Below are 144,179 nucleotides of genomic sequence, written 5' to 3' on the forward strand. Positions count from 1 at the left end.
CATTGGATATTACAGGACCTTGAAGCAAAGGGAAGACTTCTCAAAGCAAGGCAAAGCCACAGAAGAGAAGACAATAGTCTACATGACATAAAATGAGAAACTTCCATTTGATAAAACCACAGTGAAAAACGTTGAACAGGTACTAAAATATAAGCAAAATAAAATTCAGGCAACAGGATAATATTATCTCAGCAAATTTAAGTAAAGGAACACTTTTAGATATGTAGGTATCTTATACAAATAGATAAGAACTGGTCCAAATTTGGGGAGAAAGGGAGAGCTAAGAGGGAAACCAAACAAATAAGGGAAAAAGCTGTGAAAATATAAAGATATGAACAGATTGGTGAAAAAAAGGGGAACAACTTGTAACAGCACATGAAAAACTGTCTACTCAACCCAAGAAATGCATACTTAAGATGAAATCGTCTCCAACCAACACACAAAGATTGTTCCAGCAAGATCACTCAGTGGAGGCAGACAGGCAAAGCAAAGAACCCTTGTGGATTGCTTTGAGGAGTACAAATTTATATGAACTTTGAGAAAATAAACTGGCTAGTAAGCATTCAGAAACTTTAAATATTTGTCCCCCTAGACCAAAATCCTCACTTCCCGACATCAAGCTGAACATTTGCTGCTCGCAGGATGAAGTCCAAGCAGCTTGATATGTCGTTTATCTTTCACATTTCATCCCTCGAATCTCCCTAGCTCCAGCAGTGCAAGACCGATTTCATTCCTCTGAGCTTTTCCTGTTCATTTCCCCTTGCTCAGAAAGCCCTTCACCTCCTCAGCCGGGCTCACTTTGCTCTCCCTTCTGGAATCAGCTAAGTTGTCAGAGCGTTTTCCCTGGTGTCCATCCAAGGTGAGTCCATTTCCCCTCTCTCACACCTAGTGCCTATTTATACAGATAATTTACATATTTATTCACATGTGCACATATTTAATTATGTATCATGCCTCTACCTTCTTGGTTTCTCTCTTTGTATTCTTTACCATGGTGGATTCCAACTGGGGGGAAATTCTGCTCTCCCAAGAATATTTGGCAATATCTAGAAACATTTTTGCTTTTACTACTAGGGGTAGTAGGTGGTACCAGTATTTGGTTTGTAAAATCTAGTGATGTTAAGTATCTAGAATGTACCACAATAAAGAGACATCCAGCTCAAAGTGTCAGTCGTGCTGGAGAAACCCTGTTCTCTAACTTCTACCAGCCTACAACATAAAAACATAGAACTTCCCCCAAAAGTCCCACAAAATTATATATTGAAATAAGGTCAAATGAATTTTTTAAGCCCAATGTCTTCTTTCATACAATAAGTATAATAAAATCGCTGTAGGAAAATGAAAAAGACAATATAAAAATAGCGTCGAGACTAATATCCAGAAGATACAAAGAACTCAGAAAAATTCAGTACAAGATTTAAACACCCAGTCCAAAAATAGCATCTGAAATGAGCAGACACTTCTCAGATGAAAAAGTAAGAATGGCAAATAAATATATGAAAAAAAGTTTAACATTACTGGTCATTTGAGGGATGCAAATGAAAACAATGCTGAGATTGCATCTCACTCCAGAAAGAATGGCTATTATCAAGAAATCAACCAATAACAAATGCTGGCAGAGCTGTGGAGGGGAGAACACTTACTTCACCATTGGTGGGAATGTAGACTGGTGCAAGCACTGTGGAAATCAGTGTGGAGCCTGATGGGTTCTGCTCTTATGGGACTCTGCCAGGTATAAGCTGGTGCTTGTCCAACACGGTGCTGGGCCCTAGAACGACAGCCTGTCCTTCTGATACTCACCTCTGATTCTAATTTACGTGTTCTTCTTCTAAGGCCACAATAAACTTCCTGCTCTTCTTTCCAGCTTGTGCCAAAGGTCCTACAATCCGCTCTAGACACCACGATCCAGTCTCCACCCCCAGCCCAACTCCATAAAAACTGTTCCCCAGCTCCCTGTTTGAGGGTCCCTGTGGTCTCCAGCAGCCCTCCAGTGCTAGCAATAAAGGCTTTCTTTTATCTCTGTCTTTGTCTCTCAACTATGCTAAAAAAAACTTAACAGAGATCCCTCAAAAAATTAAAACTAGAGGCTTCATTCAACCCATCTGTTCCCCATGTTGGTATCTTCCCAAAAGAATGAAAAGCATCACACCACGGCAATATTTGCACACCCATATTTATAGTGGCACAGTTTGTAATAGCTAGATACTGGAAACTCCCCAAATGCCCATCTACCAATGAATGGATAAAGATTTTTTTTGTTTTTGTTTTTGTTTTTTAGTACAGTAGAGTACTATTCTACCATAAAGGGTAAGCTTGAGACATTTCTAGCTAAATGGATGCACCTTGAGACCATACTCTTAAGTGAAACAAATCAGACACATGTTTAAATACTTCACTGGTTCTCTGGTGTGAGAAACAAAGTATAAATCAGGACAAATTGTATAACAGATATTGGGAAATGGGAAGAAAACAACCAAATGAGAATCGGAACACAAGAAGGTGATGGGGAAAGGAAAGAAAGGACAAGAAAAAAAATGGAAGCAAAGCTTTTGTAATTGAGGAGGAGGAGAGAGTTGAAGGGAGGGGCAGGGAATGGGGAAAAAGCAGCAGCAAGGTGTATCATGTACAGGTACAAATTCCCTATGATGAATGTTATCATTATGTGTAACTAAAATACACCAATAAAATTTAAAAATACATACCTGTATCTTATCAGTATTAGCTCAAAAAACAAATTGCATAAATTAAATCACAGGTGCAGAATGGTGTGGTACTGAAATGAGTCTTACTAAGTCTTAAAGACTTTGTAGTCAAACTCCTTCATTTGATAGCGGAAGAACCCTTCTATGAAGGGCAATGACCTTGTCAAATCATTGGTCTTAGACCTGAGTTTTCAGCTTAATGCAAAACAATATTTTAAATGCACACCTAAGAAAGAAATTGTAAACTGACTCTCCTAAAACAAATAATTATCTCTTTTGGTTTGTCTTATAAGTCTCATAGATACGTATAATTTTTTTCTTAAAAGCAGTTAGAATGTTAACAGAACAATGAGTCAATTGAATGATATTACCAGAAGTTTCACAGGGGTTATTTTAAAAGTACATTTCTGGCATTTATGCAAAATAGGCAAATGTATTAAAATACAAAGTTAAACAAACAATACATTCCTTGTATTGTAGGAGATAGAGTCTGAATCCAGCATGACTATTTAAATAGTTTGTCATAAACCATTCAAATATTAACAGGATTCTTGGCATCTATGCTAAGAATTTTAACTATCCTGTAAGGATTCCATTCTTCCTCCTGTTGAATTGCTAATACATGCAACAAAATCTCTTAGCAAAATATAACTTAGCGGTACCATCTGATCTGAGGTCTTACATTCTAACTTGTTATAGTTTTTAATATAAACGTACATATAACCAGAATTTAAACAAATTACGGCAAATAAATTAAAACATATATATTTTAACATGTATAGATTTTATTAGGTGTTCCTTATACAGTCATCTGGTATTTTTAAAGAGTGAGCAATCATATAAAAGGAAATATGGTCATAACTGATTGAAGTAATAAAATCCCCAAACTAAATAACATCTCATAATTCATTGCCCAGCATATATTAGATTTCATTACATCAGAATATAGCTTAGTAATAAATCTCCTGGTAGCCATAAACCTCTAAGGTGTTGTCATCCTGAAAAATGAAGGGGAGGGAGTCCGAGGGGCACACAATGGATGTCTCCCAAGGGCATGGCACACCTTCAAAGGGAAAAGTTGTAGCGTGTCGCCACCTAATGGCGAGACTTCTGTCCTTGATCTAATAAAGGAACTGTTTTCTAATGAGCTGTCCCGCTGGTCCAGTAACTGTATTCATTGCTATGTCCTTAAAATGTGGGCTGTTCACCGGGTGTTAACCCATCTACTCTTTATATACAACACGCTGTAAGGATTTGGTTATGGTAGTTTTTATATTCACCTAAATTTTTCATTCAAGTACTCTGGTAATTGTCAAAACTCCAAACAAGATGTCTATATTTTTAAAACACAAACCGGTTTGTGAATTTGGGGTATGTCTTATGGCTGTAGGAACTCTGGGCTTTGGTCCCATGCATTGTTCTATTTTTGAATCTTTTTAGCTTGTCAGAATTAACACATAGCTGATGCATTAAAAGTGAGTCTTCAAATAGCTACACGAAATTATTAACACAATCCACAATCGGGATTTTACTAAGGTGCTAGAATTTGCAAAGGTGCAGCTAGTGAAGATTTCTTATTTAGCATTTTGGTGCCAAACAAAGAATTTCACCAGTAGTTGGAGGATGAGAACTAGTTCAGGAATGTCATTACATATTTCTGTGATATGGAATTTGGAACAGCATCAGCACTGGGGCAAGGGAGTGGAGGCTCCAGTGTGCTGTCCTCTGCCTCTGACACCTTGGCAACATGTAGGCTAAGGGATGCTCAAAGCACACCACAGTGAACACACGCCAGCTCTCTGCTCCGCGGATGGAACTGTAAAGAATAGTTAAAAAGAGAGAGAAAAAAGTAGAACATGGGAGCAGTAAACCACTCCCTTCCTTCAGGGTCTTCACGAAGCAGGTATTCAAAGCCTAGACCATTCTCAAATTTTGAACAAAAGATACTAAACATTTTAAACTGCACAAAGCAAATTTGCAGGGTGTCACAGGCTGGAAGTTGGAAAACACTGCCCATCTAAGACAAAGCAAGGGAACAGCAGTGTTAGGGAGCCTCCGTTCTGAGTCCCATGATCCTAGCCCTCCTCTTCTCACCCAGGTTACTTTACAAAGCTCAGACATCCAAGGGAAACAGATGGACCCAAAGTGAGTACCTCATATGAGCCAGAGGATAAAGAGAATGTCCCTGACCTTGACTAAGGGTCAGCTATTAGACTTGAGGATACTCAGTATTTCCCCAAGTTATTTTTTCTGACCCTCATGCAGCACTTACTGTGTGGCAGGAACTGTTCTGAATGCTTGACATGCATTGTAGTGAGTTAATTACCACACCAACCCTGTAGAGCAGGTTGCATCACTGGCCCCACTTTTGAGCTGAGGAAACTGAGGCACAGAAAGTTTTACATTGTATTCCTAGAATTGTGAAGTAAGTGAATGTATTGAGGCCAGGGTACTCTGCTCCAGATTCAGCTCTGAGTCACTCATACTGTCTCCAGGATGACAGGTGCCTGTGTTTCAGACTCCCAAGGTGACTGTTCAGATAGGACAGCTTTTGATAACACAAAGGCTTCCTCTTTCAAAGGAAAGTACTTCACCAATAGGCTAACAAGTTCCAAATACAAGTTCCACTTGTTCTTTGTGAAAGCACAATAACTATTCACAGTAGAAACACTGATGTAGCATATTATGGTTTTAAAAGAACTTTCACATACTTTTTACTTAGAAGGATGAGGTAATCAAGCCATATAAAAAGCAAGTTTTAGCCGGGGATGGTGGCTCATGCCTATAATCCCAGCACTCGGGAGGCTGAGGCAAGAGGATCATTGCAAGTTCAAGACCAGCCTGGGCTACAAAGTGAGCTCAAGGACAGCCTGAACTGCATAGCGAGACCCTGTCCAAAAAGACAAAAAAAAAAAAAAAAAAAAAAAAAAAAAAGCACGTTTGGTATTAGGAGGAACTCAGCCTGCCCTGTTGTGTTGCAATGCTTTCTCCCACAAGCAGGGGGATACCCTTGTAGGCCAAGACCTCAACCTTGGTCAGATGTCTGACCTCATCTTTAAGCACTGGCTTTAGCCTTGCTCTTAGCGGCACCTAAATATTAGAGCTGAGCTGGGTTGAGCTTAACAGTGCACACCTGTAATCACTGCTGTAAAGGCCAAGGCAGGACTGTAAGTTCAGTGCCAGCCTGGGCACCCAACAGAGCTGTTTAAAATAAAAGGGTTGGGGATATAGCTCAACTGGGAACATAGCTCCCTAAGCTGGAACCTAGGGCATACCCAGTATTACATACATACACATGCATGTAGTTTTGTTAAAGAACTTTTTCTATGAGTAAAATCATTATCGAATGAGGAGCTAATGTATTTAACAGTAATTTCTAGGATAGGTGTTTCAGAGTACAGTCTGAGTATCAGATGCTTTTAGGCAATCCAATGAAGCTAACATTTTAGCAAAACTTTTAAAATGTGCTCTTTATGGTTATGTTGCAAAAGTCAAACAATTATCTTTCAAGTATCTTTTTGTGGAAAAGATAGCAAATATACCTGCACCTTGTGATTATAAATTTTACAATCTTTTTTTCTACATACAAATCTTATTCCTCATAACCTGTCACTGTGTGCTGTAAAATCCCAGTACACACAGCAGCTGCTGCGAACACTGCATCAGGCAGGTGCTCCAGGCCCTGGACTGCTGGCTGCCATGTACTCGCACGTTCACAGAGAGAATCTTACGTTAGAAGGTGGGAATGGCGGCACTGCTGAAGAGTTCTCATTTCTACTGTAAAAACTAGCCTATAATCTTCAAACTTTTGACTAATGTCTAAGTTCTTTAATACACTTTATAACAATAGTTTAAGAGGGAGTATAATGTATCTTTGTATTACCGTCTACCTTGCTAATGTGTACTTCATCTCCTAGTATGGGAACACATACATACAACCAGACAACACACATATACCTATATCAGGTGCATACATAGGTTTTTTTAAAGCAGTAGGACGCAATTAAATCTATATGGAGTATAGCAGTTGAAGAGGCTGATTCTCACTCCTGACAAACCAGGGAGACCCCTCTTTCATTCGTTTTTGAAGCTGAGTCAGCTGGTTGAGTGTTCTATTTGCTTCAAGAAAGTCACTGACAATCATTTCTTGCCACCACTCCCCTACGTGAAAGTCTAGTCTGTTGCAGCTTCCAAGTATCCTCCTAAGCTAGAAAGACAATCCACCAGTGATGATTCTGCTTCAGTACAAGGACAGGTTGCCCAACCAGTGAGGAAATGATTAAAGTGGTCTCTCTCAACTCTAGGAGGTAAACATTGGCTAAAAACATAATGGGAGTTTTGAAAAAACTGTGACAGATGAAGTGAGTTCAGTAGTTGTCTGATAAGATTTAGAATTTATAAAAAAAACTACAACAATGATTACAACAGACATTTATTTAACATAGGGTGTCTGTAGACTAATTCTTAAATTACATGTCTCAGGCTTAACCAAGTTCATAAAAATATTTTGAAGACAGCTGCATTCACAGACTTCAACTATGTGATTACTTCTTTGCCCATTCTTCTCTTTCTTTTCTTTCCCGGATAACCTCTTTGAGATATGGTTCAAGGTAGAATTTATCCTAAAGAATGAATCAAAGAATAGTATTACATCCTACTACTGCATTCTGATACACCCCAAATACTCAATAGGGCTTAACAAATGAAGCCCATTAAAATTAAGTATTTTTATTCTCAAGAAAACATATTCTCAATCACATTAAGAACTAGTTGCTGCTTAAAATGTAAAAACCCACGGATACTGTAGTGAGTCTCTCTGATAGGTTATGAAGGGAAGTCCATTGGAAAAGACAAACGAATAAGTGGGCACAGATCTACCTGGTTGCAGAGCAGTCTAAGGGATGAGGGTCTGAGGGGCCTCAATGGGCTTCACACGACCACTAAAATCTTTTCCTCTGAGCAGGGAGCAGAATGTAGAGGGAGAACAGCAGTGGCCTATGAGGCAGGAGACCTGGGTACTAGTCCTGGTCTCTTAAGAGATTTGCTTGGTGATTCTGCAAGTCTCTTTACCTCCAAGTTTCAGTAAGTTTCTAAGACACAGCTAACACCCTTAACCTCACTGGGCTGCTGAAAAAACACTTACTTGACACAGCTTTGAGAATTCTAAAGCACTGCAAGAATGAATGTGTTTTTGTTTTTAAAACTCAACCCTAAATGCCCAGCATTGTCTGGTACATGAAAGCTGTTTTACCTCCTCATATTTTGTCCATTGTTCTTTAGGCAAGATCTGATGCTTCATGCTCAGGTCCAGTGCTCTCTTAATGCGAAACATTCTGTCATTATAAAGGTTCTCTGGAAGCCTTCTTATAGCTTCTTTTACATCTTCATCTTCATATATTGTATCATCTCGCATTAAGCCTATTAATGGACAATAAAGCTATATTAAACATGCATCTCAAAAATTAGAGTTTTTTTTAAAGAGTAAAATGTCTAAGTTATAACTTAAGATTTGAGCAAAATATCCAGAGTTCAAACCATTAGGTGTGGTGGAGATTCACAGCACTTTATTTATACATACAATGAGTTACTTCTTGATATACATGAGTCTTTTAAAATACACCACCAAGGAAGACACATTTCACCTAAACCAATTTAGAAGATACTTAAGATGCTTACTTGTTCTTAAATATACATCAATAAACCACATCTCTGGTTTCTGATACTTTAAATCTGGGATCAAGATACTAAGTAATCTAAACATCATGGTGTACTAAGGAAACAGTAACATTTAATGATGCTTCTATTAAGATTCAGTAACAAAAGATGAAGCTTGGAGCAAATTATGAAGTATTTAAAAAATGGGCTGGGGATATAGCTCAGGGGTACAGCACCTGTTTGGCAGGTGCAAGGTCCCAAGTTCAATTTCCAGTACCAAAAATAAGTAAATAAATAAAGTACTAAAAAAGCTCATAAATCATAGCATTGTAAAGATGTGAAACAATTTCAATTTTTGAACAAAACTCCACAAAGTTTGTATAACTTAAATTTAAAAATTTTTAAGAGCAGAAAGAAATTATCTGGCTATCATACATAATTTCTACCTCAAACATTTTAAAGGACTTTACCCTTCTCCTCTCAAAAAAGGGAAAAATAAAACAAATAACAACCTCCCTATACCAAAGGCGAAGAAAGTATAGATACTTACCCAGCTTATTGAATCCTGCAGCGTTATAATACCACTTTCGAAAACTATCCAGCCACCGGCCTGATGCTGTAACTGAAATTATCACGCTGTTACTTGTTACAGTTAACTAATTTGTATGAATATGCAAACAACCAATACTCTTAGTTATCTTTTTATAAACACAAGAAGGAATTTCCTTTTAAAAGCTTATATACTATATGCTATAGATAGAAGTGCTTATGTTAGCTTTGAGCAAAAGACACTGCAGGCAAAAAAAAAAAAAAAATCAGTAGCATGTCACAAGGGAAAAGGTGAACTCAAAAACCTAACAGACAACAGCCTCACAGGTACACTCACTGCCATGTCAGCTTCTCAGAATCCAGCACTCCAAGTCCATATGTCCCTTTATGTACATCAGAAGGGAGGGGTGGGAGACAGGAAGGGGACCTGAAACTTATTTACAATTTGTAGTTTCAAAAACAGAATATTTAGCTATAATTAATTTTTTCTTTTCAAAGGTGGTAGAATTGTAGGAAACAGGAGTGAGATTTCAGGATACTCTGGCAGGCTTACAGACTCATCATCTAAACCTTTTGGTCTACATTATCGTTATTTCTCTTAGCCAACTTCTTTTTTTAAAAATGCATTTCTGGAAGGATTTTTAGACCATTAGTCATTTTAACATTAATATGGATTAGTAAAAGAAGCTCATTTTTCTCCTCCCTACTAAATTTTCCCTCGAGGAAATGAATATTCCAACATGGGTGAAGAGAAAAAAATAACGTTAAAACTCTTTGGACAAGGCTGAACATGATACAGAAACCAGGCAGGGCTGCTATGGGAAACCTTTTAGAGACTGAGTGCCCAAACTGCAACCCTAAAGCCACTTATTGATTGAAAAGTGCCAACACTGCAATTAAATCTGACGATTCGTCTGATGCAGCTTGGCTTGGGTGTCAATGGAGAGGGTGCTCTGGGCGCACAGGGACGCGTGCCACAGGTTCACCACCAGTGTATTAGGGTCTAAGAACAACATGACAGTGCCTGATGTTTACAGGACAGATGTGGTACAGATGGGAAGGCAGAGCAAGTTTAAAATGTCACCTAAATCTAGCACCTTACCAAGGAAGAAAAAACCCCTGTCCTTTCACTTCAACTCCTGGTGCTCTGTTCCCAGCATATTACAGATTACAATGGCTTTGGTAAACTGCCTTAGAAATTAAGAGCCAGATATAAAATTGCTTCTAGAAAAAAAAAGGTATCAAGAGTCAACAATCTAAAAACGTATTTGTTTACCACAAGTTTAAGGCCAGCTTGGGCTACACAGTCTAAGACTAACCTGAACTATGTGGTAAAACATGATTTAAAAAACAAACACTAAACAGAAATTGAAGACAAATTATGTAACATATTTACCAGTGACTTTGAAAATGATTAATATTCACTGAACACTTATTTTGTGCCAGGCACTCTCCTGTTTTACCCACATTAGCTTGTTTTATTTGTGATCTGTCTGTTGATGCAGAAAAGGAACGGGCGTCGCAGAAGTGTTATTAGCGAAGTCAGAGCTTGTTAGTAAAAATATGTCTGTGTGTTTGCCAAACAGCATAGAAACATAATGCCTTGAAGGTAGTAAAGCTTCTTCAATATTTACCAAACTTAATGAAAAATTCTTAAATATTTTCTCTACCCCCCCCCCCAAAAGCCCAATGTCATTTAGGTTAACAGATTTACCCAGCAATCTATTTCCTAATCGTTTCACAATTGCTGGGGACCAGGGAGAAGAGCACCAGTATTTTTTAAAATGCTATTTCAATTTATACCGCCAGAGAGCACAGATTAGTTAAAAGGGGGAGCACTACGGTAACGGAGCTGCACGTTATTTTTAAAGGACCCGGCAATTTCTGTACTCTAGTTCATAACAATGGCGTTTGTTCTTGTGCCTACAATAGGGACATTTCACCAAACACGGATCAAGCTCACGTTCCGGAAAAACCAAAGTCGACCTGAAGCTTCACAATCAGCCTTGCGGGCCAGCCTCTATTCCCAGTAATAAGCGCGAGGACGGGATGCGGTCTGGATCCTCTTAATTCCTACCCCTTTGCCGGTTTTAAGGGCAAACAGGACATCGCACTGGTACAACTTATGCAGCCCATGTACTTAACAGTGCACGGCTCACTGGAGGCCCGCAGTTCGCTTTGGATGAACTTCAGTCATCCTCTAATTCTGTCCCTGTGGCCTTGAACTTTGCAAAGCTGAGGCGACAAACTCAGGCACCCGCAGCGGCGCTCGGGGCTGTGAGAGTCACCGCGGGGTCCACGACTGACGTCTACGCCCTCAAGCCCGGCCTGGGAACGGCGAAACACGTCCTTTTGCCTGGCCTGGAGCTGCCACTTCCCTTACCCCGTGAATGAGAGAGCAAAGGAGGTGCAACGCACTACGAAAAATAAAAGGCTGAGTGCCGCAACTCCCACCCAGACAAGAGCCCAGTCACTTACCAGCAGGTCGGCCCGCCATTTTGACCCGAGAGCGAAGCGAAGCCTTCTGGGTAAGTCCTAGAGGACACGCCGGGACCAGTCAGCGGCACTTTACGTCGCGTCGCACAGCAAGCGAGGACGCCTGCGCATGCGCAACTCTGACGGCTGATTTGGTACCTGCTGCGTTGCTCCTCCCGGGGCAGGCTGTTGTGTGCTTTAATTCCAGAAGCGTTCCTTGAGACATGACAGGGAAAACGCTATGAAAGGAATTAGGACACAGGAGCTTTAGCCCAGGTTACTGGAGTTTGAACTGTATTAATGGAGTACTTGAAGCCAGGCAGCATTTGAACTGTATTAATGGAGTACTTGGAGCCAGGCAGCATGCTAAACGGTTTTCAGGAGGCGGGGGATGACGAACGTTGGTTCCACGCCCCTGGGGGAATTTCCTTAATGCCTAAGTTCCTTGTGTAAAATATTGTGGTTTTTGCGTATTACCTACACGGCGCCCTGTTTTTAAATCATCTCTAGATTAGACCAAAGACAGTGTAAATGTTATACAAGTAGCTATATTGTATTATTTAGGGCATGATGAAGAGATGCACACTGTTCGGTATAGAGGCAAACGTCCTAAATATTTTCTGTCCCTGGTGTGTTGGATCCACAGACGTGAACTGTCAGCTGTGGAGGGTCAAATGTGTTTTCATTTAACTCTACGCTTCTGATGTAAATTCTGTGGTTATCTCCGTTAGGGAGAGGAGGAAGCTGAGGCTTTGAAAGGTTAAATAACTATATGGATGTGATGGTGCATGCCTGTAGCCCAGCCTTATGGGTGAATGAAGCAAGGATTGCAAGTTTTCAGCCCAGCCTGGCCTAGGAATTTAAACTTAGCGAGACCTTGTCTCAAAATTTTTGAAAAGGGTGAGGATGTAGCTAAGTGGAAAAGCCATGGGCTCAATCCCCAGTACCAAAAACAAAAACAAACAAAGAGTTGAATAACCTGTCCAAGGGCACATGGCTGGGAAGAACTCAGATTCCAGAATCTGAGATGTAAATTCAGACCTCTTTTTACTTTACATTCTACATTGCTAATTCGGGAAAGATACTGAATCCGTGTGTTTATCAGGTTGAAGATTACATCAAGCCATTTTGGTGGAAAGTTAGGTCAGAAAAGTTTTCAAAACACTAAATCTAATATGTATTTCAGAATTTGTATATACAGTAATTTTAAGAGAAAGTGTATAATTTGCTCTATTTGTTTGAGATAGGGTCTCACTACATAGTTTAGGCTGGCCTTGAACTCACTGTGTATCATGGTGATCCTGTCTTGGCCTCCCATAGTGCTGGGATTACAAGTGCATGCCATTATACTCGGCAATTTTTCCACTTTCAAGATCTCAGCTGAAATATATGAAGGCTAATGCACACAAATCCCTAGGGGCAGAACATAATTTAGGAAATTATTTTCCTAAATTATTAGTGCACTTCTACTGCCCAACAAGATCTACCTGTTTTACTGGTTTTCTAGTCTTAAGATGAGATCTGGGATAGTATAATGTTCTCCTAAATGCAAAATGTTAATAATGCTCTGTCACCAATTCTTTAATGGAAAAATAAAAATGATACAGAATTTCAAAACAAAATAATGAACAATGGTTAATATACTGTGTAGTGTTATCTTCAAAATAGTTGTTCAGAATACAAGATAGACATGAAAAACTGATCAAACAGTGGAAGCCCAAACCATTCTTTTTGGTGAATACAGACCAGTAGTATAATTTATCTATTGTATGTGTGTAAATATATATATATATATAAAATCTTTTCCCTTTTTTTTTTTTTGTGTCTTTTTCCTTTTTATTGGTACCGGGGATCGAACTCATGACTGCCTGCTTGCAAGGCAGGCGCTTATGCCGCTGAGCTAAATCCCCAGCCCTTTTTTCCCCTTTTTTCTTATCTCCCATCACAGTGTTTTCCTTTTGAGTAGTTTCTTACCCTTTCCCTTTCACCAAATCTGTTGTACATTTTGGATCTTATTCTTTCATATACCAATTCAAAAATTCTATTGCCTTTTCCTTTTTCTGTCTACTGCCAGTTTCTTACATGATTTGGTTCTGTAATCAGCCCTAAACATTAATAAATGGCTCTTTCAGCCTATCCTACGAATGCAAACTCTGAAAAATACAAAGAAATGCAGTACATTTATACACTGGCCCACTGCCTGGCAAGCAGAGGTATTCAGTACACTCCTTACCCTTTAGTGCTGGTTAAAGTGCAGGTGGGATGAGAAGGACAAGTTCACACACAGGGATCAGATGCTCGGGAGTGTTGCAGATAACAGCTTCTACGGGTGTAAGCCCAGAGCCCAGAGCCCAGATGTGTGCTGGTAGTAGTTTTTCTTTCTTTACCCTCTCACTTGGCACAGCGTAGATTATACTTCTGCTTCTTTAAACATTATATGTAACCACGTGATACTTTGGGGAAAAGAAAAATCTTTATGAGCAATTTTCCACATAACTTTGCTCTTCCACAGATTGGCACAGAAGTCCTGCAGCCATCAACATGTTGTCATTGAAGAAGATGGAGGAACACAGTCTTTGTGGTCAAGAGGGAATGTGTAAAAATCTTTATGGTTCTAAAGCACCTGATGTTTTATGACTGTTCACTACAGCAGCATGGCTAGGTTATTCTGATGAGAGCTGTCTGTAAAGGCAAAATGAAGTTCTGAGGCTCAGAAAGATTGGATAGTTTCATATGACTTCCTAGCAGTACCTGTTTGTTGATCTCATCCGCTAAAGAATTTCATGAAAGTACACATCCATGTCACATTCACCACTGTATTCTAGGACCTTTCAAATGTCTGTTGACAAGTGAAATGTCTAACAGGAAGGACACTAAATACTTGGCTCTGACCAACTAGAAATTTGACACAAGGCTTCTTTTAGGACACCCAGTACACCACAAAACCCTGGTACCCAACAAATGGCTCCTAATGTTACTTGCTTAAAATACTTATTTTAAAAAAATTCTGAATCCAACTGGATAGTCTTGGTGTGGCTGGCAAACATGCATTAGCTATCTCACTCACGCACCTCTTCAGCTGGTGTGACCGGACCAGCTGGCGTTTAGGCAGGCACTTTCATCTCCACCTCATTTCTCTAATAACCAGACCTCTACACAGTGGCTCAGGGTTCCAACAGATGTTCTGAGAGGACAAGCCCCAGTATGCAAATGTTTATTAATCTCTGCGTGATTATGCCCTATCAACCAAATCATACTGGTCAAGTCAGTATGGGAAAAGACTTTAAGTGTGTCAATGCTACATGTGGTTCACTGACTACTACTAGTGTTAATAGTCTAACAAGTAATCCTAAAGCAAGTATGTAGCCATACAGCCTCATTTTACAAAGAAAGAAGCTAACACTCAGAGACTAAATCTTAGCCTAGGAGGTATCAACTCATGTTACAAATCTTTGTGTACTGGCAGTCAAAGGTTTACTATGGCTGTAACTATGTCTCACTGTATTTCTCTTATCTTCAGACTTTCCTTTTTCTTTGCCTTTCCTGATTTTTAGTAGGCATCTGAGGGCAACCTCCAATATCAGTGCTTAGGAAGGTAATTGTACATAATCGCAAGTGGAATGTTTTTGGCACTTGAGTACTGCTATTAGACATTTCAAAGAAAATAAATCCATCTTGTTTTAAAACCACTTTAAAAGGCCCATGGATACCAGACCGGAAAAATCTCCATTACTCCCAACTTCAACAGAACCATAACAGTTCCAACCCACCGTGAATTCCCTCCCTTATCTCTAAGTTTGCTATATTTTAGTTTTCTCCTTCCCTAGTAGGATGGATATGGTTGAGTCAAACAAAAATTAAGTCACTATGAACCTTTAAGAAATATCTACCAGAGTATGTACCCAAATACACAGAGTAAAGAAATTCTTTCTTGTATCAACTGAGGCCTGAGGTGTTTATTTAAAAAATATATTCCTTTATTCATACATTCATTTTACCATATTACTTTTAATATTCACCAAAAACTAAAGAGTTTTTAAGAATTTTTCAAAGTCCTGTAGTGAAGCGTTGGCAATCTCTTTGCAAAATATTGCATCAGGAATAGATACTAATTTGTCCAAAGAGATATAGTTAGGTTTTGCTGGGTCATACTGTGCTCTTCCTAAATAGACAAGAAACAGGTGTCTTTCTTTGACTTTAAGCAGCTTTGTATTAAATATCTGCAAAAAAAAAAAAAAGTTTTCAAAAACTGTAATAAATGATGAAATACTTGATTATTTTGATGATTTAATGAATATAAACTGTTAACCACATTCTCAGTAATTGTAATGCCACAAGAGTTAAAATACTGTATTTAAAAGAAAAAATGAAAATAGGAACTCCAGGAGTGGGGCCCAGGAATTTGTTTTCTATCTATCTAGAAGTTGGTTTTCTGCCCTATCTAGAGGATTCTGTTATTTGCTAAATGTAAGCCAATGTTAGAAATCAAAATCTATGTCAGCAAAAAAAACCTTCAGATTTCACAATCTGCAAAGCTCCCCACTACTTTTAAAATCTCTGCTGCTTCCAACTAGAAGGAAGAGGAAATGAATGTGCGTGTGAAGAGCAGCTAGGAAGGTGCGCGTGTTCCTTCGGCCTTGGGCTAAGCAGGGAGAGGGCAGGAACTGAGGCTGCAAGACAGGAGGGAACCTGAGAGGCCCCACAGGCTCCTAGGCAGCCTAGAAAACCCCAGCAGGGACATTCAGCCCGCCCAGGACTCCCAGTGGCTCCACCTCTTTCCCAGTGTTCAAGTGGAAATAATAACAAGAGCTCTCTGGAAAGCACACTCTGAGAAATTGCTGGAAACTGACTTGCTTTGAGAATGATGACCAAAAAAGTAAAGGGTGTTAACTCAGCATGAGGTTGTTTTTTTGAGGTCCCAGGAATCGAACTCATGACCTCACAAAGTATCTTTTTCTGTCTCTGCAAAACAAATGGCCTTCTATTCTGCTCTTGCTTTGATAACTAAGTTCTCATTATCACATTATTACTGTAAGATGCAAAATGCTTCAGTTTTAGTTTTTTAAGAATGGCTCCGAGGCAGTGACTCTTGCCTGACAAAACCATCATACAGATAGACAAAACTACAAGTGATTGTGGCTCCCAAACAAGGGTTGCCTTTCTCAGAGTAATAACACTGAAGCATTTTGGGGCTGTGACTAGATGTTAGTTTGTGACTAGATATTAGTACACTTCTCCAAAGGGTCGAGTCACTTCATCGTTAGGAAATCGTGTGCTCTTCCCCGTCCAAAGCTGCAGCTCAGATTGAGGTTTCTTTTTTGCTCTTCAAAAGAAAGAGGGTAGCTGCACTGACCATCAGGGACCATTTTACCACTATCACAAAAACACCATCTGCTTAATAACGCATTAGTCTCAGGGACAGAAAACAAAAACCCTACCCTGTAAGTTACTGATCCTCTCTTATCCTTCACAGAAAACCACAGTGGAGGGAAGAGACCAAGGGACGGGGCCCTGAACAGAAAGCCCTTCCTCAGGCTAGTGAGGCCTTCACCTGAAATGGCTCTTCTACTATCCCTTCTTTAAGGTAACCATAACCAAGTTATTAAAGTTTTCTCCCTATTTTTAATTAATCATAAACTATATCTGCCAACCAGAACTGTTATTGCATGAGAATACTGATTTCATAATACCAAGTTTTAAAACACTTGCCAAAAATTTAAAAACCTATCACTTTTCTGGCAGCCTTACTGTCAGTTAATTGTCTTTTCCTATAAATAAGCTTTTTGGTTTTTTTCTTTGGTTTTTCAACAATATTGCCCATATACCGAGAGTCCGAGTGTCCCAACCTGGAAGCCACAGCTCTGTGACTGGGCTGTAGACAGGTCAGTTACTGGGGTGCACTTACCAGCTTATAGTAGTTGCCTCTACTACCAAGGGCCCTTTCCAGGGGCCAATCGTTACTGGTGAGTATCACTTCTAGAGCGGCAGGGCAGCACACTCTGGGGTAGAGGTATGGGTTTTCGTTTTTAAAAATTTTATTACTACTTTTGTTCTGTTTTGTTTGAGTTAGGATCTAGTTATGTAGTTCAGGCTGGCCTCAAAACTTACCGTGATCCTTCTGCCTCAGCCCCGAGTGCTAGGACTACAGATGTGTGCCATGGCGCTCAGCAGGTGTGGGTTTTTAAACTTAGGTGCTTGTGTTCTAATCCTTGCTCTGCCCCCTGTTGCTCAATAATCTTCAAAAGGTTACTTAATTCCTCTGTGCTCACTATCTTCTTGTGTAAAGCAGGGATAGTACCTCACATGGTGGTTGTGAGAGTTAAAATGAGTTAATAAAAGCTGAGTGGTAAAGATAGAGCTGGCACACTGTAAATACTCAACAATTATTATTACTTCACTGATTCTATTTTCACCCCTTCCATACTGAATTAATTCCTCTGTAAGTCTTCTTGTTAGACTCTACCACTACAGAAAGCAATCATATTTTAAAAACGCTATCACTCTGGATTACAAATTCCACGAGATCAGGCCTTGTCTGATTTTTGTTTTCTCAGTATCCATGTAAGAGTCTAGCCCAGGGTTGGTGGCTGATCCATTATGAACTGAAAGAATAAGGCCACTAAGGTTTGGAAAGAATAAGATCAGGTTTTTTTTTTTTTTTCTATAATCAACTATTACTGAATTATCCATAACCCAGGGAAAAACAACCTGTTATTGGTTTTTTTTTTTTTTTTTTAGGATTACTTTACAATTAATTACAGCCAAATTCACACAACTGTAGGCTCTCAAGGGACGTTCATATTCTAAAGAGCAAATAAACACTGTCATGTATGAAGGGACTTGATCAAATGCTGTCTATTTCTAGAAGATGTGTTGTCTATTTTTTTTTTTTGGTACCGGGGATCAAACACACAACCTCGTACTTGCCAGGCAGGCGCTTATGTCATTGAGCTAAATCTCCAGTCCAAGTTTGCGTTTCTTTTGCCCATCTTTATATCACTAACAGGAACATGCCTAGTGAACTGAATAGAGGAATCACATCAATGGAGTTTAATCTGTCATTAATCTACTATATACTCACTGAGTGTCTGCTCACCTGACATATAGGAAAGACAGCTTGCTTTGATGAGTTTCAATTACTTATTTGTTCAACAAATATGCATTGCATGTCTAAGTGCCAGGTGTAGTTTTAGGCACTGGGGATTTGGCCATGTGTGACTCAGACAAGGTTCCTACCTCTAAACAGTATTTCTATAAATAGCAAATAATGCCACTTAGGAGGTAAAGAACAGGAAAGTCTGATTAGCTTAGAAAATGTAACTATACCTTTGGCCTTATGGTAACCTAGAAAGGTTTTATGTTTTTATAGGAGACCATAAGTTGGCTGTTAGTACTGTGAATGAAAGTAAATGTGGTATTAAAAGGACTTTTACAGCAAGTGATCTCTTTTTGATTTAAATGGAAGAAAACAAGAAAGACTATGTTACGTTCTCCTGACTGATTCCAACAAATAGAACTAGGAGTTTGGAGAAACTACAGGAACACTGGGCGACCCGTGGTTCTCCTTGGGAGCTGCAGCTGAGTAGCCTCAGCCAGGAATCCCCCTCAGTGCCAGCCCAGAGGCAGGACAAAGGCAGCTGTCACACAGGTGTCGCTGCATTACCTGTGGGAACTTGACAATGATGTGGTGCGGAATGCTCATCACATTGTGCACGTAATCGAAAGTCTCCGTGAGTTTCCTTCTATTTGCAGTTAACATCTTTGGGATTCTGGTAATCATGTGTTGAATTTCATTACGTTTAAAGCCAAGCTCAAGACGATAAACCTAAAAGAAAGCAAATTTGCTGTGAGTCCTAAGTAGAAATAGTATTTCAGTACTATACCAGAAGACACATCGATTCTAAAATGACATCCTAAAGCCTAGAAACAGCTATATGTCAGAGCTCTCAGGGGATTATGCCTTCCTGCTTCTGGGGTAACCTGAATTTGAAAACCCTCTCATGACAATGAGGTTCTCCCAGTAAGGTATCACTATAAAGGTCACCAGAAGGAGCATTCAATTACGAAATGAAGTAACAGTGCAAAAAGGTACAGGCAGGCTGGGAAGATGTCTGTGTAGGCTGAACATAAAAAGAGCAGCATGAAGTTTCCAAGTACTTCGGGAGCTTTTGCTGCCAGGCATACCCACGTACGTATTACTGAAAATTAGACAACCAATTCAAGAAAGTCGATCAAACTAACAACAGGGAGTAGGTCCTTCATGTACTTTCTAGTGCCTGGTGTTCCTCCACCAGACCACTGCTCTGATGGCTCTGAACTTTGTCTTTTAGGCTCCATGAGAGCAGGAACTATGTTCCCAGGAAGCGACTGAATATAAGACACTTGAGCACATCTGAAAATAGGCCTTACATGATTTTAAACACTACTCCAACTTTGTACACCAAATAGTCAGTTGCTTTGGCTTCCTGTCATTCTCAGGACAGTGAAGAATGTCTGGCATGGTCTGTGACACAGTTAGAGCTGGCATATGGCATAGGGGCCAAGGAAGTCTTGGATCCAGCCTTGGAACTCCTCGAGACACAGAGAGACTCTCCTGATGGGCACACAAAGCAGCTTCAGAGACTGTAAGAGCGACTGGGACAAAGCCAGCCTCTTGTGCTTGGCAACAGGAGCAGTTTCCACAAGGCAGTGTGTAAGGTGTCCACAAGGCAGTTTACTGAAGTGACACCTGTGGAATACACCATTTACTAACACAAACTGCTTGCTGCGTTATGATTGTTATGTATGTTTCTATTACTGTCTTTGAGAAATAACTTCTTTTAATGTTTAGTTGTACGATGACAACAGCAAAAATCTTTTCATGAAATAACTCTTAAAGAAACCGAATCCCCAAAAGCTGAAAAGCTGTCCTACCTTCATGTTTTCTTTCACAGGCTCTAGACTTCCAGTCAGCAGTCGTGGAAGACGAACAACCAGATCTCTCGTCTACAGTTGAGAACAAAGCAACTGTTACTAGTGCACGTGCACATTTCACTAGTGTGGAAAACTAAGGCATTAGTAGAGATACAAAACTAAAACTTGAAATATGACTCGATCAGAGAAATGATAAAAACCTTAGAAGTATGTAAACTCAATGCTGTTTGAAGAAAAAAAAACAGAAACTACTGAAATAAAACTTAAGGAAGCAACTTAAATGGACACGATAAAGAAATGCAGCTGTTTAGCCCAGCATGGTAATCATTTTTGTACAATGCCAAGAATGGGTAGGATCAATAAGGGTGAGCTGGTTGTCAGAAACGCAGGATTTAATAGTTACTAAATGGACCTGACATGGAAATGTACAAATTCTCTCCATCCTTTACCTTCTTCACACTAAGTTCAAGTTCCTTCTGAAAAAATCCCAATCTGTTATCCAGTCTTTCCACTGAAAAACTCAGCAAAAATGGTGCATTCCTGACCATCTGTGCAATATCTGCCTTGCTGAAATTTTTTGACTGCAGATAAGCCACCCTAGAGAAACAATAAAAATACACATTATATAACATTATCTAAGCAGGCAAGATTCAAATTTTGATTCCAGTGTGTTGACTACAAGTTATCTCAAACCAGGTACATCCTGTTCAAAGAATTCATTACTTAACAACTCTCTCCCAAGGCTAGTAGTTTTTTTTATTAAATGTTTAAAATGCATTATAACATCTTGTTTAATTCTTTCCAGAAAAAGAAAATACTGTAATTCAGATAAATTGCCCAAATTAATTTGAAGGACTAAGTATTTACAGAAGTAAAATAACTTTGTCACAGATCACCAAATAACTGGTGATAAAATAGAACTGAACTTAGGCACGCTGCATCTAAACCCCAGAGCAGTGCTGTACCATGTAATGGAACTTAACTACTTTATAATTAACTGAATACTTGAAAACAGTATTACTTCTTTAGAGTAGTAGGCCCTGAGAGGAAACAACTGATAAATTGAGCTTCATAATGAAAAACAATAAAACAAAGTCAAAAGACAAATGACTTTCAGAAAAATATTTGCGAAATGACTCTGAGAAGCAATTTTTCAAATATATAAATAGGTATTTACAAGAAAGAAGAAAGAACAAGATAACAGAGAGACAGAAAAACAGAGAGAAAGAGAGAAGGAGAGAAGCAGGGAGGGAGTGAGTGAGGGGCGGGCAGACCCAACTTAAAAATGGGAAGGAATATACAATTTACAACAAAGGGGAAGAGAGAGAGAAACTCGGCCCATGCAAAGTTACTCCGAGCATAAAATTTGCTGCTTCAAACACTGTTTTCAAAGTAAGAGATACATAAATACCATAAAAGTATAAAATGAACAGAAACCATAATGTATGAAGTTTGACAACACTGCATTGGTGAGGATAATAGGGAAATTGATACTTCTATGTATAGGGGCATATAAATTGGAAAACTTACACATAGGACAATAGCTATTAAAATTACAAGTGAACATGTCCTTTGACCAAGCAATTCCACTTCTAAAATATGTCCCATAGTTGTACGTTTGTCCTATGGATCACACATGTGAAATGAGTTATGTCATCATCACGACAGTGACCAGAAAACCCCTTTATGTCTGTCGATGGACAGAGCTGCAGTATGGACTGTGCCAGGGTTAAAAGAAGCACCTAGAAAAAACAGGCCTCGAGATTTAAAAAAAAAAAAAGAATAAAAGAATAAAAGAAATAGGATGCAGAATAGTGCGTGTCACTGCTACCACACTGTTATGAATGTGAGTTTGTCCACATAAACTCTTGTGTAGAACATTCCTATAAAAAGAACAAAAGTCTTGATAATGGCAGCTTTTGTCATAGACGGGTGTTGGAAGGCTAAAGGACAGAAGTAGGAGAGAAGAATAATTTCTGTCTCCCTTTTGGCAGCATGCATCAGGTATCTGATTCAAACTTACTAAAAACTTGTTATCTATCTACACTGTGATATTGTTTCCAATTAAAATTAAAGGCCCTTTCATACAAAAAACCCCGAATAATTTAAATGTACATTATTCATTTAAAAATTCTACAAAAAAACTTTTATACATTTGAAAGTTTTTTCACTGGAAAATATGTAAAATCAGTGTTGTATAGGAAATACTGCTGTACATAGCAGAACTAGAAATTAAATTTAATTCAGTAAGGATTATCATACCTTTGCCTATTTCAGCAGCCCATTTGCCATTGTGTATCCTTTTGTGTATACCTGGATACAATACCTATCTAAAAATTCTAAGTAATTAAAAACATTCCTCAGTTGTTAGGAGCATGTATGAACTTGATCTTGAACAAGTGACTTAAGCTCCTTTTAAGCTGCAGTTTCTTTCACTCAGAATTAAATGCAGGGAGACTGCAGCCAGTACTCTGGTCTTAGATTAACAAGCTTTGAACCCCAGCTCTTCCTGTTACACTGTGTATAATTGTCCTGAGCACCAAGGCAAGCTGGATTTTCAATGGGCAGGGAAGCAAGCCGTGTTCCTGGCAGGCCAGGGGAGCAGCACTGGATGTGTTTCCTAGGGTCATTCTCTCTTCCTTATGTCATGACAGCCCATCTCTCTCACACCAGACTGTACATACCATTGACGGGGGAGCATATGTCTTTTATCTCACAAATTTATGTCAGAAATCTAGTTCAGTTCCTTAAATATGTAAGGGCTCAAGTTGTCTGATATAAGCAATAGAATTTCATATTTTTCCTACTTCAGAGGACATGCATTAGGCTGAGGGTTTGAAAAACCACATAGCTCTGTGAATCACAGGGAGGCTTAGTCTGGGGGGTGAAGATGAGGCTTCTTGGTGTGAACTGATGGCCCACAGCAAAGTATTACAAGGGAGAAGACAAATGCATTGCCGATCTGGCTCCAGAACATTTATGTGGATGCCAGAAGAGAGGCCAAAGTTGTGCAGTACTTCTGATTTAGGCAGTAAGGTAAACTGTATCCCTCCCAGCAAATCCAGGACTACAGACTGATCCTGGTGGGCGCTGGAGGTGGTAATGAACTCACAGTGTTAACTAGGACAGACTTCGGTCTATTCTGTGAGGTATTCCCAGGGCCTAGCAGGACCCTTATCTCAGAGCCACAGTTTTACTGTAAAGATTAACAGAGTTTCAGTAATTATTTGCTTGATAATGAAGTAAAAAGATGTTTACAAAAGTGCCTCTTAAAAAAACGGAACAATGGGGCCAGGGATTTACCTCATCTGCCAGCTGCTGCCTGGCAGGCATGAGGCTGTGAGTTCAATCTCTCGTACCAAAAATATAAATAAAAATAAAAAGGAACAATGAAAACAGCCTCCCTTTGCAGGACTAAGCAAATTAGACAGTATTTGCCAAGAGAATGTCAAATGTCTACCGTCGAAAATTGGACAGAGAAAAACCACAATCATGCTTTAATAACTTTAAATGCACTCAGATAACTTAGCTATTTGTTGCTGGAGTGTTTTTAAAAAACTTTACTCCAGCATCTAAAGAAAAAACAGTTAAGTGTTGACTCAGCAGTAAGTTGAAAAAATAATAGGTGAGTAAAAGAAGTGTTTTCAACATTTAATTTAAATCAAAGGTCCATAACAACAACAGTAGCAGCATTCATGTTCATCGCCTCTGCAGGTCTTGCAGCAGAGATGTAAAACATTTCTTCCACACACGACCGCCATCACCACTTGTGAGAATCATTCTAAAAGCTCTACCTGATCTTAAGATTTTCAAGGTCTTCAGAGAAAATTGCGTAATTTTTAGTCAGGAAGGGTCCTAGCTGGTTATCCTCTAAGCCCAAGTCCTTGAGAAACAGGAGTATTTGTTTAATGTCTTTTTCAAAATCCAGTCTTAGAAGGAGGTTGGCTGCATCTGGATGTTTTTCTATCTTGGACAAATCCACTCCTGTAATAAATTACAAATACTCCTTGAGTATGACTTGTTAGTCCAGCCATTACAGCTCCTATACATAAGCAAAAGAAATTACTGATGAATAAGTCACTCAAAGAAGAACTGAGATAGACAAATAGAAACTTTTGTTTTTGTTTTCTTTAGACAAGGTTTCACTAGTTCTGGCTGGCCTTGAACTTGTAGCAATCCTCCTGCATCAGCCTCCAAAGAGCTGGAATTAGAGTCATGCACCACCACATTCGGCCTTCTTCTAAGTATTTTTAAACTAACGTGATAATAGAATTAAAAACAAATTGAGTAATAGTATTTATTTTGAAGATAAGTACAGAAGAAAACAGAATTCACGGCTGACATTCGAGTCATAACTCCAGACTTTGGTCACAAGTTAAACCTAAAATTCCAGTCATAACCCAAGTTGGTTGCATGTGAAGTCAGTCATAACTCGGAGGTCCACTGTATTTCTGTATTGTCAACCTTTTATAGTATTTTGCTCTTTATACCATTAGACTTGTGAATACTATTGTGTCAAGGTATATCCAGTTTCCTACAGATGACTCTCAGGTTTATCTTCCGTGTGGCAGAGCAGTATGTTATAGTGTATAAATACCACCTTTTCGTCATCCATTCATCTGTTGATAGACATACAGACTGTTTCCAAGATTTAACTACTGTGAACTATGCTACTGTAAATGTAGGCATGCATGTATCACTGTAATAGGAGGCCTTTTAACTTTTGGGAATCCCTAGGAGGGGACTAGCTAGGTCAAACGAAATCTATAGTTCTACTGTTCTGAGGTCTCCATGCTAATTTCCATGTTGTGCTAGTTCAGATTCCCACCAGCAGTGAAGAAGGGTTCCTCCGACTCTACGGTATTTGTTATTATTTGATTTCTTGATGATGGCTGTTTTTCCTGGGCTGAGATGGAATCTCACTGTTGTTTTAATTTGCATTTCTATAATGGCTAGCAATATAGAACTTTTCTTCATGTATTTACTGGCCATTTGTACTTCTTCTGAGAAGTGCCTTACTTATTTCAGTTTTAATTGGGCCTTTATGTGGGGATCTAATTTTCGTTGAGTTTTTTATAAACTCTAGATCAATGGTGGCAAACCCAGGGCACACACACTGCAGCAGGCTGTTTGTAATGCTGAAAGCTCTAAAAGGTTCACCATCACTTGTCTAATATTAGTCTCATGACTAATAGCTGGCAAAAATTTTTCATATTCTGCAGTTTATCTTTTCAGTGTTTCTTTTGCTGTGCAGATGTTTTTAATATGAGATGATCCCATTTCAGTACAATTTCTTGTGCAACTGGGGTCTTGTTCAGAAAGCCCGTGCCTATGCACATATCTTAAGGAGTTTTGCCTATTTTTACCTTCCAGCAGGCTAAGTGTCTGTTTTCTAACATTTAGTTAGTTGTTTGATCTACTTTGGTTCAGTCTTCTGCATGTGGATAGCCAGTCTTCCCAGTATCACTTACTAAAGGCTATCTTTCCTCCAGTGTGTTTTTGGCCCATGTATCAAAATCAAATAGATGAATATGCTTGGGGTTGTTTCTGTATTCTCTATTCTGTTCCACTGATCCTCATGTCTGTTTTTTGTGGCAGTACCATGCTGTTTTTATTACTGTAGCTCTATAATATAACTTGAGGTTTGGGATTGTGATGCTTCCTCCTTTGCTCATTACTCAGGATTGAAAAGCATTATTTTAAAAATACGCTTTTGACCCCTTAATAGAAGAAATGCCTTATTCATCACTGACATTTTCAGGTATAGAAATGAGCACCTGAAGGAGCTTTCTATGCAAGAAGGGTGAGCACATAACCCTCAAGCACTCAAAGCAGAAAGCATACAATCTTCTACTCACGTGCCCTTATAATCTCAGATAATCTCAGCAAAGGAGAAGAGAACAGGAAAGAGAGTGCAAAAAGGGGAGAAAGCAAAAGTATTCTTTGCTTTCAGATATTAGATTTCAGGGAATCAAAATAACATAATTCAAAATTCTCTTTAAAACTATTTTGTTCTTTCACTTTCTATTTCTACGTGATAAAAATAAACATGAAAGGCTATCATTTAAAATAGACATTCAGATAATATAAAACCTATAGTTTATATTCACATTTCATAATCTTTCAAGTATTTCTTCAGATTAAAAGTAATTCCTAGCCCTTTGTAGTGGCACACGGGAGGCTGAGGCAGGAGGATTGCTGTGAGTTTGCAGCCAGCCTGGGCTACAAAGTGAATTTAAAGCCAGCCTGAACTGCATAGCAAAACTGTCTCAAAAAGATAATAAAAACAAATCACAACAACCACAAAAACCCCCCGTAACTCCTAACCTAGCTAGGTACAGTGGCAACATCTATAACCCCAGATCCTGGGAGACTGAGTTCCAGCCCAGCCTGGGCAACTTAGTGACTTACAGATGCCCTGCCTCAAAATAAAATAAGGGATAGAGATGAACCTCAGTGCAAGGGCCCAGGCTTTGACCCCCAGTACTGCCACAAAATAGAAATTAAAAAATTCCCCAAACCCCAAACCAATTTCTAAAGGCAACTTTACAGTCTTATATATAAAAGCAATGAAATAACATTGTTTTCTTTATTCTTAAGTGTCTACGATCAGCAAAATAAATCATGATACTCATTAGATCCAACTGTAATTCTACAACTGAATTTCTTGCTATTAAATAGATACGGATATAAGATGACCACACATAGCAAAACAAACTAAATGTACACGCATGTACTTACCTACGCAGGATGCAGACCAGAAAGAGATCCAGAAGAACTACAAAAAGTTTCCCCTACAGTAACAATGGCATTTTTAAAAGGAAAAGTTAACTATTAACTAAAGTATAATGGGACTACTAGCTATACTTTTAAAAAGAAATTATTTCTGCATTTTATACCGAAGTTCTAGATAGATTAAGGTAAATGTAAATTAACTCTAAAAACACAGACAGAACTTTAAAAATAATGTAAGATAGAGAAGAATATGAACCCCATGTATGGCTTCTTGCATGGCACATCATTTGGTTAGAAAAAGACCTGGAAAGACATTAACCAACTCTGTGATAATGGTTACCTCTGGGAAATGGAACCAGAGCCAGGTTCCATTAGATAGATCCTTCCTTTACAATAACAGTACTTTTAACAACTAGGGTTTTTTTGCAATGTAAAAGTAGTAACAGAAAAATGTTCAATTACTGAATGGATAAAGAAGATGGAAACTACTATCAGAGACCTGTGATAAATGGAAGGGGGGATTTCAAATAACACAAAGGACTCACTTCACATTTCACTCATATTACAACTCAGAACTCGTGCTGCTAGCCTTACTCAGCATGAGCTGTCACACTCTGACAGTGCAGATGCTGAAACCCCAAAGAGCTGCTTTGTAAGAGCAGCAGGAGAGGACACTGCTCAAACTACTTGAGTGCACATGATTTCATTAACAGTCACCGAGTGCCTTCTGTGGACCAGGTACTTCTGCTAAGCACTGGGGAAAGAAGCAACTTGTAATTCACGCTCTAACCTCCCAGTGACCAGTCAGGTTGGGTTTTATCTCGTTAGTCAGGAACTACGCGTATTACCACTGGAGCCACTGCATCAGTCAGGGTCTGGCAGTGAACAGACACTGGCCCCGAAAGCTCAGATGAATGAAGGAAGGCACTCAGTGCAGGGGTCAGCAGAGTTAAGGGAATGGACATGGCACTCCCACTCCACAGAGGAGGTGGCCCCAGTGTTTACCAGAGCCCAGAGGGAGCGGGAAGCTATGAACGAAGCGCTGCTCAGGGGCTGTCGTCATGGAGCAAGCAGTTACAGGACCCAGAGAGAGGGAATGGGGAAAAACACACAGGTCATCCAGCCTTCACCCTGCAGGTGCCTGGCACTGAGTGAAGCTGCCTGGCCAGAAGCCAGCTGGCCTAGGGGCCCTGGTGTGCGGGTGGCCCTCTGGATACAGAACCAGCTAAGGAAGGCAGAAATAGATCTGCAGAGCAAACAAAGAAGAACCAGGACTTGGCTGAAAGGCATCATCTAACACTGCAATCACGGTCCCTTTAGGTCGCTTTCAGGTCCCACTGTTGAGGTGCCCACATATGGAGGAAGAAGCAGCCGAAACATCTTCCAAAGCTCGAAGTCACTGATGGCAAACTTTCAGAGCTTTAAATGGTACAAACAGTCTGCTGCAGGACGACCGCGGACTGCTCTAAATATACGATAAATTATTTAAAAGTCTTGGCCTTGTCTTAGGTTTACGGTGCACTAACCCTGACAACTGTCACAGGCAAGGAAAGCTGTTCTGAAGGGAAAAGCTGGCCTGCTCGCCATGATACCACCTCTCACCTCTGAACTCACAGAACACTCTTTTTTGAAAAAAACCCAAAAAAATCAAGAAGCAAACTAATAACAATAACGATATAGGATTTCAAACCAAGATGACAAGAATTGAACAATGGTTGTTACATTGCATACTGTTATCCTCAAAATAGTTCACAAAGCACTCACATACACACACAGCTAAATGATTAAATCAATCCAATTAACAAAACCCCCATGCATAAACCACTTTTTGTTGTGGAGACGATTTAAAATCTACTCTTGGCTATTTCCACATACACACATAAACAATACATAATACATTATAAACTGTCATCATTACGCTGCACTGCGCATCTCCTAAAATAAACTTGTGACTTTTGACCAACATCTCCCCACCAATTCTATTCTTTGCTGCTATGAGTTTTATCTTTTTAGCTTCCATGAGACCAGTTTGTTTTTGTTTGTATCTTATCTCACTTCATATAACATACACCAATGCTGTGAACAGCATTTCCATCTTTGTTCAAGCTGAACCATGTACCACTGTGTGTCTACAGCACATTTTCTCCATCCATCCATCCATCCATCCGTCCGTCCGTCCATGTATCCACTGATGGACACTTAGAATTGAGGTAAGATAGAAGATACAAAACTACGTAGAAAGGGGACAAGGAAATTGAGATTTTACAATGACCTGTTTTTTTCTTTTCTTTTTGGTACCAGGGATTGAACTCACAACCTCGCGCTTGTCAGCAGGCACTTATGCTACTGAGCTAAGCCCCCAGAAATTGACATTTTAAAAATTGTACTTTAAGAAAGACTGTAGCCTCAGAACACATGCCAGGTTTATTTACTTTTCCTTCTCCCGAAACAGCAAATCTAGGCAACTCCATTTCAGCTGCGAATGGGTCTGTCCATTCACTTTTACTTGCAAATGTCCTCTTCCACCCAGAAAGGGACCAAACCTTTGGGATTTCCCCTAGGAACAGAAATTTTCTCATTAGGGAGGGGCCATCCTCTCCCACCCACTAAGACTAAGACTACAGATTGTCAAATCCCAAAGATGTGCAGCTCCCAAAACGTACGTTAAATCACAGGTTGCCACTGTGTGGTCCCCCATTTCTCCTAAGCACCCACATTCCGACCCTGAGTATCCTGTATCTCCCACTAATAAATCCTTCTCATGCCTCTTTTACAAAAACGTCTTAAACAGTCTTTTTTCCTGAAGTGAGTCAGCAGATCTGTGTACTTATTTCAAAGGGGTGGGTTAAGTTTTTTATTTCACCCTCAAGGACCCTCAGACCCAGTCCAGTTATTACAAACAGTGAAATTAGGTAGAAATATTATAGACAGTTAGACAAGGCTAGGCCCCTGAGGGAGTCAGTGCAGAGAATGAGAAAACAAAACAATTATGGCTACAGACATATCCACTGAAGGCTGGGCCTCAACATAAAGACAGAATAACCTGCCCTACGTGTTTCTCGAAGGGATAAGCAATATGCTATAACTGGCATCACGTGGACTAATAAAGTCTAGATAAACATCAGTCACCCAAGCGGGTGCCCAGGACCTCCCGACTCTTTCCATGTATACTTGCTATGTGACTTGCCATTGGATCCACATTACCTATGTGGCTACCCATGTTACCTTACTGGTTGATCACAGATTTGTCCCACATTGTACCTACCTCAATTCTGCTGTATAAAACTTTCTTTGAGAAATGGGTGAGATGGTAACCCACTTTTGGGCTTCTCCTATATCTCAGGGGCTATCCCTCCAGGTTTTGCTACTCTTTACCTCTGTTGTTTCTTAGAATTCATTCTTCCGATTTTATCTGACATCTAACAGGTTGGGAGTTGTATTTCCCTTTTATCATTTGGCGGTCCTACATGACGGAAGCATGTGAGAAAGAGCACTAATGCTAGAAAGATTTTCAGGACCAACAGTGTTGCTAAGAAAACAGTCAAGACAGGAGGTGCGAACTATAGTTCAGGGACAAGTGAGGCTTGGTAACTACAGCAGGAGAGGATCAGATGGCCATGAAAGATAGAGAGGAGCAAATTCACAGGACGCAGTGCGAATTTACATGTAACAAGGAAGGGGAAAAGCAAGAACTAAGGACAACCCCTGATAGTTTCTAGCTGAGCAGATTTTTTTATCGCTTGGCCAAAATCAGCTCTCCAAAATATGGGGGGAGGTGGGGAGAAAAGGGAGCAACAAAAATGAGCTTCTTTTTTGATGAAGTAAGATGTATTTACATCCCCAAACCACAATATATGAAAAAATGGAAGACTGGTAACAAACTCAGCAGAGGAAAAAGGAGAAGGTAAAATGGCAGCAAATGAGAATTCTGACGTGGTGAACTGACTAGAACAGGTTAAGCTGAAATGCTCCAAGTTTCAGATTTTGAATTTTCAGATGAAGTGATGTTCAAACTGTAGTCTACATAAATATTCTAAAATCTGAAAAACTTGACAATCTGAAACACTTTTGGACCCAAGCCTTTTGGGTAAGAGATACTCATCCTGTACCACAAAACTCAAAATGTTCAGCATGGCAGTCCCTCGAGACCTACAAGGTCAGAGCTGAGCAACACAGGGGCTGGGCTGTGACTTTTTTAGAGAGCCCCAGGACTCCTACCTAAACTGCCAAGTCCCTTACTCTTGTTTCTCTCAGTCCCTCAGGAGAAAGGAGGTTCATTATTGGGAAAATCGTGTAAACTAAACTACTAAAACTAAAATACTAAACTACTAAATTACTAAAACTAAAAATACTAAAACTACTAAATTACGAGAAAATCAGCAGTTCGCAAATAAGATGCTTAACTATAAACAAGACAACTAATGGTAATCTTTTAACTATCCAGCTCTAAGAAGAATAAGCTAAACTAATTATGGAGCCGGTCAAGAGAGCAATTATCCAAATCAGGACAACGGGCTGCAGGAGACAGAGGTCAGAGGGCAGTGTGGCAAATGGGAACTGCACACACTACGGAGCAACAGAGTGACATATTATCTGATAGGGCAGACAGAGAAACTGTCCTGAAGGTCACTGGAAGGTGTGGGAAAATTTAATGCTAGACATAAGGAAAACTACTGAAATGAAAAACAAGGCAATTGTCAACTCCAGGAAAATAAAAAGTTGTACAAGGAGAAAACTAACAGTATACTTTTGGTTAAGAATAGTAATATATATTTTTTTTTAATCAGTACTGGGGATCGAACTCATGACCACACACTTGCAAGGCAGGCCCTTATGCCACTGAGCTAAATCCCCAGCCCAAGAATAGTAATAATATTACACTCAATACAATCACATATTAATGATTTCTCAAAAATTTACAGCTATTGAGAGAACTGAGGAGAATTTGGGAAAAGTTTATGTGCAGCCGAAATCTAACATTGATGAAGCAATGACATGAAAACAATTGCTTTTAAAATGTAGAGACTGAGTACAAACTGACAGAGAAAAGTTAAGTTTTCTCCTTTGGGGAACGGGGTGCCCAGTCAAGAGGAATGAAGCAGGAAATATGGCTTTTCACTATATGTCTTTTCACACTGTTAGACTTTTGCTCATGTGAACAGACTACTTCAATAAAAATTAAAATGTTAATTTTAAAAATAGGGGAGAAAAAAAAGAAAAGGGTACAATCAAAAAAAACTCATAGGTCAGTCAAACTTACCCAGAAGCACTAACTTCTGCAGAGTCTCAGAATGATCCACATAGTCTCGAAGTGTGAATGAAGCTGGGGGCAGCGGAGGGTCTGCAATAATCTGAATGGCTTCCTCCTCAGAGATGGGCTGCAGTGGAGACAATGGAGGCAAATCGTCCAGCTCTTTTGAGGCCGGCCATGTGGAAAGAGGGAGGCAAGTTAGATCTCTAAAGTACACCCTTAAAACACTTCTGCAAAGACCAACTTTGTTGTGCCTTTCACTGGTGAAAGCTTGGGATCATTGCAAAATTAAATGTTTAAGAAGTTCAAAAAAATTCCAGCTTTTAAGAGGTAAGAGTAAGACTGAGAAAGAACAACTGCTGTCCCACCAAGATAAGAAGCTCCTTGGTTAAAGTTCAAGGCACACAACTCTTCATTTTTCATCAGCAGATAAGATCAACTGCTTTTCCTGCACATTTTTGCTTTTGGTATGCAGCAACGAATCTTGAACCTTTAACCTGAGCTACATCCCAGCCCTTTTAAAATTTTGAAACAAGGTCTTGCTAAATTGCCCAGTCTAGGCTTAAACTTGCAATCCTCCTAGCTCACCTTCCCAAAGTGCTGGGATTACAGGAGTGCACCCCACACCCTGCCCCTTCAAATACCTGTTGAGCCTAAGTCTACCAGAGCTTGTTATCTTGGCCAAAAGTACATATTTCAACAGCCTGAATTGCAAGGTTAAAGTCATGACACCCTGAAAGTGCTTTGTTTTGCAGCAACATTCTCTTCCTCCTAAGTTATTCTTATCTGCTTTTAAGAGAAAATCTTTTCCTGTCATCTGTAGTACTTTGCTAAGGGAATGTTCTCTCACACAGAGTGATTCTAAGGTTTCGATTTTTTTAATTAAAACACAGTATAGAAGATCCTTGGAATTATAACTTAAGAAACCGTAAGTGATCTTTTGCTGTTTTTTGCCTCAATTACCTACCCTTCCTCATTTTTCATAGCCAATCTCCTTCTAGCTAGCTAGTTAGTTAGCTAACTTCCTTCCGTTTTTTTCATTCATTCATTTTCTACTCAGTCAAACATCATCCCATTTGTGGTGCAGTACTAAACTCCTAGACTAGGAAACACAGGAAAGAGAGGACTGACGACAAAAATCAACACTGGGAACTTTTGGGGGTGATGTAACTGTTCCATTTGTTGATTGCATTGGTTGTTACACAACTAAGTGTAGAGGTGAAAATTCACAGAATTTAGACGCCAAGAAATAGATTTTACCTGATGTCCATTATACTCTAATAAGTCTAATTAATAACAAAAAATTGATCTAAATAATGATCTATTTAGGAAGCAAGTGTTATAAACAGCTATAAGACAAACACATATTAACCTACAAAGATCTCACTAAATAAAATAAATGCATAACAGAAGAAAATGAATAGAACCGGCATGATTCCTCTTCTTGCCTGGTGCAAAGTAAAACCTGAAATGGGCTAGCAGAATATAAACAAGTAGTATGTTTAAACTACAAAGAGGAACTTTGCTGAAAATTCAGAATTACCTTCTAGAGACAGCTCAGCATCGAAGCTGGGTATCTTTTGCATCTTCTCTGACTGCTCATTCCCCGAAGGAAGCAGAGTGCTTTGGGCAAAATTACCCTCTTGCCTACTGGAGTTGGTAGGCTGGGAGCTAGTCCATAAGGAGGAAGTTCTGTAAGTCTTATAGCCGCACTGGGGAAAGTAATTATCAGAGGACAGCTGAGGCCACGCAGAAAAGCCTTTTAACAATGTTTTTCCTGGTCTGGGAAAACGTTTTGTGAGTTGTGCAGCATTAATGAAGCTCCTCAGTTTAATTGAGCTGAACCATCTGGGTATCTGTTGGGCTGATAGGGCCATTCTTAAAATCGTCTACAAAGAAAAAGTACAACCGTCAAAAAGAGAGAAATTCAATTTACTTAAATGTTCAAAACAATGCTTAAACAACAAGATAAATTGGAAATTATTTTTTCTAAATAAAAATGCGTAAGTAAATTTAGATGAGAAAGTAATGAAACTTTTTTTTATACACAGGAAAAGCACAAACAAGGCAGCCAAAACAGAAGAACTGGAGAAATAAGGCTGTTTTACAATTTGAAAACAAAAAGCAAAATCATTGGTAAAAGAAAAACATGTACACCAAAAATCTATATATGTTCAAATTACAGTTGATCCAAACCATGTTAATTTAATCATTTAAGGAAAATACAATGATGCAATAATTAAGTGTTCTTGGAATTTGGTTTGAAGGACATTTAAGTAGTACATTGCTGGTCAAAATAAGTTAATTCAAATGAATTTTATGCATAAATCATATGAAAGTAGAGGAAATTCATTATGTCTCAAATGAACTGTCACAATATTATAGTAGAACAGTGAAGGCTGGTTCTTGTTTGGTCCTTAGAGTTGAACATCGTTGATTATTTCTCATATAAAGCTGTTTTTCAAAAGAAAATCGAACAAAACTAGTTTTGTCAAATTACGTTTTACTGTATGAAAGAAGAAAATGAACAGCCTTCAAAGAAAAGGTCAAAATAGAAAACAAAGCAAGAGAAACAAATAAGCAACTGGCAGTACATAATTGTGTATGCTGACCGAGAAAGTAGTTTTTAACAAATTGGCTATTGCTATTTCATACTCCAGAACACAAAAGAATTGTACATTTTACTAGCGAATTAGAAAGGTAAATTTGATGCATATAACCTATGTTAAGCATATGAAACACAGCCTGGAATCCAGCATAGGGTAAATGATCAATAAATATTACCTATTACTGACTAGGCCAGCCAAATCCAATCAATTCTGTGCATTAACACACACAACTTCCTGCTTTCACTATATATAGTGGAACACAACTTGTTGTTATCATCTGAACTAAGTTAAATACTTGAAAGTTTTAATCTTGGAGATTTGTAATTTTTGGAAGTTTGCTGAAAGAAATTTCTATAAAAGACAACAATCTTACTGGGTGTGGTGGAACACACCTGTAATCCTCTAGAGGATTAGGCAGGAGGATCACTATGAGTCCAAAGCTAACCTGGGCTATTATAAGGTGAGTTCATGGCCAGTTTCAAGTATATATAGCAAGACCCTGTCTCAAAAAACAAATAAACAAACAAACATGTGAAAATCTTTCATTCTGAAGTGATCTTAGGAAACATTCACAACAAACTTGTGGGATGGATGACTTTTGTTAAATCTTGGCAGGAAATGTGTCTCCCAATCTGTCAGTTTTTCCCTCAAGCCTACTTTACTCTGCACAGGCACCCACCTGACAACCGGAAGATGTCAGTTATGTTATCCTGCCAAGTGTAACTCTCCCCTGTGGTCTTCCACAAGCTTAGGAGAAAAGCTCAACAGTCAATCTTCAAATAATTCTATTTGTGTGGTGTTAAGAGACAGAGTCAGGGCCATGAACTGCACCACTAAGCTACTACACCCCAGCCCCAAAATATTTCTTGAAAAGGTCAGGGATACAAAACATGATTTTCCGGTCCCTATGAACATCTTTTGGACTTCCAAGTTTCTCTGCACATTTAGTACTACTTCAAAGGAAAATCTTGAAATTCCAAATTCACTTTGCAGTCTCTCCAAAATCAGTAGTCAAAGTTGCTAAGGAAGTAAGGCATTTGTAGATTAAGTAGGGCCTGGGTAGTGCAGCATCTACTGAGCCCACCATTCTGGGAGGCTGAGGCAGCAGGATCACAGATTCCAGCCGGACCCCGACAACTGGGTAATTTAGGGTGGCCTGGTCTCAAAAAGGGGATAGGGGTGTAACTCACGGTGAAGGGAATGGATTTAATGCAAACTACTTAAGAAAAAGAAAAACAAAATGGCAAATAAAACATAAAATTCTTTAAATCCATTAAAATATCGTACAGTATTCTCAGTTTAAGTCTAGTCCTTGTTAGGAACGAGAGGAAGCATACAAACAGACCGTCTTTCAGGCTTCCATACTTCTACATCGTAACTAAATCAATTCAGAAGCTTTGGAGGATTTAAGGGGTGGCACTGTAACGAAGGGCTCTTCTCTCTGCAGTCGCCCCCCGGGGCCTTTGGGATGGGTCCTTCGAGTCTCCCAGGCAAACTTCCGCAGGAAGCCAGCTGCCACGCAGGGCACCGCTCTGCGCCCTCCCAGAGCCGCTAACAAGCAAGGCCGCATTTGGCTCCCTCGGGGACACACAAGACTACAGGCCACCAGACCTTAAAGGCCGCGAGACCCGGGCCACTCGAAGCCCGAGCCCGCGCGGGACGCGCCCCAGCTTTACCTGTAGCGAAGCCCAGGAACACTGGTCTCCGCTGCTGCCCTGGAGCCCCGGGCCCGCGCCCCAGTGCACCCTCCCGCAGGCTCAGCGCCGCGCTCCGGGCCCACGTGAGCCGCGCTCCGCGTGGACCAAACCATCTTGTGGCAGCGCGGGGGGAGGCACGGCGGGCTGCGCGCCAACGACTGAGCCAGCGAGAGTTTCGAAGTCCTCGCTCCCACCAGCCTTCCTCTTTGAGCCTCGAGTCATTCGCATGTGGAGACCGACGGTGTGCCCACAGATAACCGTGTCCATGGTCCCGCCCAGCCACCGCCGGCGTCCCCCGAAGCCCAGGCCGTAGTGGTGGCGTCACGACCCCGCCCCCACCCCACACCCCCACCACTGCACTCCCAGCTCTCTCAGTGTCTGCCCGGCGCCAGACCCGGCCCCGGCGCCCGGCCTCGCGTCCGCCGAGGCTCGTCTCCCCAGCGGTCCCAGCCTCCTCGGGCCGGGACCGCAGCCACCGCGGCAGCACGGGGAGGCGGGCCATGGCGGCCTGCGTGGGGAGCCGGACCCTGAGCAAGGATGATGTGAACTACAAGATGCATTTCCGGATGATCAACGAGCAGCAAGTGGAGGACATCACCATCGACTTCTTCTACCGGCCACATACCATCACCCTGCTCAGCTTCACCATCGTCAGTCTCATGTACTTCGCCTTCACCAGGTGAGAAGGCGGGGAGCGGGCCGGCTGAGCCTCGAGTACACTTACACCCGTAGACCCGCCGCCCACGCGGCTGTGCACCCGCTGGAGTCCCCCAGGACGCCCAGCCTCCACCCCAGCCCCCACACCCTACTTCTGATTCACAACTGTCTATCCCGCGTCCTCGGCTACCCCAGGAGCATTCGCGGGTCACCTAGCACTACCCCTCCCGGCGCGCGCACACGCGCACCGCCTTCAGCATCCCTCCAATGCGCGTTACCACAAGGCGTCCTCCTCTGCAGCCCCTCCAGCCCCCGTGTGTTCCCAGCACTTCGCGTGAATCATCCCGTGTGCACCACTTGCAGCGCACGCCACTACACACATAAAATACCCCAATTCACAGAGCTTGCACGCGCCATACACAGGCCTGGGACACAGCCCAGCTCTCTTCCCGTGAAACTCCACACACACTCCCATGTGAGGTGTACCACTGGGTCTTTTCCGTGCAGCGCCTCCCCTGGGCACTGCACACACATCGTCCAGGTTAACCCTTCCCCCAGCCTCGAACACTAGCGTCTATACACCCACACTGCCATCACGGCCGATATTTCCTGTTATCTCCTGTACACACTGTATACAGGAACCAGCCTCCTTCACACACCTTGCACATTACACATGCAACCCGTTCATCATTTAACATGCATGCTGAATCAGATCCTGCCAGGCAGTTATAATGGTGCCCAGTGCCTTGCAAATGCTGTATGTAAATGTAAATGCACACAACACACTACATAACAATTCCCTTCCTTAAATGTACACTCACATGCTTGAAGTGCTTCAGATCACAGGAGCAGCTCAGCTCAACTGTGGAACACACTAAACCTCTGAACCTGTGACCCTTCAGCCTAACCAGGGAATTAATTGATCCCTAGTTCCAAACAACACATACACACACCTGGTTCCGATTTAAAATAGTTTATATTTTCTGAATGAAGCTCTTCAAGGGAAGAAAAACCATACCTACCACAACATTATAGATTTATAATATGGAGGATGCTAAATGTATTATAGCATAAAGCATACTAAATGTATTGTAACATTATAGCTTGAAAGACCAACCTAGATAGTATTATTTTGGAGCCAGACTGACTGTTGGTTTCAAAACTAGCAGTGCTTTTGGTTGTTACTTAACCTGGTTCTGAGTGTCATAATCCACACCTATAAGATGGGGATAAAGTGTGTATTCATCCCATGTGAACTTATGAAGACTAAATGAGTGTCTGTGAACAGAGCGAATGGAGTATGTGTTACAGGAAGCTCAAGTAATGCCAGTTTTTTCTTGAAACTGTCTTTTTAGTACACAGTGGTGCTCAGTCAGGGTCAAGGAAAGATGGGTAGGGATATATTTGGTGGTCACAAGAATTGAGGAAACTTGAGCGTTTAGTGAAAGGGAGGATAAGGATACTAATTGTATTGTAACAAAAAGGACAGCAATGTATAACAAAGACTAAATTGTCCCCTCACATATACACCCAATAAGACACAAGGGCCAGTGGTGCCTCCTTGGGTGTTACTGTGATTTTCCAGATTTTTATAAAGCCAATAACTTGCTACGTCAAATACTCCTTACCTTCATAATCCTTTTGACTCTTATTTCCTGGGGTGTGTTAATTTATATGAGTCACCTAAAGATGCCAACAAGCATCAGTAATAGTTATTCTTTAATAACTGAAGGGTACTGCTACCGTATTATTATTGTAAACTCTGCCAATGCTGGGCAGACCAGACCTTTCTGTAGTATCTAACCAGTTGTATTTCTGGCTTTGGAGAGAAGTCAGTCTTGATTCTAGTTATGATTACATTCAGTACTTCATTATGTCACCTGATTATACCATTAGTGGCCACTTAATTTTGCTAAGCCTCAGTTTCCTTATCTGTATGTAAAATAAAAAATACTGACGTCTCATAGGATTGTCTTGTCATTAAGACAATTTCTTAAGACAGTTAAGTTCATCTTTTTAGGTAATTTGTGCTTAGACTAGCACATGAATGCTAAGTATTTAGTAAACATTGATTATTACATGATTTAACTAATACCTTCCAAATTATATTTCTTAATGAATGAGGATATAGATGACTCTTTGAGAAAAAGGAGAACAACATTGGAAAAATGGAGATTATATATCATCCACACTGGTTTCACATTAATCTCCAGATAATTTCATCCTATATGTGAGTTCACAGTGATGGATGGATAAATGAGATTTCTTTGTAAATGGGAAAAGTCCTGTAATTAAATCTTGAGAATCTTGAATGAGCAGTTCGTTTCAACTTTTTATCTTTCATAATAATGTAGGCCCTTTCTTAATAGATCTTTCATTCTCTTTTAATACAGAAAATCACATTTTTCTGAAATTGCTTTTTTATGTCATATTCTGCCAAGGCAGTTGATAAGTTGCAGTAATGAAAGTGTAAGAAATTAATCTGAGTTTTAACAACTTGCCAAAGGTAATAGAAAAACCATAATCTGAACCTGTAGCTAAGTTCTTTTCCAAAAATTAAGTTTTATTTCTTACACTGATTTCATAAAGAGACAAATCACATAAAGAGAAATGAATTAATAACAAGCCTCACTTTATATAAAATCTTAAGTACTACCAATAAAATTAACATATCTTTTTCTAATGATTTGTGACACTTTTAAGTGGAACATTATAATAGTGCTATCTTTGCTCCATAAAGATTAAAAGTAGTAACTTCTTAAATGAAAATGACTCCATCTACACTCTCTTGTAATGATTATCTGTAGCATCTTATTTTATCAGTTAGATAACTGTTCAGTGAAGTCCTTTCAGTGAAACTTTAAAATCATACCTTAAAGTTTATCTTGCAAAGACTACTTATCTAAAAGACAAGGAAAATACTTTTGAGGGGTCATGTTACCAGTGTGTGAGAGATTCAGTTAGTATACCTGGGTAAGGTCACATTCTGCAGAGAACCAGCAAAAATTTAGGATTGCAAAGGATTGGATCCCTATACCTGAATTTGAGCTGAGTTTGGAATCTGTAAGACAAGGCCCTTAGCAAGAGATTCTTCAGTCACTGACAGCGTGTTTTTGAGTGGTTGTTCTTATGCAATCCTCTGAAACTTTACCAGAGTCATCTTAACCTTGGATCATGCTTGCTCCCTCCTGTTCCATCTGGCCCTGCCCTGAGATGCTGTGACATAAACTCCCACCACTACTCTCCGTGACATGACAGAGCAGCCCTCCCCAGAGAGCCAGTGCTGTACCCTTTGAACTTTGAACTCCTATATTATCAACTTCCCTATTTCCAGGACAAAATACTCAACACTTATAACATAAAGGAGGAAAAATTTAATTCAGCCCATGGTTTCTGAAGCTTTAGTTCATGGTTGGCTGACTCCAAGGGCCATGTGGGAACAAAGTGGCTAGGAAGCAGAGCAGAGGGAAAGACCACCAGTAACAGACATATCCTCCAGACACACACCTCCTGGAACCACCTGAGACAGCCAGGCCCCTCCTCCGAACAACCCAGTGCAGCTGTGATTATCAGTGAATTCACAGAAGAGGGTAGCACTCATGACCCAGTCACTTTTTTTCAAGAGTTTCTTAATCCAATGAGGTTGACAATGAAGAAAGAGGCACATCCCCTCAAACTGTGAGCTAAATCAACCTCTTCTTCATAAGTAGTGCATGTTGAATATTCCACTACACTGATATGAAGCTGACTGATACAGATAGCAACCAAGCCAGTCACTGGTAAACCACTGTGCTCACATCTCCCATCCCTGTCACCACCCTTGAAAGTGTCAGATGTTACCTGATCATCTAAGATTTGAAAAATCTTATTTTACCACATTCTAGAATAAATAATTTTTTAAATAAATGGCATTATTAGGCATAGGTGTACGAGTTTGTTCAACCAAAGTAGGGCAGGGAAATGACTTTTCATCTCCATCTCAGACTGTAATAATTACTGAGTATCTTATATTTACTCTGCTTTTGGACTAGGTAAACTTAGAAATACTGAATGGGCTTAGTTGCAAAAACTTGGACTTGCCTTTTGAAGACATCAAAATCTACCAAACCACATTAACAGAAGTACAACCATCTTTAAGAGGCACCTCCACTAAACAGTGACGCCTACCTCTGTTAGCTCTTGTCCAGCAGAACGTGATCCCTTCCCCGGGGAGAAAGCCTTCCCACAGATCGATGTACGAAGTGGTTATCAATTTGTCTAGGTGGGCTTTCTCCCGGATGTGGAATTTGGGAGACGGGCCAGGGCAGAGGTATGAATGGATGCCTGATTTATTTTTATGTATTCACGGCTATTCGTTTTCACTTCATTTCCGTTACTGGCTTGGAAAGTCTAGTTTGTACTTTGCATTTCTGACTTCCTGCGTGGTTCTCTTGGGGGTCCTGGCCAGCCTTCCATGTTCTTTCCCTTTGGACCATATGAATACCCAATTCAGTTGTCTTGGTCCTGTTTCCTTATGGACACTGTGTCCTTTCTCCCAGTAGTGGAAGCCCTGGCTGCCCTTGTTCTCTGATGCCAGCAATATTGACCATTTATAGCCACTGTGTGCTAGGATTAAACCAGCCTTGGAGTTGAGCATGGAACACCGTGTTAGGTCACTTGGAATCCACTTATGGTAGATCTTTGCCATTTCTGTTCCCCAGTTACTTTGAATCTTTTTTTTTTTTTTAATACCTGGAATCAAACTCAGGATTTTGTCAGGTACTTATGCCACTAAACTATATGCCCAACCCTTGAATCATATTTTTACATTGAATTTAAATGAGTAACTGTATTTTTTCTCATGTTTACTCCTGATGTTTTATGTTCCTAATAAGGTTACAAACTTTCTAAAGGAGCAAATGTGTCATGTATTCCTTTGGGGTCACATAAAATGAGTAGGCTTGAGTGACTGAAGTATTTCTTCTGCAGATGGTATCCTAACCTCAGTGATTAAATACCTAGGAGTTGCTTCCTCTCAAACTCCTTTTTAGTGAACAGCCTTAATTGAAGTTGGTCTGTTTTTTGAATAATGGTGTTTAGCATTTCAGCTGTAATTCTGTTATCAAACGTAACACAGTTTATCTTGTGATACCCTCTGGCTCCAGATTTCTGAAAGGAAGGTAGCAGCTTTTCAATCTCAGCTAAACTGGAAACCAGAACTAGTCCATTCAGCCTGGTCAGTAGTCCCTGTCTAGCCCAGTGCTCAGCCCTTCTGGCCTTCACTATCTGCCTCATCTCCAGCAGGTCCAACTGGGTCTTTACTGCTGGCGGAGCTGTCGTCTGTCCGTTCATAGACCTTTGGATTAGCGTGCTCCATCCTTGAAGTCACCTCCCCACCCGTGCAGTCCATCCTCCATGGCTGCCCTTAGGATCTGTTCAGACAAAATTGGGATCCCATCTCTGGCTGCCTGCCATTGTAGGAAAGTGCAGGCCACATTCTGAGGTCTTTCCTTGTAGGTCAGACATGGCTACATCTGCAGCTTCATCCCGCCCAGCCAGCACACAGCACACCCCACCCCCCGCAGAAAGCACCCCGTGCCCATGACAAGCCCACATGCCCTACACCATCCATTTGTACGGCTCCTCTCCTCACCATCTTTCTTGATGTCCCAATAAGCAGAGAGAAAGAAATACATACTTCTTATACAATTCCAGCCCTACTTGCTTTTCTGTTGTTTCTGAGACAAAATACCTGACACCCAAAATTAAGGATGAAAAGGTTTATTTAATTCAGCTTGTGGCGGTTTCAGTCCATAATCAGTTGGCTTCAAGGCAGGGTGGCCTGGCACAGTGACAACACTGGAAGGCAGCAGAAAACAGCAAAAGCAGCAAGAGCAGGAGGAAGGGAGTTATACTGTGTGCAGCCTGTCCGCAGGGAACCAGCTCCTTGACCTCCTCTTGCTCAGGGTCAGGATATTTGCAAGGACTAAGGACCCTGGCTCCCTGCTGAATCACTTAGTTAAACTTATAAACTCAAGTTGACACAGTTATATACTTCCCAATCCCTTTATTATTGGAGTTCTTGCATTATTTGTTTCTATGTCAATTTCTTGAGGCCAAATATCTTACTCATCCCATGATAGACTGGCAGTAAAATGCTAAATTACTGGAACACAAGATATCGTGTATCCAATAAGACCTTGACAAATATACCATTCTTCTCCTTTATTTGCTTTGTCAGCAATAATTCTTGACAAAGATCATCACTTTCTTTACAACAGATTGAATGTGATGTTAAAGATAATATCAGAGCTAGTTGACATTGGTCTGCCTTGTAACTCAGGATAACATTTTCCATGAGGAAAGAGGAGTCTTAAGAATGACTGGTCTCCTAGATATGGTCGCATCTCTGTTTCAAGGGCTCATTAAAGGTAGTGAAGGTACAGGAGATGAGAGAGGGACAGGACAGCTCACAGCTCTGTCTTAGTCATGCTGCAAGCTAGACCTTGTCTCGGCTGCCTGGCCTTAGGGAGACTCCTGGGCGAAACTGCACGCAGGTTAATTTTCCTGATGTTTCCCCATCCACTCCCTGTAGTCAGGTACCAGATCCCATAGAATCTGATCTGACACAGAATCTTGAGTGTGAAAGTTCTTCTGTGTGGTTTTTGTTATTTTGTTGTTGTTGTTTAACTTGGGGCTTTCCTTACATTTTTCTTGATTTCAAGATTTTCTCTCTTTGGGTGACTCCCCATGCTAGTTGAAGCTCCACATACTAGCTTCACAGGAGTTAGGGTGTTTGAAAACTGATTTCGGCTTGTAAATATTTGTGGATGGTCTCAGTAGGCCTCTGATGCTAGCCCTGTGTCTGTGAGGGGACAGGAAAGCTGCCAGTGGACTCTGGGCCAGCCTGGCTTCCTGTCTCATTACTTGAGTCCTTTATCTGCCTCAGTACCTGGCACATTCCTGCCCATCTCCATACTGAGGATGCCTACATGTGCCAGGTCTGGAACGGGACACTAAAGCTACCTCAGTGGAAGTGGTGTCTGAGCCCTCTGGGGCTTTAGTTGGGGTCTCAGTGTCAGCTGAAACTGATCAAGAGCATCCCCTAAGCTTAGCAGAGAGGGAGGAGGAGTTTGCCTCCCAAAAGTCTGTGTGTTTGTTCTGTTGTTGGTGAATGTAGCATAGTAACTTTGATTAGGAACCAGCATTCCGGAGTCCCTGGCACTGACTTCCACTCGCCACGGCTTGTGTGTGACCACAGGCAGGACAGACCGAGAGCTTCCTGGTTCTCTCCTTCCAGCGGAGGGAACATCTGCGCAGCCTCCCCTGCAGCTGCGGGGTGTGAGGAGAACAGCCTCCATGCAGGTCCTTTGTAAAGCTGGGGGCTGCAGACCAAGATGTTTGTTGGGTTGTTAGCTGCCTCAGACCCAGAAAAGAGTGCAGGAACTGGCACATGTCACAGGCAAGCTTAAAGTCCCTTCAGTTAGTTGCTATAAAGTTAAATGTCTTGAGTGGAGTGAGAATCCTGGGGAGTCCTGGGCCATCCAGACCACAATTCATGATCTCCCTTGAGAAGTGGGGACCACAGGAGCTGCTTGAGGCTCCATGGAAGGAGCCAGTTACATGTCAACACCCCAACTAGGGCTTTTCTGGAGGTTAGGTAACATTCCTTTCAGTCAAAAACTTCCTTAGGGGCAAGACTGTCCCAAAGTAATGACTACTTTGTGTCTCATTGTCTCTCTCTCTTTTTTTTTGTACCAGGAATCGAACTCACAACTTCATGCTTTTCAGGCAGGTGCTGTGCCACTGAGCTATATCCCCAGCCTATTTAATTAATTTTTTAAAAAGCATGATGTATTCACCTTGCTTAAAATCTCAGTGATTCCAAAGAGTATATAGTGAATAATCTCCTTCCCACCTCCTACACAGCCAGCCTTTCATTTCTCCTTTTTGTAAAAACCAGTGTTACCATTCTTTGGGTAGATTGTCAGAGACATTGTGTGCACAAATTATAATGTATTCCCATAACTTATATTTATGGGAATAAATAAAAATACAAATTTTAAATAAAAACACAAATTTAAATACATAACCTGTATTTGCGCACATTATTGCTTACTATACTTACTCTGGTATAATTTTCTTTATTTCATACTATCTCTTAAATTATTCTGAAATGGTTAATTCAAAAAGCTTTCATTCGTTTCATGGCAGCCAAGTTTTTCATTGTGAGAGTGGCCTGCAGATTAGTAAGTCTTCTTTTGGAGAGTCTTTAGCTTGTTTCTAGTCTTTTTGTAAAAGTGTACAATTTCACAGTGGACAAGTTGGTACCTGTGTCATTTTTGTGTGGCAGAGTAGCTGAAGCATAAATTCCCAGAGGTGAAATTGCTATATCATAGGGTGTATGCGTTCAAAACTGTAATGCTATACTGCTAATTCACTTTCCATAAAAAGATTCGAATTTATACCAACAGGTATATAAGAGTGTCCATTTTCTTATGTCTTCACTAGCTTGGTCATTAAATTTGAGTCATTGGATAGGACTCAGATTTCTTTCTAAACTCACCCACATACTCCCTGATCTTTAACTGGAGAAATTTGATCCTCCTGTACTATATTTTTTTTAGTTAATCAGTCAATCATTGTCCATAGTGGGTACTCGCTTACCTTTAAAGGCAGAAGTTTGATCTTCCTGTGCTATATATTTTCAGTTCCTTGAAGAACCTCATTGTCTATGATTGATACCTTTTTTTGTACCCTTATAGAGCTGTTTCATCAACCTTTTGCATTCCTGAAACTAGGCTATAGTGGACTTTATAAATTTACTTTTGAAAATTACCTTCTAGCCAAAACAGTGGAAAACATACATCAGTTTACAATTTACCTTTGTGAGTAAGGGAGACAAAAGGAAAATTTCTGGGCGTTATTTTATTGTGCCCATCTTTTTCCCTGAGTGAATGTAGCGTAGGAACTTTGTCCGAGACCATAGATTTCCCGCTCTATGAGTAGTCACTTGTGATACCATTTGATAGGACGGTGAATTGTTTCCAATTTTCCTTCAGTTATGTTACTGTCCTCCTTTGCCATATAGATGAATCTGTTTCCATCCTTCAGGACCTGGCATCATACTTGGGAGAGTTTTTCTCCACTCTGAGATTTTACTTAATTCTCCCATTGATTCTTCTAGATTTTCTGGTGTTTGAGTCTTTTAATCATTCAAAAAATATTTTGGTAAGAGGAATGAATTATGGAATCCTCTTTGTCCCACACAGTGGTTATTTGTTTTAGCCTTGCTTTTAGTTGGCAGCTTACATATTATATCTTGTCAAAGTCTCTCCTACCAATCCTTCCAGTTTGACATGATTTAGACTGAGTTCAAGTGACAAGTAATCTTTTCACTTGGCAGCTTAGCATAGAGGAGAGATCATCATCTTCAGGATCTAGCAAACCTGGTTTCGAAATGCCAGCTCTGCAATTTCTGAACATGTGCAGGCTTGGGCATCTTACTTGACCCTTCTGGGCTGTTGTTACTTCATTTTTAACATGTTGCTGATACCTCATTCAGCAGGTGGTTGTGACAAAGATAATACTGACTGTCTTTTGAGTGCCTGGTACATAGTAAATATTAATGATAGGAGATGTGGTGATTGTCACCGTCACCACTGATACCAGTAATATGATGTTGGTCTGAGTGAAGACATTGTGTTTCTTCGCTGTAGAGCCATTCTTCAAAGCTGGTATCCCTGGAAACTGGATATGGAGCGTCCCTGTTTGGCCAGAGGGCATCATAGGTGCCTGGGTAATGATCAGGATGGTGCTTTCAAGGCTGGTCTGTGATCTCTGGGCTGGACTGGTGGACAGTTCATTAGGGTATACATTAAAATAAAATTGAAGACAAAGAAGTCTGGTTCTGTAGTTTTGTTTTGAAATCTGAACTATGAGGGTCACAATGTTTGTTTGCTAATGCTGTTTTATGGGTAAATGATGATCTAAGAAATGCATTATGGTCTTATGTTAGAACCCTTGTTCAATCCTATTATAACTCTGAAAGTTACTTAACTTAGATGCAGAAACTTAGCTGCCTAAATAGAAGCTTATATCTAAACCCACCTCTGTTTATAAGTCAATATCCTATAGACCTAGTTCTGTACAAGGTAATCTTTACTTTTTGCATACAACATATTTTATTACATATTTTGATGATCTAGATTTGCTTGACCTAGATTCCCACACCCAGTGCTGGGGATCAAATCCAGGCTCTTTGCACTGAGCTACATCTCCAGCTGTTCTTCCTCCCCTCCACTCCCCTGCCTCTGTTTCTCTCCCTTTCTCTTCTTTCTTTTGGTTTTTGATGCCATATCTAGGGACAGGATTTTGCTAAGTCACTAAATTGCCTGGACTGGGCCCCAACTAGTGTTTAGTTTTGAAGTTGATTTCTTGGGACTGGTCTTGCCATGTAGTCCGTGCTGGCCTTGAACACATTGTGATCCCGCTGCCTCAGTCTCTGGAGTACTGAGAGTACAGGCTTGTACTGTTCACGGTGCCTGGTTTAGGTTTGCCTTCTTTTATACAAACATGGATTGCTCTGTGGGTTGGGTTTGCTTTGATTGAGAGAGGGTCTTGGTATGGCGTCCAGACTGGCTCCTTGGCTCTGCCGCAGCCTCCAACTTGGTTTCTTCTAATGTTTTTTAAGCCCTCTTACTTTTCATTCAGTAATGTTTAATCTTAATATTTGTCTTTTCAAAACACCACTGGAGTCCTTTCCTCAATCAACTCAACTTCTTTTGTCATTTTTAATTTATAACTGTTCACCTTATTATCTCTTTCCAGTCTGTTCCGTATCATATTTTCTTCCTACTCATTCTGCATTTTAAAAGATGAAATATTGAACTTTCTTCTCCCAAGCTTCTCAAAAACTATTAATAATTCAGAAACTATTCTCCCTAGCATCTTTTATGTTTTCCGTTTCATGTGTTTTTCTTGTGCCCCAGATGTGCTCCTAGACTTTTTTTAATGTACATTGTCAAAACCGAAGGGAAATTTTACTTGTTTTTACACAATAATTATTCTCTGCTTGATAGTCAGTCCATAAATATCTGTGGAGTGCTTACTGTATGCTCAGCTCTGAGAAGTAAGTGAGTAATTCCTGCTTTCGAGGTTTGCTTCCTACAAGGAAGATTGATAACACATAAGCCAGCAAATGAATTCATTCTAGTCTCTGGAGCCACGGGGGCAAGTGTATACAGTAATATATTAGAAATGACCAGACACAAGCCAGCTGCCAAGGTGCATGCCTATGATCTCGGCTACTTGAGAGGCTAAGACCAGAGGACTGTAAGTACGAGGCCAGCCTGAGCAACTTGGGAGAGTCTGTCTCAAAATAAAAATAAGGTTTGAACATGTATCCTGTGTCTGTTAGACCTCTGATCATTTGAAATTATTCCAATCTTTCTCATAGGTTTTGCTCCTTGGGCCTGCACATGCCTAAAGAGTGGCAGAGCCCTTACCCACCATGTGTGAAGCCCTGGGTTCAATCCCTGGTATGGAGAAAGGAAAGAGAAGAGAGAAGAGGAGAGGGGAGGGAAGAGGAAGGGAAAAGGAAGGGAAGACAGATGACCAGACTGGGAGTAAAGATGCTGTCTCTTTCCTTCACGATTTTGTTGCTTGTGGTTGGATGTTCAGTCTTGCATTTTTTTTTTTCTCTTGGTTTCTTTTCACCCTTTCTTACTGGTAAGGTAATCCTTACTGTTTTTTACCCAGCACTTTCCTCCCCTTTGTGCTTCCCTTACGTACCCTACTACCCATTTTTAAGGCTAGATTGTGTGATCTCATTACATTGCCTTCTTGTTTACATTCTTAAGCGTCCTCTCTGATTTCTGAAAACTTTCTTTGCCTTGTCTTGTACTATGAACGTCATCTTTAGTTATTCTTAAAGCCAAAGCCATTTCTCCAAAATAAATCTTACGTTTTGACATCCTAGGATTTTGCTTTTGTTTTCAGGAACAGTTACTCTCAGATGCTTGTCTGGGTAAAATAGTATTGTTGTGTAAGGTTGCCTGCCTGTCTATCTGTCTGTCTTTCTCCCTTTCTTCTTTTCTTCCTCTTTTTTTTCTTTTTCTGTGTTAAAGCACTGAACCTAGGTCCTCATGCACACGTACTGAGAGCCACACCCATCCAATAGTTTTTCTCATAAGAACTGTATGACATTTATGATTATAGTTAATGAGTAGAACTCATCTGTGTGATGACTTTTGCTCAACAAAAATTAACAGCCTCCCAGGTTTTACATAAGGGATGGTGTACTCCATTTACATTTACTATTTAGATCTGAAAATGAACTGTCAATGTTATTTTTCTCTTTCCAGGGATGACTCTGTGCCAGAAGACAACATCTGGAGAGGCATCCTCTCTGTTGTTTTCTTCTTTCTTATCATCAGTGTGTTAGCTTTCCCCAATGGTAAGTGACAAAATACATACATTGCCATATATCTATTGTCATGTATTTCTGTATCACATATTTCTGACTTTTTTGAGATGCAAAGGTGAAACTAGACGATGGTATAGAAAATAATCTTGCATTTTGTGTAGTAGCCAGGGCACAGGCTCTGGAGATGGCTACCTATTCTGCACCAAATGGAGATAACAGGATACCTCCCGAGGATCAGCCAAAGTACCACCAGTTGAATACTGTGTGTTAGTTTGTTCTCCATTGCTGTCACAAAAGACTTGAGGATATATGCCTTCTAACAAGAAGTTTGTATCTCTCATAGTTTTGGAAGTTGAAAGTCCAAACAGTGTTATGCTATCTAGCCAGGGCATCTTTGGCTTCACATCATGGATATTGGTACCGTGGTGGGTGGTGTCACAGTGGTGGTGCATGCCATGGGAGATCACATGGAGGGAGAGAAAGCTAAAGGTGGGGCAGGCCAGATTGGTTCTTCTGTAATAATCCTGTGGTGAGAACCAACCAGGATCCCAAAAGAAGTACACTGATTGTTGTTGAGGGCAGCACATACAGTGCCTTCTGCTAAGGCCTCACTTCCCAGTGGTTCTGCCACCTCTTAACGTCACCATGCTGGAGAACACGCTGGAGACCAGCATGGAGCCCCTCGGGGGACCAGCCACACCCAAGGCATCGCACACTTGGATCAGTGACAACCGAACAACTGCAAGCTCTCAACAAATGGCAGCTGTTCTCTTTGCTGTAGCTTTTGTTATTACCAGCTTTTGTTGAGTCAGACAATGCTCCAATTAATGTTGAGTTGGTCCTCTCAGCTAAGGACAGGGTCAGTGCTGTGATGCGTAATACTTAAGTAATGTGTTTACCAAATGATCTTTTACCACAATTAAGTGTGCTGATTATGCACTAAGAATATGTGTTTTTATCATCAGGAAAAAGTAATTAGTACTGTGAATTTTAACACCCACCTCCGGTCTTGATTACAGAGAGACTGAAGCCCAGCCTTTGTTTAAAAAACAAATTTGGTATTGTCCTATTTCTAATTGATCCGTGCCACTTTGCTAAATTGGCCCTTATAGATCTGCTTTGTTTTTTTCTTATTTCCTTTCTGTGTCTGCTCCCTAGACTATTCTGTCCTTGCTGGGTGTAACAATTTCTAAATGCTCACTTTTGTTTCTTATTTCTCTTACACCTCCAAAGGTTTAAAATTATTATAGTTTTTCCTAATGGATTATGCTTTATGGACCTATTTATGCTTAAAGAGTTTGTTATTGTTATTGTTGTTGTTTTTTCCTGTAATCTCACGCTGTCCAGTAGACTGTACTATGTACTGGAGGAAGCTCCTTATACCTGTCACTGCATGACACCTGGAAATGTCCCAGGGCACATCCTGAAGGTTTCCCAAGATGGTGACAGGGGAATTTTGTTCTGCAGATTTGCTTTTCTAATGTAGCACTACGTTTATAAGAACACATTGGTTTTTGCTGGTAGCATCGTAATTGAGCCAGCCTGGTTTCTAAAGTAATGACTTGTTCTAGATGGCCAGGTTTTTGGGGAGCTGAATTTATCTTTCCAAACACTCAAGCTTTTAAATTCAATTTACTCTTAATGAAAACCTTTCACTGTGCAAAAATCTACATCCCTGATACAGATATAACAAACATGGTTTGGCTTTTCCACGATGACTGGTGGTTCTGATAATGTACAATTACTGGGATACGGGTACAAAAGGTACATTATTGACATTGCTGTAGTGTTTGCTAAGAATAACCTCACTGCCAAAAGCTTCTCAGCAGTTTGCCAGCTTTCTTTTCCCTCCCATCACTAACACCTTAGAATTTTGGATTTCCAAGGAGAGCTTGGATGTCCTATGGCCTCTTCTCTCCTGCAGGGTCACTGTGTCACAGCACAGCATCCGTGGCCACCTGTGAGTGGTTCCCCTGAGCCCTAAATCAGCCCTTTCCACACCAGGTGATGTAGAATACAGCTCAAGGTGAGGAGATGGTGAATACCATCTCAGGTCAGATACCAGGTCAAGGCCAGTTTCAAAGCCATTTTATTTTTATGTTTTTTTATGTTATTTATTTATTTTTGTTGCTGTCCATAAAGGTTGCATTTCTCCTGGGATGTTTGTCCGTGTACATAACACATCTTAATTACTTTATGTCCCCTTCCCCTCCCATCCATCTCTGCTCCTTCCAACTCTTGTTCTCCTTTTTGTTTAAAAGGCAGTTTTCATTTTCTCTTTGATCCTTTTTTTTTCAGTCTCTTTCCTTCCCTTCCTGCCCCGCTTCAATCTCTTATTCCTTTTCCCATTTGAAAAAACATGTTCCTGCTTCCTATTTATTATCTATCCTTTATTTTGCTCTTCATTTATATTTTGGGTTTCTCATGTAAGAGAAACCATGAAGTATTTAAACTTGTGTGTCTGATTTATTTCAGATTCCTTTGCTATTTAGAGACACTATGGTCTCATGCATCCGTTTACCTACAAATGCCTCAAGTTCATCCTTCTTAAAGCAAAGTAGTACTTCATTGTATATGAATCCACATTTTCATTGTCCATGTATCAGTTGATGGCCATGTAGGCTGTTTTCAAGATTTACCTACTATAAGTTGTGCTGCTATAAAAAATGAGTACACATGTTATTCTTTTGGGAAGATTCCTAAAAGCAAATAGCTCTGGTAGAATTTCTGTGTTTAGTTTTTTGAGGAAGCTCCATACTGATCTTTGTAGTGGTTGTAGTAGTTTATGTTCCCACCAGCAATGTAGAAAGGTTCTTTTTTCCCCTTGCAGCCTTGCCAGTACTTGTCACTTGATTTCTTGATGATAGCCATGCCTTCTGGAGAAAGGTGCTATTTCAGTGCTGGTTTAATTTACATTTCTCTAATGGCTGGTGATGTTGGACATTTCCCCGTGTATTTATTGACTGCTGCTTTTGGGAAGTGTCTATACATATACGTTGCCTATTTTTTTAATTGGCCTTTTATTTTGGGAGTCTGGTTTTTTTGATTTTTGCAGCTTTTCAATGTTAGTCCTCTGTCCAAACAGGAAAAATATTTTCCCATTGTACAGTTCATCTCTTCACTCTGTTGTTTCCTTTGATGTTTAGAAGCTTTTTAATTTGCTATGATCCCATTTTTTGTTGATTCTATATACTATTTCTTGTGTCATTGGGGTTCTGTTCAGAAAGGTACTGCCTGTGGCTATGTCTTCAGGAGTTTTCCCTATTTCATGTTCCAGCAGATTGTCTCTGTGTATCTTTGATCTGTTTTGATTTTAGTTTAGTACATGGTGAGATATGTGAGTCTACACTTGATCTTCATGTTATGTCCGATTTTCCCAGCACCATTTATTAAAGAAGCTGTCTTGCCTGCAGTGTCTATTTTTGGTCCCTTTGTTGAAGATCAAATAGTTGAATGTATCTGGGGTTGTTTCTGCTTCTTTTGTTCTGTTCCACTGATCCCTATTTCTGGGTCTGTGCCAGTGCCGTGCTGTTTATATCACTGTAGCTTTGCAACAAAACTTCATGTCTAAAATCATGGTGCTTCCCACTTTGCTGTTATTACTCAGAATTGATTTTGTTATTCTGGATCTCTTCTGGTTCCATATGAATTTTTGGATTGCTTTCTCCAGGGATGTGAGTAATGCCTTTGGTATTTTGTTTGGGATTGTACCAAATCTTATCAGTTTGGGAAGTAGAGCTATTTTGACTATATTGGTTCTGCCTATTGAAGAACACGGGATACCTTTCTATTTTTGTATGTCTTGTACAGTCTCCTTTTTCAGAGTGATGTAATTTTTACTATAGAAGTCTTTCATTTCTAACGGGAAATTTTAGAGTCAAAAATATGAGCAGATTCCTATTCAGGCGATGGTGATTTCTCTCAGCCACTCCGCCCTCTATGTCCTGGGAAGATCTGTTTATTTCTGTCTCAGGCTTTGCCCCATCATTACTGCTCTGTGCCGGTATTCACACTGTTTTCATATTTCTTCTGTCCCCTAGCCTGTGAGTCTCTTTTGTCCCCATCAAGCTATAGCAGCACAAGCATTGAAAAATGTTGAAAGATAACCTCCAAATCCAGAGGTATCAGGTCTGTTCTTTCAGCCTTTGATTTCCTGGGCTGTGTTTTCTGTTGCTTACTTCTCAATGGTTACTTCTGATGGTTTCCTTTCTCCTTTGTAAATTTGCTGTTTCTGGGTTCAGATCCGTTTTGGAAGTTTAAGGATTCTCCAGGAAGGCCCTTTCAGTAAACCCTAGTTTTACAGCTGTGCCTCCGATGATGCTTCAGCAAAAGCTGAGGGCTTGACTTGCAAATGTGTTTCCTCAAGCTGTGAAAGGCACTAAAGGTTAGAAGATGAAATGTACCTAAACGAACGGTGTGATTTCTGCTGGAAGTCCTCTGATCTTCAAAGCTTTCTTAGCATGTTTAATCTCATCGTGCTTTGACTTTGTTGTTGGAATGATTAGACTGTGCTCATGCCTCCTCATGCTTTTCGTATAGTGCTTGTCCTCGCTCTGTGGACTCTGACTCATGCGGAGAGAGTCGGGGAAGGACTCAGAGCTCATCTTGTTCAGCCAGTTTACAGATGAGAAAGCCGAAACCCCTGGCTGTCAGTCCTCCACTGAGGTCACCTGGCCGCTGCTGTTAGCTGGGGTTAGGGCCCTGCTCTGCAGTTTCCTCTCTCAGGGTTGCTGTGGTCCAGTCTCATGTTATGTGCACTGTGAGGTGTTTATCTCTTATCTTCCTATATAATATGTTTCTCTCTCTTTCCCTTCCTCTTGGTTGCTGTTGGCTCTGGTTTTTCCCCAGAGTGAGGTCATACTGACCTGTACCTAGGGTGCTTTGAACCCTGCAGAAGATGGTGACAGCCGGGTCCTTGTTCCTCTGTTACCCAGATACGGTCTGTGATTGGCCTAAACTAGCAAATTGATCAGTGGGTAAAACATGTCAAAAATAAAGTAATAGGTAGTTCTAGCAAAAGGACAGTGGCAACACACCATCTTATATGGTAGGAATTGGGGCATTATTCAGGTGTCTTAATCCATTTTGTGTTTCTGTGACTAAATTCCTGAGACCGAGTAATTTATAAAGAAAAGAGATTTGGAGACTGGAAGTCCAGGACTGGGTTGGCACATCTGTAAAGGGCCTGGTGCTGCTTTGTGATGTAAAAGTGAGAAGAGAAGGGTCAGCCGGCACATGGAGAGCGCAGAATTGGGGCAGTCACCTTACCTTATGACAGTCCACTCTCATGATAACCAGTGCAGTCCTGTGAGAGCAAGAGTTCACTCATTCCTATGACTAATAAGCAGTCCCTCAAGAGCCGCAGGAATGACCCAAACACCTCTTACTAATTTTTGTGTTTGCATATGTTTGCAGTACATAATGATCGCATTGATCATGTGGAGTTGTTATATGTACATAACACACCCTAATTCTCTTTGTGTCCCCTTCTCCTCCCTTCCCTTCCCCTCCCGCTTAAGTGAATTTTTTATTAATGCGTGTTTGTAGTACCTAATGGTTACATTTGTTGTGGGTGGTTGGTATATGTACATAATACATCTTAATTCCTTTGCTGTCCCCTTCCCTACACTTCCCCCTCCATCCCCACACTGCATCTCTTGGCCCCTTACCTTTTGCAAAATTTCTGCCTCCCTATTTCTTATTATCTGTCTTTATTTTTCTCTTTAATTTATTTAAACTCTAGGTTTCTCATATAAGAAAAACCATGCAATATTTAACCTTGCAGGTCTGATCGATTTCATGTAACATTCTGGTCTCAAAATGCATCCCCTAAGAACTTTTATAGGCCCCACCACCACCACCACAGTGGCACTCAAATTTCAGCATCAATTTCAAGGAAGCAAACCGTATTGAAACCTTAGCATCAAGTCAGGTAGGACTTAGAGGGATTTTCTTAAAGCCAAACATACCTATCACCTGGTATGGTGGCACATCCCTGCAATCCGAGCATTCAGGAGGCTGAAACAGGTGGATCACTGCAAGTTTGAGGCCATCCTGGGCTACATAGTAAATTTAGGGCGAGCCTGAGCTACATAGGGAGACCTTGTCTCAGCCCCACTCACCAGAAAATGAATGATATAGCACACAAATTGTGTTTACCTTGTTTTCTAAAGATCCATTTATTCAAGCAATCATGTAATACATAAGATTAGTGTCATAGTTTAGATCTATAATGTCTCAAAAATCTCATGTTTGGAAGGTGGATTGCGGGTTGCCACGCTCATCAGTCCATTGATGATTCAGTAACTCAGTGTGCTACAGAGCTGAGGCTGATTGGAGGTGGGTCACTGGTGTGACCTGGAAGGGTACATTATTGCTCCCAACTCTTGCCCTCTCTGCTTCCTGGTTGGCATGGGTTGAGCAGCTTTCCTCCGCCATGCCCTTGTGCCATTCTGTTTCTGCTTTAGAGCCAGCAAGCCATGGACTGAACCCACTGCTCCTTTGAGTTGTGGCTGGTACCATATTTTGTACCAGAGGTGGGAAAATGCCTCATACAGGTAGTCAAACCATGCGTTCCTGCATAAATGTTACTGATTGTTCTTACGTTGGGAAAGCTTTGGGAGGGGCCAGTGGAGATGCCGAGCCGCTAGCAGGCCCCGAGAACCATGCTCTTGGACTGTGTGCCCAACCTCTGACTGTCCCGAGAGCCATGGTGTTACATGGCTACTTCTGTGAGTGGAATTCACATGCTGCTGCTTGCTCAAGTCTTGTACCTTATTTCCCCTTCTCTCCACTCTTGGCAAATATTCTTAAGTTAAGAAATGAAAATGAATAGAGGAAACGGATCCAAAACCTGCCTTGTCCTTCCTTCAGAGGCAGTTTTGGGGAAGTGCCTGTAGTGGATGGCATGCCCAGAATGATTCTGTCTTGGCAACTTCAAAGGCATCCGTCCTTGACCCAGTAAAGGCTGCCCTGCACGTCTGTGTAAAAACCTAAATTTAATTTTGACCACGTGTCTCAGCTCTTATCAGTGAGTCCAGTTGTGCCATCTGTGTGATCGTGTTGATGTTCCCACAGGAGGGGACCCTGTGGTTCTTTGTTGCATCTAAATAACAGAAGGTCCTTGCCTGTCTCCACTGAGTGACAGAGCACTCAGAATGCTTTTGGCTCCAAGTAATGGAAAAGCCGCGGGAAACAGTTTTCAAAAGGAGGGAGACAGGGCAACTGCAAGCCTCACCATTTCAGCAGCTCAGGGGCATGTGGAGACCCTGCCTGTCCTCCTTTCTCTTCAGCTCTCATCAGCAGGTGGTCCTGGCCTGGAGGTGTCTGCCCTGGTGGTCCCTGGGCAGGGCTCGAGTGCGCCACCACACCCAGCTTCAGGTCTTATTCAAGATGCTGTGAGCAGAGCAAAATACCTGTCCTTCCTGATTTTCCTGCGTTTATCTTTCTGTGTGTCCTCCAGTTCTTTTTGACTATGAGCTAAGGTCAACCATGTCTTCTTCATCTTCTAAAGTAAAAGCCAGTGCTCCCCACATGGGCTACGTAGTGAGATCAAGGCCAGCCTGTAAAGACCCTCTCCTCCTTCTCATTCTTTGTCATCTCCCATACATTGTTCTTTCTTTTGTCTTTTTCGTTTTTTATCGGTACCAGGGATCGAACTCACGACTGCGTTCTTGGCGCTTATGCTGCTGAGCTAAATCCCCAGCCCCTCCATACATTGTTCTTTTAAAAGTACTTCTGAGCTGGGTTTAGTGGCACACACCTACGATCTCACGCCGGGGACCTGAGGCAGGAGGATGGCAAGTTTGAGCCTAGCTTGGGTCATTTAGCAAGACCTTGTCTCAGAATGGGTGTGGTCCGCTGGGGGTGTAGCTCAGCATGAAGGTCCTGGGTTCAGTCCCCGAGAGAGGGGCCAGCACGGGGATAATTATGCCTCAGGCTTGAAACTTGTGTGGAGTGCATCTCACTCTGTTTCCCTGGGAGAATTCGAACTTAAAAATAATTATCATGAAGAGAAGAAGCAGGCGGAGAGGTCTTCTCAGGCAGCCTCGGGCCTGAGGAGATATAAATGTGTTGCTGTTAGGCACTTTCTGGGTTTTGTTCTGAGAATTGTGCTTCCCTAATGTTCAGGCCCTTGCACTAATTACTCAGGACTGTTTCCAGTGAATTAAGCAGTGATCTTATTTTGTAGTTTCTGAGGCCAGCTCTCCTCCTGATGAAGAACTTTTATCTCTATTTTTTGAAAATCAAGCTTGCTCTTCATGTCTGACTCAAAATTATAGCTCCTAGACGGAAGAGTTGACAAAGAAAATAAAACATGCAGTTTTTAAATATGTCTCACAAGACCGCAACCCAGAAGAGAAACTGCATAGGTTTCTGAGTTGTGGTGCTTTCCTTCCTCATTTCTCCTGCATAACCAGGAAAAGGAGGCCCACTGTTTCCGTTGGCTCTGATCAAATCAGAAAACCCAGGGTCCCCATTGGCACCCCACCAGGAGGGTTTGCCCTCCTGTAACTCCTGAAACCTGAAGGGCAGTCGGACGGGGTGGGGAAGGGAAAGTTGCCCTGCAGGGCTCTGGACCAGCCTGTTGGGGGGGTTCAGGGTGTGGGAGAACCTTTGGGGTGAAGCAGTGTTCTCAGGCTGTGATAGTGGTACCCACGTACTGCCCCAGCAAGTGCCAGGGTGAATGGCTCCTCCTCTGTGTGTCCTGGCACTTGTGGGATCTGCAGTGAAGACTTGATGACAAAGGTGAGTGTGGATTGACCCAGTGAGCAAAGATATCAGGGTTCACAGAACAGAAAACTGGCCAGCCTCATTCCTCACTTTGGTGGCACAGATGGTATTTTTAGTAAGTATTTCCTCTGGGATGTACTTAAACTATTACATTTAAAAATTTCAAAGTCGTAGCAGAGCATGGTGGCACACACCTGTAATCCCAGCTACTCTGGAGGCTGAGGAAGGAGGATTGCTGTGAGTTCAAGGCCAGTTCTGGGCTACATAGTGAGCTCAAGGCCAGCCTGAACTACAAAGTGAGACCCTGTCTCATAAAAGATAAAATAAAGTAATAGCTTCTTCCCAAAGGACAGCAGATAATTGTCACAATCCTTGTAGATTTGAGGGAAGTGAGATTGGATGACAAACTCTGGGTTGGGTTTTGTCGTTACCTCTTGAAAGGGCTCCACATTCCTTCCCTCATCTCTGCCAGACAGAGACCCCAGGGCAGTGGCTGGCTTGCTTCTCTGGAGCCCTTCTACCCTTTCCCTGCTCCTCTCTGCCTTGCTCCCCAGTAAGTCCTGACCCCTATTAGAGCAAGACCATGTAAAGCCCTCCACCACCCTGTCCCTGCAGGGGCACCAGCCTTAGCAGCCCCTGCCCCTCATGGTCCTTTTACCCTGCTGGCTGGGGAGCCAGAACAGCTCTAAGACCACAATACCCCGTCTGCTGTCCCTCCTGAAGGACCCAGTTCTGTGGAGGCTGCAGGGGAGACACAGGTGCAAGCCAACAGAGTAGACTCTGAGCACCATGGGGAGACCTTGGGAGCTGCGTGACCCTGGGCAAGTTCCTCTGGCCACAGTGTCCTTGTCTGCACAGTAGGTGCAGCTGCAGCGGCACCCTCACCCCCTAGGGGATAGGAGAGAGTGGAGGTCAGGGTGAGGGGTGTGTTAGTCCACACCTGGTGTGCATACAGGTGTGCTCTGGAAAGCACTGGAGCCTTCATTGCCGTAGGTCTGGACAGTGACACCATTTGAGCGATTATAATGATCAAGCTGGGAATTCTGATGCAAAGCCAAATAACGGGTCATAAAATTTTAGAATTGGACCTAAGCAGAAACTATAGAGAAAGCTGTGGTCCCATGTTACACGTACAAGGTCAGTTCCATGGTGCTGCTGAAGTAGCCTGTAAGCTGCCAGCCACCATCACACAGAAGCCGTTGGTGGTGAGCAGCCAGGAGCCATCAGCTAACATTGGCGGAGAAGAGCGAGCGTTTGCAGGAGAAAGTTGCGTAGAAGACGCTAATTTTAGCCAGCAGTCTCCCAGTGATGTCAGATGAATCTGTAACATTACCTGAAAATCATGCTGATTCATATGCTTCCCTGTAACCTTCCAAGAAAGCAGCAGCTGATTAATAAGTCTATCACTGTTGTCCTCTGAGCTTTCAATGTCAGAGCTTAGAAAGGGAACAATTTTGGATAAGTCCCTCCCCGACTGCACTCTCCCTTCCTGACCAAAAATTACAGGCACCAGATGCATTTGGAGAAAGCAGGGATCCCGCTCTCCCTCTGAGCTGTCACCCACTAAACCAGGAACCCAGTAGGTGTGGATGACAGGTGACCCTCAGAACTAATTTTCATAAGATGAACTTGATTCATCAAAAGAAAGTAGTTAAAATATGATGCATTTGTCTTTTTTTTAACACTCTATTGCAGAACTGAATAAAGATTATAATGTAATATTTATCCTACAACAAGATTCCAGGTTGGCTGGTCGTGGTGGCACACACGTAATCCCAGGATTTGAAAAGCTGAGGCAGGAGAATCATCATGAGTTAGAGGCCAACCTGGATTACATAGTGAGGCTATCTCAAAAAGAAAGAAAGAGAGAGGGACAGGGGAGGGAGGGAGAGAGGAAGAAAGGAAAAAAGAGAAAAGGAAAAGATGTGAGAACATGGACAGGCTTACAGAAGTGGGAGGGCTTGGTGACCCCCACACCCTGCCCCCAGCACAGCCCCCCGGGCAGGGACGGAAAAGCAGAGAGGGACAAGCTTTGCATTCCTCCCTGACTGTTGCCAGCTGCCAAGTTCAAGTCAAGTCGGCACAGGCCCAACCTTAGACCCAGCCCTTGCTGTGCACTCCCAGGATTATGGCCTGGTGTCTGTGTCAGGCAGATGGGGATTGAAGGGCAAGAAGGCTGCTCAGAAAGAGTGGGAGCCCCAGGCAGGATCAGGGCCCTCCCAGGCAGTGCTCTTCGTGTTCCCTGCTGCCAGTGGTAAATTGCTTTAGTGTCAAGGCCCAGGGCACCTGCTAGCTGGCTTGCTTGTTCCTCCTCTTCTAGTCCCCCTCGTCTCCTTCCATAGAAGAGGAAGTGTCCATGCCTCATTTGTATCCAGGCAAGTTTCCCCGCCATGAACCTGCTTCGCTTGTGAGGAATCTGTCTGAGCTGGGCTGCCATGTCTGCAGTGTTCCATGTGTCTTGTGACGTGTCACAACTGGAAACTGCTGTGTTGTGGTGCTCACCAGTTTGTTTTCAGGGCACTCCACATCTCATTCGTTTGTTTGGTCCTTTGTTATTTTTCTTCCTGAGACGGATTCAGTCCGTAGTTCAGGCTAGCCTTGAACTCACTCCTGCCTCAGCCTCCCTAAATGCTGGGATTACAGGTATGCACCCCTGCACCCAGCTTTCACTTCCTTTCAAGGCACAGTGTTAGCTCTCTTTCACTCATCCCACACTACCCGCTGACTTTCCCGCATCATTTCTTCTACTAAAGTTCTCCAATATAAAGTACTGAAGTTCCCAGAGTCCGCATCGAGCTACATCCCTATTCTCTTTTATTTTGTATTTTGTAACAAACTCTTACTAAATTGTCAAGACTGAGCTCAAACTGGTGATCTTCCTGCCTCTGCCTCCCAGAGTGCTGGGATGACAGGCGTGTGCCTCCACGTCCAATTTCCCCACTCTTACACACACACACACACACACACACACACACACACACACACACACGCAAGCATGCCCACCCCTCAGCTGTCCTGACCTCTTTACCTGGCCTGGGACAGTTAGGGGATTTCAATTGAGAAGGTACAATATGTATTTTACAGGTGCACAGGTGCACGCACACACAAACACCCTCACCCTCCAAAGAAACAAATGAAACAAAGATCAGCCCGGTGACCTACTCACCACTGCAACATTGTTTCCGTAGGAAGTGATTTTCTCACATTTTCTCACTTCTACAGACAGAGTTGTGGAGATTAATGCATGATGATTGTAGTGGCAGCTGTTACAATGTGCATAGCTCAGTTCAGTGTCCACTGTGACTTCAAAGTGTTTTGTAGCCAAGACCAAGCAATGGGAGCTGTTTCTTGTTGTCTGTATGAAGATGTTGCTAGCTGTCTGGTTTCTGTCCTTTCAAACTCATTCATTCTAACTTGGATTTCTGTCCACAGGTCCATTTACTCGACCTCATCCAGCCATATGGCGAATGGTTTTTGGTGAGTTCCTTAGGAGATGTAAAAATGTCTTCTACTTTTTAAAAATTGTTTTTAAATTGTAGCAGTTTGATTTACCATGCCACAGTGAAAATTTTTAGTTTTTTTTTGCTTTTTGGTGTTCCTAATGTCATTTCTTCTACTAAAATCTCCAACATAAAGTACTAAAGATGATTTAAATTCTCTGATGGGTGAATTGTCCCCGCTGCATCCGATCCTCTGAGGTCCTGTAATTTGCTTGAGATTGAATTTAAGCAGGTATTGCTGGTTTGGCTTCCTGCAATCTGGGATGCATCCTGTGAACACATTCATCCTCCTGACGTCCAGGAGGGAGCAGTAACCCAGCAGCTCTGTGTCTTCAGCATTAGGAATGGGAAAGAACTTGGAAACAGGAGGTCCCTCATTTGAACTGAAGTTTGGCAAGAAGCCAGATCACCTGAGTAGACTTAATGTCCAAGTAAGACATCAAATAAATTATTTTAGGTTTAGAAAATGTAATCTTGGATGCAAATGTCATAATGGATGGATATTTTATTCGCCTGTTTTTCTTTTAGCCTTCAGAGACCACAGGTGACTCTGAGGCCAGCAGGGAGAGCAGACAGACAGGGTCTGCCCCTCCAGGAAGAGAAGGGAGGCCAGCTGTAGAGAGCAGTCTATCACGTCAGTAATCAAAAATGACCAGTTGTCACTCAGTGCAGGAAGTGGGTTACAATTGGGTGAGGTGACTTTGGCCTGGGTGGTGAGAGAAGGCCCGAGGGAGTGATGCTTACTCCCAAAACCTCCTTGCAGAGAAGGAGCTCAGTGTGCAGGGATTTGGGGGAGGGGACATTCCAGGGGAAGAGAAAGGCCCCTAAAATAGCCACACAGCCAGAAAGAATGTGGCGGGCTCCAGCCAGCGTGGCCTGTGTGAAGCGAGTCTGGGGAAAAAGAAAGGGGTCAACCACAGAGCTGGTCAGAAGTGAGAGCATCAGGGGTTGGTGGGCCAGGGTGTACCCTCAGTGTGGGCACACAGGATTTCTGGAAAGGCAAGGCATGTTCCATCCATGTGCAGTTTTTAAAACAGCCCTGGCTGCCTTAGGTAGGTCCCGTGGATTTAATGGTGCTGCTTGAAGTTGAAAGTCACTTTGAGGTCATTGGACACAGCTGAGGTTTTCCTATTCAGCGATCTATTGTATATAAGGGGCACTTTTATTTCTTACCTGAGAGCTTATGTGGCTTCTTGATAAACAAATGAGACTGGTAGACTGTTCTCCAGGACACACATACAGTCATATGGACATACTCTGCATGTAATTGTCAGGCTTGCCACACCTCACAGCCCCACCCAGAACTATAGTTTAAAACCTCTACATTGGGGCCAGGGGGTTAGCTCAGCAGGCACAAGTGCCTGCCTGGCAAGTGCTAGGTCGCAAGTTCAAATCCCGGTACCTCTGCCAAAAAAATCTCTGCATTGTGCATGCTCAAATCTCTGCATTCTGATAGGCTGAGGCAGGAGGATCACAAATTCACAAGCCTGTGGAAATTAGCAGGATCTTGTCTCAAAATAAAAAAGGGCTGGGGATGTAAATCAGGTGACAACTCAGAGTTCAATCCCCAGTACCACAGACAAACCAGAAACCACCACCTGCCCCACAGGCAGTTGCTTTCTGTCTTACAATAACGATTTCAACAGGCTTTTGATTTGAAAAAGGAGTAGCAGAAGCTCATTAAAGATGCCAATGTATAAAGACAGCTGGAGCAAAAGTACAGAACTAAGACAGTTCTCACAGCAGCCTGCAGAGCAGAGTACCTTCCTGGGCCTATGGGTGTGGGACTGTGGGTAGGCTGTCCTCTCTCCTCCCTCCTGTCATCCCGGGAGCTGCCCTAGCACTAGCCAGTCCCTTCAGAAGGCCCAGGAAGCTGGCCGAGCCACAGCATGTGCCCATGTGGCATTTCATTCCCACTACGGACACTAGACACAGACACGTCCCTCCCCGCACTAGAACTTAGTTCTGGGCCATTTGGATGGGACGCTGAGGGGATCCAAGGTCACTGGTGTCAGTGTCCAGATGTTCCACATCAACATTTTAAGTGCAACAATCCAGCAGACAGAAGTGACAGTGCCCTGGTGTGTTTTCAGGTATTTCTGAAATGCATGCATTGGCTTTTTCCTCCTTAAAAATATGTTACTAGCTTTTCATTTTTAAACATGGTGTGGATATTAGGATAGAAGTTATGGTGTCACAATAAAACAAGGCTTGCAAGGGCTCATCTGGAGGCTGAGTCCCACCCAGATAAGTGGCGCTGGGGCCCCTCCTACCTCAATCCTGGAATACAGAAGTGTCCCCACCCAGCCTGGCCTGCCTCTCATCTTCTCCCTCAGCTTCCGGAAATGTCATCCAGGTCATCATGTTTGCCTCCCATATATTTGCTGGGAAAGAAAGTTGGAAATCTCTGCTGTGGCCCCCAGGTGCCTCCTGTCACTTAGGCGGTACGGGCTCCTGTCAGCATCACAGCCACTTGTTGGGTCCTGGACATGTCTGTCTCCCAGCACCTGCCCTCAGGAGGACATGGCACTGGGCCTGAGACTCCCTCATTAAAGAAAATACCCAGTCGGGACAGAGGCCTCGACAGGCTGTGTGGCGGTGTTTGTACGGGGCGTGTCAGCCAGTGCTGGTGTCCCCTGCGTGTCCTGTGTCTTTCTAAACTCGAGCCTGTTTGTGTTTCTCCCAGGACTCAGCGTGCTCTACTTCCTGTTCCTGGTCTTCCTCCTCTTCCTGAATTTCGAGCAGGTTAAGTCCCTAATGTACTGGCTAGACCCAAATCTTCGCTACGCCACAAGGGAAGCGGATGTCATGGTAGGTACTGGACAGTGGTCTCGTAGCGAAACTGGACTCTCAGGTGTGGGACGTAGTAGAGTTTGCACTGTGGGTTGTTGCTCCCCCGTATTTCCCATGTGACTCACCAAAAGCCAGATCTCTGGGTGAGCTGTTGAATTAGATGGTTTCGCAGAGGCAAGGCAGTCCTAGGGGATGATGCAAAGCTGTCCTCAAGGAGGTTTGGACATTCTCACCAGAGAGCTTGGGCCTGAATTCTTGTCAGCCTCTGTCAGTTGTCTACTATCAGACGTTGGGTGAAGTATTCTCTGGCCTATCTCACTTATGAGGTGGACATGGTCATATACATTCTGAGGGGTTTTCATGTACCCCAGCGTGAAGCCTGCGCAGCACCCCCAACCCAGATCCCCAGTCCGCCACTGCTGCCCCCGCAGCGTTGTCCTCTGCACCTCTGCTCCTGCCCATCCTGCCCCAGTGCCACAAGGAGCTGCTGTAATGACTCACTTTTAATTAAACCACAAAAAACAGTTTTTATTCTTGGCTAACACTGTATTTTGACTTCTACTGAGAAAGACTGCTCATTGGGGAAAAGCGACTTTTTCTCCCTAAATTCTTTTTATTAGTGACTTCCTCACTGCTGAGACACAGTACCCAACACCTACAAGTTAAAGGAGGAAAGTTTTTTTGGCTCACCATTTGTACAGGTTTCAGTCCGTAGCCGACTGGCCCCATGGCAGGGTGGCCCGGCAGAGGAGGAGCTGCTCTCGGCCTAGCAGGGAAATAGAGAGCAAGGAGCCGGGAAGAGAGAGAAAGCCTTCCAGCCCACTGCCCGGCTGACTGCCTCTTCCTTCCTACAGATCCCATCTCCTAACGTTAGGCAAGTCAGCTAAAGGCCCTGTAAACCAGTGAGCTCCCCAAACCCCTGCCTATGAGCGCATGTGGCCCTCACAGGGCATCTAAATACAAGCCAGAACCATCACGGTGAACCATCACCGTGACCAGATGTGTGGGAGTCCCCTGCGCCAGGTAATTCTCCAGCTCTGCCAACACCAGCTGGGGAATGGAGAGTTTAATTTCATTCTGATATTACCTAGAGTCTGTCCAGTTGCACAAGTTGAAGGCTCTGTCCCATGAGACAGCCCACCTTATAGATCCAGATCGCTAATTCAGGTTGTCACCTGTGTTCCTGACCAGCCAACCCAAAACAGGAGGTTGTCAGAATACTCACTTGTTATGATGGCTCACAGAATGCAGGGAAACGGCTTTACCAGCTTATTACAAAGCCTACAACAGAGGGCATAGATGAGCGGCCAGGGAGAGGCTGGAAGGGTCCCAAAGCCCTCATGGAGTTGAGGGATACCTTGTTACCTGTCACCTTTCTCAAAGCTTTCCATATCCCATAGTTCAGTGGCTGATGGAGAGCTCATCCCAGACATAACAGTTATTAACATTCCAAATCCTCTCCTTTGCCTTACAGGATGAGGGTGGCTCTGAAAGTTTTAAGCCTGTGATTAAGGTGACAGTCTCCATTCAGGAATCTGCCAAGAGTTGCCTTCCTAGAACAAAGGATGCTCTTGTCACCTGGAAATCTAGGAGGTTAAAAGTTAGGGTTAGAGACCAAATATGAGAACAACACTCAGGAAATTACAAGGGCTTTTAAAATAGTTCCATGCCAGGAACTAAAAACAGAGACCAGAATCATATCATACTATTTTATACTGTAATGTTTCTTTTCTATTTTTTCATTTGTGGTCTGTTTGCCTAATATTTGGTACATGTTGAAGAAAAACCTGGTGGTGCTCAGGGGGATTAGAATGGCATTTGGGTCACAGACCTACAATATTTGCTTTGACAAACAAGAAATACCATGAAGAGACTTAATAAAAAGGTCCAAGAAGTAATTGTTCCATCTTAGTTGACCCTGGTCAGGTCTTTCTTGGAAGAGTGTTTCTCAATTTCTAACTTAAAAATTAGTTTGCAGAATTTATAAAACACAGGAGAAAAATCTGTCTTGGAATTTCACAGTCTAAGAAAAAGAATGGCAAAGGATGACCAACAGCTGGTAATGGTGATGATATGTGTATTAGTCAGCCTTCTATTGCAGTGACAAAATACCCGAAAAGAAATTTATAAAAAGCTTTGTTTTGGTTTGTAGTTACGGAGGTTTTCAGTTGATGATTCGTTGGGCCTGTGGCAAGGCAGCACATCCTGGTGAGAACCTGTGACAGGAAACTGCTCACCTCTTACCAGCTGGGAACCAGAGAGGGACTCAGCTGACACGCCACAGTCCTCAGAGAACATAGCCCAATCCCTGGAACCTCCATCAAGCCCACCACATAGATTCCACCCCCTTCTGGTAGCACCAGGCCTGTAATGCGGACCCTTTGGGGAATATTCCAGATCCAAATATAGCAGTAATGAAAGTGATGGTACCAGCAGGGGTAAGAGCAGTTAGGAGCTTGCTGGGAACTTCCTAGCATTCTATTTCATTAGTCTTGTGCATCATTTGAGGTGTTCAGACCACGTTTTCAGAGAAGGAGAGAGCAGCTTCAAATGCTGTGTAGGCCTCCCTGGCGTCCAGACAGGATTCTCACTTCCCCTGAGCTTCCAAGTATGCAGTGTATACACCAAGTCCTTCCATGCTGACAGGAATCTCATCAGACAAATATTGAGAGAGTGATTGTCCCGATACAGTGTTTTCCAAAACAACTTCTAAGGCTTTTTGAGCAAAGTAAACCAATATGCAGGGCATTGTGCTGGTGCCTGCTTTGATCCAGGTTGATGGAAGAAACCTAGTCAAATAATGTTCTTGCCATGCAGCATTCTTAGGAATTTAGCAGTGTGAGCACATCTGACCATCACAGTTACAGCTTGAAGATCGCTGCAGCTGGCCTTTAAAATCTTGTCTTCTGGTACTGGCTGACTTCTTTTCTTGCCAAGCCAAGCAAAGCACAGTGCCCCTCTTCACCATCCTCATCATTTTCCACTTCCTTAAGAGACAGAGCCTGCGACTCACTTGTTCCTGAGCTTATCTAATATCGCCACTCTTCACCCATTCCTAACCTTAGTAGGTTCTGGCCCATGAAAACTCAAACTCCCCTTTCCCCTTAGAATTTCTATTTTAAATTGGGTCAGAGTGGAAAGCATTACCGAAATCCCGTTAGAAGTAAATTTGTTGCCATGCATGGTGGTTCCTGCTGCCTGTAGTCTCAGCATTCTGGGAGGCAGAGGCAGGAGGATTCCAAGCCTGCGATCAGCTTGAGCAATTTCTCAATTGAGATCCTGCCTTAAGAATTTAAAAAGGGCTGGGGATGTAGCTCGGTGCAAAGGAATTATGTTCAGTTCTATAGTACTGCAAAAACATTTTTTTTTGTATCTTCTGTTATTGTTTGCTCTTTTTTAAAGTATTGATTGTGGACTGAGGTTATATAGCTCAATTGAGGAACACGTGCTTAGTGTTCACTAGGCCCTGAGCCCTCAGTCCTCAGCACCAAAATCAAATAAATATTGATTCTGTATAAAATATATGTCCTAAGCTTCCGCCAGGCCTTGAGAGTGCACCTTGCTGGTGAGTCAGTTGGTCTGCACCAGTGGCCCTCTGTGTAGTAGATACTAATTGAGCCTTCCCTATGTACCAACGCACGCTGAGTGAGGCAGGTAGGTGGCCATGCGCCTTGGACTCTTGGGAAGTAGGATCTGCTCAAAGGCAGACTGTTGGCCATTGAACCCTGGGACAATCTCAACGTTTAAAACTTTTTAAGCATACGTAAGAATAGAAAGAATCCTTAGTCCCCATACACCCAACACCCACCTTTGACAACCATTGCCATATACCGAATGCTTTTTCATCTCCTCTTCTCCATCTTAGATCATTTTTAAATAGGCTCAAGATTAAACCTAAAGCATATAGACTCGCTCTTTTAAAGACATTTCAGCATACGGTTAGTGATCACATTTCCCCAGTTGGCCCCTAAATGGTTTCTCCGACTGACTTACTCAAGGTAAAATGCCAGCAAGCTCCACAAGTTGCATTTGAGGCATCTCTTATATCTCTTCTGATCAGTGGTTTCTATCCACAAGTTTCCTTTTGCCATGAAATTTATTTGTTGAAGAAATAGTGTTGTTTATTTGTAGCTTCTCACATCTGGACTGTGAAGCTTGCATTTACGGGATGCTACTTACTGAGCGTGTTCCCCTTTGCCCTGCATTTCCTTTTCCTTTGCACTGGCAGTTGGAGGTAGAGAACAGGTGGGGCTCCAGACTGCAGTGCCATTCCTGCAATGCAGCAGCATCTTAAGAGGGTGCTCTGCGGCACTACAGAGCTCAAGGTGTCTGCTGGTCTCTATAATGTTAGTTACAGGTGTGGCTTTCAAAGGGGCGAAAAGAAACTACTTAAAGGATCATCCATTGCTATACATTGAAATAGCATCCTGTTTCTCAAAACAATGCAGTGTGAAAAGGCCATGTCATAGGATCAGGGAAGCACAGTCCCCTCATGAAGCAGCAGTGCTGGAAAGGAAAAGGAGTGAGTGCTGTTGGTATTTAAGAACAGAATCCTGCCTGAGGCCTCAATGAAGGTGTCTAGAAGAGCCGAGTGCAGGCTGGCAACAAACGGGTGAGTGGAGCTTGCCAGGCAAAGCAGGGAGCGTCCAAGGCTGCAGACCAGGGATAGCCAGGATGGGACAGAGCTGCGTGTGCAGGGCTGAGGAATACAGGGAGCAAGCTGAGGTGGTGCCTGAGGCTGGGAGACTGCTAGGGCCAAGCCTGTTATGCTCAAGCGTGGATGTTATTCTATATGTAATAGAAGGCCATAGAAGGTTTGTAACCAAGGAGTTACATGGCCTGCGTTTAGGGAGTCAGTACCTTTATCTGCAGTTCGGTTTGGAGCAGGAAGTGCTTGGAAATTCAGCATATTTATATAAAAGCTGAGCAGAGCAGATGGCTTTAGACCTTGCTACCTAAGCTTCAGGGTAGCCCCCATTCCAGATTTAGGCAGATTTAATGCCCCTGGCCCATCAGATGTCTACTAGCTTCTGTCGCAAGGTAGGCCTGTCCATGTGAAGGATCCTGTGCTGAGAGTAAAGCCCTTTCTCCCCCAAGGTCACCAGTTCCTCAGAGGAGAATGAGAGAACCAAAGCTGCAGGCCTGCGGTGCCCAGTAGTTGAGGTCCTTCCCTGCCAGGAAGGATGACTTAATAACCACCCTCCTCCCCCAGCACACCCATCCATACCCATGCACATGCATGCTAAGATACACACACACGTTGGTGATCTGAATGATGACTTTCAAGACAGCTTTGTTTGTCATGAGGAAATTACAGAAAGCAAAGGCACTTACGGTCTTAAGCTGAAGGAGAGTGCCAGGTATTTCCTGTAGCATCTACTTCCTGTTCTGCAATGCACCCAGCCACCCCCTGGCTGCTTTTCAGTCGGGGGCCACCCTGGCTTTGACCTCAGTTAAAGCCTTGGTCTCCATGCCTGTCCCTGCATGGGGCTTCCCAGCTGTGTGTGGAACAGCTGGCCCTCTGTCTCGATGGGTTTAGATTTCCCGAACTCAACCACATATTTGGGGGAAAGAAAATTCTGACTGTCTGAAAGTGGCAGACTGTTTTCTTGTCAATTATTCCCTAAACAATTATACCCTAAAGTCATTTACATAGAGGTTGCTTGTTGTCGGGTATTATCTAAAATGTCTAAAATGTCTAAAAATGATTTAAAGTCTGTGGGAGACTATAGGTTATGTATAGAGTCAACATTATTTGGTATAAGGACTTGAGCATCCTAGGATTTTAGCATCCTCAGGATATCCTGGAACCAGACTCCCAGAGACCAAGCGACAGCTGTAGACTGCAGTGCCCCTGGCCTTCCCAGGACCAGGATCTTAGGAGGTTCTGGGGGTGATTAGTTAACAAGCTGGCTCACTGATAATTCTAATGCTTCTGTATGCAGTTGGCTCTGTGATTTTTTTGAGGGAGTTACCAGGAATTGAACTCAGCACCTCAGGTTGGCAGGCAGGGACTGCACAGCTGAGCTAAATCCCCTGCCCCATCTGTGTGATCTTTTTTTTTTTTTAAGTGCCGTCCTATAATTGAAGCTTAGAAGTACGGAGGCCTCCACCTGTGATTAAAAGTCACCTATTGCAAACAGACTTGCCCCTTCCCTTTCTCGCCCTCAGCAGCAGCCTGTCCCAGGGTAAAGGAAGGGTGGAGAGGTTGAGGAACTTGGTTCTGGTGGGCAACGTAATCCGTACATCACCCCGTCAGCCCCAGGGCATTTCCTGCCAGCCCGGGAGCCCTTGGGAAAGTCCTTGCTGTTCCGGAAGCTGGGAGCAGACTTTCCCTGTCCTCCAGGACAAATCCTGACTGATTGATCCCTTTGGAGTTTTGTCTTCCTTTCTCCACATTTCCCACTTAGACCTTATAATATATTTGACGGGAATTTTTCCATTTAGCTTATCATAGATCGATAACTTTCCAACTCTTACTACTTCATGTCCGATTAGTTTGGGGAGAAAAAGGATATGACAGGTAGAGATAGCTGAGAAATGTTATATTATCACATGGCCGTAACTACTTTGCTTAAATAAAGAAGTCTCAAAACAAAAAGATACTAAAAATGGAGCTCAGATTCGTAAGTAGTTTAGAATTTTTTGGCATTTAAATGATGTATCATCTGATATACTTTTGGATATGAGCCTTTTTTGCATTTCTGAAGTCAAGTTATTCATCTCTTTTCTAGGATAATCATTGAAGGCTTAATGTTTTCCTTAAGCTCCCACTTAACTGCACCCCTACAGTTTTGATATGTGATATTTTTATCATCCCTGGTACTCATTTTTTAAACTTTAAAAAAAGTTTATGATTTCCTATGTAACGCATGATTTATAGGTTTCTAAACGTATTTAGATTATGTAATTTATGTTTCTGTAACTGACTTTTAATTCATGTTTCCAATTCTGCTCTCTGCAGGTGACTTTGCTTTTCATTTTAACCCAGTGTTTGCAACCCAGAGCAAGGAAGTTCTCTTCTAAAGACCTTAATACTTGTCCAGTTACTCTAAAAATCTTGTTTGAAAAGCTTTTAAAATTGAACACAGCACGTCGTCTGTCAGGGTCACATTTGTTCATTTGCAGTCTGAATCCTGGGAGTGTGTTGGTTTCTAGGGTCCGTTAGTAAAGTGCCCTTTTCCCGTGAAATAGGAGTACGCCGTGAACTGCCACGTGATCACCTGGGAGAGGATCATCAGCCACTTCGACATATTTGCCTTCGGGCACTTCTGGGGCTGGGCCATGAAGGCCCTGTTGATCCGCAGCTATGGTCTGTGCTGGACGATCAGTATTACTTGGGAGTTGACCGAGGTAAGATGGGGCCGGGGGCCTCCAGGACTACGTGGTATGCACATCTTACGCATCGGAAGAGTAGAGTGGTCAGGTTGTGGTCTGTTCCTCAATCTTGGGTTCAAAACTGTTTATACTGACACGTGGGAATATTCTATACCCTTGTGTAAAACACAAAACTCTGCTCATGTGTTTATTCCAGTATGCTGTATTCCCAAATCTTACAGTGAAACAGATAAAAAGTAAACTAAAAAGGAGACACAGTTAAATCACAACTGAGACAAATAAATGATACTGAGGAGATCCACTTAGAAAAATAAATAGATTGGCTTTGCCACGCAGTCTGAGAGATGTAGAGTTAGCTATCCAGCCCTTCCAAGGGTATCAAAGGATGTCACTGAAGAACGGTTTTGCAGCAGAGTGCTGTATCTCAGTGATCAAAAGTTTGCCTCAAGTATTCTCTTAAAGACTTAGCAAAATGTAACATAGAGAACTAATTCATGCTTGTGCAGGCATAGACTGCACCTGATCATTCTTCAAGAGCAGAATTTGGCCACATCCACAGTCTTACTTCGCAGGGCCAGGTGGACCCTCACACAGTCCAGCTTGTGCTCGGGACACAGCTGCTGCGTCCTCTGTGTTGGACAAAGCAGTTTCCGTTCCACCCTGTTCTTTCTGGAGCATCCTCATTTCACCTTGTCTCGGGAAATCAGCCATTCCTGTCCCTGCTGTGCCCGCTCCACAGTGTCTCCCTTCTAGACTGCTACTCCAGTGGTCCCCAGAATAGATCCACTTTGTCCCCACACGACTCCATTTATGTCACCGTGATAACACTTGCCTCAGTCTCCCTTACTCTTTGATTCTGGTTGTGTGGCTACACATCTGAGTCTTCCCAGCCGCGGGTCTCTCCCTGCCGTGCACATCGTGGCTGCCTGATGAGAAGAGGTTCACTGCTGTGACTCCAGTAGGATGAGATGGCCTTTTCAGCTGTCATTTTTCTGGGTCACATCACCCAGAGCTAACGCTTAGCTTTCACAGTTTATTCACTGAGTTACCTACAAATCCATGGAATACTTGTGAGGTGGGCAGTTTAAATTCTTAGGCTGATGATTTTGAGGATTACTGAGCATTACCTTGTTGGCAGGTGTGGACACTTCGCTTGTTTTCCCTCCTAGATCCTTGTGTCTCATTGGCCAAGGTAGTGCCTTGGTAATATAGTCTGGAAAAGGTGCTGTTGTGTCAGTAAAACCCAGAGTTATAAAAAGAAGGGCTATTTGCATAAAACCATTTGCCAACTTTCAGCAGTATAAACACAAGAATCAGATTGCAGGCTGTGGTATTCTTCGTTGATGCATTAGGAAAAAATAAAAAAATTTTCTGGAGTGGTGTGCTGTGATTATAAAAGGAAGTGTGTCTTTCTGCGTGACACCCCAGTTCTGTCACCATCCCAGTCATGGTCTGTGCTCTGCAGCTTTTCTTCATGCATCTCTTGCCCAACTTCGCTGAGTGCTGGTGGGACCAAGTCATCCTGGACATCCTGCTCTGCAATGGCGGCGGCATCTGGCTGGGCATGGTTGTCTGCCGGTTTTTGGAGATGAGGACCTACCACTGGGCAAGCTTCAAGTAAGTCCTCTTCTCGAGCACTGGCCTTTTTATTTTTTATTAGTGATAGGATCTTGCTATGTAGTCCAGGCTGACCTTGAACTCACTGTGCAGCTCCAGGTAGCCTCAAACTCATGGTGATCCTCCCGCCTCAGCCTCCCAAGTGCTAGCATCACAGGCATGCACCACCATACTAAACCTTGAGTATAGTCTTTGATGATAAGGAATAAATTTCACATTAGCAACTGAAACTCAAATGATTATAAATCTAATTTTAACCGTTCATCCAGAGAATCCTGAATCATTTACGATTTTCTTTTTTTCACTTTGTATATGCAGAGTCCTAACACCCCATCAACCACCCTTTTTTTCTTTCTTTTTTAAATTAATTAATTACTTGTGTATTTATTTTTGGTGGTATTGGGGAGTGAATTCAGGGCCTTCACACTGGACTATATCCCTACCCGCACTTTTTTTCTTTTGCAGTAGGATCTTACAAAGTTGCTGGATTCAAACTTGTGATCCTCCTGCCTCAGCTGCCCAAAGTACTGAAATTACAGACCTCTAATCTAGTTCCCAGTAGAGCCTTTGTTTCCAAACAGAGCCTCCAGAGCCTAGCATTTAATTCACTTCTTAACAGCCTTCTGGTCTTTTGCTCCAACAAGATTTGTTAGCGATTTTTACTTAAGCATTCTAAGGCTTTTCTAGCTGGTATCTCCCAGCCTGTTCAAACTACTTCTGAAAATTCAATTCCAAAGGCTCTCAGACCACGAGGTTGGTTCCAGACACAGCAGTGACTCCACTTCTCTGGAACCAAAATCAGTATTACTCAGTCTGTATTAGCCATTGCCCATCCCAGCACCCACAACTTATAGGCGGAGAGGTTTATTTCAGTTCAGTTTCAGTGGGTGCAGTCCATGGTCACCTGGCTGAAAGGCAGAAACTGCGTAGCAGAACAGTGTGGCAGAGGAAAGCTGTTCACCAGCTAATGGCCAGGAAGTAGAGAAAGGAGAACAGGGGAAGAATACAGCCTTCCAGGTCACAGCCCAGGACCTGCCTCTTCCATCCCACCTCTGAATGTGAGATAGCCCTGAACCCTGACAACCCACTTGGGAGACAGACACAGTGGGAAGAGTGTACTTGCTGACGTGTGTGTTCTTCCTGGGCGGACTCCAGGTTGTTGTCTCTAATGCCTCTCTAGTTTTTTGTCACTAGCTCCCAAGTTGAATCCCCCCCGGCTCAGCAACACCAAGGTGCAGCGCTGGGCAGCGCCCTTCGCGTGGGATTTCCCCATCCTGTGTCCCTCCGTCACCTGCCTCTTCAGAACCCAGGCCTTTGTTCAAAACTAAGCAAATGGAAAGGAATCTGAGCATTTGCAACAAAATTGATGGAGATTTTTTTTCATGGTTTTTTCGTTTGTTTGTTTTGAGAGACTGTCTCACTTTGTAATGCAGGCTGCCCTTGAATTCACTGTGTAGCCCCGCCTGACGGACTCACCACGATCCTCCTGCCTCAACATCCTGAGTGCTTCAGTTACACACATGACCACCACGCCAGCTTTTCTCATGTTTTTTGTTCATTTGTCCCTTCCTTTCTTACCCTTTTGGATTTTCACTGGAGCCATTCTCTTTTTACAGGGACATTCATACCACCACCGGGAAGATCAAACGGGCCGTGCTGCAGTTCACCCCTGCTAGCTGGACCTACGTCAGATGGTTTGACCCCAAATCTTCTTTTCAGAGAGTGGCTGGGATCTACCTTTTCATGATCATCTGGCAGGTATTTGCATATGCCTATGACTAGGGAAAATCAAAAGCAGAAACCTTCCAGGAATTTAGAATTAGTGTTAGCTTTTTAGCAGTTTAGAAGATAAGAGACTTTTCAGCTGACTGACAGAATAATTAAATAGGGCACGCTTACTATACTTAAATCTTGTTTTGTCATGAAGATATTTGAAAAAGGGGAAGAATCTTTCAGTTACAAATTAGGCACAGATTAGATTCCCTGAAAAAGACCATGTGTAGCATCCATTGCTAAGTGGATTAGGCATTGGGTTGCTTTTACGTTCACCATTCAGTCTCAAGTCTAAAGGAACAAATAAGAAGGCTTGGCTTTAGTGGATTTAGGAACCAGTCCCCAGTGGGTAGCAAAGGACAACTATAAAAACAGGACTGTAAAGAGATTGGGCTGATTGAATTTGAGGAGAGAGAGTGTGGTTCTTCTGGAAGCCCTCAGCCACATTGTGCAGGGCTTACCTTTCCCGTGGCTGTGAGCACTGTCCCTGAAGTTAGTGCCACAGGATAATGATAACCCTTTGTCTAATTGAAACACACCATGTGATGTGTTCCGCAAGCATCGTGACCTTTCCGTAGCGCCTGCCTCTTGGTAGAGAGGTGGAACTGGGCTCCGAGCAGAACGCAGCCACGTCAGGGCTGCAGTCTTGTGCTGCTACCAGGCATTCCCTTTGGTGCCAGTCTCAGTGCAGCACGCCGCTGCCTCTGGGTGAACTTCCAATCCACCCCTCATGCACGGCTTGAGGAGCTGCCTTCCACTGCAGGCTCCACAGCATCCACGTGCTGCGTCCTGCTCCACACTTTCCTGAGTCTCCCAGTGAGTCACACATGAACCCTGTGACAATCACATGAAGCAGGAAACATGACAGATGGCTGGTGCCTTGAGCTCTCGTGTGTCCCTCCCACCCCAGCTCCTCTCCTGGGTCCTCGGTTGGTCAGCACTTCATGAGGTTCTGCGTGTTAGTATTTTGAATAGCAACTCCTGGGAGACCTCTCATACTTTCTGAAAAGGCCCAGAACGTAACTGATGATTTCTGGCTATCGACTCTCTGTGAGGGATACCAGCTTGTGGTGTACCAGGAGACTGATCTCTTCTCTTTCCTTTCAGTTGACTGAATTGAACACCTTCTTCCTGAAGCATATCTTTGTGTTCCAAGCCAGTCATCCATTAAGTTGGTGTAGGATTCTCTTCATTGGGTGCATCACGGCTCCCACAGTGAGGTAACTGTGGCTATCATTTGAAGATGCTAACCTGGTCTGTCTCTTGCATCAACTAGATTTTTCATGAAAAGGTCTTTCCAGAGTATGAAGTAAATGTTTTGCTCTCAGACCTCAGTACATTTTCTGGGGGCCTTAAAACAGAAAATATTGAATAATCAGTGCCACACCAAACTATTCATTATTTCAGATCTTTTCAGAGTCTTGTAACCACTTGTCTTTTTTTTGTCCTCTTATGGCTTGTTAAAAAATATTAGTAGCAGTGACACTGAGGTTTCTTAAAATGAGATTATTGGAAAGCACAGTGGAATCAAAATCGTAAATGACATTATTTTCAGAACAAGGCCTCATTAGCGTTTTTAGATCCCATTAAGCGATTGTCCTCCTTCAGTCCTCCAGCTGGGTGCGTGGTGTGGGTGTCTGTATTCCTAGTGGGCCCAAAGGGAGATGTCACTCACCAACTGTCCCTCACAGACAGTGACACATTAGAGTTAAAAGCCAAACCTTTTCATGTGTTTCACTCTTCCTATTTAGAAGCGGCATTTGGATTTAATAACTTACAGAGTAGTGGCCTTGATCAATAGCCACACCAAAGATCTTCAGAAACATAAATGTAAACTAAGCATTTAACGCTGTTGGGTTTTCAGAAATGGTAGGGTGACTGGGGTCATCATTTTTATTATGTACACATGCAATCCAAGTTGGGGGGTTCATTTCCCAGCCAACATCTCTTCTTAACACTCCCACCCCCCAGAGAAACTGTACCCACATCTGGAATTGAACAAACCAAGTAAAACATGTCTGAGACCTGTGGAATTAAAGCCAGTGTCCACTTCTCTTTTTTATTCTGAACCAAACAGGACAGTGACAGTGTCCCTTTGTAACTTGGTAGGCTCATGGCCCGCTGAAGTTCTAGTCTCATAAATGTTGTCTCTCCTGGATGGTTTGGATCCCTGCACTCCCCCACTTGGGACAATTTAGTTAGAGACTTCACAATTACTTTTGGGAAGGTTAGGAGTAGTTCTTATGTAAAGTTAGGAACAGTCAGCAAAGTCAGTAAGGGGAGAAAGAAATCTCTTCCTATAAAGCAGAATAGCACGTTACAACTGATTTGCTGTGAAACTCCACTACTGTTAACATTCCAAAATAAAACCTAGAGACTTAAAAATTCAAAGTTTTGTACTTTTGAGAGCATCTCAAAACTTTTTCCAAACCACAGTTACCATTTACTTCTTTTAAAATGAACAGACAAACCACTTTCTGTGCCCCATCACTGCCTGCTGTAGTTCTCATCCAAGCAGTGCTGGAGCGGACTGTGGAGCAGCCCTCTACCTACTTAGCAGAGGTGGAGGCCGCCCATGAGAGGCAGCTCTGTCGGCTTCCCGACGGATCACCGCATTGGACTGTAGGCTCTGCTTGGAGAAGACATGGAGGGGACATTGTCTTTTAATTTGGTAATATAAGATCCAATAGAAGGGGCATGTTGCAAGTAGAAGAATGCTTCCGAACTGCTGAAAGCAATTGGGTAATAGATGTTGAGTGAGAAGAAAACCTACACCCTTCACAGCGGAATTCACTAGGCGGTATTTCAAAATAAGCTTTAGGTATCGGCAGTTTAATGCCCAGGTGGTTTTTTTTCCCACTCATCCTTGTATTTTAGCTTAGTTCATTACACATGTGTGTTGTACATGTTCACGTGCCTTGTGGGGAAGTGGGCGTGCATAACGCATCTTAATTCCTTTTTCATCCCCCTTCCTTCCCCACCACCCCACTTAATGCGAAATTGGGTGTGCATGTTTTGTATGCTTTTTATTGTAACTTTCATTGGACCCTTCAGAGAGTCTGTGACCCCAAAACGATGATGAGCTGATTCAGACACTGCTCCGACGGGGTGGATTGGGGTGGATTGTGTTTCACGGCTGCTTGTGAGACTCCACATCACACAGTACTATTGGGCAGCCACTTAGTACGCATGGCTGCTAAGCGTGTAGCCAGTCTACCCTGAAATGCACCGGAGGAGCCAAGGACTACCATGTCTCACAGAGTTAGTGCTCCCTGGTAACCTTCTAATGTCAGTTTAAGTATTGGTTTGAGTAATGTGTCTTTCTACGACGAATTTTTGTGTCCTCTTGATATGGAGAAATGGAAAATTTAAAGGGCATCTGCAGCTCACAGTCAAGTGCTCATAGTTCAGTTGTATTTCAACATTTAGAAGCCCTGGCATCCAGTGGTAGTGAGGTGCAGCCAGGGTTCCAGTCCAGTTTTCCAGGGCCAAAATATTTCCAGTTTTCGGCCAGCTGTAATTAGAAGCCTTCGTCCTGAGAGTGCCAGAGGGGACTGTGAGTGAGCCGCAGAGCTGCCCCTCTGGGATCCTCCTCACTGCCTCGGCTCTGGTTGTCGGGGTCTCACTAAGCTAAGACCACCTTTGCCGACAGCATGGTTGCCCAAAGTGGTGCTCCCCTCCCTCCAGCCCACCCGAGTTTTGAGTCTGTCACAGGAGTGTTTGACTTGGCCCTCACTTCTGCTTTCTTGAGTGGAACTGCACCAGGCAGCTGGAGTGTGTGAAGAAAGGCAGGACACTTTCCTCTGTCAAAGTGACTTCCCGATGCGTTGATTTACTGGTCTTTCAGAAGCTCTCTGTGAATGCTAACTTCGCCAACTTTGTTTTTCAGACAGTACTATGCTTACCTCACCGACACACAGTGCAAGCGCGTGGGGACGCAGTGCTGGGTGTTTGGGTGAGTATCTCACTGTGGAGGTTTCAAAGCCACTGGAGCCCCTGAGTGTCTCCAGGTGTTTCTTCCCGTGTGTCCAGTGCCTTTCGGAGTAATCCCCAACGAAGGCCGGTGAAGTGGGACTCACTTTGTTGGCTTGCAAGTGAATCCAACTTATACTTCTCCCAGAATGGAACATTTGTAAGTCAGGGACTTACTGGATATCACTCACTTTTAACATTTTCTTCCCTGATTTAACTTAAGGTGGAGAAACACAAATACAGAGGGTGCAGAAGATGCTCTCTTAAAATGAGAGGTTTAGGAAGTCAACAAAGAGAGATCTGGTTGGTTGTATGTTATAATTAGAAAATGGCTGGGTTGCATGTCCTCTGAATGCATATTATTTAACTGATGTGGGATCGTGGACTTTCTAGTTTAACATCTCTCCAATACCCTTATTTAATGTGTTCCCCTGCTTCAGTATTTCAGGCTAGTTATCTTCCTGAGCATCAAACAATGTACCATCTATTTAGTAAAGAAAGTTTCAGAAGCATCCATCAAATCTGTATCAGAAGTTTGGTCCCTGATGTAGTATAAATTTAAGATCTCATCTAGGTTCTAAATTGAGTGTGACAGTATAAAAACAATTTCAAGAAAACCCTTAATAGAAAAGAAATGGCCAAAGAAGTCACCTCTTCAGAGATAATGGGAAAAAGTTGCATTCTTTCAAAACATTTTTCTTTGTGTGTGCATGTGTGAGTCTCTGGGACCCAATACCTGACACCCACAGTTTAAAGATGTTTAATCCAGCTCACAGGTTCAGAGGGTACAGGCCACACTCACCTGGTTCCAAGGCAGGAACATCCGTGATAGAAGGGCAAGGTGGCACAAAGCTGCCTAGTTCACGGTGGTCAGGCAGCAGAGCAGGGAATAGCATCAGAATGGAAGGAGCCAATACCATGTGTACCCAAGATGACACCTCTGTGACCCACGCAGAAACCCCCAGGAGTGTGGGCAGCTCACAGACCCATCAAGTTGACACAGGCTTAACTGTCAGGCATATTACTTACAATTTTAAAGGATAAAAAAAAGTTGTACTTGTGTTAGATTTAGGCAGGTCCCTCCCACTCACTGGAGACAAAGGACCCTCTCATTTGTTCCCCCTAAAAATCTGTGGGACAAGCCGATTTCCTACCCTAGAGGCTGCAGCTTTAAGCATGATAAGGTGGATTAGGTGTCCTTTGTTTATTGATGCATGGTAAGAGGGAGAATTCATACATCTTTGAGGTTTCTAATGGGCTGGGCCACTAGTGAGGTGTCCTAGAAGGATGGCCAGATGTCTTGTGTAAGGCAGGAGTCATCTCCAGCTGCTGAGTTCTGCTCTGTCCGTTACATGATTCTTCCACATGCATTTTTCCTTTGTGTTTAAACGTCCCTGGCAAGGACTCATCCTGCAGAGCTTTACTGTGGAGGGCGAGGAGATAAGGGTCAGAGAGAGGAGTAGCGGTGGGACAGAGCTGCTCCTAAGGGGGTAGCTGCTGCCGTGGTGGGAGGAACATCACAGGCGAGCGGAACTAGAGTGGCAGACAGCTCCATGTGTCCCTGCGAATCAAGACCTTCTAGAACAGTGACCTCAAGATTAATGAATCTTGGGAGAACCAGCAGGCCCTGCTGACAGAGAACAAATCCCCCTTCATGAATCACATGGGGACTAGCATGTGTGTGTGATCTCTGGCCAGGGCCACCCTCTTGAGCAGTCAAATGTGCCAGCCACCTGGGGAAGGTACGATGGCAGCCAGACTCTTCAGCCTCTTCCCGTTGTGTCTCCCCATCTCTCATCTGCCCCATCCCTCCTTTCCTATCAAAGCTGCTGATTTCCTTTAAGTGGCAGCAGCTTAAGGGAAGCTTTTACTATGCTAGGGGTGGCCCTAGGCTTAGCCAAGGGTGGCCATAGGAGAGCAGTTGAAGGGTCCTGTATATAGTGACAGTTTGTCTTCTGAGAGCGGGGAGGAGGCCAGACAGGGCCAGCTGCTAGAGGATTGGTTCCCACCACTCCACCTCTGTTTCTCCTGATGGAGCACTTTCTCTTCTAAAAATATTACACCCACAAATGTTTGTATGAATTACTTATTTAACTAACTATGGATTTAACCATGTCCATAGTTGCGATGCAGGTCTGAGCCATTAAACCTCTCATACTAAGTGGCCAGGCTGGGCTACAACTTACAGTCCTCCTGCCTCAGCCTCCCAGATGACAGGCATGTGTCACCAGTGTAGCATTTTTGTGTTTAACACACTGCGTCCAGCTGGGAAATAGAAAGCCTACCAGAGAGAAAGCAGGATTGTGGAGTTAGCCCGTCTGTTGGGAACCTGTTACACCCCTCAGCTCAGTGAGAGCTGGGGAGAACAGGTCCCCTAGACACAACTCCATATTTGTCTTTTTCCCCTTGATTATAATTGTCCAGGCCTCAAAAAGAGGGTGTTAGACCTTGTAACAGAGAACTGTTTTGTCACCTAACTCTGGAAGGTGACTCAGATAGAGGGACAAGTCATGGCCTCAGGGAAAGGGCGCGGCCTTCTGGGAGGACTGATCCCACCGGCTGTCAGAGCTGCCCGCCCCAGCGACCATGCCACCCTCTGCTCTGCCTTTGGCTCCGAGCCCTGGCGCAGCCTTGCCTGCCAGGTCACCACGAGCCTACAGCGCTGTGCTCACACTTGAGCAGGTTCCAGCAGTGCCCTTGTGCAGCACCTTGCGAGTGACCCTTCCTCTTCAGATCATTTGCCCTGTCTCTCTTCTTTCTGCTGCTTTCTAGTCCCTGGCTCCACCACACCCCCATGACATCTCAAAGCCTCTGCCAGTGTCACCCAGACTTTGAGCAGCCAATTCCCTTCCCTCTAGTGACATCCTGACCCATCCTCCAATAGATATATAAACTCTGGGCAGCACCAGGGGGCTCTGCTGCCTCCCTCCAGCTCCAGGGTGCCCTGGAAGTCGGGAGCACAGCTCTCACTGCCTCCAAAAGGTGCCGCAGCTTCAGGGACGCTGCCCAGCTCCCTGTGTATCACGGGGGGTTGGACTTCATGGGCGCACACCCCAGTTCCGCTTTTGGAGACCGGCTCTTGCCTGGCTGGAAAGTGGCTCCCCCACCTGTTACACAGACTTTGAGGGACACTGAGACTCAGACAGGCAGCACTGTGGCCATGGCATTGCCGTAGCTTCCTCGGAACTCAGAGGCAGGCTTTGCTCCCAAACTGAACGCCATTCCTTTGCTGCTCAGGGTTGGCTGTGCACCTTGCTGTCATACGACTTTCGGGGTGCGGTTCCCATCATGCCCCTGCCTGCTGTCTTGGTCTGCTTGCTGAGGAGCTCCTCACCCTTGGCTCTGTTTGAAGCGTCGTTTTTCTACCCTGTGGAGTTGGCTACAAAGAAAGGTGGAGTGAGAGCGTGCAGGTCAGCTGACCGTGCAGGTCAGGGTCTCCAGTGCCCGGTGAGCAGCTCCTCAGGCAGCCCAGCATTTCTTTACCTTTAACCCTTGCTCACTGACATAAGGGACGGTGGCATCAAAGTGAGAGGGGTGCTGGCTGCCCTCACCAGATGAGTTTGGCCACGTCAGCAACCCGGGAAAAACTGCAGATTTTTAAATTTGAGCTGAGTAGTGTGTCATAGCACATGTGGTGGGTGCTGGACAGGTTCTCAGGTAGCAGGTCTGGTGCAGCCTCCCCTGTGCCAGGCCTTGGACCCCACTTGGGCCCAGCTGCCCTCGGTCAGTACCCCCTCTAGTGGCTGATAGAGCTGGTTGGTGGCTGGTGGGCTCCCTAGGACTGTTGGGTTTCAGTGCACCCAATTCCTACAGCTTCTGTCCACTGCAGTGGCTCCTGTCCAGTGGCCTCCATTCTCTCTCACCTTCTCACAGCAGTGTTCAGCTCAGAAGGCACCTGTGTACATGTAAATCCTGTTGTGAAACCTAAGCACCAAACCCTCTACAGTTCTCCCTCAGAGTACAAGCCAAGCCCTGGGGTGGCCCTCTAGACCCAGATTCAACTCCAGCTCAGCCTCCTCCTCCTCATTCCTGACCCCATCCACCCGTAGCTGGCTCCCTCACCTCCTGATCTTGCTCAACTGTCACCTCTCCCCTGAGCTCTGTCCACATGTGTGGGCCACAGCCAAGCTGAGACTCTTCATCACCAAGCAGCAGGCCAGAGCCTAAGGTTGCTGACTCAAACTTTTTAGAGGAGACTTCAGGTTGTGAGGTCAGTTGAGTAAGTCCTGATCAGGGGTTTAAAATAGAATAGAAGCATACCAGAGCAGAGTCTCAAAGGACAAAGTTAACAGTCTAGTTAAAGATCTTAATTGGCTTTATCAATTCTGGAATCAGACAACGTTTCGCTTTATAGAACAGAATTTAAGTGTTCCACTGAGTTAAGCAGAGGTTGGTTTTACAGACAGAAAAGGGCAGAAGAAATCTTAGAAGAGAAAGTGACTTGGTCATTTTAAAGTTGCTTTCCTTGTCAGTCTGGGACAGGGGCGGAGTCATAGAAAAATGTCTGATTGGTTGACATCTGGTTGCCTTTGTGTAAGAGGAGGCAGAGGACGCTCATCCTTATGTCACCTGAGTCTGGCCTGTTGGAGAAATTTCGCTGTTATCTAATGCTAATTTCTCAAGTCACAAGAACAGCCTGGCAGTAGATGTGGGACTTTGCATGAGTGACTCCATTTTGATGTGTAACCAGATTTCTTGGGGCCAGAGATCAAAGCTTAGTAAAAACAATGGCCTCCCATAAGTTGTATTCAATAAAAGATAGAAATTGTTTTGTGAAGGTGTTGTTTCATAGGAGTTGTGTGTATATACTGGGACACTGTGGAAACTGTGGCCCTTGGCAGTTCTAATCTACTGGTCACTGATCCTTTTGTTTTGTTTTGTTTTGTTTTGTCTTGTCTTGTCTTGTTTTTTGAAGACAAGGTTTCACTGTGTAATTCAAGCTGGCCTTGAACTTGCTTATGTAGCCCAGGCTGGCTTTGAACTCATGGCGATCCTTCTGCCTCAGCCTCTCAAATGCTGGGATTACAAGCATGCAGCACCATGCATGGTCACTGTGCTTTCTGAAAAGTAACCCAAATCTAGCTGAATGTCTAGAAATCTTTCCTAATAAACTCAGGACATTCCGCTCAGCCTAAGGGTAGATAGCCAGGCCGTGTCCTACACTCAGGACACCATCATGAGGATTCTTCAGGACTTCTGGCCAGAGGGAGTTCCCATCACTGCATGCTTAAGTCACAGAGTCTAAAGGCCAGCTGGAGTCCGACTACCGTGTGCATCCTTCAGCTAAAACAATGCTTTCTCACACATGACAGGCTTTGTTGTAAAACAAAGGCACAGTGGTCTTTAAAGATTCAAGCCGTCTATTTTTAAACCTTGCTTAGTTGGGGATAGTGGAAAAGGTAGTTGCAAGTCTCAAAAACAGACTTCTGGTAGTTTTCCCATTTTATGAGAGCAGCTCCAGTTCCAGGCAGGCAGTTGTTCAGAGCCAGCCACACGTCTAGTGATGGCAGTGGCTCTTGTGTCTGCCAGGGAACACACACACCTTCTAGGGCCCACTCACCTTGTAGAGAACTCCTATGTGAGCCTGCCAGCCCGTCTGTCCAGGTTCTGTCTCAAGCAAGAACACTTAACAGTGGAATCATCTGAAATCTATACTTCAGCTAACTCAATAATCCTTATCCCAGCCATTCTTACCTTCAACCCCTGAACCTTAACAAAGGCGGCGTGTTTTAATTAAAGGCGAAAACATGAAGGTAGGGATGTTAGCATTTTTGCATTTAGCAAAACTGCTTACAGAAGAAAGATAAAAATTTACATTGTCAGTAAAAAAACAAAGGATGGACCAGGAGGCTGCTGCTTGTGGGCAGCCAGCGTGGGAAAGGCAGCAGATCTGTCTCCATCTGCTGGCCTCCGCCACCAGAAAGCTTGCTTTCTTTGGGCAGCCATCACCCATCAGGAGAATCAGACAAACATACTCCTGTGTGCCTGCCACCATCACAGGAGTCCCAGTGCAGACACACAGGCTGAGAGAAGCAGCCCCACCTCCATCTGGAAGGCCCGGTGTAGTTGCATGGGTCTGGAGAAGCCCAATCCACACCCTGCTACCTCCCTGTAAACCTGGGGTCAGAGGAACCCAGGTGTCTGTCCCATTCCCCTATACTACGGAGAGGCTGGCAAAGTGAAAAGGGCCTAGGACCCCACAACCAGCTTGTTGGGAGGAACCCAGGAGAATGTCAAGACAGAGGAGCAAATGGGAATCTCAGACCTCTAGTCCACAGAGAACAAGTCTGGGAGATACAGTCATGGAAGAAAATGGAAGTCGTCACACATCTGAAACCTCTGAGAGGACAGCAACTGAAGTAAGGAAACAGCTTCATGAGATTGTAAAAGCAGTCAAATCAGAAATAATGTCTCAGGTAAAAGAAATCACAAGCATAATAAAAGAACTGCTCAGCATATCTAAAGAAGACAGATTAAAAAGGAGGACGAGCATAGGAAAATGATAGAAACCTTGAATGAACAATGTAGAAAGGAATTGTAATGCATGAAACAGATTCAAAAAGATATCCAGAAAATTAAAAAGTGGCAAAACCACTTGGAAGAGACTGGAGATAGACTTTCAGACCTTGAAGACAGGATTGCAGCTAGGGATCATGAAAGATCTCTGAAAAACAAGGAATCATGAAATCATACAATGGCTGCAAGACAATGCAAAAAAAAAAAATGTAAGAGTGATAAGTATCAATGAAGAAGCAGGGGTCAACACAAATGAAATTAAAACGCTATTTACAGAAGTAACAGCAGAAAACTTGCCAAACAGGAAAAGGATCTGGTATGCAGGTAAGTGAGGCATATAAACTCCAACTAGCCATCACCAAAGTAAATCTACACCCAGACATATAATAATCAAGATCCTAGAAATTCAGCACAAGAACAGAATATTAAAAGGTGTTGGAGAAAAGAAACAGATTACCTTATTATAAAGGAAAACCAGTCAGAATCACAGCAGACTTATCAACACAAACGATCAAGTCAGGAATTTGGAGTGAACTTTTTAAATCCTAAAAGAAAACAACTTCCAAACCAGATTGATGTACTCTGCAAAACTATCAAAATTGATGGAAAAATAAGATACTTACATGGTAAGGAACAACTGAAGGAATTCATGACCACCAAACTAACCCTACAGAGAGTGCTAAAAGATATTCTAGAGAGAGAGAGAGATGACCGTGGTTAGAGGAAAGCAGAGGAGGATCGCCAAACAGGCAATTGAGTGAAGGGGAAAAGTGGAGGGCCAACAGCAGGAGGATCGCATGGCAGAGACAAACCCATGTGTGCTGGTTGTAACCATGACTGTAGATGGCCTCAGGTCAGCAGTAAGCACAGAGTGGATCAAGAAACAAGATCCATCAACATCTTGTATATAAGAAACATTTAACTCAAAATAGACTGAAAATCAAAGGAGAGAAAACAGTTGTTTCATGTGACAGGAGACCAGAAAAAAAGCCAGGGTAACTTGCCCAGCAACCACAGGATAGATAAGAAACAGCATTTTCATACAGTGGAAAGCTACCCAGCTATAAAGTAGAATAGTCTCAAGGCTCTTGTAGGTAAATGGATGCAACTGGAGATATCATGTTCATGGGCAAAAAGAGTGAACCTTAGCATAGAGAACAGGAGTTAATGGGACTCAAAAGCACAGTAGATTCTGTCAAAGTGATAAGGGAGAAGCGCCTGGGAGGGGAAGGTGGTAACTACTGTTAGTTTCTTATTGTCTTGAGCTCTTGTATTCACAATTTTGTTAGGTTTATGTTTTGTCAGATTTACTGTGTCTGATGATACGGGCAGCTATTTGGAACATAAAGGGATATATTACAGTAATCATGGTTGGTTTTGTATTATACCGTTATTGAAGTCTTACAACACTTTCATTTGTTTAATTGGTTTTATTCTGTTTTGTTTGATTTTATTATGTGTGATGGTAGGAACGGCTATTTTGAAGAAAACAAGACATGGTAGCCATTGCTGATTTCCTATCATATTGTTCTGAAGTCTTGTCATGGTTTTGTTCTTTTGATTGGTTCTATCCTGTTGTGTTTTATTTGATTTTATTACATGTGATGGTATGGACAACTTTTTCGAGGAAAATGTGATATTATAGCAGCCATTGTTCATTTCCTGTTATCTGGATTTGAAGTCCTGTAGTGCTTTCATTCTTTTGATTGGGTTTTATACTATTTTGTTTATGTTTGATATTGTTATGTGTGAAGGTATGGACAACTACTTCAAAGACAACAAGAGACCTGGTAGCCACTATGGATATCCTGTTGTCTTGTTTTGATGTCCTGTGTTGCTTGCATTGTTCTGTTCTGATTTTCTTTGTTCTGTTCTGTTTCATTTCATTTTGTTTTGTTTTATTCTCTTTTAAATTAAAAAAAGAGTGTTTAAGCTGGACATACTGGCACATGCCTGTGATCCTAGCACTCCGGAAGGTACAGTCAGAAAGATCCCAAGTTCAAGCCTAGTGCTAGGCCCTATCTCAAAATAAGAAAAACAGCTAGGGGTGTTGACCAGAAGCCCCAGCAGCTAGAGTGTGTGGTGACCCAAGCAGTGAGTCACCTCGTGAAGGCAGTGGCTCCCTGCGCCTCACAGTGCCCTGCCGTGCACCTGAGGGTCCACCCTCATGCTAAGAGAGGCTTTGAGTTACTTGATTCCAGGACCTTCCAACACTTCACACCTGTGGGTCAAGATCTTGGGAGGAAGGAAGAGGGAAAAAAAATACTGTTTCTAAAGAAAACGCCTGCGTCTAAAATAGCATCATTTTCTAGGATACCTGCTACCAGTGTCTGGAGCAGGAGCCTGTGACTGTATCTTTTTTATTCAGTCATGCATATTTCTGATAGTGCATATGCTCTAGTAAGATGGAATCATTAATATTTAACCTCTTGATTTCTCTTAGGGCCATTGGATTTCTGGAAGCTATCGTTTGCATAAAATTTGGACAAGATCTCTTCTCTAAGACCCAGATACTCTATGTCATGCTTTGGCTTCTTTGTGTGGTAAGTCTTTACTTGTGGACCCAAAAATGTTAGCTGAACTCCTGTGATGTCTGCTAAAAAGAACAGAAAGCAAAGAAAAAAGAATCACACTTGTGTGCCAACTTTCCTTAGATGTGCGTAGAAAGACTTTCTTTCTTTTTTTTTTTTTTGGTGGTACAGAGACTCGAACTCACACCTTGGGCTTGCCAGGCAGGCACTTATGCCGCTGAGCTAAATCCGCAGCCCTAGAAAGACCTTCTTATCACCACCCAAGAGTGGCATCAGTCTGCAGGTCAAGAACAACGCACAGATGGCCTCGCAGCACCTGAACCAGGTCACTTTGACAGGTGGCAGAGGCAGGTGCACCCTGCACACTTATTTCATCTACAGGAGTTTGTCTACACGTGCTGAGCGTTTTAAGGACAGCCGTAAAGAAACAAGGACAAAGGACTGTGACCTTTCCTTCTTCTCATCGTCATGCCTTTCTCTTTTTGCAGTGCTGGAGACTGAACCCAGGGCCCACACTGAGCCATATCCTCAGCCCTTCTTTTATCTTGAGACCTGATCTCACTAATTTACTGAATTGTCCAGTTTGTGCTTGGACTTACAGTCCCCTGCCTCAGCCTCCCAAAGTGCTAGGATTACAGACAAGCAAGGCCATGCCTGGCTCCTTACACATTTTAACACTCACATCACCATACATGGGTTTATGTGCAAAATGACATTGATAGGCAGCGTAAGGCGTTTCCAAAGGTGGGTTTGGGATTTCGGTCCTGCGGGCTCATTTGCTGACCTCAGCCTGGGTGAGCCGAGCTCTGCAGCAGGGACTGGGCTGGGGGCTCCCACCTCACTGTCCCTTCCTTTCTCCTTCACGCTTACAATGACACTAGCTCTTCTCGGCATGGACATTACATTACTGCTTGAGACAAAATTCTTATTTTATATTTAGGCTTAAGGTTCTTAATACATTGGTCCGCAGGGAAATCGAGTTAGCCCTGTTTACTGTCACCCAGTTTCTGCAGTGAGCAGCCTGCTGTTGGTCTTCCTCATCCCTTCCCCACTGACCCCATCCCTAAACTCCAGGGCAGACCTACCTTTAACAGCTAAGAACGGATCCAGAAGCAGACAGGAATGCTCTTTCTGTTTCTTTTAATGCAGCCACCACTCCGTTCACATTTGACAAAGAATTGGCACTATTGATACTATCAACTATGCGTCCATTTTGCAATTACTAACTTTCCGTTAGAGTTCATGTTTTACAGATTTATTAGAGTCACCAGGCTACTCATCCCTCATAGCTGGTGCTTTCTGAGTCTCCTTTGTTTAGTAAGTTTTCCCATCATCTCTAGCTGTGTTTCCTCTGCAGCCTATGTGTGAAGAAATCAGTTCTTCATCCTATAAATTTTCTGACAATCGGTTTTCCTGTGTCCTGGAATTGGGCATATTTGTCTCTTTCCTGTATTTCCTATAAAGAGTCATTGGATTTAGATGCATGGTCAGATTCAGGTCCTTCTTTGTGGCCAGACTGGAATTTATTTTTAAGATTATCTTTCATGCCCTTCCTGCTGTCTATTTTTGGGTTGTTAGAATCCTCCCTATTCCAGGGCACCTTGAGCCAGTTTCTTCTTGGGCAGGGAACACTGATCTGGTTTGCAGTTACAGCACAGATGTGGAGCTCACAGCTGTGTCCCCCACAGGTGTGTGAGGAAGCTGTGAGGAGTCCCTTGGACGTGACTGTCCTGTCCTACATGGAGATTTCCCTTGCTCTCCTCAGATTTCTCTCTAGCGGGTGGCTGGGTCTGGACTGGACTCTGGCCTAACTCCATGGGCAGAGTTGGCTTCTGTCCTCTCCTGGCACCAGAGAGCCATAAGTCCCACAGAGGGCAAGGCTGGTGGGACGCAGGGGCATGACAGGCCCTTCCTCACCCAGCCCGCATACCGGGCCTCCTGGCTGCATGTGGCATGTAATTCTCCTACGCTGGGCCCAGGACCAGGGAGTTTATTTAGTTTGTGCCTGTCCCCTCCTCCTTGTGGCACTTCTCGTTCTCAGGGAGAAGGTTTCGTCCTTTGCCCCGCTGTCTGCGTACAGGGCTCTGTGGTGAGTGAGTAGCAGGCTGGATCAGAGGCGGGACTAAGCTGTCCTGGCGGCTGAGAGGCCCCCTGTAGGAAGCCATGAGGTGGTGACAGGGCTCTGCAGCTCAAGAGCACGATGGCCTGTGTGGGGAGCAAGAGTCAGGAAGGCGAGGTTGAAGACAGGAAGGGCTGTTACATGGCTGATTTTGGAACCCAAAGGTTTGCAAGGAAAGATTGCCTGGTCTGAGCTGTGTCCCAGAGAAACACATGCTGGGTAGGGGGCCAGGAGGAAGATGGGTGGGGATAGGGTGGAGTCACGGGGTGTTGTGGGGCCCTAGGGAGAAATGGCTGAGGTGGGACCAAGGCAGAGGCATCGACGTGCAGAGGAAGGATCAGGTTTGAGTTGCTTAAAATACCTGAGATTGCCGGTATATAGAGAAGAGGTTATTTATCTGTGGCTTTGGGCCTGGCATGAATCAGCGCATCATACCAGAGCCTGTGGCAGAACAGACCTGCTCACTGAGAAAGGGGAAGGAACTGTTATCGAGGAGGGCCTCCCACGAGGTTCCCCATCTTTTTTTTTAAATATAAGAAATTACAGTTAGGGCCTTCACACTGAGCTGTATCCCAAACACATTTTATTTTTAAGACAGGGTCTCTTCAGTTGTCCAGGCTTTGCTCAAACTTGAGATCCTCCTGCCTCAGCCTCCCAGAGGGCTGAGATAACTGGCATACACAATGGCCTATTCTAGGCCCTGTTCGTAAAGGTTCTGCCACCTCTCAGCAGTTACCAAGCTGGGGCTTAAAGTTGTAACACAGGCCTCAGGAGTATTCAGGATCCAAACTACAGCAGTCCCTCTTGGACATTTAGCAGTGAAGAATAGAAACAAGACCTGGCCTCCCACCAGCTCACAGATGGATGTGGAAGCAGAGGCCCCTGGCAGCTTCACATGGCTGTCTGCTCAGGCATCACACATTTCAGTGCTCACTGCCACCCAGAGAAAGCCAAGCAAGGTTTTCAGGGTGGTGGCCCCCACACCTGGGTCACAGACTGCCCAGCTGCCATCCCAGTTTCCTGTTCTCCTCCCACCACCTCCCTTAAACACAGTACAGTAGCTGTCCTAAGCCTGTGCCTTGCATTTTCAGTGATACATGCCTGGATTTCACAAGTGTGATTACCAACCTGTAAATTACAAGCTTTTATCTCCCAGGACCATGATAAAAGGGCCTCCTGCACCCAGGCAGAGTGGTGGATGTGGCGTGTGTGCCAGGCACGATGATAAGCACCTGTCCCTAACTACACTCTGTGCTGGTGTTTGCCCAGCCCCTCTGCGAAGCCAGCTGTGTGGCTGGAGGGAGTCCTGCTGCTGAGCTCCTGTCTTCCCAAGCCTGGACCTGGGAAGGGATGAGCCTTGTGCATTGCCCTCTGGTGGCCAGAAGTTATGATGACAGGCGAGTGGAGTGGTTTGCCTCCCACAGCTGGGCCTGGTTTGGGTAGGGAACATCTATCTGTGTGTGTCTGTCTCTCACGCTCTCTCTCTTGCTGTCTTGTTCTCTGTCTCTCTCTCTCTGTCTCTCTCTCTCTGTCTCTCTCTCTCTGTCTCTCTCTCTCTCTGTCTCTCTCTCTCTCTCTCTCTCTCTCTCTCACACACACACACACACACACACACACACACACACACACGTACGCGAAGCCCAGCACAACGTGTTAGCCCCTTTTTAAAGGCCCTAACATACATAGGCTTACAGACTGTATCTTCTCTATTTTTTGCCACTAATAGCAACACTACTGGGGTCTATAAGAAATCTGGGCAAGTATTTAGATATGCTAAAGGTTAGCTGTCATTTGCACTTTATGTTTAATGTATGTAATTTTTGTGTTTTATATATATATATATATTTTTTTTTTGAATAGGTGAATATGTGCCTCTTTTTTTAAAAAAGAAAGAAAACCCTTGTCTGTAATGTGTGTCAGTCTGCCTGTAGATTGAACATAAAGTGAGCTGGTGATCGTGTTTCTCCTGGGGGGGAGGCCACTGGAGCACTTTGTCTTTTGGAACTTACAGGAGACTGTTAGCCAAGCAGGGTGGCAGCACACCCTGTAATCCCAGAACTCTGGAAGGCTGAGGCAGGAGGATTGAACCCAGCTGGGCAATGTAGGGATTCAGTGACCCCTGTCTTACCATGAAGTGCTGGGGTGTAGCTCACTGTGAAGGCTGAGGGTTCAATTCCAGTACTGAGAAAGAGAGAGCCGAGTTTGGAGAGACCGTGCACCTGGCAGACCCTTAGCAGACGCTGCTGACCTAAGGAGCTGGGCTGGACTGGACCTGCCCTGCAGTGCGGAGAATCCCGGGCCCACCGCCCCTTCCTGTCTGCCCGCATGCCCGACTCTGCAGTGTGAACACAGCTGGCGTTGGCTATTCTACTGATGCTTCTCCTTCTCTGGGATGGATGAGTTGGATGGGTAGATAGAGGTCTAAAGATGCGTAGACTTAAAATCAGTGTTTGTTTATACGGTAGCCGTTCCCAAAGCTACGATCCAGGATGTTGAGGGACCAGTGTCCCGGTCCTGTTTTGCCACACACCCGCTGTGCATCCCTAGAAGCCCACTTACGTCTCGAGGCTTCAGCCTCTGCCTCAGGAGGCAGGCGGAATGATCTTAGAGGGGACCTTTTTCTTCTGATGGTAGGATTCTTGGGGAGAACAGAAAGTATTCCCTCAAGAAGAGAAGGCCCCTCATAGGGGAACGAGATGAGATGGGGGAAGGAGGGGGTCCAGGGTGAACAGAAGGAGCTGCTGTCACTCCGTGTACCAACTCTACACAGGGAGTGTAGACATTATGTACTACGCACATGTACTGATAAGCTAAAATTTTTAAAAATAAGAAACAAAAGAGAAGGTGCCATCATGATTTCATTGCTGTTGCCGTGGTTGGTCAGGCAACAGGTGATGACAAGTACAGAGGTGGCCACAGGAGACGCGGTAGGAGACACAGCACTTGGAGTGCCAGGACATCCGAGGCCCTGCGGCTGCAGGACAGGGTGTCATTTGTCTGGTTTCTGTGCAGCTTAGGAAGGAAGGACCTGCTGATTCACTGTCCTCTCCTCTCTCCCTCCATCCTTTGCTACTCAGTTTGAGTGACTTGAGATGTTGGGAGGTTCTGAATTCTCACACAGTTGTCCTGGGCACCCGGGGGATGAGATTGCTTGCAGGATCCCTGGGACACCCAGACCCATGATTGTTCCAGGTTCTCCCATAAAATGGCAGGTTTACATGTAACCCCCCACTCACGTGGGTCTTGTAGGTCATCTCTAAATTGCTTGTAATACTTACACAATATTTGCAAATCATTGCTGGACTGACTTTTAGGGAATGACAGCGAGGGGGTGGGCCGTCTGTGCATGTTTGGTTGGGATCCGTGGTTGGCTGGGTCGCACACATGGAGCCCAGTGGTGCAGCGGGCTGGCAGCAGATCCTCTGCTGGAGTGAAACCACATCATTTAGAGCACAGTGCAGGCTGGATGAGCAGGGCAAGATGGGCACAGAGGTGTCACCGCTGCCTATCCTCTGGGTACCAGGGCTTGCCCTCCTCCATCCACACAGCCTTTGTTTACTCTTTATTTTCCCACCTGCATAAATAAGGAAAACTCAAGAAACAAGAGTTGGGTCAGAGTGAGGCCACTGACACTAAAAAGCCATGACAAGCAAGGTTAGCCCTGTCCTGCTGAGCTCCACCAGTCCCTGGGATGTCTGTCCCCTGTGCCCTCAGGGACCACGGTGCCCTAGGCCCGATGGGACTTTCTTTCCGGTCCTCCTGACAGCCTCCAAGATGGTGGCAGAGTGGAGCGGGTGGGCTGGGACACGGAGAAACAGAGGCCCTGTGTCCTCTCCTGCCGACCTTGCAGACTGCTTGGGAACTATGTCCCGACAGTACCTCTCTAGTCACACGCTTTGGGTTTGCATCCCCTGGAAACGTGCAGAGATGCGCCGAGCCATCATCACCCGTGAATTCCCTGGGAACCCGGAAGCTCTGAGAACTGGGTGTTTCTGTGCATGATCATTTACCAAGCACATCGCGCGTGGTTCTGTCTTCCAGGCCTTCACCACGTTCCTGTGCCTGTACGGCATGGTTTGGTATGCAGAGCACTATGGTCACCGAGAAAAGGTACGAGACAGGCCGAGACGGCGTGGGTAAATGCCTGCCTAGTGCGGGGCGGGCTCCGGGCCTGAACCGCTCGGTCCCAGTCACTTGCCTGCCACGCTTGTGATCGGCCTGGTCAGCAGATCAGTATTATTATCCCTCTTTTGTAAGGGATGTAAATCTTAATTATGTTCTTAAAAAAAAAAAAAAATGGGAATGCGCTGGACCATCCCTGGAAGGCTCTTATCCCTGGCTCTTCCTCTGTGCTTGCGCCTCTCCATGGGTCCCAGCCCAGGTGCCCATCGGCAAACCTCCTACCCTGCCCTCCTCTTAGAAGATGCCAGGCTCAGGGCAGAGTACAGATGTGAACAGGGTAGAATGCTGTAGCAGTCCATCCACTGCAATGTTTTGAATAAAAATAATAACTTTCATCATTTATCCATATCTTTAGTTTCAAGAGCTAAAGGTGCTTTCTAGAAGGTTGATTCTGTGTGGCCCAGGAGCCCTGATTTTCTAGCTGAGGAAGACAGGAACACTCACTAAGAATGATCTCAGCCTGGGGTCACTTTTTTGCTCTGCCACTCCCGCATGCCCCCGCTGAGTCTGTCTCTCTCCTTAGACTTATTCAGAGTGTGAAGATGGTACCTACAGCCCGGACATCTCCTGGCATCACGGGAAAGGTACAAAAGGTATTGTCTTGTTCATCATGCAAAACTGTACTGTATCCCTGCGCCCTGTGCTCCCTGTGGAGATTTGGGATCAGTGTTTATCCTCTCGAGGATGAAGGCCTTGAAGCATCTCAGCCCTACTTGCCAAATGTCTCCTGTCACTTCCTGAGAGTCGCTCACAGAAGCCACTTAGTCAGAGAGGCCGTATCTTCCCCAAGCAGGAAACAACAAGAGGCCTGGTCCTTTCAAGCACCTGACTGGAATTCTCTGTCTTGGCTTTCATTGAGAGTGGAAATGATTAGAAAGAGTTGAGTAGCAGGAGGAAACGCCTTTCAGAAGAGGCGGATCTGTTGAATTGCATTTATTCAGGAAGCAGAGAATTTCAGTAGTATAGTTAGGGGCCCCCTGTTGGCCTCTCTCCAGGGAACATTTTGGAAAGATACAGGGCCATTTGGCTGTTTGACAGAATTAGACTTGTGAGTAATGACCCTGAGGAGGTTCCACTGGCCAGTACCTCCTCGCCAGTTCCCTCGTGCTGATGGGAGGTGGGCTGGGGGTGGGAATCGTGGAAGTGATACACCAGGCCCCACAGTTGCCTAGAGAAACCAGGGCTTATGGAAAAAGCAGCTATCTTGAGTTTTTTGGAGCCAGGCCCACTAGAGATCCCTTGGGGAAGACACTCGAGGGCACTCTGCTGAGTTGCTGGCCACCTGGTGGGTGGGGACAGTTTCTCTGGGACCAAGGAGTGAATCAGCCATAGGCAAGCAGAGAGACCTCCAGCCGCCATATTGAAAGCCATCCATCTCCTCACAGATCCACCCTGGCACTTCCAGGTTTTCTGTTGAAAAGAATTAAATAGCGGTAGAGATATATTTGTTATGTGGAGCAGTAAAAAAGAAACAATGAGAAAACAAAAGTCTTCAGAGTGCTGAAAAAATGGAACTCAAATAGTGCTTGGAGTGGACACACAGATCTGGGAACTCTGATGGCTATCTTCGGTGGTAATTTTCCCCAGGGCTGGGCCTGAACCCCAGAGCCTTGGGCTTGGCTCAGTTGGCCACAGGTGCCATTGAAGGGTAGAAGCGACTCAGAGTGACCTTGGCCAGGATTGGCCATAGTGGGCGGTGGGGGCCTGACCTATAAAGATTTCAGTCTCTGTCAGTAGCTTGAATTTTACAGAATTAAGACTCCTTCCCAACTGAAGGGTTAGAAACCCTGGTGTGTTACAGCTCAGGGTGTAGAAAGTCAGCTGATCCACCCTTTCACAGGTTGCAAGGTAGTTAACAGTTTTAATTTTCCCTCTTCTGCGCTTCAGTCTCATTTGTACTGTCACTGAGGGTCCTGGTCACCGTGACCATGTCTGCCTTACCTGTGTGGGTGTAAGAGCTCTTCGCAACCCCCCAGGTTTTGTGGGGCTGTGGCCTTACAAAACCCAAGCACCAGGTTTGTGTCCTGGCCTTAATTTATTAATGAGGCCACTAGAGGGAGAGCTAGTCTCAGGGAAGAGCCTGCTCCTGGCAGAGAAAGGGAAAGAAAGCCAGAGAGGACAGGACTGAGTCCTAGAGACCCAGCAGCCCCAGGTGACAGTGCCCTTGATTCCTTTGGTCAGGATCAGAAGACAGCCCACCCAAGCATCCGGGCAACAACGAAAGCCATTCTTCCAGGAGAAGAAACCGACATTCCAAGTCGAAAGTCACCAACGGAGTTGGAAAGAAATGAAAGACCTGGTTGATCAAAGATGTTCCAGAGAGTGCCTAGAACTGAGAGGGAAATGGAACATGTTTGGGCCTCCCTGTTAGGAGAAAATATGCAGAGCAAAGGGACAGAGGAGGGGGACTTCGGGGGTCATTATTTGAGAGTGTAAGTCTTGTTTCCCATAGACCCGGCCACGTCAGGCAGACCATGGGCTGGGGTCCTTTGCCAGTTTGGGGTCCTGCCTCACCTCAGCACTGGCATGCAGTCACCGGGGCGGTCCAGTGTGTGAGGACGAAAACAGCTCTTCGCTCACCGTCGCCAGGAGCAGCTCTGTGCTGGGTGTCTGCGGACGCCCTGTAAACATCTTTGAGACATGGCCTTAACCGGGTAGTTAGTGGACTGGTCACCACATTTTATTTTTGTGAATCAGCCTTTTCATTTGATTGATTGAAGTTCAGGCCACTTTCCGTGTTATTTGGTTGTCTTTGTTCCGTTGTTGTTGTTACTGTGTTCCAATTAGGATGCTTCAAAGCTTTCAGAGTTCACTGCTGAGATTGAACTTGTGGGAGGGGTCCCCTCCCTTCTAGAGGAAACCGGGGAAACTTTTGTGTTGCTCATCAGCACCCTCGACCACCCTTCTGGACCGTCAGCCTCACGGCAGGCAGGGCACAGCAGCCTGAGGAGGGCTTCGCTGCCTGCGCGGGAAGCTGGGTTTGCTGGGAGCCTTTTAGTTCCATTCCACGTGTCCCTGGTCCAGACCTCCCTGGCCTGCCAGCGAGGTGAGCACACAGCTCCTCCCTGCCGGGTGCCTTTTACTCGTGCTTGGTCTCCTCCCGCCGTGTGTGGCCCACGTTGTCCTTCAGTCCCACGTGAGGTGCTGGTGAGTACAACCCTTCAGCCGTGCCATGCTCTAGAACTTCCTCCTGATAGTTCACCACCTCCAACAGATCCCTGTTTGAAATAAAGCAATCCACATTAAAGTCCTTCAACCATCTGGCCCAAAGTGCTCGTTTCTTTGTATTACATAGTATGTCCATTGTGCGGAAGCAGTGACTGTATTTGCCAAGGGACTTTAAGAATGTGTGTGTGGTGTGGGTGTGTGTTGTGTGTGGTGAGAAAATTAGATATTTTAAAGGGCTTGCAGACACCTCTGTCCTGTCCCTTGGCCCACGTGACCCACGGGAACGATGCATAGGCATTGTTGCTCACTGGTGCCCAGTTGTATCTTTTGTCTCTAACAAGTGGCTGCTACCCAGCTGTTTAGCTTCTAGTTATAAACTCAACAAAAGCAGTCTTTCCCCTCACCTCACAAAGCACACAGATTTCAATGTCTTTTCTCTGTGTAAAGAAATCGTCTAACTATAGAAATGTCTTGTTTTTCTTCCTCTGTGAAGCAGTTCCAAGGTGAAGGGCATGAGTCATACCAAGCCAGTGTCACATCCTGTGTTCTGGTGACCACTGGATTTGGAGCCACCTGCACGGACTTGCCCCAGAAAGCAGCACAGCAGCTGCTGGCCCACAGTGAGGAAGGGAACCTGGCATGGGTCACCACACTGGGCTTCCCCACGCTGTCCCAGCAGCAGCCGCAGCCTTCCCAGGAAGAGGTGTGTGGTGTGAGAGTGGAGTCTGGGCCTGGCACTGGTAGATGTCCTACCTCTAAGCTTTGTCTCCCACCCCGGACTGGGCTCAGACTAACCACCCCATACTGGGCCTTTGTACTGAACTGTGTCCCTAAGCCTTTTATAATTTTGAGTTAGGGTCTTGCTGAATTGCCCAGACCTGGCCCTGACTTTGTGAGCCTCCTGCCTCAGTGCTGGGATTATAAGTGGGCTCCACCATGCAGAGCTGCCTGTGCTTTTCTAACCCATCCAAGATGCCTCTTTTTAAAGACTGGTACACTTCCTAAACGTCTTTTTCCAGCAAGTAAATGAGTTTTATTTTGTTTCCTCTGCATTTTGCTTTTCTGAGCCCCGAGGGCTCCTGTGTCCCTCTTCTGTGCCCATGACACATCACCAAGGGACTCCGGGTTCATTGTGCATGAGAGCCAGGACTGGTGCTGTAGCCTTCCAGTGCCTGGTGCCACTAAGGACTCATATGCTTTCTCCACTCTGCCACAGGGCGGGTGTCTGGCGCATGGGGTGGAGCCAGGCGTGAGCTTGGCATGGTGTGGTGCACACCAGGAGTGAGATGCACATGCAGCAAGTGGCCCTCTGCAGCTTTGCAGGAAATAGGCAGGAAGGACCTCAACTACATTTCATGCACTTTGGTTTGAATTCAGACCTTTGCCCTTTTGGCAAGAGCTCCTGCCCAGAACCGTTACTTTCATGACCAGCCAGGACCCAGGACCGTGGCTGCCATTCATTCCTCCTTCAGGTCAAACCGCTGCTCGGCCCGCTTCCCACTGCCTATGGAAATGGACCTTCAGGTGACGGAAATGGAACACACGTCTGGAAGTCACCCTTTGGGACCTGAAATGGTTCAGTCATAAGTGGCCTCAAGTTCCCCGTCTGCATGTTGCAGCGTAGAGCATGAAGGATGTCTTAGTGTGTTTCTCTTTTCAGTTGTACTGCTCCGGACATTTCCCCTTTGTTCCTTTTTTGTCATTCTTGACCTTTCTTAGGGCCTCTCTTCCCTTTCTTTGTGTCTCTTTTTACCATTGGTAGAAGACTTGGTCAAACAGCCATGCTAGAATGTTTCATTGACCTAGTAAACATTTCAATGATATTTACAAGTGCCAACCTAATTTTCACTAGGATGATTTTCCTTTTCCTTTTTGTTAACTGAGGACTGAACCAGGGAGCTCTACTCCACCACTGAGCTACATTCCCAGACCACACCATTCTTTTCCTTTCCTTGTTTTTTGAGATAGGGTCTTACTGAGTTGCTCAGACTAACCTCAAACTTGGAATCCACCTCCCTTTGCTTCCCGACTTGCTGGGATTACTATGGGCCACCACACCCAGCATAGGACTAATTCTGTGGTAAGCTCATCAGTCAAGTTCTCACCCTAGACATAGAAAATTCATTGCTAAATTTAGTTCAGCTTTACTGGCCCTCCCTCAGAAGCTGCTCACTGCATATCATCCTGAAACAACATCTGTGTTTGTGGAAGCCTGTCCTTTGGAACTGGATTTCTGGGTACATTTAAAGAGGCCCACACGGCTGCAGGAAGGGAGGAAGTTTGGACACGGAAGGCTTAATACAAAATAGGAAATGAAAATATCTAACCACCAGAAGTAAGCCCTTTAAACATTTAAGTTCTGCTTAGTGATTGCTATGAAATTCCTGGGCCCACCATGAAGATTACCGGAGTATGCATTGTATCATTCTTACTGTTAACAACTGGGAATCCCACAGAGGGACAATATAGTTCCCATTTGTGTGCTGGACATCCAGATGTATGGAGAGCCAAGCCTGCTGTCAGCATTGTATCACTGAACAGAAGTCTGTCCTCAAAATATGTGTGCATGTTTCTAGGATTATATTTGAGCTTCAATTCTTTGCAAGGGTCAGTACTACAATGGCTGAGACCAGTAGGCTGCAGTCTTATTGCTAACTCATAATTATTAGATTACTCCTTATCATGTTTGTTGTAAGCATGATAATAGATCTGTCATAGTTGAAGGTTGCAGTAGTTTCAAATCAGACTTTGGAGCTTGATGCAATAAATAAATAACAGCTTTTAAACTTTGCTATCTTTTGCGAATTTAAAAGAATTATTGATCCCTGCAAAAGTAAATAAAAGTGATTTTTGTTTATAAGCACGCCAAATTATAAAATTCATATCAGATGTCCACTAAAAATGTGTTTAGGCCATTCCAGAAATTTCATCTGTGGATTTTCTTCCCAGATAGTCCCTTTCTTGCAGCTTACTGGGTGGCATTTTTAAGCTACCTGTCCTATATTTGTTGCCAAAGTCTAACACCATTGAAAGGTTTGCCACAGGCCCAGCTCTCTCCCAAATCTCACCTGGCTGAGCTTAGTTGATACCTGGTGGTACTCTGATTGTCTAAAATCCAGCATCAGTGTTCACCCACCCAAAGAAGTATGTGACAGGTACACTTGCTGCCTGCAACCCTGGCAACAGATTCCTGAGCACTCCCCACACACTTGTCCTCTTGGAGCAGACCAAGTGTTAGCAAATCCATTCCCTTTTTGCACTGCCCAGTGTGAGCAGTAACACGGTTCAGACAATGGAATTTGCCTGAGAGCTTAGCTTTCATGTCGACTCGACCGTCTCCCTTCAGCTTCTTCAACTGAGCTGGGCCCATACTTGTTGCTTTTGTGCCAGGGTGCTAGTGACTTTTTTTCTTGTTATGGAGCATTTGAAAAGTGTCACCTTGCCAAGAACTGTGGGCGCTAATGATACCATGAGATGGCAGGAAGGTTGCTCAGAGCTGTTCCTAGCAGTTCTGTTACTGGGTAGGACACATTCTTTTTTCCTGGAATCTGAGTAAAGGGGACTCTTGGCTTTGCAAACCTCAGGAAATGAGACTTTTCGGGTTTAAAAGAAAACAGTTTTTAAAAAATTGAAACCAAAGAACCAAAACACTGCATTTTTGCATTTGAAATATACACTAGCATTAACCATGGAGTCAGTCTGACGATCCGGTGAGGGAACGTTTCACATCAGAAATCACTGTGCACCAGCTGCCCCCTCGCTCTTCTGACTACGCTCATCCTGGGCAAATGAGATACATTATACATGCAACCCTGGAAAGCCTTAAGGAAGATCCCAGCTCCTCTTAGAGTAAATGAAACCGAGACCAGGAGCAGGAAATGAACTCACTAGGACCTCTCCTCCCAAGGCTTCCAGCTGTACTTGGAGAAGTACAGCTTCCAAAAGTAGACAGGCTCTCAGAAGCCCCTGCCTGCCCTTCAGCCTTCCTAGCAGCCATCATCACAGCACAGGGCTTGCTAGTGAACCAGAACCCAGAGTGGCTTCTCAGCCTTGGGAAGGGGTGTCCCAGATCTCTGTATTCTTGTTCATTTTGAATCATTTGAAATGGGCAGCGGGTTTCCCACTTGCCAGGAACACAAGGCAGAGGAGGGAGGTTGCGTTCTTGCCTCAGGAACATCCACCCAGGAGGGAGCTGTCAGATCAACTCAGAGCCCAGGGCTTAAGTCCAGAGTCCTTAGCTCAATGCTGTGCGCACTGTCTTACTGTCCGGCTCTCCCCACCAACCTCCCTCCTCCAGGCCAGCACAACAGCTGCAAATGGCTGGTGAGCAGCCAGCTCCTCCAGGGTGTGGTACACCTGTGTCTCCTCTCCTCTTGAGAGGGGACACAGATCTCAGGCTGTCATCATTAGAGAGACCAAACTGCCAGGCCACTTTGTAGATGTCAGCTGCAGGAGCGATGGGCTGGTTGTGTGCTTGGGGGACAGGAGCAACTGGCACCAGCTTCTGTGTCTCATGTTATGAGGGTGGTGTGCTCCAGCCTTGGCCTCTGCCATGTCTGTGGAGTAAGATGAGAGAAGTCGCCATCCCATCCCGGAAGCAGGGCCCACCTCTCCTCCTGGGTTGCTCCCCTAGTGTTGCTGTGTGTGCCACAGACTGTCAAAGACCACTCCTCTCTCCTGTAGCAGCTCCCTCTGCCCCCAGGAATGTGATTTACAATCTGGTGAGGCCATAAAGTTCTTCTCTTCACTTCAGAAAAACAGCAAGTATGGGAAAGAATGTAAATTATAAATACTGAATTCCTATGGTCAGCACTAATGTAATGGCGTGGGTAGCTTACTTTTTTTAAATATGGAATGCATATGGCTTTAATTTCTAAGGGGCTGCCCGCTCCCCTCCCCCACCACTGCCATATTTGTAGGGAAAACAGATAACCAGATAACAGCAAAATGTCCTGCTGAGATAGTGCTTTTTCCAAATGAAAAACAGCACTTCTCTGATGACTCATTGGCCAAATACTTGGAAATGCCACTCTTGGAGAGAGGGCAGTGGGTGACAGTGAAGACATTCCCAGGCTTATCACCCTGGTATCTGGTGTTCCTCCAACCCCAAGCCAACCCCCAGTGATCTCACTTAGCCACCCCCAATTTTTTTAAAACTTCGGAGGAGACTTTTCTCTAAGACTTTAGAAACATTCATCCTGTCTCCCTTCTCAGTCACGATGCTGCTGTCACCCTGGGAACAGACTTAGACTGCTGCCACCAGCAGTGAGGACAGCTGTGGAGTGGTCCAGAGTTCTCACTCCAGCTGTGGGTCAGCTCCTGGCCTAGGCCCCACAGCTGGGCAGCAGTGACCCCTGGCCATTCCAAGGGGGAGGGAGCCACTGCTCGCCATGTGAATTCCTGCTGCCAGAGGCCTCAGACCACAGAAGCCCATGCATGGTGTCCCTGCGCTGGAGTTCAGCATTTTCTCTCGTACACCCAGCCTCATCCTGCTTCAGAATGATGAACGAAAGCTGAAAAAACATGCAGGGCTCAGAGTTCCCAGGCTGGTGTTAAAGGCTTGTGCTCTCCGTGTGGTCAGGAAGCGGCATGCTGACAGGGTGGCAGTGTTTCAGTGTGTGTGGGAATGCGGTGTTCACAGTCACAGACACCTCCCACGGAGCCTCTGCACTCTCCTGCTCACCCTCCGTGTCTTCCTGTCGTTTTCTTTGGACCGCATTTGATTCACAAAATGCCAATGTCAGCTTGTGTGTGGGGAAGCAGGACCCACACAGCATGGAGGAGAGGACCAGCCGTGATGGCCACAGAAATGTACAGAGTGCCGTGTTTTCTCACAAATTAAGCTAGCAGAGGGCTGAGAAGCACAGGTCTGGAGTACTGGTTGCTCCCGAATGTGTTGGCGTGTGGATAAACTGTATTCTCACTACAGGGCTGGGAACTGCCTTTTAAGTTTAGAACAATGATGTAAACACAGATTTTGGTGTCTGCTTCTGAGCTGGCCGGCATCATGAAATCTAACCCAAAATGGGTACCACAGACTTGGCTCAAAAGCAAAAACAGAAACCTGTATCTTATGTGAGATTCACTCCCTCAGCTTTTCCTGTTCCAGCCCTTGATTTTTAAAATAAATGTTGCAGACAGCTGTACCTTGTTTAGGAAAATCCTTTCATCTCCAGCTGCTTGGATTGGGGGAGAGAGAAGAAATATTTAAGTTGCTCAAATAAATTGCTTCACATTTCATGTTTGCATCACACTTTTGTTACTGAGTTACTAACGTGGCTGGCAAGGGATGCTCTTGGCCCTTCTTGGCATCAGAGTTAATATTAAAACATAACAATAACTTCATGCCAAGTATTAGGCTTGATTTCCATGATATGCCTGGAAATTCCTCCCCAGATCCCCATTGGCATTGCCCCATTTTACAGATGGAGAAATGAGAGGTTTGAAAACATTGACTCAAGTAATTTTCCATAGAATGCGAGACTTGATCAGAGTACTTGACAAGCAGTAGAGTAAGGATTCTGGTTCTTGCACTGGATTTTCCTAGTTCAAATCCACCTCCCTACCACTCACAAGCTGTAGGCCTTTGGGCAAGTTATTTTGTTTCTTTGCCTCAGTTTCCACCTCTGTACACAGGCAGTGATAGCACCTACCTGATGAAGTTAAGAAATAATATGATGTTAAGAAATAATACAATCTCATGGAACAGTGATTAGCCTATTGCAAGTACTCAATCAGTATGCGTCATTACCATTGTGTAGACACCTGTCTTTGGGGCACACGGCCATGAAGCAGGCAGTCACACTAAACAAGGCAGGAGCAGGTGAGCTAAGCACAGGCAAGACCAGGACGGAGTGCAGGGGACAGAAGAGAGATCCTACAGAGAAGCAGTGGGGTTTGATACCCCAAGGGATTTATACCCCTTGGCTTCTCAGGGGTCACCATGATCCTCCTTAGCAAGCTCCTCCCTCCTGTCCAGCCTCAGCTCAGAGGCAGTGAGGCTCCCCTTGTCCTCGCAGGGATGCTCTCCCCATCCATTCTGTGGTTCTCATCGTCTCTGATAGTGGGTCCATTCATCCCCAAAACCTGACCTACAGCAGCTGTTCAGTGTGTGCTCTTTGAGCAGTGGAAGGACACTGGATGTGACCTTTCCGTGATGTTGGAGTTCCCATAACCCAACAAGTCTCACATCTCTCTGGTTCTGAAGAGATCCTCATCTGCACTTGTCCAGCTGCCTCCACTTCCTCAGCAGACACCATCAGCTGTGTCTGTGGCCACATCCCTACAGTCACTCTGCCCCTGCACTCCCACAGATGTCCACTGACTGTGGAAACTCCCAGCATCCCTTTGGAGAGTAAATCAGGAAATACCTTTTCTCCACATCTCCTAAATTATCTGTTCTTTGAAAGTAATACCTTTGGACCACTTTTTGATCCTTAGTGCTTGGGCCAGGGCAGGTACCAAAGGCATCCACTGCCTTTTCCCACCCCCTGTTGTGGTGCTGCCCCTTCCCAAAAGAAGGCTCTGATTTTCTCTCTAAGATGCTGGGTTTTGGCCATAACTCAAAACTTCAGACTTTGTCGGCCACGCCAGTGGGAATCACAGTCCCAGAGATCCTTTTTAAAAAAAAAGAAAGAAAACTTAATATAAAAAGGTCTTACTCTTGGGGCTGGGAATATAGCTCAGTGGCACAGAGCCTGTCTGGCAAGACAAGGCCCTGAGTTCTATTCCCAGGACCAAAAAAAGAGGTCTTACTCTTGAAATTTCACAAAAGCAAATGCCAGGGTTTCTTTGCCAGTCTACTTCTGGAGTGTTGGAAGAGGTCCATGCAAAGGAAAGGGACTTAAAAGTGTTAGATTCATTAACTTCATATTAAACCCCTCTAACATACCCAGTGTAACTCACTGCACCTGCTTGGAGTTAAGGAAGCCACATCTTGTATTTTTCTGACAAATTGCTGCAATCCCAAGACACCACTATTGGCAGGAAGTAGAACCTTCCCCCCACGGCCTCCGTCCCACCCAAACACTGGGAAGAACTCTAGGGCTTTATCCATCCCCAGGGCCAGCAGATCTGAGTCTCCCGACCCTGGACACTGGGATTCAGGAGCTCAGCCCACCTCCTCAGCTTGGGCCAGTGAACGACAGTCTGCCATGCCAGCACACCACTTTCTGCCAGTCCTGTCCCACAGTGGCAGTGTTCCAGTTTGCTGGCTAGGGGACACCGTGCCTGAAGTCATTTCCAAAGCAGGGAGGTTAGAAGTTCAAGCCTGAACATTGCCTACTGCAAATATAACCCTTGCCTCTCAAGCCGCTGTGGTTCCCAGCCAGGTACCCTATTTCCTTACCACAAGCCTTCCTTTGGGGCTTGGTACCCATCCCTTCTAGGAACAACTGATCCAGCCAAGATTCCCATACAGGCCTCCTCAAAAAGGAAGCAGTGGAGCTCTTGGTCTTTTTGCTTCCCTTTGGCTTTCTGCAGACTTGTCACCTGTTGAAGCCACCTGCAGCTGCAGCCACCACCATCCCACCAGTTTTATGATTCTTTGCCAACCAGAGCTTGCGGGACCTGGTTCATCAGATCTGAGAGATCACAGAGAAGTTCCCACTCCGCTATAAAGTTGTCCTTCCTGAAGAAGCCCCTCTGGTTTTTAGATGGTGTCTTAGTTACATTTCTCATTGTTGAGACAAAATACCCAACACACAGAAGCTAGAGGAGGAAAGGTTTATTCAGCTCAAATTTGTAGACGTTTCAGTCCATCATTGGCTGGCTCCAAGGCAGGGTGATTTGGCAGAGGGGCATCTCGGAGGACAAACAGTTCATGGTGGGCAGAAGATGGCAAAACAAGCAAGGGGCGACTGCTGCTGTTTCTACTCCTGGTATCCCACCCAGGCTCCTCAGGGCCGGCAGCACTCACACCCTTAATCCAGCTGCCCTTGATCCTGGCATTGCACCATGAATGGATCCCAGCATCACGCACTCTATATCCAGCCACATCTGAAAAAGCCCCACCCAGGACTGCATGGGGCTTTGGGGGGCATCTAGACACAGCCACAATGGATGGGGATGGTGTGGAGCTTTCCCAGGGCTACACCACAGGTGTAGGCATCTGCTGCATGTCTAGGAGGATGTTCCTTGTCTTACAACGACCACTCTTTTCTTCAATGAGGAAAAAGCCCCAAAGAAAGGCACTTCCACTGGTGGCTGTCCCCAAACTGAACTAATTATCTTTCATCCTGCTAACTCTATCCTGCTGGGACCAGTCGAGTCTGAAGAACTATTTTTGCTTTTTGAACACAAATGCTCTTTTTCTTGCATCTGTTCACCCCGAGCTTTCCAGACAAGCGATGATGGACCATTGAGTAAGATGTTTCCCCATGAATAAAATACACTTAACGGGTTTTTCAGGGAAGTGCATGTTTTCAAGAAAGCCTCTCCCACATGCACACCCTCCTTTTCTGAGTAAGTGTCTGTGTTATTCTGACTTCTTCTGGGGTTAACTGAACCAAGCGTGCGTTGTTCATCTGGCCACAAGGAGGGGCCGGCCCCCCATTCTTAGCTCACGATCCTGTAGCCGCCTGCCAGTCCTGCCGCTGATGGAAGCCAGAAGGCCGGGCTGCAGTAAAAGATGGCTGAGGAAATGAAACAGGATCACACATTGTCACTCCCTTTTCCACCCAAAGAAAGTGGCTCCCAGATGCTGTATCTGCCATCCATTTTCTATTTGTAAATGCTTCAGGGAGGAGGTAGATGGCAAAAGGCTTGCATGACATAGCTGTCCCAGAGTAACACCTGCATGGGCAGACAGAAGAAAAGGGGGGCCGAGGAGTAGCTTCCAGGTGGGGGTCAGGCTCAGTCTATGTGAAACCCCACATACAGGGGCACTTCAGCTTTGAGCTCATTATGCCACAGGGCACTTCAGAACATTAAAGCTCTGAAAAGTCTTGCAGTTAAGAAACATACTGATCATTACCGACTGAAAAAAGGCTCCACAGAACACACGTGAAGAAAGGATGTTTGGGGTGGTTTTCAGCAAGGTATTTTTCAAAGCCTTTTGCTATATAAACTGTGAAAGAGGCAAAGAAACATAGTTCATAGGAATCAGAGCTGGATAAACAGCTGTATCCAAAGGGCTTGAATTAATTGATTAATAGCTAACCTGTGGAGGGATTCTTAACTGCATACTGCAAGGTTGATCCTAGCAGGTTCAACATGCTGATCAGTGACGTACATATCACAGCATTAGAGACCTATTTTTTACATTTTTCAGTAATCTCAGGCCATGGAGAGAGCTAATATGCCACATAACAGGTTGAAATACTGTCAAAATTAAGAGAGGAATCTGAGATTCCTTGGAATGAATGGTGTAAGTAAAGGACAGATGGAATCTGACTTGAAACCAACTCACATGAAAAGGTCCTGGGACTGCAGCTACCCTAAAGTCATCTCAGGTCAAACATGAAATGAGCCACTGTGTTCTGACGTCAGAGAAGCCATGCTAGGTAGCCAAGGTGACTTGTAAGTCAGGCAGGACAGTCTGGGTCCTTCAGGTCTTGTCTTCAGGTCCCGTGTTGCACTTCCAGAGGGATATTGGAAAACTGGAGCGTGTTCAAAGGATGACCAGCAGGGTGAGCTGGGGAGGATGCCCTTGAGAAGGGAGCTGGAAGAAATCAGAGATAACTGTATGATCTGTAAAAGAGGAGATAAGGAGCTGTTGATAAGAGTAGCTTGGAGGCAGTGTGGTGTGGCAGAGAGGTGGATCTGTGCTTAGATTTCTGTTCGGTATTCTAGACTAGATGACCTTGAGCATATTTCTTAACATCCCCTGGCTTCCGAGTCTTTAGATGAGCTGTTACCATCCTATTTAGGGGCTCACTGGGAAGGGTCAGGAGCAGTCAGTGGTCAGTGCATGCTCTTTTCTCTTCTTCTCCCTGTAAAGAAGGGTGACCCCAGCAATAGGAAGGATGACCCGTTTGGGAGAGCATGGGGGAAACGGACCAGTGTGAAAATCCCCAGAAATCCTCTTTGGCTGAAGAAAAGTAGAAATTTTATGATAAACAAAACCGGGAAAACAAAGGAACTAACTCACCTCCCTTTAGGGTGACAATGGACCTTTCATGAGTCTATAGGAGAGATCTCTGCTTTGAGCGGGAGATGGAATGGAATTAAATTTCTTCTACCACCAAGATTCCATGAGTGAAAGAACCAGCTGGACTGCTTATCGTGATTCTCTTTATGCAACCAATATACATAGTCAACCTCCACTCGTACATAGTGAAGCAAAACCAGGTGTACTTATTTAGGATTACTGTTGGCCATTTCCTATGATGAGTTCTTTCTCTCTTCTTTTGGGATTCCCCTTACAGCCCAGTTCAGGAACAAGTCCAAGCAGGCACCTGGTAAATGTTGCTAAGTGGACAGGAAAGGTCTATGTAGACCGCGCTGTGTAGAAGTCTAAAGGCTACACAGGCTCCCAGTGAACTCGTGCCGTGTGTTTGAGCCTTGCTCTCTGCTTCTGGTCTTGTTTCTCAGGAATTCCATTTCCTTTCTATGAGCTGGAGATAGTGATTACAGCTTTATGAGACAAAGCTGAGTAGGGTATTTTTAAATCTTTGAGAATACAGTAAATAAACAATTACAGGTACCATTGTTTTTGTAGTTGCTATCAGAGTTAACATAAATCTGCCTAGTATTTACATAGGAGTATTCTAACTACAAACCAAGAGGCTTAGGGGCCAGTTGGGTTCTCTTTCTTTCTTTCTTCCTTCCTTCCTCTCTTTCTTTCTTTCTTTCTTCCTTCCTTCCTTCCTTCCTTCCTTCTTTTCTTTCTTGCTTTCATTTGTTTAACAGGCTCACAGCCAGGCTGGCTTTGAACTTGTGTTCCCTTTATTGTAGTACACGTTTGTGGTACATGATGTTTACATTCCTTGTGTGCAGTTGGTACCTGTGTACATAACACATCTTAAGTCCCTTTTCTCATCCCCATTCCTTCCCCTTCCTGCCCATTCCCTCCATCTCTTGATCCCTTTCCCTTTCGAGAAAGATCTATCTCCCTACTTGCTATTATCTTTTTATATTTTAGGTGTCTCATGTAAGAGACATCATACACTATTTATTTGTGTGTCTGATTCATTTCACTTAACATTATGGTCTCAAGGTGCCTTTTGAGTACCTGAGAATACAGGTCTGTGACACCTGACTTTTTGTTTCAGTGTCGTGATTCTACTCACATGAAGTTCTATTATAGGAAAAGCTAAGCCACAGTCACTAAAACATCAGTGGGCACTTGGTTCTTCCTACATCTTCTTATTTCAAACTATCTTCTCCAAACAGTGTTCTTAGTCATCATCCTTAGTTACTTAAATCTCTCTCAGCATTTGTTCTAACACTTGTAATTGAAACAAAGCAGAATTAATTGAAAATGAACAAAAATGTAGAGGTGGACTTAGCCCAGCTAGAAGTTCCTGACCAGGTCAGAGCTGGTCCAAGGCCTCCACAAGGGCGCACCTGGCTTGCAGTGACCTGGGCTGTTTTACAAGGGAGCCTCCAGCTGTGACCACATGGGACTGGCCCTGCCCTGTCCCTTTGGTGCCTAAAGCACTGGGGGCACACACAGTGGGCCTGCTGCCCTGGGAAGTGAGGACCCTGCACCTTTCTTAGTGCTTCACTAGCAGGGGCACAGCCTGGATTTTCAGGTACTTGACCAGAAAAGGAAGAACAAAACACAGATGTTTTTCAAATTTTTTAATTTTGGTAAAAATAATAGAAATATAAAATTAACTATTTTGGTCCTATCATCCTGTAGAGTTAAAAATATTCATATTGTCATACAACTAACCTCCAGAACACCTTTGTCTTGCAAAAAAAATCCTATATTCATCAAATAACAATTCCCCATTCTTTCTGCCCAGCCCCTGGCACTCATCATTCTGCTTTCTGTTTCTATGAATTCAACGATTTTATAGACTTCTTATCAATGGGGCCATACAGTTTTTGTGATTTATTTCACTCAGTACAGTGTCTGCAAGGTTCACAGTTATCAACCTCAAGCAGCATTATTCACAGCAGCCACAAAGTAGCAGCAACCTGGGTGTCCATCGACAGATGAACAGAGAAGCGAAATTTGATTTAATTATGCAAATATATTCATTCATATATCTGCATATATACACATGCACACATTCAATATATTTATATTTATCCACAAAAAGAAGTGACATACTAACACATGCTACAGTACAGATGCATTTTAAAACCTTATATTAAGTGCCAATCAGTTAACATATTATATGATGCCATTCATAGGAAATGGCCCAGATAGGAAAACTGTGGGTCAGAAAGATGGGCAATTGCTGAGACCATAAGGAGAGAATAAAAGAGGAAGGTAATAGATTAAAAAAACAAGAGTCTATATTCAGCAGATTTTTAAGTGTACAAATCACTAATATTAGCTATGGACACTATCCCGTACGGATCTCCAGAATTTACCTATACTGTGTAACAGAAGCTTCATACCTTTGATCAGTACTGCTCCATTTTTCTCTCCCTTGACCACTGAAAACCACCTTTTCACTCTCCGGTTCCATGAATCCAGCTATATTAAATTCCTCATAAAAGTGGGATCATACAGTATTTGTCTTTCTGTGACCTACTTATTTCACTTAGTGTAATGTCTTCTGGGTCCAATCATATTGCAGATGGCAGGATTTCTTTCTGTAAAGGCCAAATCGCATACCATCTTGTGTGTACATCACAGTTATCCATGTGGAGTGATTCTGTCTCTCAGCTACTGTGAATGAAACCGCAACGAGCCCATGAGATGCTCAGACTTTTAGCCAGGACCCACATTTAATGGGCGCCTTCCAGGTGCCACGTTCTGTGCTCTCTAAGCCTAATCCCACTTCATCTCCTCTGTACCCTGTCTGAAAACATGTGCTGACTCCAAGAAACCATTCTCAATGGGGTTCATCTTGTGGTGCATGCACGATGTTCTATCCAGGCCACAGCGGGTACAGTCATCTCCCTGAGGGTGGGAAGAGGCCTCCTGATATGGTATTACCAGCCACAGAGTTGAGTATTTTTAGCTGACCAACGTACAGGGCTTGGGGTTACTCACGGTTAGTGATCTGCACTTGGTCAACAGAAAGCTGCTTCTAAAACAATGCTTCAAACCCAGTCTGCTGGAAAGAAGGCCTGCTACAAACACCTTCTTGTTCCTAAACATTGATCATCTCTGCATTCCCTCTTTAAAATCCCCTGACATTACTTTCACAGAGGAAGACTGTGAATTCTCGAGACTGAAGGTCAGGAGAGACACAAGGAAAATCCGTATTTCTCAATTTAACATTTGCAGAGTAGGCAGAATCCAAATCCAAACCACATTTTCCAAACAGATTTTTCCCCTCTTAATTCCGAAATCCATGTGTATTATATGAGAAATCTAATCCGTATGTTTCTTACTCATTTACACTTAACTCATCAAAGCATTTCCTCCAAAGAACTATTTGATGTCCAAGGAGACTTTAAAGACTTTTTTCTTTTGATGAGCCTTTGTTCTTAGAAATAAAGAAGCTGCTGAAGTTGTGTAGGCAAAGGATAAATGAATTTGAACCCAAGAAAGATTAAACTTTGTTTCAAGTAGGTTCTGTATTCGGAAGAAACAACTTGGAGAATCCTTTTTTTTTTTTTTTTTTTTTTTTTTTTTTTTAAGATTTTTTTAGAAGGAGGAATGTTTGGATTTTCATGCCAAAACAAGTTCCTGCTGAGCTGGTGATAGGTAGCACTAGGTGGATAGTGCCCTTTTGCAAAGTACTTGGAGGTGGCCTTCACTGTTTACTTAGCAGAGACCACATCTAATTTTGATCTGCATTCAACAAAATCTGCCTACCAGGAGATGATGCATCCTTTTATTTTTTGCAGGACTGGGATTGAACCCAGGGCCTTCACACCGAGCTGTATCCCCAGTCATTTAAAAAATGATTTTATCTTGAAACAGGGTCTAGCTTGAATTTGTGATCCTCCTGTCTCAGCCTCTTGAGTGTTGTGATTATAGGCATGTTCTACCTTGATCTGCTAAAGACACATTCCTCTAAGACTGTCACTTTATGTGTATATAAAAGCATAAATGTCTCTAATAAAATAAAATAAAATAATAAAAGAAGGGATGGATCCTTAGGTCTGGACCACCTCACCCATCCCTCCAATCGGCACTGTCCCAGAGGCATCTCACAGAAAGAGGGCTCATCGCCTCCCCCACCCCCACACACTGAATTTCTTCCTCCACGTGTTAACATTTATCTTTATCCTTCATTCATAATTTCACTAGAGGACAAAGCAACCCAAGTGAAAAGCGAATCAGGTGGGACCCTTGCAGGTACTCAGAACTTCCAGGAAGGGGACAGACAGTCAAGGACTGTCCCCGTATAGGTGTGCCATGCATTTGGGAGTGACAGCCTGAGCACTGACACAGGACTCCCGGGGCTGCCATCAGCTGGACACTCCTTCAAGCAAGTGTGTTAAAGAACTTTCCTTGATGTTTAGCCACAAGACCAGTGGACAGCTGAGAGCAGAGGGCGTGCAGGGCAGTGGTGCCCACGGGCTCTAGGACTTGGCTCTGTCCAAACACACAGCAACACTGCTTCACTCACCGGTCTGCGCAGTGCCCGCTGGTGCTCCTTCTCATGCCCCTTGGGAATCTTCCAGCCTCTGAAAAGTGTGATCTTTGCAGTAAATATAAATTTCTTCATTTCAACCCATTTCTAATCTTATCTCAGTTCCTCTGTGGTCTGCCCTGGGACATTTGCCCAGCTGAGATGACTTGAAATGCATGCTAATATTGGGCTCAACACAGAAAAACAAGGAACAAGGTTAAAAAAGAGGAGCCATGCTCTAGGGAACCAGCATTTGCTTAGTTTCTCCTCGAGTTGGGATCGGACAAACACACTTCTGTGTATTCTCTCTAATAGCACCGCAAAGCAGACACTGTGATGCCCACTTTACACATGAGAAATGGGATGCAAAAGCTGATTTGCTTGCCCATGGGCAGTTAATGAGGGGTGGAGCTTGGCTGGAAACCCAGTACAGAGCTAGGTCAAGCTAGGAGTAGGTCTCACTGATTCCAGTTCTGTCAGGCTACATTGCCTCCTCACGGCCAAGAGGCAGGACGTCTTGGTGGACACTTGCAGAGCTTGGAGGGGAAGATTAGGCTCAACTGTGGATAGCAGAATCTGACATCATGGAGGGCATGTTCTAGTTCTCACTGACTGTGACCATGAGGTGGGCTGGGGATGGGGAAGATCAGGGATAGAAGCAGGGGCCACTGAGAAGACTGTAGATAGAAAGAAGGGGCAGGACGCTGCAGGAAGGGGAACGAGGGACCACAGCAATGAGAGAAGTGGCTCTGGTGACTGTGCAGAGGGTCCGGGATCTGGAGAGAGGGAGAGGAAACGAGGTTTCTAGCTCCGTTAAAGCATCAGTGACCTTGAGATCTGGATGTCACAGGAGGGCATGGGTGTGCAGGGAGGGAAAGATGCTGAGTTACGTTGTGTTAGAGGTTCTGGAGGAACTGCAGAGTCCAGGCTGGACCAGAGAACTAGCCTTCTGTGGAGTCGCTGAAGGCCAAGGTGGGGCTTATGGTCGGGTGGACCAGGCAGCAAGAAAACAGAACAGCTCCCAAAACATTGTGGTATCACCAGGCTGTGTGTTGCACAGTACAGTTTTGCAGCGTCTCAGGGAGGCTCGGCTACCTCAGGGGTTAGGGAGGGGGCGCTGGGAAACAGAAGGGGTGCTTTAGATGGTCCCAGGGACTGGGAGCTGCTGGCCTTCTGCAGAGTAAGTACCAGGCGCACAGGGTGTCCCGCAATACACAAGGAGCTCCTGCACAAAGAAAAACTATTTCTAAATATCCCATTGGGCATTCATTAGGTAAAGAAGTCTCTTTAGAAGTCTCTGAGCCCAGAACCTAAACACAGTTTCTTTATATATCTATATATTTTGCTCCATTTAAATTTATGCTCCTTTTCACAGGAATGTACCCATATAAGTAGAGAAAAAATGTACTTTGTTTTATTGGAACTTGCTTGAGTTGTTCCATTTTAGAAAATCCCATCTCTGGTGTCAATACTTCCCCTTTGATTTGCTTTCTTGTTCAGCTGCCCCATTAATGGTGACTCTGCTTGCATTAAGCTCTCTTGTCTAAGCACAAGCTGAAATACAATTTCCCTGTTGATTTCTTTACCCTTTATATGATAGTTGGGTCATTATACCATTGTTTAGGAAATGCATGCATTTGAGTTATATTATGCATGAAATTCACTCTGAGAGAGTGCAGCAGTTGTTAGAAATTAATTGTTATAAGGGGTGGGGTTGGGATCCACAGATTCTGGGCAATCACTATCGATAGAAAGAGACACAAATAAAAATTTAAATTTTTCTTGGTAGCTGCCATAAAAATAAGAGAATATTATTCAGGCTTAAAAAGAAGAAAGAGCCAGGAGTTGTGCTACCTGCCTATAATCTCAGCATTCTAGAGGGGCAGAGGCAGGAGGATCCCAGGTTCAAATCCCACCTGGGGAACTTAGCGAGATTGTGTCTCAAAATTAAAAAATAAAAATAAAAACGGTCAGGGTTGTGTAGCTCAATGCAAGCAGGTTGAATCCCCACTATTGCCAAAAGAAAAAAGGCAGGGAGCAGGGGGCTCTGTCACACACTATAATATAGGTGATGCTTGATGACATTATATTAAGTAGGCTAAGGGACACTGTGGCTTCCCCTAGATGAGGTATCTAAGGCAATCAAATTCATAGAAACAGAAAGTAGGATGGTTGTGGTTGGGACAGGGTTGGGGGCGGGAGAAGAGGGATCCATTTAATTACTCTACAGCTTCAGATTTGTAAGACAGATGTTGCGGTGACCCTTTCCACAACAATGTGAATCTGCTTAACACTGCTGGCCTATACTTTTAAAAGTGGTCAAGATGGTAGATTTTATATGATGCACTCTTTATCCACAATAAAGAAGAATTTAAAAAGAGTAGGTGAAATTGATCTTGATAATACACTTAACTCAAAATATTCAAAATGCTATCATTTAGGATTAACATTTATCATTAACTCAAAATATTCAAAATGCTATCATTTAATCAGTCAATGTAAAATTATCAATGAGACATTATCGATTGCTTTGCTTGTAGAAAGTCTGAATTCTGAGTGCATTTTACACCCACAGCAAGTGTCAACCAGGAGCAGCCACACTGCTAACACGCGTTTCTGGCACTCTTGTAGGCACCTGTGGCTTAAAGTGGCTGCAGTGCTGAATGGCAAAGCTCTAATTAGTGGCTGACACTTGGCGAGGACGTTAAATGCCAGGCCCTGCCATGGGTCCTGGGCGTAGAATAAGTCTACATCCTCTCAAGGGCTGTCCTATGAGGCACACCAGGAACTGGAGTGTGGTGACTGTAGCACTGGGGCCTATGAACAAGCCACACCTGTGTGGCCAGGTGCAGAGCTCAGCCTGGGCACTCTGGCCCTGGAGGCCCTGCTCTAGCTCAAGGCTGTGGTCCCTCTGGGGAGCCCCAGAGCAGCGGGCAGGCTCCAGGGCACTGAGAATCTTAACTTAGCTCATCTTTCCTTGCTTTCCTGGGGAACACAGCAGAGGCGCAGCCAGGTCTCCCAGCAGCAGAAGAATCCTGTGTTTGCATCACTGCCCTACAATATTCTCTCTTCTCTGTATTTCCGTAAGGGAGGTGATGAGCCTAGCAAATCAGGACAAAACACAGATACGCCAGGAAGACTCTGTCCCAACACACACATCTAATAAAGACTCACTACCAGGAGCTTACTGGTGAATTGTTTGCATTCCAATAACTTTTTCCTCCTGCGTTTTTCATAACAAAGACAGATTTCTTCATTTCCTGGGGCTCCCTCAAGACTAGACTGACAACTTCCTCATTAATTATCACATTATGCCCCATCACAAAATGATTACATTTGCTTCCTACCTAAACACCTCCCCTCATTTGTGAAAAGTCTCATTTAAACTAATATGCTTTTAACTTGCTTAATTTCAATACCTCCATAGAGGCTACTAATGAGCTGATTCCTTGCCTGGCTGGTCCCTTGGTCTTTCCTTGTGCTCTGTTCCAAGACCAATTTTGATCTTGCAGCACAGGAAAAGGGAGGACTTATCTCTTGAATCCAATGCTTGGCTCTCACTCACCTGTCTTGAGTGATGGGCAACCTTGAATCTGACTCCCCTACAAAAAAAGGTGCCTCTTGCTGCTTCCAGAAATGTGAAAATTGCCTAAGAGTGGGACCCCAGGAGAAAAACGGCCTCCCAGTTTCGATTGGACAGCTTAATGAGTCAGATAATTATACCCAGATTCTCTTTACAGGAGCCTCTTAATTATTATTTAATAAAGAGATGATTCCAGGCTGTGACCCACAAGCCCGGCTGCATTCTAACCATGGAGCTGTAGGAGTACTGCCTCCCAGATGCTGTTCTCTTCTGGCAGGGAGACAAAGTTGCTTTGAGAGACCCCTCGGCCTGGCTGTATAGAGAGGAGCATGCGCCAAGAGCTCTTCTCCCTGGCCCTGCCTTCCACAAAGTGTCAGATGGGTCACTTCGCTGGGGCGCTGTGAATCAGGTCAGCCTGTTCCTCCGATTAACCCTGATCTCATCCTTTGGCAGCAGGCAGTAGTGAGAGGCCCTGCTGCCTTGTGAGGGCTCTGCTCACTCATGCCAGGGCTCCCGGGACCAGGAAGCGCTGAGGAGCGCAGGCTGGAGCTGGGCCATGTCCTGACAGCGCTCGGTGCCGTGGCTTACATTTTCATATAAACATTACTGTACTTTCCTTGCTGTTTTGCAGATCAGGGCACAGAGGTCTACAGGGGTTATGCATATTTCCAAAGTCACACAACTAAGAATTTGGAGAGCTGGGGTTTGAATGCACGTATCTCTAACATTGCCAAGGGTTACTGGCAGAATTATTGATCTCTATTCTCAAGATCAGAACTCTAATGGATTATTTGAAGATGCCCATCGCCATCAATAATGATGGAGTATCATTCTGTGGTCCATGTCCAGGAGCAGATACAGTCAATCCTGGTGATTCCAACCCAGCCACATGCCTTAGACTACTGACAGTTCATTTTCCCAGCTAGACCAGTAGGAAGGCTTTCCTGAATTTATCAGATTGAACCTAAAAAAAAGATGGGTACAACTGGGTAGAGGTGAGGCCCACACAGCCACAGGAGATAATGGTGGCTAATGGGAAGACAATATTGACAGTGCAGAGAAAGAAAAATTACAGTGGCATCTGAGTGGCTGATTCAAATCCCCAAGGTGTAATCCCAGTGTCTCCCACCATTCAGTTACATAAACCAAAGACTTCCCTCTTTTACCCAAGCTAGCTAGTTTTCCATCACTTGGGATTAAAACAGTTCCATTACAGCATTCTCTGGAATTTGGTTCAGCAGGGGAGTCCCTACAGAGCTTTGATGTGTACTTTAGGAAGGCAGGTGTGGCATGGCATAGTGACAGGAGTAAAGGAGACAATGCTTCAGTTGCAGAGACTAGCAGGGAGCACCTACAGAGTGGACTATGCCACTGGTCCCGAGGGAGGTGATGAGGGCAAGGACAGGGCGGATGGCTGTGGGCCAGGGGAGATGGAGTCAAGAGACGTTTCACTGGTAGAAGTGCTCAGACTTGGGGACTGATTAAAACTGGGGAGCCAATGGCTCTGCTGTTTGCTGAACAGGAAACAAAGGAGGCAGAGCAGACTCCAGGGAGGGAGAGGAGGAGCAGTGGATAATAAGCGTGACTATGGGTTGCTGAGTGGTCTGGCTGGGGGTGGCTGCTTTAAGCCAACACAATATGTTCTGGCACTGTGACGCAGGTGTGCTGGGCAGTCACCTGCTGTCCACAGCCGCAGCCTGACCTGCTCCTCCTACCTGTGCCTCACACCCCACTTTTTCTTCTCCCAGTCCCCACATCTTATTTTTGTCCTTAAATTTCCCTAAAGATTTGTCCATGCTATTATCTTCCTGGCAGAACTTGGACAGCTTTCCATAGGATTCTGCCGCTTCCTGCTGCTCAGTGGGATGGGGCCTCCTTAGGTAACTCCCTCCCCAGAGCAGAGGCGAAGCACGGCTAGCACCGTTAAAAACAAACCCGGGAGCCGTGCTGCGGGAAACTGACTCCAGCCAATTTGGCTGCCTCTCATTGTTATGTTCTTTTTGCAAGGTATCTGTACCTACTACAGTTCAGGGAGATGAGGATTATATGTCCCTGCTACCACGACTGCCCAACTAAAATATATGAGTGTGCATTGAAAACCCCCACGGAATCCTGCTCTACATACTGTCCCCAATAATCAGAGGCAATAACAATGCACAAAGGTTTTTTCCTAAGACTGAGAAAATCTTGCTCTCTATCTGACATATGCCTTGCATGAGCATAAAACAGTCTAGTGGCAGAACCCAGTAAAGCTACCATTCAGAATCAGGAAACAGACTCACCTGTGAAGTGGGAAACATGATTCATGGACTTAGTGTGTCATTAGGAAGGGTGCAAGCTGTTGAACTTCTTACACTGTTCATGAAGCAGAAGAGATCCAGAGCTTATTTTTAGCCTATCTTGTGCACCACCAATAAAAAAATCACTTCTGGACTCATTACGCAAATAAACAAACCCTCTAGTACTGAGCGAAGAAGAGAAGGATTGCTGGGCTCTTGCAGAAGCTACCTCTGCTGGGTGGATGTCCAATTAAAGTCTTTCGAAGCTAAAGGAACACTCCAGAGTACGTATTCTTGGTTACTTCACATGCTAACGAACTATTTCTAAGGTGTTGATTAAAACTAGCATGCAGTCCTTGGTCCATGCTAAAGTATTTAAAAATGAATGAGCTACAATATCCATCCTGCAGCACGTATGCCTCAACACTTTTGCACTAGCTGTTCTCTGAATGCCGCGTCTCCATCCCATTGTCACACATTTGCCTGGACTGAGCATGGCTGTCACTTCTTCCAGAAAGCCTTTCACGACCCACGCCTCAACAAGCCAGGGCTGAGTGCCTTTCCATGTGCTCTCTCTCATAGCATCCTCCTGTGGCCTTAATCCCTTATTTCCGAGCATCACTTGGACTCCCTCTTCACTTGACTATTATTTCCAGATTCCACACCCCGGTGCCCAGCAGCAGAAATGCTCAGTTTGTTTGTAAAACTGAATTAAATCAGAAGACACCAATGTGTCTTCCCTGCTTCTCACCAATGTATCGGGAGAGGGATTGCTAATCTGTGCGGATGACAGAAGATAAACAATTGAGGAGGGAGGAGTGGATGAGGAAACAAAGCCCCAGAGAGCCTGCAAATGTGAGAATAACTTGGAAGTGGCTAAATACAGAAACACCTTTGTTTTCACTTTAAGTGCTCCTCGTCTTTGCTGTATTTGCCCTTCCAGAAACCTTTGGAGCTGGTGTTACGCCAAAAATCTTCTGCACCAGCTGAGTTCTGATTTCATCCTGAGGAGAGAAAAGCAACCAGATCGTGCTTCCTATAATGTCGCGTGATCCTGGGTGGACAGAAGGTGCATGGGGCATTGTCAGTGGAACAGAAACCCCACCAGGAGGCTGCTGGTCGCATTCCACCCACTGCTGTCCAAATATATGGACCTACGCTTAAAACATTTGCCAAGGCACAGCTAAACAAATGGTGGTCAAAAGGCGCCCCACCTTTTTTTCATCAGGATGTCAAAGTGGCTGATTGTGGTTCCAGTTGGAGAAAACAGACTCAGCAGAAATACCGAGATGCGAGTCGTCTGCTCGATGGCACTCTTCTTCCTTTGCGACTCTGGATCTGTCATTTAAAATAAAACCAAGCCTATATCTCACTGAGCACTTATTTCTTTTAAACAAATAGTGAAGAAGGAAAAGAGGATGATAGGGAGTTTATGTCAAAATACAGAAAATGCGTGCACTTGGATAACGAGGAAAATACTGTGAGCAAATGATTTCTGTCTCCTAGAACTGTAGGAAAGCAACTCAGGTTGGAGAAAGGTGTAATTCCTGTTCCTTCATCTTTGCTCCCAACCTCCTCCACCCCACTCCTAGCTCCTAACCTTATACGTCACAGAATCACCAGGGCTGGTGTTCTGGGGTATGGACACAAAGCAGGAAAAATTCTACAACACAGAGTCAAGAACCATAGTTCTAGGAAAGAGATGGCAGTGCCCACTAAGACCCCTGGGCTTACCTTCAGCCAGAGCTGGGTGCTTCCTACAGCCTGGGCTTATTTTTCCCAATCAGTAACAAGTCATCCTTTGAGGAGCCCTTGGACAGAGGTTCTTCAAATGAAGGTCACTCCATGAATGAAATATGGTAGATTTGTATTCTTCACTCTGTCAAATATCCCTTAGTCTGAGGGAAACCTAAAGGGTCCCCAAGCTGGCATCCAAAATAAAGAAGGCCAGAAGTGTTCTAGAACTCAGTTTTTGAGATTTTAAAAAGGTAGCATGGTACCCGACATCCTCGTGGAGTCTGAGTGATTGCTCCATAAATCATCTATGAACGTTCCTACTCCCAAAGGATGATTCACTCCAAGTGATGCCAGAAGACCACACTCCATGAGTGCAGGTCCAGTCTAGTTTGGTCATCAGACGAAGAAAAAAAGGCTTTTAGTTTTCTGGAGATGTCTGAATTTCAAGAGTTTTTGGATCAGATAATCACAGAACTGTAACCTCATTTTCCTGAGGAACTGTGATCAGCTTAGTTTCAAGCATGCATGCGCGAGTGTGTGTGTGTGTGTGTGTGTGTGTGTGTGTGTGTGTGTGTAGACACTATCTTGGCCTTCCTAGTGAGCTACATCCCCAGCCCTTTTACAAATTTTATTTGGAGGTAGTGTGGCTCACTAGTTTGCCCAGCCCAGGCTGACCTTGAATTTGTGATCCTTCTGCCCCAGCTTCCTGAATAGCTGGGATTGTAGGGATGCACTCCTTACATTTTTTTGAGAAGACTCAGACTCTAGTACTGCACTTATGAAGCCCCAGATCTTGAGGGCCCCACGTGAGACCTGTCTCCAGCTCCTCCTTCCTTGAGAAGCCCATCTCTATGCCCATTCCCATCTTCCTTTCTTTCTGCGTGCTGTGCATTAGGCAGCATGGCTCCCTCACCCTGGCTGATCCCTGCCCCCCAGAAACAAGAAAGAACAGTAATGAAGGGTTAACACTTTGTGCTGAGAAGGAACTCCATGGAAACCTTACCTCTAGCACTTGTCAGCTCTTTCTTGGATTCTAGTAATTGTTTAGCCTCTCCGAAACTCAACCTATTCAGAGACTATGTTTGCTGACATTTATGGAATGCTTGTTCTGCACTGAGCATTGTGTTAAAGAGTTTTGCACAGAGTTGTTGATCAGATACCACCCCTGTTTTAGCAGTATGACACACTGGAGCCATGTTGGTGTCCTGTGGAGATGCTGGTGTTCAACATTAAGTCGTCTCCCTTCTATTACTCTTACCTGCTCTGCAGTCATGACTTATGTGATAGTAGCTTCTGGAACTAAGTGAGCCATCAGTGTATGGTAACCATGATGTCATGGCGATGAGGATGATGAGGATGAAGGACCAGACCTTCCCACAAGCAGAATCCGGAGTGATGTGACTGTCGACCATCATCCACATAGTGCTCCTGGCTGGACACCTTAGGGACAACACCCCACAGCCTCTGTCAACATCTTTTTAAGTAGGATCCCAGATACAACTAGTGCCCAGATTTGGGAAATGTTGTTGGTCCCGCCCCCAGGCTGCCCAGCTCAGTGGCACAACCCCTCTGCTGTCATAGGTCAGGTCCTCGGGGCATGCATTTGAAAGTAGAGATGCACGTGCAGAAAATTGATGGATGCGTGCTGTAGGGACCCAAGAGTAGGGCACAGAGGAAGTAGGACTGAGTCGGGGGAGAACAGCTCTGTGAAGCAGTCCCAACAGTGGCCTCTTCAGCCCGGGAAGAGTGCTAGGGTGAAGATGGTCTGGGATGGGCAGAATTCCAAGATGGTCCAGAATTCCCATGCTCCAGTGTATGTCACACTCACACACACACACACACACACACACACACGCACTTTTGTAATCTGATCTGCATCTGAGACTTCTCTTTACCTCACTATTGCACATTCTCTGTCTTCCATGATTTTCTGAGTGCAGCCTTGGACTTAACAGAGGTAGGAGCCATTGTGTCCTTCAACCATTCAGGACCCCTAGACTCTGAGTCCATGCACCAACATGATCCTGCCAGGCTCTGCCGGGGGGGCACGTTTTGGTCAGGACAATGACAGCCTTGGGGGCAAGGGGTAAGCTATTACTTATTTTTTTAAAGTTATTTATTTATTTTTATTTTTTTAACATCAAGTATATCTATAAAAAAGAAGAAAGTTATGAAATATCTTCATATCTTGCCTTAAGAAATTAAAAATAAAAGACAGAATAAAACCAAAAACAAAGAGAAGAAAACAATAAAGATCAGAAAACACAATCCCTTATCAAAATGCCAACGTCATTGTTCATGAAGATTAACATTTTGACTCTTACATTTCTGTAGAAATACAAAAGACACAAAATAGTCTAAACAACTTTGATAAAGGAACAAAATTAGAGCTCCAACCTTCCCCAAACCCACGATTTATCACAAAATTACACCAATCATGGCAAAACAGCATTGATATCAAGATAGACAAACCACCAAAGTACCAATATAAAGCCCCAAAATAGGTACCCACATCACAGACAATTGATTTCTGGCAAAGATGCAAAAGCAATTAAGTGAAGAAAGGATTGTACCCTCAATAAATATACTGGAACTACTGGCTATCCACATGCAAAAACCCCAAACTTTATAGCACATTAAAAATTTCTTAAGACATCTGAAAGTCAATTCAAAATGGCTCACAGTGGGTTAGTTAAAGTAGAGGCAGCTGTGGCCTGAGTCACTGCTTTGGCTGAAGTCATTCTCTCTGGGACAAAATATGTGTGTTTTCTTTCAGCTTGTCACACTAATGAAACAATATGATGTTTACACAGGCGTGACATATTTATCTCACTAATAAGTATGTTCTCAAGGCGCATCCATTTACCTATAAAAATATGCAGTTTATCATTCCTTATGGCTGAGTATATTACTTATTTTTTAGAAGGGTGAAAGCAGACGTGATACCCCAGTCCTTACCTGACTAGGGACAGAGCAGTATTTACTCAGCAAAGGAGTACTGATATTTAGTTGGGTCCAAAAACCAAAGGAAGCCATTCCCAGAACAGGAAATGATAATGGGACCTCAGGTTCCCTGACCCAGTCCTTCACCACCCAGCCCTCACCCACACTTGAGTGCCGAAGACTGACCCTCACCTGCCCATCAACCTCACCTGCCCATCACCCTTTCTCGTTCCCGATCACCCCAGGCATCCCTGGTCTTCATGTTACACCTCACCCCTCTCCCAGGGCCTGGCTCTCACATCTCCATGCACAGCCTTTAGAGGGAAATTCCTCTCCAATCCCAGTGCCTGCCCTGAGAACTAGCCACTCCCCTCTCCACCAGGATGGCCTTCAGGCCTCACACCCTCCTCCTGCTTGGCCTTCAGGAGCAGTGCTGGTGGTTTCACCAGTAAGAAGAGTAACTTTGTAGAGTGACATCAAGTTGGCTCGGGAGCTGTGAGAAAGTGCCGGATGCTTGGCTGATGGATAAGAGGGCTTCAGAGTAAAGACTTCTCAGGACCTCTGTGGATGGGAAGAGAAGCACACAATGGCTACGTAGGCTACTCTTTGCCAAGGACTCAGCCTTTATGCTCCCCTTGAACAACCAAACCTGTTAATATCACACCCAGTCCTCAAGGGTAGCAGGAGAAAAGAACTCCAAGGGAACAAGGTGACTGGACCTCCCAGCTGACTCCTGGGAGCTGCTCTCTCCTTCTGCCTAGAATTCTTCTCTCTGAATCTGGTCCACTGAGCTCTGGTGAACCTCAAACACCCCTCATCAGAGCACTGGGCCCCTGCCTTGTGGTGTCAGCACGTTTCCAGCACGTTTCCACTCACTGTCTTCCTCTGACTGTCTGTGTCATCCATTCTCATGGTCAATATCCCAGCTCAGGGAATGCCACAGGACAGATGCTCGGTAATTGCTGAATGAATGAATGAAAATGAATGAATGAAAATGAATGAATGAATGAATCAATCAATCAATCAATGGGCTTTGTTTAAGCATAAGGATAGTAAAAGAAAGAGCAGACCTGGAAAGTTAGTACAGAGTAAGGAATGGCTGACTTATGATGTGTGACTTACGTGTCTCCAGCTGGTGTTCTTCACCAGGACCTCCCTGCCAAGGCTCTGGTGCATCTCTACTCTGTCCCTTCCCACCTGGACACATTCCAGCATAGTTAGGCATCCCAGTGCCCATTGTTGGAGCAAAAAGGAGACAGTGTGGTCTAAGATCCACTCACTATGGTCCCAAATTCCTTTATGTTAGGGCTCCAACTCCCTGGGGTGAAAGATTCTGTGAATGCATAGCTCATTGGGGGTACAGGCTTCTCTAGGTCAGAAGGGAATTTCCTCTCCTTTGCCAACTTTCACCAGTTTCTCCTGAAAGTAGTTTATGGAGAATTAGCAAGAAAGCCAGTGATGGGTTAGTAGTATGTGTCCCAGGAGTGGAAGGAGGGGAGACTGTGGTTCTGGGGGTGCCCGTGCCCATGCTTTTATACAGAAACAGCAGTCTGGGTCCGCCCTTCACCCTACCTTTTAAGGGTGTAATGTGTCTTGGTGGCCTTTATGCCATTTATTTTGAAACAGATGCAAGAGAACTTGAACCAGTTGCTGATGGGATTTCTTTTCATCTGTGATACACAGAAGTTGATGGCAGCAGCTGTAACCAGGTGGCTTTTTTTTTTTTTTTTTTTTTTTTTTGTCTTTTTCGTTTTTATCGGTACCAGGGATCGAACTCACGACTGCCTGCTTCCAAGGCAGGCGCTTATGCCGCTGAGCTAAATCCCCAGCCCCCAACCAGGTGGCTTTTGAAAACCCGGTTCAGTCATTATTATGTTTTACTTTTAGAATTCCATTATGAGCCTCCGATGGGTTGCTGTCCTTTTTGCTAAGCCTCATTCCCAAGCCTGAGCAATGGTATGCAGCCAAACAGAGGCAGCCCAGAAGTTGCCTCCCTGCCCCTGCTCCATCTGATCCTGCGACACATCTTCCAACCGGCCCCAGAGGGGGTTAGGCTCAGGTTCTGTCTGTTGGAGCTCTTAATGGAAACCAAGAAGATGAGGCCAGCTTCCAGGCGCCCTTCTTTTCAGCAAATGTCTTCCAAGTACCTGGGATGGTGACGGTAGCTGAGGGTGGGTCTGAAAGGGTCTGGCTGGTTTGTGCTTGACTCACCATAACATGTGGTTGGAGGAGGCAGACGGTAAGCTAATGTGCTTCACATCTCCTGGTCCTGATGCCAGACTGGATCTAGAGGGGGCAAAAAAATGCCATGATGGACTAAAACAAAAGGTGAAGGTGGCAGGCAAAGAAAAGGAAAGTATCCTTGGTGGGAGTGAGGTGAGAGGCGGCAGAGACAGAGCAGATGCATCCAGCCCACTGAAATACTGTCTTTGGGTCTCAAACCACCTTACGAAGCTTTTCTTATACTTTCTCATAACTCCGAGATTGAATGTGTGCCTATAAACATGTTGAAAATTGTGATGCTTTAAAGCAATGGTTTGAAAACTGTCTCTGACCAGCAGGAGGATCACAAAGTTCTAACCTACTATGGGTAACTCAGTGAAACCCTGCTGAGAAAGACAGACAGACAGACAGATGGACAGACAAAGAGAGGCAGAGCCAGAGCCAGAGAGACAGACACAGAGAGACAGAGACACAGACAGAAGGAAAGAAGGAAGAAAGAAAGGAGGGAGGGAAGGAGGAAGAAAAAAGGAGAAAGGGAAAGTTATAGGAAAGCCTCAGGTACAGAAGCACCCAGGCAGGTTTCTGACCTCCCAATGTCAAGAGGAAAGGACGTTACCCGTACATAAAGACCGCGGGCACCTGTGCTGCCCGGAAGGCCTCGGTTCATCTCCCTACACTGCCGTCAGCCATCTCTCGGAGAGAATGGATTTAGACTCTCGCTTTCTCACAGGACAGCATCTCTGATTTGACAGCAAAGAACAGCATCCTGTCTAATGGGAAAAAGTGAACGTCTAATATATGCTTATTTTTATACCTTTTACAAATTGTTTTTCCTGAAAGTTACACAGATGCAAATCTCCATGGGTGATTTAAGAAATGCACAAGTTGGGAAGAGAAATCTCATTCTGCATCTTCAGTCATCCCGCAAATGGCTAAAACAGAAGAATATCACTGTTCACTTCTTCTCTTCCACTTTTCTTCCCAACAAGAGATAATGATGACAGTAATGGTGTATAATAATCAGGGCGGCCATAGAATTTATCATCCAAACTGAGGCCCTCAGAAAGTGAAAGGGAATGTTAATATTCATTACTCCAGGACAACAGACTTAAATGGAGACACATGCTCACTCCAGTAATAGTGGAAATACCACAAATTCCAGAGTCAAGCCCAGATTTCAGTCCCAACCCCCACATACTTACTCACCATGTGAGAGCAGGCATACTCAGCTGGTTTCATAGATTTTCATACCAATCTTGCAAGATTCTTTATGAGAATAAATTGAGAGTATACATCTAAGATCATGTAGCATTGCACAAGACTGACATCCCAAATATATCCACATTCCCTGCTTTATAATAATATGCCAGGATTAGTAAGTTAACTTATTTATCCATCCTCTCATGCACCCATTTGAGAATTGGACAAGTATTTCTTCAGTAAAGTCAGCGGTTCTCAGCAGAAGGAGTGCCACGCCATAGGGGATACTTTGAGAATCTGTGGACCTGTGTTTGGTGGTCCTGATGATCTGTGTGTCGGGGAGGGGTTCAAACAGTGTGTGGCAGAGGGTGCCAGAGCCCTTAGACATCCTGTGGTGGCCAAAAGAGACTTGCAAGGGGAAGGCTTCTCTAGTGGCCTCCTCATGGCTCACTGGGTGTTTGTGTAGTTTAACAACCCTTCATAATATGTGAACCAGGAGCCATTTATTTTTCATATAAGTGCAAGGGATTTGTTTGTTTGTTTGTTTTTGGAGAATTATGATATGAGCTAGATTTCCTGGGAATGTATCACCTGTGTGGACTAGGGAAGATTGTACTTTGTTTAGACGTTAACCAAGGTTTGTTCAGTGTCTTCTGAGCTCCCATTATAGCAGCAAAGCCCTCTTTGCACAGTAATGGCAAAATGGGGAAGGACGTGGTATCCTTTTCAGTAAAAAAACCTGAAACCACATTGAAGGCCACTGCAGTCACGTGAGTCTTCACATGGGAATAAATGCTTCACTGTTATGTCTTGGAGCATGACCATCCAAAGGATTTACATAACAATTACCAGATTGTTTTATTATAATTTTAAAAAGTTTCTCCTTTATAACAGGATATTATATTTGTTGGAGAGATTGTGATCTGCCCACCAAAATCCACATACTTTTCTCTCTCCTGGGATTAAACTAGACTCTAATTTCCAGCCAGGATTGCAGGTAGTTGTGGTCATGTGATCGATTTCTAGCCAATGGCCCCTGCAGAAGTAGCTGCTTCTGGGTTTGGCCCAAGAACACCCACACCCACACACACCCACACACTCACACACACACACACACACACACACACACACACACACACAGCTTATCTTTCCAGTTCAACCATAGCAGCAAGGAATGAACTCTCCTGACTATATCACAGTCTGTTTATGTTAGCAGTTAGGATCTATCTAATATGGTCTTCTTAATTAAAATCTTATTTGTGATTTTCACTTTATGATAGTAAAAAAGACATTATTAGCTATAGAAGGGGCCTTAGTTTTGATGAAGTTCAGAATTACGGATCTAAGGTGCAGAAGATGCAGGAAGAAATCTCAAGAAGAGTAACCCATGGTCTGTGCTTCACCAGGTTTATAATGCACACTTCTGCACAAACACACACATATGCAGAGTTAATCATTCATCCAAGGCGGTGTGTGATAAGGAGCAACTGAGTTTATAGACTGAGTGACCGCCGAACATTATGCAGCTTCATTAAAGTTAAAAACTTTTTGAGAAAGCACTATATATATATATGTAACAGGATTCACTATCAGTAGTACATCATATTACACACCAGGAAGAAAGAAAAATATCATTGCCAAGTCATGGCATATGCTTTCTTTAGCATCAAGTGTAAAATGCATCCCAATATAAGAGACTTTCAAATGTGAAATAATTTTCAATGGTTATAAATTTCTGAATGAATACATTATGCCTAATTAAAAACATACAGGAAAATGGGACTTCTAAGAGGTTTACATTTTATAAGCAAAATTTCCAATACTACTTTCTCAGCGCACGCCAAACTATTGCCATGGACGTCCTACACTGGAGACAGTGACTGTGGACAGATGTTCCCTGTGGGCTCAGAAGCATGAGGGATTTCCTTTGGCTCTGCTCATGTAGTTTGCTGTTAACAGAGACAGATAGGACATCTAAAATGGTACAGGGTGGAGCAGTGACAAAATCATGTGTCTGGATGAGACTGAGCCTCGGTCTCAGGGCTAAGGACAGTAGTACCACAGCCAGGCGAGACAGATGGGAGATGAATGGTGGGAGGGGGGCCATCCCAGTGAGCTAAGCCCCACAGGGCGAGCAAATGTTGGATGGGATCTGTGTTTAATGCTGCAAGAGGAAAGAGCAACGTCAGACGATGGTTAAGACCCATCTCACAGCAGGGTGGGTGTGGTCCTGAGGGAACAAGTCAGGACTCCTGCCCAAGCTGTCCCTGTAGTGTCACAGCTCCTGGAGTCTCTCCTTTGCAAATTAACCCCTCAAGCAAAGGACTTCAGACCCCAACTAAGCATAATTACTTCCAAAGAAGTCACTAACAAGTTTGGTTCTTGCAAGGGGACAGTTTGTTAAGAGGAAAGCTCCTCAGAAAGAGGAGAGATAAGGCAGAAGGGACCCCAAGAGGAGCTACAGCAACAGGAGGAGGAGGAGGGTGCCTGGACCTGCAGGAAGTGACTGGGGTAGTGATCACCTGCGGACAATCTCAGGCTTCAGCCTCCACTGCCTCCCGTTCTCCTCTCCTCTCCTCTCCCTGCCCTTCTTACAAGGTGGGTTCTAGAAACAGAAAGATTGTGGCAACTAAGAAACAGCCATTTTAGCATATTTTAAACTTCGACAAGAGAAGAAGTCATAAGTGGAAAAGATCAGATTTGAATATTGTAGTTCCCAATTGTCCATGGGGTGTACATTTCAAGACCCCAACAGATGCTTGAAACTGAGATAGTCATGAACCTTACATTATGTACTATGTTTTTTCCTATACATACATAGGTACCTCTGATGAAGTTTAATTTATGAATTGGGCACAAAAAGAGATGAACAACAATAACTTATAATAAAATGCACCAAGTATAATACACTGTAATAGAAGTTATTTTAACCATATGAATTTTTTATTTCTGGAAAATTCCATTTAATATTTTTAGATCACAGTTGACTGCATGTAACTAAAACCATAGAAAGCAAAGCCATGGATAAGTGAGCACTACTACAGATAATTTAAAACTTCTGTTAAAAAAAAGAACGCACCCAAAATAAAGATTAAAAGGAAATTGAAAGAAATATTTGCAGCAAATTTAACAAAGGTTTGTTATCTTTGCTGTGTAGAGAGTTCATACAGGGGCTAGGAGTACAGCCCAGTGGCAGAGTGATTGTTTGGGTATGATAAGGTCCTGGGGTCTGTATTCTCAGCACTGCAGAAAGATAGAGGGAAGGAGAGAGGGAGATAGAGGAAAGAAAAAGAATTTGATTCCACAGAGAAATGCAAAGAACCCTAAACATAAACAAGCAGAATACGTGCAGATAGTTCACAGAAGAGGCACCAAAACCATTCAGTAAGGCCCATGGCACCAAGGCTGTGTGTTTACCACTGTAGCCTTAAAGGAGGCACCCTCCTCCTTCTCCGACTGGATCAGTGACTGGTTTACCTATTCTGTAAATATTTCCTGTGTGACTGACTAAATGAAATAGTTGGCTAATTCAAGGAATAGACATTCATTTAGAGCTGTTTTTATTAGTACACATGCAGCAGCAAATGGAAACACTGAAATGACACCCAAGATTTGGAGGCAGATTTATTTACGTTGAAGGACACTGATCAGGATCGTTCCCAGAACGTCAGGCTCTGATCTTTGGTAGTTTAGAGCGTACATGAGATAAACAGGCAGGAAGTACAGAGGCAGAATGGCTTGTCAATTGGGGACTGGTGGAGACAACGTGCATGATAGTGACAGCCGTTTCTAAAGACAGGAGCAACTGGAACTGGACAGGAGCTATTACGGGGCAAATAAGAAACAAGTCTGCGGGCTGGGCTGGGGGTGGCATTTTGTGTTACACATGCTTGCAGTACATAATGATCACATTCCTCAGAGGGAGCTGACGCAAGTAAATAACACATCTTGATTCATTTTTATCCCTCCCCTTTCCTTTCCTCCCCATCTCTAAGCTTTTCATTCTTTTTCTGTTTGCAAAAGATCTATCTCCTAGCTTCCTATTGTCTATTTTTTATTTTTCTCTCCATTTATATTTTGGGTTTCTCTTAAAAAAGAAATTATGCAATATTTATGCTTGTGTATTTGACTTATTTCACTTAACATTATGGTCTCAAAGTGTATCTATGACAATTTTGAGGAAGTCAGAGGAAAGCTAAATGTTTTTGTCCAGCACTATAGCAAAGATTTCTAAATTCCCATGAGTGTCACAAGCATAGTGAAAAGGGTGTACTTATGCAAGCTGACAGCTGTGTGGACTGTGTGACTCCACAGGTGAGCGCTTAACCAAGATCATTCATGGGGAGGCCAAGACTTCAGGGCTCAGCTCTTTCTGGGACTCGGGAAGAGCCACCTTCCCTCTTGAAGGCCCTGAATGGTGAGCGAGCCCTCTGGCACCTTCCTCTGAAGGTGTGGCCCACAGGGGAGACCCCCGCTGATGCAGGGGAGCTGAGAGAAGGCACAGCCAGGCTGCTGCACACCCTCCGGAGGACAGCAATTTCAGGCAGGAGCGTGGACCCAGCACAATTCTGCTTGGGGAAGAAGCATATTTTTACATTGTTAGGTCCTCGAGATTAGAGTTTCTTGTGGCCACAGTGCCCTAGTCCATTCTGATTAATATACTTATTTAATTCTTTTCATGAGTATGACTGAGCTAAGCACCCAGAATAAAACAAACCCAGGAATTCTCCTCATAAAGAATAAGAATACAATCCCAAATATGGAAAAAAGATATCTACACATAATGCTTTCTGTTGTAAGATTGTTTTAAAGCCAGAATTCCCATAGTAGTGCATTTGTTGCTAAGAAAAACATACCATATATACTTAGTAGATATTTATAAAGGAAATGTAACAACATGAGAAAATAATATAATTGTCATCCCCCCAAACTTCCTCTACATATAAAATAAGACTGAATGAAAAAACACCAAACTATTAAAGAGTGGTTTTATACAATCAGGCAAATATAATTAAATTTTTCTCTTATTTCTTTCTACCACTTAGGTTTTTTTAATATTTAAACATAAATAGGTATTAACATTCATAATAAAAATGTTTCTTTGTCACTCAGTTTTTAAATTTGTATAACAAATAAATGATTTTATTATTTCACTGGCAGAATTTTTTTTGATCCTGGAACCAAGATCTTTCTGAAGCTGTTTCAAAATCCAGGTAGTGTATAATGTTTATGCTTTATTGGTTTTGGCTATGTTTTGGTTGGTGTATATGACGATGATGCAACTTGTAAAGAAAATTGCAAGGCCTTTTTTAAAGGCCTTCTGGACACTTTATGGATGTTTTAAAATAGAGACTCTGACCTTGAGTAAGGTCTTTCTCTCCAGAACCCTGATCAGTGAGAGGTTGAGTCTGAGCACTCCATAAGAACTTCTGGCTCTCCTAGTCTAAGTGGAAAGAGAAAAAGAAGTTAATATTTTCATATGTCAGGTGAGTCCTTTGACACTGTGGAAAACAATTGTCTTATTAACTTCTGTGAGCAGGTATCTATGGAAACAACTTATATGTGTACTCACAGGAGATAGTCATTTATGAATTTCTCTCTGCACAGTGTTCACAAAAGTAAGTTATCCTGAGGAGATATTCCTGCATGGTGTACAAGAAGACACAGTTTTACATCCTTTATAGTAGCCAAATAAAAACCATCCAGTTTCACAACTGGAGGATCTAGCTTGAAATTAGACATCATGAGAATCTCAGTGTTGAGTGGACACTATTTTGGAAAGGTTGAGAAAGGTACTGCAGTGGTAGAAGATGTCCAAGCACTCATGGAACACAAGGGAGAAGAAATTTGATGATATACAAGCAACAGCATCTTCATTCAACCTGGGTCTATTGTCCCAGTGATTCTCAGTTGCCCAGTTGTGACCTAACTGGCTGCTCCTCCTCTCTGGACTCAGGCATCTGCACAGAGAAGCAGGGCCTTGCCAGAGGACATGTAAAATCCCTCAAACCTCCCACAATACATCTGAGCCAGTGTCTACTTTTGCTACCATGTGCTGCCCTTCAGCACTGACTTAAACAAGGAAGCACTTCGCTGTCCCTTCGTTGTCTGAGTAGCAGAGCTGGCTCTTCCAGCTCCCTCCTCTCCAGCTGTGTTGTCCAGACTGTTTGGCTGCCAATCACAGAGGCTTGGCCTGAACTGGCCAGCGTCAAAGGGGAGACACAGTTCACACAGCCCAACCACTGGAAGGGCATCGGTTCAGGTGTCCAAAGGACAATGAATTGAGGGTCTCTTGTCCTGTTAGGACTCGCCATGTGAGTCTATTTAGGTGTCTTTAGGTGTCAGATCCCAGACCAGTGTCACCTGTTAATGTGTGTGAAGTGGGGGTGTTTATGATTCTAGGTGACCTTTTATGGATAGAACCAGGAAGCAAGGATAAAGAACAAAAGATGAATGGCTGTCCTTGTGGGAGACAGAGGAAGGGCAGGGGAAGGTTAGGGGGTGTGACGTGACTGATCTTAGGACCAATCTAAGTGACAAATTGGAGTATGGGCAGGAGATAGCCAGACCATTCATTCCTTAAGATAATATGTTTTGATCCTAATCAGATTTTTGGGCCAGTGAGCTATCTTTTAATCTCTAATCACTCATTCTAGGAGTTTTGGGGCATGTGGCTCCAAAAGTCCCTTATCTCTGCATATCCGTCTCAGGCATATCTCTGGCCAAGGCTCCACACCTTTTTATTCCATCTAGGCTGCAAGCCTATTGGCTGCTAGCACCCACACTGGGGGCGGGTCCTCCTTCCTCTAGTTTGTGGTCTGCCTGTCAGTCATCTGCAGGTACCCCCAGAGCTTTACCCATCTGCTAGGTGGTTCTTACTCAAGTCTAGTGGATACGTCGTTGAATGATCACATAGCTCTTCCAAGGTCATGTGATTGCAACAGAAGTCAGTTCCTTGTGGATGAAGGACTGAGGTCCCCATTTCCTCGCTGTCAGTGGGGGCTGCTCTCAACTCCTAAAGCACCTCACATTCCTTGCCCTATTGCCCTCTTCATTTTCAAAGCCAGTTGTGGAGAATCCCATCCCCTTCTGTGGTGATGGTATCTCACTCCGGACTTCTCTCTCATGCTAGCAAGAACTGGGTCCCATCTAGGAGTTCCCTAGTTAGCTCAGCAATGACACCATCTCAGTCCCCAGGATCAGCTCCTGATTGTAAGATCAATTGATTTGGCACTTTAATTACATGTGCAAGATCTCTTCAAAGAAGCACCAAGCTTAGCATTTGAATAAGGAGGGGAAGTTGTCAAAAGGGAAGAGAAGGATGGGAGTTTTGGAGACCACCTCAGAATTCTGCCTCCACTGTAGCTACCTGAGTTTTAGAAATGTAAGTCCATCCTGAGAATTAATTCAAAAGGTCAATTATCTGAAGACCAGATGTGCTTAAATCTTAAGCAACTAATTAATTTATCAAGCTGTCTACTTGACTCATATAATCAGTATCACTTGATTGAATAGATTTTTTAAAAATTACTAATGATTGCCTTAATTTTAGGAAGTAAGAATGTAAACTAAAAACAGATATTGTTTCATTAAAAGTATGTTTAAAGCAATGTTTCACGCTCTTTCTCAGCTCAGAAACTATTTGATCCGTTAAGCTAAGTTGATTCCCCCTGCTAGGCACACTGCAGAACTCTATTTGCTTCCCCTGTGACCTCTGAAACATTCCTGATTACTTTCTGGGTGTCATTCCTGCTAGATGTAGGCTGCTGAGGCAGACGCTCTGTCTCTCGGGGTCTGCAGTTCCCTTCACAGAGGCTGGCATGAATAATGTATATTCATGGAATGAACAGGTACCATTTCTTGCCTTTGTCATTGATGCGCCCTGTGCTGAGGGCGTCTGATATAGTAGGTGCTCGATCAAAGGTGTGAGGAAGGGAGAGGAGGAGGAAGAGGAGGGAAGGAAGGACCGTCCTGTGTTTAAGAAGCAGCTGACTCGTGTCCTCTGACTTCATCCAACAATGCAAACACTTCTCAGCATCTTCCTTCCACAACCAGATGACCTGACCTCCAGGTGGTTACTGAGACTCTGAGACTGTGGGCAGAGTGGGAAGAGGGTCCTCACAGGAAGGCTGGCATGGGGCACATGTGGAGGATGTTTTTCTGGTTGGATTCCCAGCCAAACAACTGGCTGCCTCTCCACCTTTGTTTTAGAGCAGCGACTTATCCCTCCTCAGACCTCTGCACACATCACTAAGTCCCTGAGCACATCCCCAGGCCATGCTGGGACCAGACTGCAAGGACCGACAGGAAACTGGAACTTGCATACATGGGGACTGACTCTAGAGAGGAGATTTCCTGCTATGTCTGAGAGGGGGAAGCCAATCAAGGAGACAGAAGCTATCTCAGTGACCTGGGCATCTGATTTTAGAAAAGGGCTCAAGAGGTCAGGCATCTCAGGAGAAAAATACAAAACCTGGTGTTATGGGTCAAAAACTGATGATCAACCTAACACCAGCTGAATTAAATCAACATGGTGCTGAGCATAGATGTTCCAGCTGAGGAAAGCTGCCAGCATAAATGGAGATGTAGAGAAGGAGAAGCTAGGCTTTGTGGGTTTCTCTAAGTGTTGCTGTTTTGAGCTGTTGGTTCTCCTGCAGGAGCTCGTCATGACTAGCTTCCCCAGTGTGAGTTCGACCATTGTGATCAGAGGAGCTTGGGACCTTGTTGGTGACAGTGGCTGTGGTTCACTTTGGGGGAGCTCTGGTCCTTACACTGAGCATCGCTTCCTGGCCCTGGAGAGGAAGACCTGTGCTGCTTGGTCTCCAGGATGAACTCATCACGCTGGCTTCCCGACATGGACTCAGCTGTTCTTATCGTCAGAGGAGCTTGGGACCTCCATGTCACTGAGGTTGGCTGTGGTACTTTTAAGGGCATCCCAGGTCCCTATTTTGAGTGTGATTTCTCAGCTCCAGTGTAGAACCCTCAAACCTACCAGCACAGCTCCTTCACCCCGCTGACATAGGCTTTCTAAGCTTCCACCACTGACCTTTGGGCCTTCCCTTGGTGGATCTGTAAAACAGACTGGTGTGGGTCCTTCTTGTGGGCTCTAGACCTCCAGTTGGACTCATGAGAGGAACTGTCATGGGCTCTTGGTTTTCATCTGGACTCATGCAGGACACTGCTGTGGGATCCAGGCCCTTGGCTTAATGTTCTGAGTCTTTGGTGTTATGGACAGATTTCCTGCACTTTCTTGTGTTTTATTCTGGGTGATCATCATAAAATAATATTGTAAATTCTGTGTCCTGATTCTAATTGTTCTCTTCACAACCCCTGACTACAATGCTAGGTTCAAAATGTCAGTAAAAATTTACAAACAGATCATCTGCTCCAAACAAAGAGGGAATTTGAGATCTTTCATGATGGGAAAAATCTGCCAGCATGTCTTACAGCTTTATTTCTAGGCAGTAAATGAAGATTCTTTTCTAAACAGCTATAACAAAATAGTAACCTGAGTAGACTAAGACACTTACACTGTTGAATATACTTATTGTAGAGTGACGGATTCCATCACTTAGGTTACACCTCTCCAGAAGCACGGTTCATTCAGTCTTGCCCTTCACAGGGCCTGAGGCCAGGTACCAAATGCACAGGGTTTGTTAATGTTTGTCAACCCTTGGGTTCTGTTTCAAGGAGTTTGGACCACCGAGTCAGTGGGAGCCACTGAGCATTTCTGCCTGGGACGTGGTCCTTACCACATACTCTCAAACAAGCAGTTACACTCAGAACCTCAGATTTCTAGTAAAAATGAATTAAGCTGCACAAAGATAGAAGATGGGCGAGACCTCAGAATAGCATAAACCCTGCAGAAGTGAAAGCTGCCCCAAAGGGCTTCTCTGTTGCTTCCCCAAATCCTTCCCAAGGGCAGAGCATCTACTAAAAGGCCAGTCTGTAAGTGCTAACTTTATTTCTGTTTATTTAAGCTGCACTAGGCTTGCGACTGAGTCATCCCTTCTAACTCTGTGTTGTGGCTGCCTCAGCGGGAAAAGTGTGTAACTGTGGAGGGGATTTGAGATCCCTCCTTATGGGAAAAATCTGCCAGCACACTTTGAACTTTACTTTTAGGCAACAAGTGAAGATTCTTTTCTAAACAGCTACAGTTCATTTTCCTGTGCAAGAATTAAGGGGGATAAAACGTTGAATTTATACTTGTCAAATAATGTTCTAGCTCCTCCAAAGGGAAAGAGGGAGGAGGGGGGGACGAGAAGGGGGGAGAGAGAGAGAGAGAGAGAGAGAGAGAGAGAGAGAGAGAGAGAGAGACTAGGGTTACCATTTTATCCTTAGGACAGCTTAGTCTATAAAGCCCACAACACTTTAGATGCTTGATTTCCATAGATGGAAGTGTGATTACTGACTAGGAGAAAATGTGGCAAAGAATGCTGGCTATGAATCTTGGATAATTCCCTGAGGAGGAAAAAAAAAAAAAAAAAAAAAGAGGAAGAAGAAGGAGGTTAACAAACCTGCGGTGCACAGGAAATGCCTGGCTCGAATAACGGCTGAACACATTTGTGTGGGAAAAGGAACAGGCTTGTAAGCCCAGGCTTCCAGTGGAAAAATGTCTTTAAAATGCTCTGCCATTTCAGATGCCTGAGAGCTTCTGCAGGGACTTTGGAAAAAGACCTCGGCACTTAAGGCCAGGACATTTTGAACCACTGTTCACAAAAGCTTAGCTCCTCTGCTCTTTGCAAACTGCTAAATCTCTCAACCTCTAAATTTTTTTTTGAAGTCATAAATTTCTCCCCAGTCTTCTTGTTTTTAAGAAACCAGCACAGCATGTTTCGTTTGTGAACTACTAGAAGAAAGCAACTTTAATGCCAAACTAGAAAAAAAATTTTTTTTAAATTTTTATTGGCTTCTAATTTTATGCCCTGTCTGCCAGATGTGAGCACATATGTCATTGAATCAAAGTTGTTTAATCCTCAGCATTGCACTGGATTTCTACTCTGCAAATATCTCAGTGGGCCAAATGCTAACGAACTAAATATAAGTAAGAAATGTTGACTGCAATATCCCTTACTTGGCTTCAGAAGTCCCATGGTACACTGTGTTTTTGTTTTTAAATTTTATTTAAAGAGAAAAAAAACAGAAAAAGGGTACAAGTAATACAGAATTTCAAAAAAAAACAGTAAGAAATCACTAGTTAATAGATTACATATTGTCTTCTTAGAAATAGTTGTTCAAGTTACAAAATTAAAGCATACAAAGTGGACATTCAAATAGGGAGACTATAAACAGTTCTGTTCAATGACCCAACAAAAACTTAGTACTATGGTTATCTATCTTATACACTTAAATATACATTCAGTTATATCCTTTAGAAAACTTTCTTTTCCTCTCTTTTTTACAATAACAATTACACATTTTGGGTTTTATTACTCCCACAGTCCTTATTACTTTTTTTGAAGAGAATAAAACCAAATGTGACAAAACAAAATAGAGTCAGTCAAAACAAGGATGGACATAGTACATGATATAAAAGCAGAATACAAGGTGATCAACAATGGTTTCCATAATGCCTCTTGCTGTCTTAAAAAGAATTGCCTATATCATCAGTTATAATAAAATTGAACAAAACAATACAGAACAAAACCAATAAAACTGAAACATTGGAGACATTATAGGACTTCAATAGAAGATAATAATCAAACCAGAATGGGCATCATAGTGAATCTTATTGTCTTCAAAGTAGTTGCTTATACCCTCAAACTTGTACACTGTGTTTTGAGGGTTATCTTCTGGCGAGCCTACCAGTTATTGCTAATTTCCATTGTGCCATCTTCATATATCTTCATATCCTTCCCCTATAGTAAGGACATTTGCGTAGTGGCATCGGATGGACCCCTAGATTACAGCCAAACCCTGCCTTTACAAGAATGCATTTGGGGCACGTCACTGGCTATCACCCATTCATCCTCACTAGAAAGGGAAGAAAGCTTTCTCACAGACAGATGAGACTCAAAAGAGATGCCAGAAGACAAACATTCACGGCAGTGTCTGGGGCCACTCCACAGGACAAATGGAAGTCTATTCTGAAAGTGACTCTGCAAAGCTATTTTCTCATTCGACCGCCTAAATGACAGTTCCTATGCTGGACGTTAGGAACAGCAGGGAGCAAACTCTCAAGGCACTTGGAGTTTAGTGCCAGACTGCCATGAAAGAATCACAAAAATACATAATCCTGTATGGAGGTGATGTTAAGAAGGGAGGAAAATGGACCGTAGGATCCCTGGGGTGGAGGAGGGCGACCTGTTATCCTATGAGAGCAGAAGGTCTGGGAGGGGAGAGGAGTGAGAAGGTATCCAGCGTGGCCAGAGCTGAAGGAGAAGAGGATGCTGGGAACCCAGGCAGGAGGCTGGTACACTTGCCAGACTTTACATGGTACTGTGGGTCTTGTTAAAGGTTTTGGCCTTTATCTTATATGTCGTGTGTTTTAAGCCCAGTGTAATTTAAAATGATCACTGGAGCTTATCAGAATATCTTGTATGCATGTCTGAATATACAAACAAAATGCACTCTTCTGTATAACCAATAAAATTCACTTTCCACTCTTCTGTTTGGTCTGCTTTGCCCAGAGTTGTAAGTAGAAACCATTTGGTACAGCAGACAGGATGGTTGCTTCTTTTTTTTTTAAATTGGTACCAAGGATTGAACTCATGACCATGCACTTGCAAGGCTGACACTTACACCACTGAGCTAAACCCTCAACCCCAATGGTTGCTTCTTAAAACAGTACCTTGGGCTGATGAAAGCTTCTCCCTTTGCCTTTTCTTCTTTCCCTCTGGAACCTGGCTGTAAACCCTGGAGGGCCACTGGTCATCTCATAATCATGAGGTGGCAAATGTGAAGACCAAGGTCTACACAGGAAGAATGGCGCTGGAGAAAGATAGAGAAGGGCCTTGTATTTTACGGTCCCAGGAGCTACTGGAAAACCCCAGGCTGACTTGTTTTGCTACACAAATAGAGCTCTTTCTTTTAAGTCTTTGGTAATCTGCTTATTATTTGCAACTAAATTTGTTCTGAAAAAACACACATGGCAACTAAAATGATACCTCCCAGGGCTCTGAAGGGAAGGGGTATCAAGCATTTAGCATGATTCCCAGTACACAGCTGACACCCAGCAGATGTGTGTTCCATTTCTCCCTTTTTTATCTTTGTGTGGTGAGTTATCCTTGCTACAGGCAAATGCCCAGGGTACTGGGTTGTTACAGATACTCCCTTTCAGTGTGTATCACTCCTGAAGCAGGGGTCGCTCCACTCAATGGGACGCCATAGTTCAATGTGATTTCCCAAAACAATTATGTTTCATGCTGCCTTCTTAGAGCAGAATTGCAGGAGAGAGAGAGGTACAATCACAGTATGTCCTGCACCAGTCTAGGGCACCAGAGGCTTTATGACAAACTTGTCATCCTACAGGCAGGGGGCATGATGTCCCTACTTAGAGAAGGGTATGAAAACCACCCCAAACTGGCTATCTTTGTATGAATATCCTAGAAAACAAAAGACTTACAGGGACATAGTAGTTCTCTTTAAAGTTTATTTTGAAAATTATTAATATTAAGATATATTAACTGTAAACATTAACGATCTTCATTATGATATTTCCGTAGGTGCAGACATTGTGCTTCAGTCGTGTCCACCCTCCTGCTACCCTCCCTTTCTCTCTTATTCCAATTTTGTTTTTGTCTGTTTGTTTCCATGAAGAAGAGAAAACCTGCAATTCTTATTTTTTCTGTGTCTGGCTTATTTCACTTAACATGATGATCACTGGTTCCATTTATTTTCATTTTCCTGCAAATGACATAACTTCGTTCTTTTCTGTGGCTGAATCATACTGCACTGTGTATATATACCATGTTTTCTTTATCCATTCATCTAATGATAGGCACTGAGACTGATTCTATATCTTAGCTATTGTGAATAATGCCTAAAAACATAGGCAGGCAGACATCTCTTTTGTATCTTGACTGCATTTCCTTCAGATATATACCAAGGATTAGCTTTGCTGGGTCATATGGTAACTCTAATTTTAGCTGTTCGAGAAACCTCCACACTGATTTCCATAATGGTTGTACCAACATGCGTCTGATTGGCAGTATAAACAGCTAGTTCCTTTTTCTTTTCACCAGCATTTACTGTTCGTTTGTTTGTTTGTTTGATAATATTCCTTCTGACAGAGGCGTGGTGGAATCTCACTGTAGTTTTGTAGTTTTCTGCACCCCTGGTGGGCAGTTTCTTTAAATAGGATGGGGAACCCTGAGGAGGCCTGGCTCGAGAGTAGCTGTGTGGACATGGACACAACAACCTCTGTCACCCTTCCACATCCAGCTGAGATGAGCTGTGGACCACAGACCTTGGAAGAACGACCACAATATGTGCTCATCGGACATCTAGTGGATTGGTTAATTAACTAAAGGATCTACATATTTAACCCTGTTGTTTCTATGGGAAAATACAGCTCAAGTGCCCACTGTCTAGCTGATTGGTGAAGGCAGGCCCTTGTGTGAAGTGGGTTCCCTGCCTTTGAGGTCATCTGAACTCCAGCTTTACCACTCTCTCTCCCTGATGAGCCCCTTTCTGGAAATGTCCAGGGATGACCACCTTGAAGGAACCAAACCTGCAATGTGCTCCGGCCCAGTCCCATAATCAGGGGCTCCTTCAACTAGAACTACTGTAGCCCGAGGGAACGGCTCACGTCAAAGTTACTCCTATGAGCATCTTGTTTTATTTCAGCTGAGTTAGCATCACACATATTTGGCATCTACTCCAAGAAGCCTATTCAGTCAGCCAGAGGCACAGGAAATGGAGGCTGAGCTCTCAGCAATGGTGTCAGTGTGCTACAAGTTATTAAATCTCGAATGGGTGGAAAAGAAAAATGTCATAATGCTACCAGTGGAGAAGAGAAAGTGCACATGAAACCTCCTCATGTGAAGACAGCACGTTGAGAAATGAAGCAAAAGGGAGTTTTTCATTACTTCTGTCTGGTTTTATGTTACAGTGAAAAGTACCAGGCTATTCTAGTTGGCTTTATGTACAGCTGCCTAAGCACTCCAATGGGCTAGAATTTAATCAAATATCTTGGTTTCTAGTTAGTGGATTTGTGGTAAATATCAGTGATAAGAAAAAGAAAAAGGAAACCTGCCTGAAGTGGTCCCACCTTAGACTTAATAAATGTTCCCCGTCTCAAATTCAAGTTGAAAAGAAGGAATTCTCCGATGGAGACAAGGAAATGAGTTCTCTCGTTTTTTATATTTTGACTTTCTTACACAACACATTCACTTTATTGAGGGCTCGTGGCATTCAATTTCAAGTTTCAAAGTGTTGGAACTCATTTTTGAAGTAATATTGGGGAAAAAGTATCACATTTTTTAATGATTTTTTTTCTTCTATCAATAAAAGTCAAATGAAACTTTTCCCATCATTCTTTACTCCTACACCCTGCCCCAACTTTACCTTTCGGTTCAAACCTGTCAAATTTCAAGTAAAATATGAGAAACTGTGAAAAATGCAATTAAGCCACACAACTCTGGCAATGAGGGAAAAACCAAGATAAAATCTACAAAGTCCTATATGTATATATGTATTTTTAATTCATACTGTAAGAACGGGTGACAACTGAGAGCTTTGGGGGAAGGCAGGAGGAGGTCATGTGGAAATGAATTTATTCCTCAAACCTACAGCTGAGCTCTCTGCCTACTTAGTAGGTCTGCAAACTGATCCAAGCTTCAAGAAAAACCGGAGAGGGTTTGGATTAGGCAGGAACGAGGTCCATTTTCTCTAGTGCTTAAACTTTTGTGTTAAACTCCGAGTGTCACATTGTCACCCAGCCGCAGTCAATCCAGAGACTCTCCAGAGAGGTGGGTTGTTCAACATATAAAAGATAAACCTGCATCTCTTTGTGCTGCTAATAGTTTGAAATATAACTTTAAAAATATTTTACTTATAGTGGCAAGGTGACAAGGTAGGGTCTCTGAGTAACCTATGTAAGAACTTTGTGGAGAAAATGACCAAACTATCAAAAGACACCAAAGAAGGCATCAATGATTATAGAAATAAACTATTCTCATGGATAGGAATACTCCAGCTTTTCCCAAATTAATCTATAAACTCAGTAAAACTCCAGTCAAATTTCTGACAGATATTTTCCTGGATTTTTACAAGTTGGTACTGGAATTACATTAAAAGGTTAATGGGCCAAGAATAATCCAGCATTTTAAAAAAAATTTTGACTTTGCAATGTTCCAGGCTGGACTCTAGCTGTAATTTTCCTGCCTCAACTTTTAAGAGAACAGAAATTACACGCATGTGCCAGCAAGGTTGTTACCAAGAAAATTTTGATAGAGGTTCAGATAATGAAAATATAAGGAAAATAAAGTGCCCTTCTTTACTTAAAGCAATTAAGACAATATGGTTTGGCACCAAGAGGAAAAACTAGATCAATATCAAAACTTAGAGTTCAGAAATTGATCTTTTCATATATAAAAGTAATACTTAAATAAACAAAGATCAGAGAAAAACAGCAGTTTAATCAATAAAACTATGCTACGACAATTGGTTGTCATTTGTATGGAAAAAAGTGAAAATAGATCTTCATTCAGTTTGTTAAAATTATTTCCAGA

General features: G+C 43.8%; 3 protein-coding genes across 4 annotated transcripts; 1 reads left to right on the forward strand and 2 right to left on the reverse strand.

Moving 5' to 3' along the window:
- Positions 1 to 7,118: 7,118 nt before the first annotated feature.
- On the reverse strand, positions 7,119 to 11,520 carry LOC100725001 (cytochrome b-c1 complex subunit 7). Its single transcript, XM_003479910.5, has 4 exons — positions 11,385 to 11,520; positions 8,908 to 8,979; positions 7,954 to 8,120; positions 7,119 to 7,324 (listed from the first exon to the last, which is right to left on the reverse strand). Exons 1-4 carry the CDS (start codon positions 11,401 to 11,403, stop codon positions 7,247 to 7,249), a joined length of 336 nt encoding a protein of 111 aa, XP_003479958.1. The 5' UTR covers positions 11,404 to 11,520; the 3' UTR covers positions 7,119 to 7,246.
- Positions 11,521 to 15,336: 3,816 nt separating this feature from the next.
- Positions 15,337 to 36,706, reverse strand: Mterf3 (mitochondrial transcription termination factor 3). Its single transcript, XM_063257591.1, has 8 exons — positions 36,566 to 36,706; positions 33,824 to 34,169; positions 32,290 to 32,442; positions 24,089 to 24,278; positions 20,744 to 20,891; positions 20,295 to 20,366; positions 19,045 to 19,206; positions 15,337 to 15,601 (listed from the first exon to the last, which is right to left on the reverse strand). Exons 2-8 carry the CDS (start codon positions 34,155 to 34,157, stop codon positions 15,407 to 15,409), a joined length of 1,254 nt encoding a protein of 417 aa, XP_063113661.1. The 5' UTR covers positions 34,158 to 34,169; positions 36,566 to 36,706; the 3' UTR covers positions 15,337 to 15,406.
- A 236-nt stretch (positions 36,707 to 36,942) lies between these two features.
- Ptdss1 (phosphatidylserine synthase 1) lies at positions 36,943 to 97,993 on the forward strand. Of its 2 annotated transcripts, none has more exons than XM_063257590.1 (13): positions 36,943 to 37,265; positions 49,588 to 49,679; positions 61,815 to 61,859; positions 64,569 to 64,693; positions 71,870 to 72,028; positions 73,479 to 73,630; positions 75,247 to 75,388; positions 76,511 to 76,623; positions 79,293 to 79,358; positions 88,335 to 88,434; positions 94,583 to 94,651; positions 95,247 to 95,307; positions 96,905 to 97,993. In XM_063257590.1, exons 1-13 carry the CDS (start codon positions 37,087 to 37,089, stop codon positions 97,012 to 97,014), a joined length of 1,413 nt encoding a protein of 470 aa, XP_063113660.1. In that variant the 5' UTR covers positions 36,943 to 37,086; the 3' UTR covers positions 97,015 to 97,993. The 2 variants fall into 2 exon arrangements, with proteins under 2 accessions (XP_063113660.1, XP_063113659.1); XM_063257589.1 differs by having other exon boundaries at positions 36,945 to 37,265; positions 95,247 to 95,316.
- The last annotated feature ends 46,186 nt before the right edge of the window (positions 97,994 to 144,179 follow it).

The sequence above is a fragment of the Cavia porcellus genome, unplaced genomic scaffold (assembly GCF_034190915.1).
Source record: "Cavia porcellus strain 051 isolate PalLab524CR breed Dunkin Hartley unplaced genomic scaffold, mCavPor4.1 scaffold_10, whole genome shotgun sequence".
NCBI lineage: Eukaryota > Metazoa > Chordata > Mammalia > Rodentia > Caviidae > Cavia > Cavia porcellus.

Bases quoted from the DNA above. Each gene is read 5' to 3' on its own strand.
- LOC100725001 (XM_003479910.5), bottom strand. The intron at 8,121-8,907 runs GTAAGTATCTAT...GTCCATTAATAG, and splicing joins TGCAGGATTCAATAAGCTGG to GCTTAATGCGAGATGATACA. The intron at 7,325-7,953 runs GTAAAACAGCTT...TTCATTCTTTAG, and splicing joins AATGGACAAAATATGAGGAG to GATAAATTCTACCTTGAACC.
- Mterf3 (XM_063257591.1), bottom strand. From the start codon at position 34,157: ATGGCCCTATCAGCCCAACAGATACCCAGATGGTTCAGCTCAATTAAA. The intron at 19,207-20,294 runs GTAGGACAGCTT...GCTTTCTTTTAG, and splicing joins CTGTGAAAGAAAACATGAAG to GTTTATCGTCTTGAGCTTGG. The intron at 15,602-19,044 runs GTAATGCAGCGA...TTTTTTTTGCAG, and splicing joins TCATTGTCAAGTTCCCACAG to ATATTTAATACAAAGCTGCT.
- Ptdss1 (XM_063257589.1), top strand. From the start codon at position 37,087: ATGGCGGCCTGCGTGGGGAGCCGGACCCTGAGCAAGGATGATGTGAAC. The intron at 49,680-61,814 runs GTAAGTGACAAA...TTCTGTCCACAG, and splicing joins TGTGTTAGCTTTCCCCAATG to GTCCATTTACTCGACCTCAT. The intron at 94,652-95,246 runs GTACGAGACAGG...CTCTCTCCTTAG, and splicing joins ACTATGGTCACCGAGAAAAG to ACTTATTCAGAGTGTGAAGA.